Below are 144,179 nucleotides of genomic sequence, written 5' to 3' on the forward strand. Positions count from 1 at the left end.
CTTTCCTCACCCCACTCCTGGGGGTTTGTAACAGACACAGTTCAGGCCGCTTCCCCCCATCAGAAGTGCAGCTGAACTCCGAATGACACCGAGTGCGAGGTTTATGGTTGGTTTGTGTCACACTGGGGCAGTAAACACTGCACTGGCCATTGCCGTTGTCAAGTGGCACAAACAAGAGACATTTTGCAGTAATGTATAAATATTATTGTGTGCTTTTGGCTACAGCCAGCTGTGTGGTTTTTGAACTAATTTTCTCTTGCATACCTCTGTCACTGGTATGTGGTATGCCTGTATGAGTGTGTCTTTTGGTTTGTAGCAATAGTTCAGCCCAGTCTGAACCCACTAATGTCCCAAATGTTTAGCTTTCTGCCTTTAAAAAAATACACAGCTGTACTTTCCAGTGGCTGCCTTAGTTGCCATAGGCAGAGTGCTTTGAGCCAGAGGGCTCAAGTAAATCTGTCGGCTGTCTGCTGCTGATTTGCTTTTATCTTTGATGCTGATTTTACCAGAAGCCTTTCCCTGCTTTCTCGTTTGGGTTGATTGTTGCATGTTTATTTTATTTCTGTGTCTTTGTTTACTGCGGGTATAAAATTCATTGCTAACTGTGCTTTAATACTCCCAGGACGGGGAATACTAATTTCATTAATTCTCGTGAGCACATCATGACCAAACTGGTCTTACAGGTCTTGCACATACTTGCCTGCTCTCTCATTTTCAGTGTTAGAATGAAGAGGAGTAGTGGGAATTGGTGCCGTCTATTAAGATCTGTTTACAGCGTTCATATGTTCTTCACCTAATTTTGCATTTGTGTCCAGTATGTTTATGTCACTACAGTTTACACTCACTGCTGCATAGCTTCTATCAAACATGGCATTTTAAACATGCTGCATATTCCCGCATAAAACATCTCCCAAAACATCTTTTGCACTCGTATCTGCACGTTAGTTCGGAGTAATTAATTTTTTGTGCCACTGAGTCTTTTTAGAGCAAGAGTGGAACATCGTACATGCAGCTACCACTGGAATTACACTAAAAATATTCCTCATCACCTTTGTTTATACACATACTTTTGCAGTCAGCACCAGTTCATTGCAATCTCTACTTTCATCAGTCCACATGAAAGAGATAACAAGCAGTGTAACCTACTGCTACGTATAATAACATTTACAGTAATTACAGACATTTTATATAATTTGATTTTAGTACAAATACACAGGGACCTTGACTGCATTGGAAAACACACATTATGTGAAGCTATGCAGAGCAGAACAGGATCAGATGAAAGCAGTAAACATGCTCTCACTGTGGGCAGTGGCACAGACATTTACATTATTAATAAAAAACCGGATCATAACGTTACATGGCTTTTTCAGTTCATGAGCTTATCCTTTTTGACTGATTTCACACCCAGAGCAGCTCATTTCATTTCATTCATTTGATTGTATGTAGGTAAATAGTGAAAATGTTTTTTGTCTGTTTGCTAAACTTAAGATATCAAGGCTAACATATTATGAAGATGGCCATGTTTTGCTTTTTTCCTGCTCCACTTGTTAATGATTTACTAGACTTGTATTCTGCTAGTACTGTATTGTTTAGTGCGTGGATTCAGTTACTTAACAAGGGTCCAAAGGTTGAAGGTTTTTCTCCCGCACTGCATAAATCCTGTGTATTTCTCTGCTCAAACACAGACCAACAAGCCATGTCCAAGACCGCAGAGCCCCAAACACGCAGCTGTGAGTAGAAACCTCTTTCCGATAATGTAGCCAGAAGATGTGCACATATGCGTAACAAGAATGAAATGGGACTGAACCCGTTCTTTTCCTGATATATTTTATTGCATTATAAAATATGTAATAGCTCTGCGTTTAGTAACTGGTGAATTGAGCTCACTCCAGCCTGTTTTCTACATAAACACTAAAACCTCGAAGCCCTTACAAGAGGCTGCTTTTTGTTACCCGTGACTAAGAACAGAAGTAAATCAAAATCTCAAGTACAATAAAAAAACAAATGTGTCGAGATATGTGGCGCTCTTAGACTTTGTTGCCTCCGCCTTTTACAAAAGAGAGGCAGTTTGATAGCATCAAATGTTAAAAAAAAAAAGCCTTTCCATACGGTTCCACACAAAATATAGGTGTGCATTCAGTTAATGCAGTTAGGCCTGCTAGTCATAATGTTGCATTTCGAAATCAGAGCTGCAAGTTACAAAAAGACGTGCTGGCATTTTGTATTGTTCCTGCTCCAAGGACTGCTGAAGCAGAGCTGGTAAAGAATATGCACAATGTCTCATTAACAGCTTTTAGTCATTCTCAGCTGTTAACTCCAAGAGCGGCTGACAGGCCCCTACACAGTGACAAAAAAAAAGAAAAGAACATAAATTAAAAAGATGTGCAGGATTATAGCAGCAAATTCTAACGAGGTCATTCATTTGTATCCTGACTGTACTGTTGGTGCTAGAAGGGAAACAATTCATTAAAGAAATAGCTGTTGCAAATAAGCTACTGTTGCATTTATCCCCCCCAAAAAAGAAAAAGAAATATATATTTAAAAAGAAGAAAAAGTAATACCTGAAGCTATTATCAACAACAGTTCTGGGCTTGCCAGTGCTGCTGTTTTGTTTTCAAGAAACTTAATTTTGAATGTAACAGTAGGAAGCTCAGAAAATAGCCTCCTAAAAATGACAGACACACATTTAGGCGTCATTTGCAATGCTGCTGTAATCACATTCGAAACCCACCCAAATCAACATAGTAAGAGATTGTTAAAGCCTACTGTGGTTATATCTCCCATCACACATTCCCATTTTTATTGCCTGTTGTATTCGTGTGACAGCAATGAGCGAAATTCTCGCTCTGCTGATTTGTCGCAATAACGTGGTCAGGAAAACTGCGATATTGTACGCTAAGCTCAGCATGGCGCCCCGTGCTGAACCCTGAGTGTTTTGCTTTTGCTAATCACGTCACTCTCATATATATTTTACAGTTCCCATTATGAGGAGAGATATGAGGTAGCGAACAGGAATGGGTTATTGAATAACAGATAAGACAGGCAGTGCAGGTGTCATTTGTAGTGCATGACCCCAGAGAGCCGTGTTTTCATACTAGCAGGAGCTGTTAAAGCACAAACCGTCTCCTATCAGAGATAATGAATGTTTCACAAAACCACTTCCCTTCACATGCAGAGTTTAAATGTTTGAATTGAGGATAACCAAACATCGGAAGAGCCAACAAAGGACATACAAGATGGAGTTGTTTACACAATTATCTCACAATAAATAAAGGTTTGCTAATTAGTCACATCCAAGGCCCCCAGTTAATGCCATCACATGGTTTATGGAAAGGATCTAACCTCACTTTCTCCTTCAGAGTCATTTAAGAAATGCAAGTGTGCAGCAACATGTTACCCACCAGTGAACCCCTATGTGCATACGACCAGTAATATAGAACACAGTGTATACTATAATGTGCTTTACCAGCCTTTCAGTGCTTCTTCTCTCCTCCCTCAGTATCCAGTAGGCAGAGATGTCCACAGGCCAGTGGACTCGAGTGCTTGGCGCCTCTGGTCCGTTCTGCAGAGGAAACCCCCGACCCCATCCCTACAACCATAGAGGGAACAATTCCACCTTGGATTAATGGGAGCTTTCTGAGAAATGGCCCTGGGAAATTTGAATTTGGAACAGACAGGTATTTAAGGAACACTATGAAAAAAAATACATGTATTATCATGGTAGATTGTAAACACATCCCTGTACTGTAGATAGAAAAGATAGTTTTCCCTCAGTGTTTGTTGAATAAGGCACCGATTCCTCAAATAATCCTTTTTTTCCACTCTCTTGTGTCTCATAATTCTCACAACATTCCCTCTACCTAGTCTTACATGAATATCCTGCCGGGAAATTAATTCTCTTTTTCGCTCTCAGATACACCCACTGGTTTGATGGCATGGCCATGATGCACAGGTTCCACATCCGTGAGGGCAATGTCACTTACAGCAGCCGCTTCCTTAGGAGTGACTCATTTGTCGAAAACTCAGAGAAGAACCGCATCGTGGTTTCAGAGTTTGGGACATTAGCCATGCCTGATCCCTGCAAGAACATCTTTGCACGCTTCTTGTCACGCTTTCAGACTCCGAGTACGTGCGTCTTCTTTACATATTGCATTTTCCCGTGTGTACTCTGCTTCTGCAGTGTTGTAGCACTAGCGCTGCCAAATACAGTGTTACACCATTTACTACATCAGGTTACCAGCACAAAGTAAAAATCAAACAAAAACATATGTGAGAAGAAAAGTATATATGGATATTCTGTCTTCAGCGCCCAGGTTCTTGACTCCACAGCAAAAGGCTTTTGCAGACAAATGAAAGCTGGGACATTACATTGTGTTTTTTATTGAGGTAAAAAGAACACAAGTCAATATTTGTGAGTTTGGATCTCGTAAGGGAATGGGGATCAAAAGGATGGCATAAAGTGCTCTGCTAAAGAGCTGCATTTGATATGTTTTGTCTCCCAGAGCCAACAGATAATGCCAATGTGAACTTTGTCAAGTACAAGGGGGACTATTACGTGAGTACAGAAACCAAGTACATGAGGAGAGTAAATCCACAAAGCCTGGAGACAAAAGAGAAAGTGAGTCAGTGAGAAATGTGTCTTTTGACTGCATCTTCCAGCTTTTCTATAGCGAGGTCAATGACCAGAATGGTGTGTATGTTATCTTTTTTTAATAAGGTGGACTGGAGTCAGTATATCGCTGTGAACTCAGCTTCAGCCCATCCACACTACGACCGCGATGGTTCCACGTACAACATGGGCAACTCATACAGCAGAAGTGGTAACCTGTCTTTGCTCTTTCCTTCTCAGTAGTTTACTATGTTGAGCTATGATTGGAATTTATATGATGTTCACACCCCAAAAGCCGCATTCCTGTAATACATCTATATCCTCCTACTTGCCACACACACACGCACACGTTTATTTGCTTCCAACAGTGGTCCCACAATAATCTCCTGTTTGTAAGCTCCCTGTGGGTGTTATATACCAGGTATTAATAGGATAATCTCTGGTGACAACTTTACAAAGCCTTGTAAAGCCTTATTGACAACCATAAAATGCCATATCGGGTCCATTTTCTCTCCAACTTTCATCTTCTGAGTTCTCCAAAGCAATACTTTGCACCATCTGGTTTCAGGGTTCCTGCCATCAAAGTACTCAATCGCTTCAGTCGCCCCCTCCAAATATTTTCCTCTTACCCCTTCCTGCAGCAAACATCAACCGCTGCCCTTTAGGGAGTCACTTTGACTTCAACACGTGCATAGTTCCTCGGGGCCACTCATTCATTTTTCACTTGCTTTCACTTGCATCATCCCCCACCCTTGCTTCTTGTTACAATCAACCTTGACAGCTTGTGTGACTCTGGCAATCCCCCCATGTCAGCATTAAATAGCATTTTCTTTTTGGGATCAACTGTCCCACAAACAGCAACATTCGACTCCACACAGAAGCTGCTACTTTTGCTGGTTTTGCTGGGTGTTATGGCAGAAGGTGGTTCTATGCTAAACAGCCTTTTACCTTCAGTCAAAATCAGCCTCAGCTCGACTTTATGCAATCTACTCAATAGTAATGCAGTCCTTCTATGAGGGCATGGATGGAAAGAAATCCATTCTCACTCATTCTGACAACTGTATTTAATATAATGATGACAGGTCAAAACAGCTCCCACCTTTATGCTTTGTCTAACCACGCTACATTCAGAACATCTTCTCATTTCCATTTTCAGCCTGCTTTTTCCAGTTTTCGACATGTTTCTTCTTTTTCCATGCCGGTCTGCTCTTGTTAGTTAAAATGAGTACTGTAAAGTTTATCTGACCTGCATCATCATTATCTGCATCATTACCTCAGCGTCAAAAGCCTCTTTCAAGCGCTCACTGTCTCCAATTAACTTTTGATGTCCTCTTCATCTTCATCACACTCAGTTCAGAATATCCGCACAACCACTTGGCACATGCACGTCAATCCATTCGATCCAGGCCACCGTCTCTGTGCAACAGACCTTCACCACTGTGCTTACTTTCTCAGTTAAGGAGAGTTACACTGTCATAATATTAAGTAAAGGCAGTGGTTTGTTAAAGTTACTGCACTAATTGCTCAGAAGTCTCTCCAGTTTTCTAAATCTCAGTGCGCTTCACCTTTCAGGCTTCGTACTGACCCACCGTTCAGCCTGCCCAATTTGTCCATTTTTGTCAAGTCATCACTTTCGCTGGAATTAGTATTTTGGTATTTCTTTGCTGATTGGAACAACCACATCTGCTTCCCCTTCCAGATCACTTAATCAAGGGTTGCTGGTCTTCCGAAGCCTGCCAGTTATACTCTTGCACTCTATGAATCTGCCATGAACTGCCACTGATCCTCAAAGAGGACTTCAGGCTTGTTGACTCCAGTTCATCTGTCATCTTTAATATCAATATTTTTTGTTGCTGGTTTTTTGATGATGAAGATGATAGATGAAATAGGGGTGGTGTTTGGAGTGCTCCTTGCTTGTAAATTGTCTGTATGCCGGCTAAAGATAAACCTCAAGATCTTTAAAGTTCTGTCCTCAGGTTTGTCTCTATGTATCTTTGTGGGTTTACGCTTTGAAATAAAGTCAGCCTAATAACACAAGGTGATTTTGGACATTCTTTAGGATTTTTCTACAACATCATCCGTGTGCCTCCTCCTGAGGAGAAGGCAGCAATGGAGGACTCAGCCGACCTGAGTGGAGCCAACGTGATCTGCTCCATCCCTGCAGCTGATCCCAGGAAGCCTTCCTATTTCCACAGCTTTGGTGAGAAACACACTACAGCATAATAAAGAGTCCCCCACTCCGCACTTTTTAAAGTTGTCTGCATGCTGGATGTAAACTGAAGTGAAATTAATGAATTCTGGGAGAGTTTTTGCTTTTTTTCCAGCACTGGCTGGATGAATCTACTTCAGTGAAACTTTTTAATGCTCTTATTAATCACTGATTTTAATTCCAGTCTCGCCCTCCTTTTTGTCATTCACAGTTCCTTTGTCTTTCCTTTCAGCTCTCTATATCTCTCCTCTTTTTAATTCTACCTCCAAGTTTCACACTTTTTTTCAGCGAAGTATTTACTGTAGTTTTTTCCACGGCTTAAATCTGACAGGACTGCTAACAAGACAGCTATAATTTGCATGTTAATGTTTCATTGTTTGTTGTCCAAATGTTATTCAGCTTCTGCTTGTCTACACTCAAAAAACAGATTCAGGTCCTCCTTTCAAAGAACACATGCAAATTATGTTAGTTGTTCACAAATGCAATTAAAAAATACCAAATCAATTTGATTTTCTTTGTGTAAACCTAAAATTATTCAAAACCAGCACAGGCTGATTCTGAACACAAAATGAATGAGTTTGTTGGGGCACTGGGGGTAGGGGGAGTACATTTTTGCACTTGCACATTTGTAAACTCAAAGAAAAAAATTCAAGCCCCTCATTAAGCCTAAACATTTTTTTTAATCTCACTCAACGCAAATGTAGCACTCCAGCGTTACTGCAACTATTATTCGTGTGGTGAACCTAAATTATTCTCCCTCAAAACGGTATTTGTCACAAGAACACAAAGTTGCTGAGTTACCCAACAGCCCGCCCTCTCCGAAGATTTTGCGCTCTTTCAGGATCATCAGAATGAATGCAGCTGCTCTTGGCCTCTCTCTGTACTTTTCGAACAAAACTACACCTTCAGGTAAGGTAACATTTTTATTTTTCCTATATCCAATTGTGTATTACTTTATGAGCTGAATGTATGGCAATGCTATTTATCATAGAAGCTTTTAATAGTTGTTTTTCGAACTTTAGGTGGTGCTACCATTCTCTTCTCTGCTTGGATACTAATTTTTGGACAATATAGACAGGTCTTTTCAAAAGTGCCTTGTTATAGAGGAGAAATTGTGTAGCTGCCAACTTTTAAGTACTCAGAGCGTGTGCTAGCTTATCAGCAGCTAGCCAGCGGCCATGTGCTCAATGAAAGATGATGTCCTATAGCTAACTTCTTTCTTACTGTTTTTTTTTAATATAATCAAATAATGTGGTATTCTGTGCTTATTATCATATAATGCCATTTTCTAGTAGAACGTATTGTTTTGAGGTGTCTCTAAAAGCACTGCATAGTTTACTGAGGGTGCTACCAAAAGCGAACCATGTGGCCGGAAGAGTAACTGTAGTCAGCACAATGCGCACTCCCGTGATGTTCAAACCTACTTATTATTATGAAAGATTTCGGCTACGTCTACACATGCACGGGTATTTTTGTAAACGGAGATTTTCCGTTTTCATTTCAAGAAATAATCCCGTCCACACGTAAACGCAAAACTGAAGGAAAACGCTGCTAGGAACATGCCAAAGCAACAGGTGGCGATATATATATATATATATATATATATATATATATATATATACATACATATATATATATATATATATATATATATATATATATATATATGTATGTATGTATGTGTATATATATATATATATATATGTATACATATATATATATGTATACATATATGTATATGTATGTATACATGTATATGTATGTATACATATATATGTATACATACATATACATACATATATATATGTATGTATACATATATATATATATATATGTATGTATGTATGTATGTGTATTTATGTATTGTTGGGTTGTTTCAAATTCTGAAGTGAAATCTGATTTTACAGATTCCAGTTTGTTTTCAGTATTGCCTAGGAGTACAGAGGTGTGTGCTATTCAGATTTGACATTCATTACAAATGTACGTCAGCACTTTTTTGTGAGCACTTTGATTTTGTTAAGGTTGATTTGACCATGTGACATGTATGTTTATTCACAAAATATTCTGTTTCTGCTTTTAATTCAAGTGAATAAACCCGAGTTGTAAAAACAAATTCATTTTGTCATTATTTTAATAATTAAATTAGTTTTCTGGTAATGAAAATTATGATTTAGTTGAACTCAAAATAATGATTTCAATGCAATGAAAATCTAGCTCACGTGAATGACACTGTATTGAGTTGGACCAACCAAAACCTTTCACATCATATTAATGTACTTTTTTTCATTTTAGCAGTATTTACAAAATTGTGTTCTACTGACTCAATTTAATTGAATTGTCACGATGTATGTAGATTAGGTTGGACCAAAGTAGATGTATTACGTGGAAAACCTGCCATCAGTCCAATTGAGTTCATCCAATGACTTATTTTTTTGAGTGTACACACTCACCGGTGTCTTACTTACAACTAACTAGCGCCAGGCTGGACCCTCTTTGCCACCAGAACTGTCTGAATTCTTCATTGCATAGATTCAACAAGGTGCTGGTGTGGTGACCCACTAGAAGGCTCCACTCAGACCCAAGCCTGGAGGTGGGGTTCTGTTGTGTTTGGACGCTGAGTTAATGTCTGGAGGTGAATAAAGTTGGAGTGGAAAACTAGACCTCCTGTGTCGTGTGTCCCATGCCTCCATACTGGAAACATTACTTAGAGGTTTTGCTACATATTGACATGGCAGCATCATACAGTTGCTGCAGATTTGTCAGCTGCACATCCATGATGTGAATCTCCCATTCCTCCACATCCTAAAGGGGCTCTACTGGATTGACATCTGGTGACAGTGGGTTTCATTTGAGGACAGTGAACTCATTACGATATTGAAGAAACCAGGTTGAGAGATGACAGAAATTTGTGAAAGCACCCATCAGAAGATGGGTACATTTGGTCCGCAATAATATGTCAGACAGGCATATTTGAACGATGCTCAGTTGGTACTAAGGGCTCCAATATGTGTGATGAAAATATTCCACAGCACTGACATCAGCCTGAATCATTCATGCAGACAAGCTGGACCTATGCGGTCATGCTGTTGCGCTCAACTCTGACCCTACGGTCCAAATGTTGCAGCAGAAATTGAGACTTTTGTCCAATTTCGGTAACCCTGTGCCAATTGTAGCCTCATCATGCTGTTCTTAGCTGACAGAAGCTTAATTAGATTTCTGATAAATCACTTGTTGCACATTTATATACTAGTTCTACAAGGAACCCTTGATCAGTAACAGGGCTTATAAGTGGTTATCTTAGTTACTGGTGCTTTCTTATGAGTTGGAAGCAGTCTGGTCATTCTCCACTGACCTCTGACATTTTCCCCAGAAAATCGCCACTATTTGGATGCTTGTGTGGGAAAGTCCCAGAAGATGAGAAGTTTCTGATAAAAACAGGCCAGCCCGTCAATGACCATGTCACATTCAAAGTCACTTAAATCACCTTTCTTCCTAATTCTGATTTGAACTACTGAATGTTTTGCTGCCTTATGATTGGCTGATAAGTTAACAAGCAGTTGAACAGGCCAACCTAACTATGGGGCTGTGAGTGCAGATATCTGTAAAAGATCTATAAGAATACTGTTGACCATTTATGGAAAACCATATTTGGTGAAAATTGTGATGAGGGGTAGGATCTGCGGGGAGAACAAATTCCTCTCATAAACAAACACTGGATGTGAGTAAAGTCAATATCATAAAAAGCTTTGCATGCAATATGAAGGTTATTGTTGTGGAGGAAGGTTTAGCAGGCTAATGACTGTGTGAAAACGAGTTGGGTTAATATGACTACACAGACCATGATTAGATGTTAACAATCAGCTGAAGCAAACAGTTCATAAATAAGCTACTGTTAATTAAACTTAAGCTGACACTAGCTAATGAAAGCCTCATTCTTTGGTTGCTCTAACCCAGTCTTGCCCCACTTGGCTTTTACATTGCTTCAGTTCCCTGATTATATCTATGTCTATATTACTGGCAGCCCACCCATGTGCTGGCAGACTTTCAGACACCAAGAAGTCCCACAAGTGTGGGAACATTGTTCAGCAATCCAGGTTGCGCGCCACATCTCTTGGTAGAGTTGCTGGATGCTTATGTTTAGTTTTTATGTGCAAAAGCAAATGTCTTGGTGCTAGACTTGAACCTAATGTTCCGGTTACATGCAGGTACATGCTGATGGTTGATAAACTAAAGGGAAAACAGAACCCTTTAATACCTATTGATAGAAATCTGGTGGCTCTGTTATACCGTGGGGGTGTTTCCCAGCATGGTGTGGGTCCACTTGTCTTCTTAGAGTGAAAGGTAGCTTCAAATCTAAAACAAGTTGTTTTTAGGGCTCTTTACCTTTATCCTGTGAATAAACACTTCCATCTATATGGCAATAGTCTCTTCAAGGAACATATTAAAATTATGTGAATGCTATTTTGTCCATGATTTTTGACAAAATGGTTGCGGTGGTGGTGCTTTTAAAAGAATTGTATCCTGTCACTCCAGTAGAGCACCACAGCAGTGGTAGAACCCATGCCAGGGAGCATTCAAGTTACCAATATGATTTTTGCTAGTTTTTCCTGTAATTTGTCACCAGTCTGTAAATAACTGCTGAAATAACGTGAGAGTTTTAGTCTTAGTTTCCCCAAAACAGCACTGATTAGTTACACTACACCTGCAACAACAGTAGAATTCATTGTTAAACCATGCACACGACACCAAGGTATATCTTTTATGTGTCTTTTAATGCAGCCACTTCTTACTGTGTGTGCCTCCCTCTCTAGTCATGTCGGAGAACTATATTGTGTTTGTCGAGCAGCCAATCAAGATAGATCTGCTGAAGTTCATGCTGTACAAAATACAGGGGAAGAGCTTTAGCAAAGTCATGACCTGGGAGCCTCAGCATGCAACAATCTTCCATCTGGTCAACAGACACACCGGAAAGGTGACATATATTATAACGCTTATTTACTGTATACAATCTAGGGTAAAACAGGAAACACACAATCACAACCAGCTGCCGAGGAGTCGGAACAGGAAAAAAAAGGAAAGCTGTAAGCTGATCTCTTCATGCACTATTACATTTTTTTCATATTTATTTTGATGAAACTACACTCTGATGGTGTAGCCTTTCCTCGTGTGTTGTTGCTCTCAATTTTTTCATCTCATTACACAGCATACCCATTAAGCATATAATAACAAACTTTCAAAATGATAAGGTGCAACTCAATAACATTCGTGCCAAGCAGGGAGCTTGTCTTCAATTGTGAAAAAACAGCACATCACCTCGTTTGTCTTTTTTTTTTTTTTTTTTTAACTTTGTCTTGTTTTCTTGATATTGTACGAATCTGAGTCCTCACTGGTTGATGTTTCTGGTCTGACAGAAGAGTGAAGTGAAGTACTATACAGGACCCATGTTTACGCTCCATCAAATCAACGCTTTTGAGGACAGTGAGTTCTTGGTTATGGACATGTGCTGTGGGGACGATGGCGAGCTCATTGGGGAGTTCACGCTGGAGAACCTCCGAAGAAATTCAGGAGAGGAAATAGACGAGGTAAATGCCTTGAGTTTGTTAGTTTGTTATCAGTGAACAGCTCAGATTGAAATGCTGGCTTTTACCAAAACAACAACACGAGTGACTTCCACATAATGGTGTTTTTGTATCCATCATTGTTCAGCTAGTATTTTGTTTTGCATTCATAACATTACCCTCATCCACCCTGAAACCTAAAATATGAATCAGCGAGGATTTGTGGAGGATTTGTCTGTTTCTTGGGCATAGACTGTTCAATTGCCTCTGATGTTTTCTTCTTTTTTTTCTTCCTCTTCTTCTTATTTGTCAGTTTCCAAAGAAATAGACTTTGGAAATATCTGTGATTTCAAATGTGGTGGAGTGTATTACTTTCATCAAAACATAGGAACATGGTTTTGTGACAGCACTTTGTATCTGTTTGGCTGTGATTGTTCTTGAGGTTGCATCGCACCTTTTATTCAAACACAGATAGTTGGGAGTCTGTTTTTTTCATATCCCTCTGATTTCTTTTGGCAGTTTTATAACTCATTGTGCAGAAACCTTCCAAGAAGATATGCCCTGCCTCTGTCCGTGGATGAACAAACTCCTGCAGATGAAAATCTTATCACTTTGCATAACTGCAAAGCCACGGCGAGGATGACAAAACCTGGAGAGGTAGGAGTCAATAGCATGAATTTCCTGCCTATAGTAGTAATATTTTTAACAGTACATTACTGGTTGTACTGGGAACAGGTGAAGATGGAGGCCTATAATCATGATGAATACAACCAATTTACTCCCACACATTCTCATCAATTATCCAGCGTGATGAAAGTTACTTTCTGCAAGAGAGTAATTTCATGAGTTACAGCAGATAAAAACGATGTGTCCACTATTCAGGTGAATAATTAGAGTTTAACGGCTTATGTATCCTCACACATACTCGCTCTCCAACGCTTTCTTACAGCGGAATAAAGCTGAAAGAAAAATGTGATCTTTTAGTTGTCATGACTACCTGTATGACACTGTCCTCCATTGTTGTTGTGAGAGTGCATGCAGCAACTGAAAAACATCTGTTAAAGTGCTCATGCGACCAGAGTCACAGAAAAAAAAAGGTAGAAGACAACTGAGAAAAATATTGCTTGCTCGTTGCACGTGACATTACATTTATTTCTAAAGTAAAATGAAGAGAAATTCATTTATTGTTAACTAATGGATGCTCTGGCCCTTTTGCGGGAATCCATTAATTTCCCTGTCAGAGAGAACAATGCTGTACTGATTTGCAGGACCAAGGAAATCATGTCTGTCACTATGTCTCAATTTTTGGCTAAAGTCTTTCACTGATTTGAGCAAAACCCTCATCCTGCAGGTTTACATGACCCACGAGGAGCTTCACAATGATGAGCTGCTGCAGTTCGGTGGCCTTGAGTTCCCTCAGATCAATTATCACCAGTTCAATGGCAGGCCTTACCGCTACTTCTACTCCTGTGGCTTTGGACACGTTTTCAGTGACTCCCTGCTCAAGATGGATGTCCACACCAAGGAGCTTAAGGTTTTCTATCAGTCAAAGGGTACACTTAGAGAAACCTCATTGTTAACTGAGCCGGGTATTACCACATCAAAGCTATTTCTACTTCTGTTTCTTTATCATAGCGAGGGCAGCAGTAGGTTGTGTGAGCTGGTTTTCTAACATGAAAAAGTTGAGAGTAAGGGGTATGTTTATGTGATCTTCTCCTGTCTAGGCGTGGCGTTATCCCGGCTTGTACCCGTCTGAGCCTGTCTTTGTTGCTTCGCCTAAAGCTACTGAGGAAGATGATGGAGTTGTCTTGTCTGTCATCATCACGCCCAGAGAAGTAATTGAAACCATTTATCTGAGAGAGATATTCACCTTTTATGGTATTTGTGCATCACTGTTACAGACAAAAAAGGCTAAAGTTAGTTTGTCAACACAATAAAAATGAGCAGACAACTGTGAAAATGTATGTGGCCCGGATATGGCCATTAGTATTTTCTTCTAGGCTAGCCTGACTGATCCAACCAGGGTCAGTGTGGGGCTAGATGCCATGTGCTTTACAATATTTTAAGAAACGCGTGGCCCACACAACATTTGACTGTGCCATAAACTTATCCAGAAGGGCCAAAAGTAGTCAAAATAATACCAAAATGTGCTACCTGAGTCCACACGGTGACGTCTATATAACTGTGAGTCATTTACCTTCATAGAGTGTTTCTTATTGTAATGCTTACTCTGAGTTTCTTTAATCTTGCCTGTGGCAATACTACACTAAACACTTTTAAACAATAAAAGCTAAATTGAAAAACCCATTGTGGAAACTAACTGGATCTAAACTGAATTTGAAAAGAAAACACACACATATAAAAAACTAATGAAGAATATAAACAGAAATTGGGTGTATACAATGAAATTTATAGAGGAAAAAATATACATAACAACAAACAGATTTGTTATACTCTTATTGCAACCTGAGCAGACGTGTTTTTACTATGCATGGGAGAAGACAAATGCTTTGGTGCTCTCAGTATCATTATAGCAAGAAGGGAGATCTGTGACCTTTTTTTCCCCCTTCCAATAACATAATCTTCCTCCTCTGTATCTGTTTCCAGGAGAAAAGTACTTTCCTGCTTGTTCTGGATGCCAAGACCTTCTCTGAGCTGGGCAGAGCGGAGGTCCCTGTCAATATCCCATATGGGACCCATGGTGTGTTTAACGAGATGGGCTAGATTTGCCACTCTCTACAACTCTGTGGCAAATTGCTGAAATTGAACCAGCAACCAGCCACTTTATCCACAAAATAGAAAATCTCTGTCGATGTCGTTCCCTGTAAAACTCCTGAACTGTAAAAGACAGAAAGAAGTAAGAGCTTGGAAAAACTGCACACTCATGCCATTTGTTTGTGCCTCCTTGATGGGAATAGGTGCATGTCCCCACCGTGTGCTGCCATTACTGTTAGAAAGATGGCAATCTTAGGAGGCTAACAAGACAGAGAGCCCAGCATGGCATCGGAACACTGATATAGTTTGTCCTCTATGTGTCCTCGTGATCTCTTGTAAGAATTTAAAATTGTGCTTTCCTTTCAGTGCATACATTCAAATAAAATATGTTTCCCTTTTTTTTTCTCGGTTAAAGTGTTTTTGCATCATCATACCACTGGAAACGCTATACTCCCAGGGAGAACAGAACAGCACTTAGGATACATAAAAATGCATCAGAGGAAATTCAATTTCTGTCAAAGTAATGTGATAGAAATGGACAACGTCTGAAATGCCTGGAAAACAAATGGAACTAACTGGTCGATAGCCTCCAGAGAGTCTAGCGGAGGTCACATCAGAAATTTGGTGTTGTCCATCCAAAACAAAACCCCAAACAAAGTTGTCATACGCATAAACACTAACATTTAGGACTTTGCATAGAGTGGCTTGTTATTTCATTCTATTAAGCCACGAGCCGAACAGAACAGTGCCATACACAGACTCTACCCATTGTGTGAAGTGGCCTACTATAGCGACACTTGTCTCGCCACAATTGACTTTAATGATACTTATTTCATTGGCAATTTTCCCTCTTACATTGATTTGAATGGGCTGATTTGAACTGAATTTAGGCTCTGCAGCTGGAAGCTGTGGCGTTTCAACTATATTATGAACTATACAAATTTTCCCTTTGACTAAAATCGACTTTTAGTCAAGAGTTTTGCAAAGGTAATTTGCAACAGCAGGTCCCAACCTTAAATAATTTATGGCTGTATGGTACACAAGCAGAGGTTTCATCTTCAGCGTCTCTTATTTCACCAAGTGGAATAAGATAGGATGGGATAACGCCATAGTTTGCTGTTTGAAATAATTTAACACAGGGAATTGAAATCACTTACATTTTTGTCATGTTCCTCTGCTCAGCTGCAGCTGTGTCTTTTAATAAGCATGCTGTACATGTCTCCCAAGATACACATTAATTAGCCTATAATTCCTAATCTAATCAGTCATGCTTAACCTTTTCGAGTGCCTGCCTGTGTGCGTGCGTGCAAGTGTGAGCATAAGAGATGCTCAACTTTATTAGTACTCACTCCACTGGCAGCGACCAGCAGAGAGTGATCCAGCGACCTTTGCACTCAAATGAATCTTGGGTTAAATGTTTCATTAACCAAAAACGCAGCTGAAGCAAATCTCCATCCAATTTACCAAATGACAAAGACAAAATCATCATCATGGCTCATTCAAGGTGCAATATAGATAACACTTTGGTGGCCAAATGGGCCAGATTCATGTGGGTAGAGCCCAACAGTCATTAGGAGAAAACTAAACACGATAAACAAACATGCTAGCATTCAAGTTTGTCTTCCCTGCTGTCAAGGTGACAGCTTTCAACTCTCTGAGCTCTTATTTGACCCACGAGAGTAAGCAGTAACTCACTCTGAACCCCCTTGCTGTCTCACTAAGCACAAGTTATTGCCTTAACTTTGAGTCTTATCTGTATCATTATTTCATATCCCATGAATTCATAACGATATCATCTATATTCACCATATTAGAGACACTTCTAAAAGACAGGGAGTGATTTCCCTCAGTAGTGAGAACCATGTCTACTATATCCAGATTTGTCATTCTCCATCTTCACGGTCTTGAGCCATGTTGTCGGAGCCCAGTTATTTGACATATAGATTACGCACATCTCTGCACGCATCTGTCTACATGCTCTCTCGCTCTGCACTGCATATAAGTATGAGCCTATTTATAAAAGATAGCACAATTATAGACGCATGCAATTGTGTAAAAAAACCGCGATAAAATTGCAAATGCCTTATGAAGTCAGAATGGAGCAATTAAATACCCCTAGAGGAGCTGAATCATGCAACGTCAAGAAGAAGAAGAAAAAAAGAAAGCGAGGGGAGGATTTATCCACATTGCACTATTGTGGATAGACATAATATGAAGCCTCAATAAGACTTCACGTTTGTTTTTTTATTCAGTGCATCCACTGCTAATGTTTCTTTCTTGATTTCATGCCTTTTTTGTTTTATTATAAATGCCTTCATCCTCGCGAGCCTGCTACTCAAGCAACTGTAGCCTTCATCCAGTTTATGCATGCGATCTTCGGTGAGAAATCACTGCTAAAATAAATGGATGAAATTGCTCTGGTATTTGAAATAGATGCACGAAAGGCAAAAGGTTGCCATTTTCAGGTGAAATATACACTTCCACTTAAAAAACATTTGAGGAATAGTCTCCAGCAGCCACTGCAGCTCTAATTCAGGACAGTTTCTGGATACTCATGATGGTGGATGATGCTTTACAGTGTCCTCATAATGACAGCGACTTCATACTCGAGAAATGAGAATAAGCCTGGGCCGATATAGGCAGAATGAGGCTGATGTTGCCATTATAACGGCAAGCTGTTTTCCCTCTTGGATGAAAGCCTGGGCTGACAGTCAGACATCATTATGAGCCAGTGGCCTTGCAGTTTGTCACTGTCACAACCTCTAAATAGAGACTTTGTTTTCAAGATTTGTAAAGATTTATGACATTATGGGCACTATTTAGGCGATGATGCACAACAAAGTCATTTTATTTAATGTGAAGCCACTTTGTAAAATGGCAGATTCTGCTGCTTGTGCGCTTAGCTATTTCCTCAGAGCATGACTATAATACGAGACATTGTGGTTATTTTCCCTTTCAAATCTTTCTCCGGAAAAAACCCAGATATGGTGTGAAGTGTTGAAATGAATGGTGACATTCTCATCATCATTGCAGCGTCCACCCTTTGATCCCAAATCCTAAAAATCTGACCTCAAATTTCTGTGGTTTGTAGAACCCAAGCCTAGATGTCAGCCAAAAAAATTAATTGTCCTGGTGACCTTGCAAAAATTCTTGAATAAAGCATACCCTGTGTGCTGGCTGCCTTACTGTGATTGAAAAAAGCCAAGGTATTTATTATTCCTTCATAATTCTTTCCTTGATCAGTTGCAGTTTTGGCCTCGCTTCCCTTCAGCTGCACATTGAACAGAACTGTAAAGAATCTCTTATGGAAAAAAGATGGTATTCATGTAAGAGGGATATTATGAAACACATTCATTGTTGCATTAAAAGCATACGCTTTTAAACACCGGGGCCTGTAGCACCACGTGGAATCAAAGACATACCACACAGCTCAGGTGAGGTCCCTATAATTTCACATACCGTGGACCAGAGGTTAAAGGAATATTGATGATTGCTCTGTGGGATAACATTAATTATGGTCCTCTATGACCGCGTGCCTTCCACTGAAATCACTCACCAGCAGCGCCCTCTGCTGGTCCACGGGAGCCCCCGCTTTATAAAGTGCTGCGATGCCTCGACACGCATGCAGTCAGTGGAAAAGAAGCGTTCCCTCCCTTCTTGAGCGCGCAGCTTTTTGAGGGAACCACCGGTGAGGGGGAAAAAAACCAGTCAGCGTTTTGTAGCACTTTCAGATGAGTTCTTCTGCCTCCTTAGAGATACTGACATAGCTATCACAGACCGCTTTGCGCCAGTTTAAGGACTGTTTTAGGGACAATTTGTCTACAAGGGCCAACTGGAGCGGGCAGCTCTTATAATGCGGAGAGATCAAGTCTCAGTAGTTTGTCGGTATGAACGCAGCGCAGACGGACCCTGAATAACTGCTCTTACGGATTGACTGCTTGTTTGATTGCCATTTGATCTTTTTTTTCCCAGTGTCAAGGAATTCTTTCCTTTGTCGTGATTAGTTCATTATTAAGATATAAAATAAAATTGTGGATTACTTTTTGGGGGATTCGAGGATATTTTCGGAGCTGCATGTTTCTTTTAAAATTTGAATGAGGGTTTTTTACAGTTATCCTGCGCCTGGGTCACGGATCCGGAGAGGGGAGTTAATCCTTGAAAAGGTGGAAATATTCGTGTAATTCTAGCACAACTCATCCTTCTTGCGGCTGAGTCCAAAATGAAGTCTGTCACTGTGTGGATGTGCGTCTGCACCCTTGTTCTGCTCCCAGGTAAGAAGTTCCATTTGAGAATCACTCTCAGCCGTGCACATTAGGACATTAGTGATGATGTACACAACTGTGTTATTTTACCACTTTAAAAAAATATTAATAATGGAGTTGTTGTAGAATAGCAGGTAATCAACTCTTTAAAAATAAAAATAAAGATGAATTATGTATAGCTGGCATCTGATGGCTTTCTTCTTATATTGGGTTTGATTTTGATTAGACTATGTTCGATTTTCACCCAAAGCTACAAACCGAACTTGGTCTATGTGAGTGAGTCGTTTGCAGCCCACATAACACACTCACAGCTTCCACAGTGAAAGAAGAGCTCATTATTGTAACGAGAAAACATAGCTTTCAGTCAGCCAAAAATATTGCACAAGATTAATATATATATATATTATTTTTGCTAGTTGGTTGAACATGACGGAATCCACCACCACAAATCGTCATCGCCATCATTATGATCACATTAGCATTATCAGTATGTTCCCCCAAACGCATGCATTCGCATTTAAATGACATCCCTGACGGGCTGACTGACAGCCCCACAATAATTTAACGTTTAACTTTATGTATGTCTTTTCTGACCCGCTGCTCTCCGGCTGATGCTCTTCTTCTCCTGATCTAAATGCACAACATCCCCACAAGGGGTCTCTCTTGTCATTTCACCAGAACTCTGTGTACTTAGCTTCGTGTGTGAAGGTGCATTTCAATCTCAAACTCTTGTCAAATGGCAACACTGGAGTCTTGCTCTGTGGATTACTGTTTACTCTGTGTAAGCTCATTTTCTGCTCACCTAGATGCAAATTAAGCGTAGTCCTTGGCATGATATAATTAGATATTATTCAGTGATCGGATATACCTTTGGTTAGATTTAATAAGAATCTGAGTCTAGTTCTCTTTTGCTGCATTAAATGCACCAAAAACCTGTCTCGGTAAGCACCTAAATAACCCGCTATAAAGTAAACGAGACATAGCAAAACACTGCATAGAGGAGTGTATGAGCAATGTGCACCGGAGGAATAACTAACTGGCTTGCTAAAAGATGCCTGGGCAGGTATGGGCCTATAATAGGCTGCAAATCTGGTTTGTTCCCACATACAACTTGTTGCATAAATGGAACAGAGGATAAAGCATGAAGATAGACAGATACTAGCACACATAAAACACTAAACCCCCAAACATTAATTTGCAGTTTCTCAGTCACCATTCAGTTTTTACCACCACATATTTTTCTTTCTCTCCACATAGATGAGGCAGCAGGTTCCTGGGGTGTTCCCTCAGCTTTGCCCGTGTCTTTGGCTAACAGTGCTCCAGGATCTTCAAGCATCAAATCTGGGCCTGGAGCTCAGCCAGAATGGGTGAACTGCATCGAGGCAAGTGAAATGTGTAACCAGGACCCTCAGTGCAGCTCTTGGTACCGAGTTATGCGCCAGTGCCTTGTGGGTAAGGAGAAAGATGCCATGCTAGATAACAACAGGGAGTGCCAGGCTGCTCTGGAAGTGCTGCTGGTTAGCCCTCTGTATAACTGCCGTTGCAAGAGGTCCTTGAAGACGGAGCAGCAGTGTCTACAGATCTACTGGTCTATAAACATGGGACGCAATGAAGGTAGGAGGCAGGTGCTTTCAAGGTCTCACAAAATTCATGCTACCAAATTTTAACTGTACATTTTGTGAGCAATATAATAAAGGTCCACAGTGCCCCTCTTATCCCTCCTTCAGTTCTTTTGCGTGAGCTCTGTGGTCATGTACAGCAAGATGCAAGTAAAAGCAGCTGTTTATTATCCTTTGACAGATATGCAGCATACTTTCATTGATAGCTATATATGTGACTCACAGTCTAGAGGATTCTGACATGTATTTTTTTATGAATCTACTGACGTCGAGTACCAGTTAGTTTGTTTTCCGAGCAAAGACAAGAAGTAACCACACCCACTGTTGATGCCCTATTCCCCAGCGCCCTCTTACAGGGATACCCAGAAGCCCCTGATGAAAAATATATGCTTTCCTACTTTCCACACCCTCTCAGATGTAATGGAGCTATAATGGAATTACATTAGATGGACATGTTATGGTAGACTTATTGGTTTTCACCTAAAGTGTTCCATTTTACCTTGTAATTACTTTACAGTCATATAGCACAGTGGGCCTTATGTGTCCACTTTTGTGGGACATAAAATCACACTCAAAGGCTGATTTGTTGAAACCCTTTTTTAAGACAAGCTTCCTGGATTTTGATTTGAGATATCCTACACCTAAAGCTTTAAAGTTGTGATACACAGAAATAGAACATAGAAAAACAATCCACACCAGAATATAAAATCAGAGAGCCCTACCTACATCTTTCCCCTCTCAGGCCAACGCCAGTGTGATTGGACAAAATTTAAAAAAACATCACTTACATCACTTAAGACTCAAAGTACCAGAATGTCCTCCAGTTTACCCATTTTGCTGCCATGCCTTAGTTCTTGTTTGGTCATTTTCCCTCTGTACAATACTTCAACAGATCTGATTTGAAGATTTCTGCAATTGACCAAAGTTTACATACAGAATTAATTTCTTAAAACATAAGAAAAGAGGCCGAACGCGTGCAGAAGCTTAATACCCTCTCAGATTATAGTGTCACTTTTAGTGTCACTAAAAGTGTGTTTCTCATTCCACATCAAGGGTAAAAACCACGCAAGCCTTATATTAGGACAAATCTGTCTGCTGGAGATGCACCACCCTAGAGATCACCCTAAAGGGGAACCCTAACCCAAGTGTGACATTTGTTAATACATGTGATCAAAGTCTATTTGGCAGATTCCAAGCGTCCATGTAAGCATGCAGCACATAATGTACTCAGCTGTTTTGACACGTGGGGTAATGATGGAGACATTTCAAAGTCTCCGAGCTTTGAGCATTTTGGGCTTTTGTGTGGTGATCTGTGAAGTGATTCGCCAGGCTGACTACTCATAGCGCCAGTTACACTTCATCAGACTTGTGGCAGCAGAGGGTCCCTGACATGAGTTCAAGGGAAATGTGATGACATGGATGTTCCTCAGGCCCTGTGTCTCGCTTCCTGTCTTCTTCTCTTTTTCTAAATGTAATGATCTTTCTGTTCTCCCACTGCGCCTCATTTATGCCCCCACCTTCTCCTTTCCCCAAAAAATAGCCGCACCAGTCAATGGGTTTGAATGCGTCATGTAAGTTGCCTGGGCTGTCAAGAATAGAGACCTCCCGTGCCTCCAGTGTGTCCTTCACAGAGCATGTGCATCTGAAGAATACTTTCAGCGGTGACCCATTTTGGTCCTGTCACCCTTAGAGATAAAACCTGCTTTAACACAAACAAAAAGCTCTTACAGTGCAGCTTTAATCTAATCACGATCCACTGTGCAGTCAAGCAGGCTTTTGTTAACTGGAAACAATCTGTGTACAACATCCATCTCTGGAAACAAACATGAAAAGCTGAATCCCAGCAGACCCTCATGAAGTGGTGCTAAACCACTTAAAAACTGTGTGGATAAAACAGGATGGTTTGTAGCTTTGGAAAATTTCTTTGCTGCATTAATACGGAGAGACAATTGGAGAAGAGAGAAACATCTGAATAGAAATGGACTTGGATTCAAAGAAATGTAGCCAGACAAGGTCAAAGGATATGAATGGCCAACAGGAAGAGAGATGAGATTTTTAAAGTGCTGTGTAATTTCTACTGATGTGACGAGCATGGATACGGCATAGAGAATGTGTTTAATACTTTGTCAATACACAAAGGTCAATATATATATCTCAGAAAGTGTAGGAATCGATAAAGAAATCTTATTGTAGCTAGAATTTGCTATGTTTTGCATGAACTGTGTTAGCCAGGGACATGAACTTGGCCTGCAGGCTTGAGAGCTAAACCACTTTGTCAGTGAAGAGAAAGCTGATGAGGACCAAGGATGGACTGGGATTGACACAACATCCTGCTCTCCTTTCACAAACCTCCCACAGATACTTCACTGCCTCAGGCAAGGTTAACCCACTATCCCAGCTTTCTGGGAGTAAAGACCTCTTGTCAATATATCATTGTAAATATATAAATATAATTATATATATATAATTTAAAATTAAATGTGTGGTCTTAAGTCACAAAAGACTGTTTCGTGATCCCAATACCTGACAGTGGTTTGATGCACAGCCTAGGATCTGTGACCCTCTACTTACTTTAGCCCTCCATACGAGTGTCTGTGAAGTAATTCCAGGGATGTATTTAGTTACATCTACAGTAAGTAACTGCTTTGAAAAGGTTAACTTAGAACAAAGAGTTTTTTTCCTCTACTGCTCACCAGAATAAAACATATTTGTAACCAAAAAGCTTTTTGTTCACTCTGTTGAGTCAGTTGCATTTTCTAATGCTTGTAAATGCCTTGAAAGGAAATGTTTTATCTTTGTACTTTATAGATCATAGCAGTATTATTGCTTATCAGCTATATGAGTGAGTTGGTCTACCTTACCAACAGGTTCTCTGATATGGAACTGCTTGGAAAATGGGAAATAGGTGCTGGGATTTATCGAAACATGCAGACATACTTGAAATACAGTGGCAAAAGCAGAGTTTTTACAATTCTAACAAGCTTGAAAGTCTATATTTGGTATGACGACCTTTATTTGTCAACACAGCCTGAACTCTCTTTGGCAAGCTTTTTTTTTGTCATTTATTTCTTTACGTAGTCTTCAAAAATAGATATCCTGGCTTCTTGAAGGACATTCACAGCTTTTTTGGATGCAGGTTGCATTTTGTTTCATTCTCTGTCAAGAGGATCCCATACTGCGTCAATAATGTTCAGATCCAGATTTTTGGGGAGGCCAATCCATGACTGATAGTGTTCACTTGTGAGTTTTCTTTTTCTTTCCAAGTATGTTTTTACTGCATTGACAGTATGTTTGGGATCTTTGACTGTCACTGTTGTAACTAACCCTAACCCGCACAACATGTCGATATATATGTCAGGTTTTTGGCTCTTTGGGAATCACTTTGTTGGTGTTAAAATACCAGAGCAATACCTACAAACCTGAGAGAATAGCTCAAAGAAGACATCGTTTGTGCAGAGATCGTGTCCTTGTGCCAGAGAGGCTGACCAGACAGCAATCAACACTCAGGCCCAGCAAAAGCATATTAGCCAGGAAGGGCTTTACTCACTGTCCATTATGGTTTGTTGCTAAAAGACTCCAAATTGGTCATCCCAATGGTCATGCCTGAGAAGCAGTATGGTGGCCAGGCATAGGCAGACAAATAGGTGAATTGGTGAGAAACAACATGTCTCAAAGAACGTGTGATCCTAGTAGAGCTACTGTTGCCCAGTGAGCTTCTAGGCAGGCCATGGCAGAAAGTGGCTGGAGATTTGTTCAACTTGAATGGCAGCAACTATTAATGAGCCCATATACCCACACTTTTGGAGTTTTGGTATTTCCTTGTAGACTTTATTTGAAATATCAAGCAAACTACCTGGTTTGCATTTGTCTTACATTCTTAAAATCTACTAAAAATTGTTTTGTTTCACTCTCAGCTGTCAGTTAGTCCTCAGGAAACCATAAACCACCTGTCATGGTCCTGGGTCGTTGACCCAGCGTTTTGTGTTTTGTGACTATTTCCCTCTGTTCTAGTTATTCTGTGTCCTCCCCCCTTGTGTCCGGTTCGGGTTCTAGATTTCCTGTTTTACTTTGTAGGTCTGTGTCTCGTTATGCCCATTAAGTTCCAGCTGTGTCCCCTCCTGTGTGCCATTTCCTCATTACCTGGTGTGTGTATTTATAGTTGGTGTCTGCCTGTGCTCCTCGTCGGCTCGTCTGCACTCATCCGTGTATTTCTGCGTATCTCTGCATTCATCTGCGTTCCATGGTGTCCTGTCTCTGCGTCCCTCTGCCCCGCACCCCCTTTGTACGGTCTCAGGTTTGCTATTTAGTTTCTCCCAGTTTAGGTTTCCGTTTGTAAAGTACTCATACCTCGTTGCCTGTTTTTGTCACCGCCACCTTTGTAAATAAAACATCACTCGTATCATCAGTTTGCTGCATCTTGGGTCCTCCTTTTCCTCCACACCACACGGCTCCCTCCGCCAGCCGTGACAGTACGAGCCGACCAAACATGGACCCAGCAGCATCCGCACCGTCCCAGGAGTTTCGGGAGGAAGTGATCGACAGCGTCTCCAGGTTGGTCAACCTGTGGCTGGAGCATGAGGAGGAAGAGCTTCACCACGCTGTAGAAGCTAGGCTACAGCAGCTGATGTCTGCTCACTGCTGGCTACTCGACTCTCTTCACCCGCTCGCACAGGACTTCATCCTTAACGAACTTCACCTCCACCCTCCAGCCGCTACCGCTTCCCAACCCAGCCCGGCGGTGAAGATTTTGCCCGGCCCGCCGGAGGTTTTGCCCGGCCCGCCGGAGGTTTTGCCCGGCCCGCCGGAAGTTTTGCCCGGGAGGAAGCGACGATCGCGCCGTCGGCGCGTCGCCCCACAGCCGGAGGTTGGGACTTCGGAACTGCCGGCTGTGGTGAGTGGAAAAGACACTCCGTCTGTTTCGCCAGCTCGCATGACTGTTTATTCCGGGGCTGTGTTTGTTGAGCCAGCTGCCCAGCCGGTAGCTCGGTTAGCTGCCCTGCAGCCGCTACCTCAGTTAGCCACTCAATCTCCACCTCCATTACAGTCACAGCCAGACCTATTAGACACCTTGTTACAATCCGTGGCTCAGTCAATAGCTCAGTTGGCAAGAGACTCATCAGCGTTATTACCAGCTCAGCCACCATCTTCACCAGCTCCGCCTGTACTACAAGTCCAGTCCATCCAACCGGAAAAGCACTGTTTTTCACCTGTTCATGTCAAGCAGAGAGACACACCACATAACGCAGTAGTCAGTCCGCAACAGCTGGCCAGCCCAGAGACTGTGACGCACTCCAGGGCCTCCCCAGAGGCTGGGTCCCAGCCCCCGGCTGACTCTGGACCCCTGGAGGTTAAGAAGCCAGCTGAGGACTGCATCCGGCTGTCGCTGCCTGAGCTGAGTCGATGCTCTGTGCAGCTGCAGTCTGCTTTGTGTTTGCCAGAGGCCCGTGCGCCTGCTGGTTCTGACCCGTACCTGCCAGAGGCCCGTGCGCCTGCTGGCTCTGAACTGTGCCTGCCAGAGGCCCGTGCGCCTGCTGGCTCTGAACTGTGCCTGCCAGGGGCCCCGGTGCCCACTGGTCCAGAGACTGTTTTCGCTGGGGGGCCCGAGGAGCCCGTCCAGCCTCCTGTCTCGCCTGCTGGGGGGCCCGAGGAGCCCGTCCAGCCTCCTGTCTCGCCTGCTGGGGGGCCCGAGGAGCCCGTCCAGCCTCAAGACTCATCAGCTGGAGGTTCAGGAGAACCTAGCCAGCCTCCTGTCTCGTCAGCTGGGAGGCCCAAGGAGCCCGTCCAGCCCCAAGACCCATCATCGCCACCAGCTGCAGCCTCTGTGTCTCCATCCTCGCCAGCTGCGGCCTCTGTGTCTTCACCCACGCCGTCGCCTGGTCCAGCCACTGCTTCACCCACGCCTGGCCCGGCTTCAGCCTCTGCTTCTGCTTCAGTCTCGTCTGGTCCAGCCTCTGCTTCTGCTTCATCCTCGCCTGGTCCGGCTCCAGCCTTCGTGTCTTCAGCATCGCCTGGCCCGGCTCCAGCATCCTCGTCAGCATCGCCTGGTCCGGCCTCTGCTTCAGCATCCTCATCAGCTGCCTCGTCTGGTCCAGCCTCTGCTTCGGTCTCGTCTGGTGCTGCGACGGCCACGCCACCTTCGGGTCCCAAACTGCCGCCTCGACATCGGCGGTCATCTGCCAGGCCGCTGGTGGAGCGTCATCGTCACTATGGACGACCTCCTAGACGCCGCCGTTGCTGTCCGCACGGTCGGCCGCCTGAACTGTTTCCTCGTCACCGCCGTTGCTGTCCGCACGGTCGGCCGCCTGAACGGTTTCCGCGTCGCCGCCGCTGCCGTGTGCACGATCGGCCCCCTGAACTGCCTCCGCTCCGCCACCGCTGCCTTCCACTCGGTCGGCTTTCGGAGCTGTGTCGCCGACGTGGCCGGCCTCAGAAGATAAACTGTCCTGGACTTCTGAGCTGTGAGCCTCTGGGCCGGCCTCCTGAACTGTGTTTTGTCCTGGTACTCCAGCATGTGTGTTTTTGTTTTGGACAATTCCCTCGGTCCGCTGGAGCTTGTTTTGTTCGGTGTTGGTCCCTCCGTCCTGGGCCCCCGCCGCCCGCCCTGGGTTGGTCGTCTGTTTTTGTTTTGGGCTGTCTGGAGCCAGCCCTTGGAGGGGGGGTACTGTCATGGTCCTGGGTCGTTGACCCAGCGTTTTGTGACTATTTCCCTCTGTTCTAGTTATTCTGTGTCCTCCCCCCTTGTGTCCGGTTCGGGTTCTAGATTTCCTGTTTTACTTTGTAGGTCTGTGTCTCGTTATGCCCATTAAGTTCCAGCTGTGTCCCCTCCTGTGTGCCATTTCCTCATTACCTGGTGTGTGTATTTATAGTTGGTGTCTGCCTGTGCTCCTCGTCGGCTCGTCTGCACTCATCCGTGTATTTCTGCGTATCTCTGCATTCATCTGCGTTCCATGGTGTCCTGTCTCTGCGTCCCTCTGCCCCGCACCCCCTTTGTACGGTCTCAGGTTTGCTATTTAGTTTCTCCCAGTTTAGGTTTCCGTTTGTAAAGTACTCATACCTCGTTGCCTGTTTTTGTCACCGCCACCTTTGTAAATAAAACATCACTCGTATCATCAGTTTGCTGCATCTTGGGTCCTCCTTTTCCTCCACACCACACGGCTCCCTCCGCCAGCCGTGACACCACCAAATGCAAATTTCAGCATCAAAGTCACAGAACCACTAAACTTATTAAAATTTAGCCTCTACAACACATGAATGTGTGGACAAAACTTAAGCATACACACAAATCGCTGATATGTGAAAAACCTTTTTGATGCGTGTGGAAAATATCTGTGTGTGAGAGAAAACAGACCTCAAACCACTGAAAGAAGCATGTCTGCAGACATAAAGATAATGAAGAGATGCTGCTGCTGGGAAAGTGTACGAAATAAAAATCATTTCATCCATGCATATGTGTGTTACTGAGATGAAGACACAAACATGTGAACGTCTCTTTCTAGAATGGCAGATTATGAAGTCAAAGAGAAAAAGACTTCAGTATGAAAACAGTGTGCCTGCCCAGCATCCACACTTTTGAAACTCTGTAATCTATTAAATGTGTGTGCTGCGATGTTATTTCGCAGGCAAAGACATACTTTTGAAATTGCACTTACATCTTAAAGCATTTTCATGCTTTTCATGTTTTGGTTATTAAATGTGACTGTTTATCTCTTTACTTTTAAAGAAAGATAGGGCATTGTAACACTTGAGATCAAAGCTGGGCTGTATGCAGCTACCTTGGATCTAAATGGACAGAGATCAGGTTAAAGAAGTCTGAATTCAATAGTCAGAAGATGCTTTGACTGAAATATATGAGGCCCAGTCATGCTTTATAATCTCATCTTTTTAGAAATCTCTTTAACTAGCAGCATATCTAGTCTTGTCCAAGATATGCTAATATGTAAGAATTTGTACCAATGTGAGACGAAATGGAGCTCAAACCACTGAAACCAACGTGTCTTCATACAGATAATGAAGACTAACGAAGAGATGATGAAAACATAACATAAGATAAAATGGTGCGTTTTTATCTGTCCAGATACTTATGGCCTAAACCAGCGGTCCCCAACCTTTTTTGCACCACGAACCAGTTTATGCCCGACAATATTTTCACGGACCTGCCTTTAAGGTGTCGCGGATAAATACAACAAAATAAAACTAGTACCGGTACCGAAAAAAAGAAGATTTATTCATAACACACGTGAAAAGACCCAGGAAAACCGAGTTAACGATAAAAACGATAACAAAATAACACTGAAAACCGATAAAAACCCTGAAAACCATACATTTCACACCTGAGCCTCAACTCTCGCGGCCCGGTACCAAACGACTCACGGACCGGTACCGGTCCAAGGCCCGGGGGTTGGGGACCGCTGGCCTAAACTGTATTTTGTGTGGATGGTTTACACGTAGGTCTTAGATGGATTAACAATTATGGTAGCTACCTGTTAAGTCAATTGTTGAAAACAATGTAAAAAAGAAAAAGTTGTGTGAGAGTGTGCGCAGTCACTCACACACACACGCGCGCGCGCACGCGCGCGCACGCACACACACACGCGCACGCACGCACACACACACACACACACACACACAGACACACACACACACACACACACAACAGACAAATATTCTGTTTTTTATTTGAGATTCCTGAGTTTAGACATTTAAAACACATAATTCCACTCTTCAAGTGGTTAAAGAATATGAGCTTTCAATATTCATTCAGATTTTTTGTCATTATTTTTGTCATTAGTCAGCTTTTTCTAATGTATGTTTAAAAGATATTCAGCTACTTTCCAGCTTTGAAACTTCTTCTTCTGTGTGAATTTTAACTTTCTAACTGTTAAGCACTTTGACTTTCAGGGGACTGATTCTGTGTATTTCAGCTTATTCTCTAATTTATTATGACTTTAGGTTGCCGGTCCGAGCCCCGGCTCAGACAGTCTCGGTCGTTGTGTCCTTGGGCAAGACACTTCACCTACCGCCTACTGGTGTTGGCCAGAGGGGCCGATGGCGCGATATGGCAGCCTCGCCTCTGTCAGTCTGCCCCAGGGCAGCTGTGGCTACAACTGTAGCTTGCCTCCACCAATGTGTGAATGTGAGAGTGAATGAATAGTGGTATTGTAAAGCGCTTTGAGGGCTCCCGAAAAGCTCTATATAAATGCAATCCATTATTATTATTTATTTTATTTTTATGGTGCACAGTGGCTGTGGTCCTTATGGCCAGTATTGGGTTACATCAAATGTAGTAGACTAATTTGCATTTAAGCTCATGATGCTTAGATTAATTCACTGAATTACACCCCTATGCCATCTGTATACAGTCTAGTGTAAAGATAATATACACTATACAGTGTAGGAAGTGGAAATCAGGCAAGACAGAATTTCTGTACTTTTGTAACCAAAATATAATTTTATGTCTGTTAAACTGTGTTATCTTTGACATTGATGTAGATTCGGGTAAAGAGATGGGAACAAACTGTGTGTTTTTGTGACAGGCTGCTAGTAATGAAGTGTCTAAAAACTGGTTCTTTGCTAAGTTATCTGTTGTGCGTAGACACAGCACTGCTTCATCGCATAAGTGAGGTGAGTTTTCTATGATTCATAGGTCAATGTCAAGTGGCTTAACAAACAAAAGAAAACAAATATGCCTCTAAAAGTGTGTGTGTGTTTGCACCTCCCTGAGAAATTAGTATTGGCATCAGCATAAAGAATGTAGACCTCATTAATTACAACAACAGCAAGCACTGATACATAGTGCTTATTTACAACAAATCTTTTACAGTGCTGACAGTTTGGGGCTTTTACTGCCCTCTACATCTGGTTTCATAACTGCCTATCTCTTGTATTGAAGATTATTTTGTTTGACTACATTGGACTTTTCATTAAACTCAAAAATCTTGTACAGTAAAGCTGCTGCAGATTCAGATATTAGATTTGTGATACATATTTAATATGTCTGTGAAGGTTCTCAGTCATCCAGGTCATCGCAGTCAAAGGAGCTTGCAAAGAAAAGCGTCTGGACTTCTTTAAGTTAGTTGAAGACGTTTCACCTCTCATCCGAGAAGCTTCTTCAGTTCTAAGGTCAAATGGTGGAGAGTCCCAGATTTAAACCTAGTGGGAGTATCCCCCCACTAGGTGCGGCTCTGGATCGTGGCAGAAATCGTGGAAATCCAGATGGTAGCCAGTGATAGTACTTTTTGTCTAATAAGTGTTACTGTGGGTGATATTTGATGCTTCTCCTCTGTTGTTCAAACATTCAAAAAATATGTATCTGCGTGATGATGTGGGGGGATACTCCCACTAGGTTTAAATCTGGGACTCCCCACCATTTGACCTTAGAACTGAAGAAGCTTCTCGGATGAGAGGTGAAACGTCTTCAAGTAACTTAAAGAAGTCCAGACGCTTTTCTTTGCAAGCTCCTTTGACTACATATTTAATAACTTCCAAGATTCATAGTGAAAGCGTGTTCACGACGGTTCCTAAAATTTTAGGAAATTTGAGAAATTTTAGGACTTTATTGCCAGTAATCATATCATATTTAGGGAATAGCATAACTGGTCCTCAAACTTGACACAGTAATGTTGTTTCTTGTGTTACCTAAGTCCTTCAGTTATCTTTAAAATGTGCAGAGGCAAAGCCATCAAAAGACCTTGGTTTGTGTGGGAGAAAACAAGCTTCTCAACGAAGGTCACGTTTTTCATCACTGACAGTTGAAGCCATCAAATGTTGGTGCGGCTCTGGATCGTGGCAGGAATCCTGGAAATCCAGATGGTAGCCAGTGATAGTACTTTTTGTCTAATAAGTGTTACTGTGGGTGATATTTGATGCTTCTCCTCTGTTGTTCAAACATTCAAAAATATGTATCTGCGTGATGATGTTTTTTTTCTATAATAACGATGTAGACTCACTAACAAAGAAAAAAGAAAGAAAACACCAGCTGCTATGTGTTCACCTTGGATTCATTGAGGACAATAAGGGAATATTGGATGTTTTGGTTTGTGTTAACCAGTAGCCAAGCAACAACAGTCAGTAAGTGTAATGTCTGGTTTGTGCTGCCACATATTTCAGACTGATGATGGGGTTCATGCTTTAGCCCTCAGTGTTAAACTGTGCGACATCCACCCTTTCGCACTTCTCTCACATAGCTCTGTCAGCCTTAAAACTGAAAATGTCAACGTATTTGACACTATACCCAGAGACTTTAAAGTTAAACATTGACCAAGTCAAACCCAGACTCACCATGAGATAGCCTGACGGAAAGGCCGTCAAGCTGAAGTATGTTCTGTGTCCATGAGATGTGACTGTAAATTACAATCCAAGTGAGTGTGACCAGTGTTTCAAAGTTGACAATGCGTGAGAAAAAAGTGTGCCGAGGCTGAGAAAACATACAAAGCGCCTCGACAAAGTGACAGCAGTATGATTCATAACCGTCATCTAGTGCTGCTTGATGTGTCTTCTTGAAATATCAGCAAGCTGACACATCTCAGCAGGTGTTTAACTACACTTCTGAAACATTTTACATTTCACACCATGTCCTTACCCTTGTGAATGTGGTGGAATAACAAGGCCATGAAGCTAGAATGTGGGGCCACATCTCCCATTATTCTAGTCTGCCTCCATTTGTTTTAAAATCTTGAAAATCTTTTTTCAGTGGTAGGGTAAATGGTGTCATGTTAATTGTGTTTTCTCACAGAAGATGGCAGCTGAATTCAATGCATCAGTGCAACTGGCCTTAATGGATAATGGATGGATTCTGCTCTGAATGGGCCCGTGTCAGTGCAAGGCGAGTGAATCTGTGCAGGACTCTTGAATCCATAAAAGAAGTAATTAAGAAAGAACTGTTGGCTGCTACACAGGGGAATATTGCATAGGTGGCTCTCAATTATGCTCCGGGGCTCGTGTGAATATTGCACAATTGAAGATTTAAACAATAAGTTCCATACCTCTAACATACACATTTTTTCCCCAGCCTCAGCTGTGAAATCACGCCCTGGCCCTCAAAGCAGGAGCCTTTGTGAATATCATTCATAGCAATTTAATTAGCTAACTTTCTCTTCAGTGAGAGGAAGGAGTGCTCCATTAGTTTGTTCCAGCTCATTGTGAGAGGAGTCTTTACATGAAATGACGAGAATGCCGCAATTTTGCGGAGTGATTTATTTTCTCCACTTTTATGAACGTCAGCATTGCAAAGGTCACTTGCTTAATATGTCGCTACATCATTCTAATGCCACAGGGCGGCCCCTAATGCTGCGGGACGTTACACGAAATGGACAGTGTGAGAATGCCGTGGACATCATGGTAGACTTCGGTGGTGAAGAGGAGTAATGGAGAGAGCAAGAGAAAAGACAGGAGGCGAGGGCAAGAAGCGAGGACGGGATGGTAGATAAATGATGAGGGGGCAAGGAAACTTAAGAGAGAAACGGAAAAGGAGTGAGAAGAAGAGAGAGAGCGTCATGGAGGGTGCTACAGGAGGAAGGGGGGTGGCGGTTGCAAAGGTACACAGTATTCCTGGGTGAAACCATCATTACTATGAGCAATGGTGGCAGTCACTGGCCATTACCTTAGCCATCCACTGTCATAAGCAGAACATTTTTCCAGCCTGCCCTGCATGTCAGGGTATACGGCGAGCAGGCTCTTGCATGCTGAATGTGTCCTCTTTGCTTTCTCCCTCCCTGAGCTGGAGACCCATACTAGGTGAGTACCGTATCAGAGGAAGGGACCTGTCAATAGATCCTGTGTGTGATCAATACGGTCTTTCACAGCTTCCCCTCCTTGTCCTTTTCATCCTTCCTTCTCCCCTAGCATCTTTCATCCCCAAATGTGAAAGGGATCAGTAAAATAGGATGACAAAACAGGCACTGTTTGTCCTGGTAAATCTGTCTAATGATTTTCTATACTGTAAGGTGAACTGGCCGAAAATTACTCCCATTCACTTTGAGCCTAGTATAGAGTGTGACAGTGCAGCTGAAATGAGGGCCGGGTAGTGGGGTTTAGATTAGCCTTTTATAGCGGAGTGAGTTCTCTAGGTTCTCTATCAGAGGCGGGAGTGAGTGGCGGGGCTTTCTGCTCTTTGAATACTGTCATGATGTGGGCATTAAGACTCACTCCTGCAGAAAGGTTCACAGAGGTGCTGAATGAATGCGCATCATAGAAGTCAACTACAAGGCCTCTTTTTCTCTTTATCGCTCGTCTTTAACTCTGCTCATAAAATAGCTACTTGCGTTTTTCCCTCTATTTTCCATATAGAGGAATTTAAAGCAGAAGAAACGAGTCGTATGTTTTATATAGCCATACCTTACTTAATAACCAGATTGTCTATACAGCAGCTCTAAATATCTTTACAGTAAGTATTTATGTTGCTTCATATTGAGTATTTAAGTCTTACTATTGTAAAATTGGAACTTGTATCACCTACAAAGTGTGTGAAAGGATTAGTCACTGTTTTTCCCTATCAATATTCAACATTTAGCACCTGGCGCCAAGCATAGGGATGATTTAGGTACGTGAGAGTGGAACGCTTTTTTTTTTTTTTTTTTTAATCAACATTGCATTCACATAGCCAAAGGAAGGGCTGAAAAAACTCAACATTCATTTTTTTTCCTCTCCTTTTTTAGCTATATTTGCCCAACACGCCATGCTGGATTGAAATTGTGACTTGAAATATTATTCTGAGCTAATACCAATATTCTATTTGTATGGTTTGAAATTGAGTTTAAAATGTCAATATAACTTCAAAAGCTGAGCTGTTAACAGAATATACCCTTCAACTTTTGTTTTGTTAAGTGCAATTTTTAAAAAATGCGTTTGTGGTACAACTTGTCTTTGTCGAGATGAACACATAATAGGAGGAAATATTAATGCATTTTATTATAATGTGATTTAAAAAGGTGTTTTTTCTTATTAATTTATAAAAGTATTCTCTAAGATATGAAAGGAGCCCAGGCTGGCACGCCTAAACTCCACAGGCAGCTCATTTACAAACTTTTCAAGCTCTGACAGCAGAGGCTTGGTTACATGCAAGCTGAGCATGTGCAGCAGCCTGCAGAGCTCTGCAGAAGACGTCCAGCTGTGCTCCAGGCCGTGCAATGAGTTTGCAATTAGTCTAAGATATCGTTTTGTTGCATATTCTTATTATATGAGTGGGAGATAATATGTGTGCAGTGTAAATGGGTGTTTCCTGCAACACAAACAGAGAACAAGGTGAAATGAATATTAAACTGATGGACAATAACTAAAGGGAAACCATTAAAAACAGATGGTGAACGACTTCTAGCTTCTGGCCATAAACCATTTGCCAAGAATGTCACGAAAAAACCATAGGATAGTTTCCACCTCAAGAGTTCAACTTCATTGATAATGCATATGAAAAGAAAGAGTGATGGTACCTAATAGCTTTGTAAGACCCCTTATGGCAGCTAACAGCCCTGTGAACCCACCGGAAGGCATTATTTTTCTCATGCTGTAACTAGGGAAGGGCTGATTGTCTTTCATGCTCCATCCTGTCAGAGCAAATGAAGTCAAACGGAGGCTTAATTACAGCGATAACTTGTTGCCCTGCGGCTAAAAAACATCTGATCACTAAACAGCTGGGAGGAATTTTCTATTACTTGATGAATGCGTAATTGGGTCCAGGGTGACTGTCAAAGAGCAGTTTTCTTTAAGTACAACAAGGCCTCCTGCTGTGGGATTTCTCAGTCCTAAGGGTGTGTGTGAGATTATATTGTGTTTTGCAGTTTTATGATTTAGTACGGCTTGTACCATCCATTAGCTGCAGCTACTGTTGTGGGTTCACATTATTCTTCCACCAAGGCAAAAGCTGAGGTGGATGTATGCGATCAGAGCCATCTTTCTGTCTGTTTGTTCCTAGTAAGATTACACAAACCTGTCAAAGTGAATTTAATGAGCCATGAACGTAGAGCATAAGCCGAAGAGGATCCTACTAAATTTAGGCGTAGATTCAGATCGCTTTTAAAAATGCACAATAGGGTATTGACCTTGGTGGATCTTGATCTTTGTGAGTGCCCTTATAGGATCAGTACAGTACACACTGCACAGACACACTGTAAAATTTAACGTGCCTAAAATGGCTTGACTCTCGGCTGCCTGTGAAGCTTTCCTACAGTGTAAGAAGCTGCCTGAACAAAATAGTAAGCAACCTAATAACAAGTTGTTTGCTTGTGGCAAAAGATAGAACATGCCTTTTTCCATTTGGCTCTGTTCAGTGCAAAGCATTAGATTTTTCTGTACATTATTTCCTTCTTTTTTCTTCTTTTTTTTAAATGCACAATAGCGGTAGGTGCTGCTAAAAAAACATGGAAGGGTGGTAAAGGTGGTTGTTTGCTGTGTAGGTGGTAGTCTTGAACTCTTGAAAGGCTTCAGAGCATTATAGCTTTTGAAGGTAATTGTTGTAATTAGACATACTGCGAGATCTCAAGTTCTGGAACCTCCCGAGTCCTTCTGTCTTGATAGAAATGTAAGGACAAGCATGAACAGAGTTGTGAGTGATGCAACTGTGGATAAAAAACACAATACAGTACATCAGAAAGCAGAACTTAGATTTCTCTATCTCCATGTTATCTATCTATCTATCTATCTATCTATCTATCTATCTATCTATCTATCTACCTACCTACCTACCTACCTACCTACCTACCTACCTACCTACCTACCTTCCTTTCTATCTTAGAGTGAATATGTGTTTCTGTATGGACACTTTGAGGATTTAGGTAGTTTAGTCTTTCAAAGGGTTTTCTGCCCCCAATTGTGCTGCTTCTTTCTTCCTCTGCAATTTTGTGCATCTTTTCTTTTCTATTCTTTGTGTGTGTCCCCCAGCACTTTTTTATTTCTCTCAAACAAATGTGAGATCCTGAACTGAGCAACATGTCAATAGCTGTGTGTGCTCAAAAAGTGGCCGGCTGAGCTACTCTTTTTTTCTTATGATTGCCAGTTCCGATGAAGAGGGGTCATGCAGACATATATAGAAAGCAGTGACTGCAGATATGCACTGGTCTGTGCACATATTTTTGCTAAGGGGTGAGGGTTTAACAAATTTATCTTTCATGCCAATGGATATGATCACAAAGCCAATGTTATCATGGTTGTATTGCTGTCTGCTGATTATTATTATCCAACGATTCATACAGTTTCTTGACCATCAATCCATTCATTGTCTTCCACTTATCCAAGCGAGGGGTTTGGAGATTATCACAACTGTCACAGGGTTAGAGGTGGGTTTATGCCTTGGACAGGATGCCAGTCCATCACAGTGCTAACACAGAGAGAAAGACAACCGTTCACACTCACATTTACACCTACGGCCAATTTAAAATGTTGAAATTTGGACTAAATATCTACTCCAAAGACTCCAGAGTCCAGACAGGTCCAAGGCAGCTGGCAGGTTTGAGGAAAGGACCTTCTCACTGTGAGGCAACAGTGATAAACACTGTGTCACTTTACCTTCTGGTTACCATCATTTGAATTATTGCTTATTGCTTATTATAATTTGCTGTGCAAAGAATACATAAATACCTCAGTAATAGCAATAATATGGCATACAGGCATACACGCACACACACAGCTTTCTACAATAGTCTTACCTATTATCACAGCAGTTAGCTGAAAGCATTTTTTCAGATTGCATCACATTTTCCTGAAATGCTCGAAGAGCGTGCTGATAAACAAAATGCACCATATCTATTGATTGGATCTACTGATTGGTTGTCCTAGAAGCGTAGTCTTTTACCAACAGGTTACGGATTTTCTCATTTGTAGCAGCAGGCCCCCACGCCTTCCTCATAACACCCTCACTGTGTTTCTGTTAGGATCCGAATGCAAAGCTATTACACACTGGAGGGTTTGTCTCAATCACACTGAATGGCTATGAATTTTAAATGTGGGATTAGGGCCTACAGAGAAGCAGGCACATGGGAGAGACTCAGTCAGTTGAGTGCTAATTTTATTTTTTATTCATTTATTTATTTATTTATTTTCATAAAAACAGCTCAGCCAACACATTGTTAACAGGAAAGATGCATTGCTTATGCTTTAGTCCTTCAGCTGTTCTCCCAAATCAAACCAAAGCAGGCACAAATGCTCCACAAGCAAAGAATGTGATGATGACAAACATTTCTTTTCCTGTCGTGGAGAATCAGAAAATATATTAAGTAAAAATTAAAACAGCAACAGATGCAATCTTGCAAGAGAAATGTCCTTTATTGCAGAGGAGCTGAAGCACTGAGCCACCCCCACAGGGGAATGACCAAAGATAAAGACCTTTTTTCTGTTATACAATATTCAAAACAAGTAAACATTCTTGGAGCTTGGAAGCAATTTGTCATTATCTTATGATATTTACTGCACATCAATTTTCCCTTATCTTAGAGATTCTCAGAAATGGAAACATGTTCTTGGCAGTTGGACGCAGTAACATTTCCTTTCATTAACTCTCTTTAAGCATAGTCCATTGAGTTGAAGTGACCGAGGAAGGAATATGCTCGTTTCCTGTTATTCCCCTAACTGCATTCCTTCCCCAAATTATTTTAGCACATCCACAAACAGAATATGAAAATATGACCATACATGGAAAAGATGAGTATTGAGAAACATAATCATTGTTGAGGATGAAAAACGTGTAAAACTGTTGTTGGTCAAAAATATATTGCTCAAGGATAATGCTACATTTAAATCAAAGTCATGCTTTCAAATATCTGTTAAATTCAAATCAAAAGAGTTTATTGTTAGTGGTTCTTTGTGTGAGTCAGTAAAGTTTGAGATATGGATTGAATCTTGCTTTATTTTGTGTATATTCTGTGATATTGGGGGTAAGATGAATTCCTATGTGTTGTATATTTTCTGATGATTCAGTTAATTGTAGAGCTGTGGTCTTTTTGAGCAATAACTAATCTTTTTTTTTCATCCTTACTGTTGTTTTAGATGAAGACAAGGAAGACTTATCTCCATATGAACCTGTTGCACCCAACTGGCACCCCGACACAAGCCGTTTGGCTTCCATCTCTTCAGGTATCACAACACTGATCTTAACAAAATGATGAATTTATAATAATGCCCAGATTTAAAATTTCTTAGGGGATTTTGATTTCCGATTTTTTTTCAGCGTTAACATGCCAGGTTTGTTGATTATGATTTTGATTATGATTATGATGATGGCATATGGCAACAAAAATCTACTTTTCTTTAACCCAAAATATTATTTTTTACATTAAAATAATTTACTAAACTAAACTAAACAGCTCCTGAAATGCCGTAAGTTGCAGGATTTTCTCTTACTTAAACAACTGAAAACTGTACTATTGGAGTTTCTGTACACCCATCATTACCTAACAAAAGCAGTGTATATGCAATAGATATGTACAACAAAACTAATGTCAGCTACATTCACAGTTACATCATTTTCCAGTATGTTTCTAACTTCACCAGGCACACAATTCTTCTGTATTTACTCGTTTCTATAATTTTCCTTTTATTTGATCCTTGATCCTTTGCTCATACCGAGGCTGCTAGCTTCTGGCTGACTCTGAGCGCTGGATAGCTTTAGCCACTTTTCCTTTGTTAGCGTCTTTAAAATGTCCATTCTAGATCAGGTTGATTTAAGTCTTTTTAGGTTTGTTGTTACAAATGTTTTACTGGTGGTCTCTTCATAGTTTACTTGCTCACAAGTATTTGTTAGTGTAGGTGTGCATGTTGTACATGCAAGAAAGAGACTGGCTCATAACTGGACATACATGAGCCACCTGTCCTGGCTGAGAATGCAGAACACTGAATGATTGTGGTTCCTGATTGGTGTCTAATAATAATAATACTGGAAATGTTAGGTTAATAGCTGTTCTGGAGAGAATGCAATATAAGTTTAATAGGGCCTAAAAAATGTGCAGTGGGCTACTCGTTCCTCATTGGCCATCTACCAGTTATCTGTCCTTGCCTTTGGATAAATTGGGTGCTTATTGTTTAAGCTGTCCAGCATACAGTGGTTTTTTTGGCTGTGTGTGCTAAAGTATACACTTTCAGTGCACCACCCCACAGCTATTGATTGTGCGTTCAGTTTGATTTCCTCTTTGGTTTACTAATTAAACAGCCTGGCCCTCAACAGAAGAGCTTTAGCTTCTCTAATGCACTAGTTACTATGGCCACTCTATCAGTAATCAGTGCAGATCTTAAAAGACACCGATATAATAATAAATGCATTGCAGAGAAGCATGCATTAGTATAGACGTTACTTGACACAAAAGGATTTCTGTTTAATGCTGGAGCTATAGGCTACACTCACTTGAAAATTCAGTCATATTCTTTCATTCAGTTCTGACAGAAATTTCCAGATTATGTTCCTTTTCGGGGGTTTTTTCTTTTTAGCCAAAAGCTATCTACAAACACTGAAGACTGCACATTTTCCTTTTCTCTTTGCTGATGTATCTTCCTTTGTTTTATAACTGGGAGGTACAAGAAAGACACGCTTTTTGCATAATCCCCTTAGCTTTAAATCAGTAGTGCCTTACTTGTTTTTGAAAATAGGTTTGTTTGATATATTGAAAAAGCGAGACCAGAATATATAAAAGTGCTGGCTTTGATTAGTTTGGAGTTTTTAGAGATGATAGAAAACTGCCTTCCCTGTTTTAAGTACATCTAAAAAATTCTGAAAATGCATACTTCTGCCAAGGCTGCACAAATCTCAAAATTTGTTACTTTAATAGTAGAAAATGTGACTGAAACATGCACACATGTTTATGGTTATATGAAGTCATCCTGATTTATTATTGGTTTTAGTTTGGCTTTAGATTAAAAAAAATGAAATCAAGCTCATGACAGTTGAATTATGATATTTTCAGTTTATGTTGTTCTTGCACCTCCTATAGGCAAAATACCATTAAATATTAATTTCATCTATATAGCACACATTCACAACAGCAAGGTTGAGATGTTGCAATATTATACAAAGCTACCCAACAATTCTGTGCGAGTTCGTTGAAGAATGTTGCAAAACAAAATAATAACACTTGTCAGACTGGTGGGATCAATAATGGGAGATCGGAATCAGTTAAACATCAAAAAGTATACTAGTAATGCTGCAAGCCTTTGCTCAGGCTTGGCTTCACTTTCTGATGTAAAAAACGTTAGAAAATTAAAGCTAAAAAGGTAATCATATTTATGATATCATAATGACAATAAAAAACTATGTCGATATGAGAGTCAAGAGTCAATCAATTACATGCAAAGAGTAATGCCATTTTGGTTCAAATTTAGTAATTAGAGTTTAAAAAGGGGAGGGTGTGAATAAGGGGTCTTTGCTTGTCTTTAGGTCACAACAGCATTAAATTTCACTAATCATGGTATGAAGTACAGAATAACTGAGAAGGGGGTATAACTTAAGAGGGAAATGGAATTTAAAAATACAAAGTGCTAGAACAACTCTAAAAAGTATGTCTATCACTATAGCAGGAATTAAATTCTGGATCAGTCTAACAGAAGAAATTAAAGAAAGTAACAACATAAACCAGTTTAAAATGAAATATAAAAAACACATTTTTAACAAATATAAGAATGAAGAAAACAGGGTTAACCCAGGGCGGTAATGTTGTTCGTAATAGTGTTTTAGTTTGTTTGTCTCATAATTTGTGAATCTGCAAACGTTACCACTTTATTTGTTTTGTTTATTTGTTTGTTTGTTTTGTTTTGTCCTTGCTTTACTTTTGCTTCATATGTTGTTTGTTTAATTGAAGGCTAAAAGAAAATTATATCAATGAGAGGTAAGATTTGAGGAGGTAGGGACTAATAAGTGTTTACTTACAAACAAAAGAATGGAATGACATTTTGTAATGATTGTGAAGCCACATGCTTAAAATAAAATTGAACTGAACTGAACTTGAAAAATACCGCAAAGGAAAAAGTAACTGAAGAAAATTGCCATTAAAAAATGAAGTTTTAAATCACTGTAGTGCGTGTGTGTGTGTGTGTGTGTGTGTGTGTGTATGAAATACTATTCGGTTGAGTGCTAATTAATGGAACTGCGTGTCAATTCCATTAATTAGCTTTTTGATTTACTTCCTCACTCATCCCACTGTTTGTCATTTTCCTCTTTATCATTACAAGGTACTTAATTTTGTTTACTTAAATATCATTCATTTAAAAACTGCCGGCATGAGGAATCATGAAATTGAGTCTGATTGTGGTGTGAGTCTGTTAAAGCATGTGAATGTTTTTCATAAAAACATAAATAAGATATAAATAGAATATCAACATCCAGCATCAGCATAAACATGTGCTCTGTGAATGGGGTCAGCCTACTGGCTGACGCTACACATAGCTGTTACATGATGCTTTGCTTGAAGTCAAATGAAACTCAGAGTTTTGTTTGCTAAATAAAATAACTTTGTTTACCAAATGTTTATCATATCTAGTTCATTGTTCAAGCAAGAGGAGCCAAATATAAAAGCACGTAGACTGAAGAAAATGTTCAATTTTAATGAAAAATATAAATATATATAAAAAATTTGGAGGAATTACCTGAAAAGAGACATGCAGGGTGCATGCATACAAATTGGGAGATACACACAGGGAATCATAAAAGAGAAAAGAGAAAAACACAAAGAGGGTGAAAAAAAAAACCAGGCTCATGGCCATCACATTTCTGCCATCTTCCTAGTTGTTTAATATTCATGGTTCTGTTTTAATTAGCTTTATTATTATAATTTAGAAACCCACAATATTTGTTTGAGTCTATAATAATAACCAAGAAATCTGCCTCTGTGTTCATGTTTTTTGATTCAAGCTCAAAGAGTACACAGTGTTGTCATTCAAGTCATGTAGACTCATTACTAATTGTGATGTTAACCACAGTTGGAAGTAGAAATAACCAATCTCAGCTCACACCATGAAAACAGTGTGACTTTAATACATATATAAATTATTATTAGCTTGAGAATTTCCCAGTTTAAACACTTATGGCTAATTAATAATAATATTGTACAATTAAATATACATTGATTCGTTTTTAATTATGTCTTCTAACTAACTGATGAATTCTCATAAATTTAAAATTATTTCACTAGTGAGGAATGACTGCTGGTCTGTGGAAGCCATGATGTTGCCCTGCGATCTTGAATACAGTGGGGAAGATAGACATTGTTGTTCCACCTAATCGTGATTCATGTAAGTAGCTAGAGAAGATGGTACAAATTTCAATTTGTGTATGGACTTCAGATTTAGGATACGAAGGATCCTACCTATATTTTTTTAATCTTGGAAGGGGGTCCAAAAATACAAAAAAAGACAGCAGGTGAGGGAACTGACTGGAGTTAGTAAATAAAATCTTATCCTCTTCTTTTTTCCTCACTTAAAGCCTCATTTCCTGAACTGAATTCAGGGCTGTAATACTCAAAAACTTTTATAAACAGACTTATTTATTCCCAATATTATGACAATTACTTATTTTTGAGCAAATTAGACATTCGATCCTCACATCTGCCAGACTGCTGACAACAAGCTAGCTAAACAAACAACTGGTTATAAGCTCACATTATTCCAGCTAATGTTAGGCTCAGATATCCTAAAAATCTTATAAATAGTATGATCACATTCTCACATTGTATGAGAAAGTGTCAGAGTCCAACAATGTTAGTGCAACTTCAAAGAAAGTTTTACTAATGTCGGCTAACAGAGGCTAACAGCAGCTAACAGGGGAAAGAACAGCAGCACTTTACCTATAGAAAAGTTCAAGATATCCTTAACAAATCACCTCAGTGTCACTGTTAGTGGACAAAAGTGAGATTCACTGACTCACTGACTCGTATTGGACTACTTCCACAAAGTTTTACAGCCTCGAGAGCAAATTGGCATAGACTCATATTGACAGCTGAGGTAAACTGCAGACTGACAGCCTCACTGCAGATGAACAACAGCCAGAGTTATCTGTCCTACAGCAGCTGCCGTAGCAAGGATTATGCACCTGAATTGAGGGTAAAAAAAACTCTCATTTGACGGGTCTGCAAACCACTGACATCTAGTGGAGAGATTTTCCCGTAATGTACTTTTAAGAGTGATAACTTGTTGTGAGCTAATTCTTTTTTGTCAAAAACATAATAAAACACACAAGGTTACAAAAAAATGAATGAATAAAGAAAGAAAGAAAAGTTAACAGCTTAGAAGTCCAACTCCCTTCCTGAAAGAAAATACAGTACAATGCACCTAGACATATTAAGATACAACAGGGACTCATTACTCTATCCATTTTGCTTCAGCTGTTTCCTCTACTCGCTTCAAGGTGAAATATTGGATTTGCTCTCGAAAATCTGTTTAGCCACAAGCTTTCCTCATTATTTATCATTTCTGAGGGCAGGGTAATTGATTGTGGCACTGACATAAAACCACAGGCAAACAGATAAGTAATTACACACTTCTTTTATGGAAATACTTCTCCCTTTGATTGCTAAACCAAACAAAAGTATTCATAATCATGTCTATAAATGTTCAACTATATAGAGACTTGGGGAATATATGATATCTGGTTAGGATTGTTCTCAGATGAGAACAGGGAAATCTACACCCTCCAAGAGGAAAGGTAGAAAATTGAAAAATAATCTCTGCTATTTTAAAAGTTTTTGTGTGGAAGGGAGATAAGGGACATAAGTGGTGCTAGAATAAAAGAAGAATTCTGTACTACTATATGCACTCACACTGAATTAAAATGAAACAGAACATATGGAGACTGTTTCTGCATTGCCCCGAGTGATACCTGGAAAACTATTTCACACAAGCTGCTCCTTTTAATGGGACTGTGTAGTCATAGCCTGATTTTGCATATCTTTGAATGCACATGCAGTTTGCTTGCATTGTACACACAGAGACAAAAAAGACAAAGAGCAAATAGCAAATTTAATCCTGTGGGATCTGTCCCTTGAAATAAGGTCAGTGACTATACTTTTGCGTGTCCATATTTCTTTTTCAGCAACAGTGATGACAATGTACTCGAGTAAGGTTTCATCAGAAACACAGAGATGAATTGTGCTCTTCTTGCCCTGGCTTTGCTGGCACTGTGCACCTGCATCAGCAATGTTTCATCACCTTAGTGCTCAGCACAGTTGCATCTCAGGCTGAATAAAGTGTCCTTGTCAACACCAGTCTCTTTGCTGTGATGGCAGTATGGTGGCATTTACTAAATCCTCCTTTCCTCCGCTGCCATGCACCTTTCATCACAAAAGAGGGATGGTGATTATAGGTTAGTACTAATTTGTAACGTGACAGGCTATAAGCATGCCTCATCACAAAAAAGCATATTTTGACTTTGACAGTTTTTGCTGATACTTTAAGGTGGACATAATTATTGCGATGTCACATATAGAGATGGCACGATACCACTTTTTTATGTCCGATACCGATACCGATATCATAAATTTGGATATCTGCCGATACCGATATGAATCCGATATAGTGTTTTTTAATCAACAAAACTGTTTTTTAAAATATCTTGCTGCATTTTGCAAGTCTGCAAGTTCATACTCAAGTTTAAAACAACAACTACACTAAAGCTATTCTGTTATACCTGTATACAAAAAAAATATTTCATAGTTCAGCAATACTGATCAATCTAATAAACTTAAACCTACACCATCCTCCCTATTCTGGTATTTTAAAGAGTACTTAGCGTAAATATTAAGCAACCTAACTAATAGGGTTCCAACTCCCAGCAACAACAAAAATAAATAAATAAAAAATAGGGAACCACCCCTCACGCTCCACCTCATGATGCTTAATCGACGTAATCAACCTTAATTTGATGCAGTGTGAAAAAAAATGCACAGAAATCAATTATTTTTCAAGAAATATTAAATAGATTCAACATCTTTCTTCAACAAAATTGCAGACTGCACAGATGGTACCTTCCCAAAGGAAAAAGTACTATAGCTTACTAGGGTATATATATTAGACTTAATAGTCACTATATACAGTAATTGACTTCTATTCATTTTACATCAAATTAAAACTTTGGGTGTCAGATAATTATTTATTAAAAGCTCGACATTTTAAATGAGAATAAGAAAGAAAAGTATGTCTTTGTGCCCCCTTTTCCCAGTTAATGCCCTATCGGCCCCCCTGGCTAAACTTTGCTAGATCCGCCCCTGCACAGTTACCAGCCGTCAGCTACGTAGAAAAAGATCCTGGTGTAGAAAGTAATATTAAATAAATTCTAACAACAGCTTATCAAGCTTAAACGTGCTGCTGTTGTTCAGCCGCTGGTTTCCTCTTTCTGGTGCAAAGTGGGCCAAAAACAAAGACGGACTCGCGACAGAAAAGCCGATCAGCTGATCATTTAAGCAGTTTCACGATTGAAGTAGCAGCCGGAGAGCGAGAGGCAGTCGCTCGTTAAGCTTAACGCAGGAATGCTTTACAAACATTCAGAGATGGACTTACACACTTGCTTTACTTCTCTCGGGGATAACTTTGTCGGAGATGAAATGCCAGGTTGCTAGCGAAGCTCCAAATGCTATCCAGACCACCGACAGGTCCCGCATGCCACAGCCGCTCTATCACGTGATGCATACTGCTCCGACATGCTAACGTTCTGAGGTGAGTTACGGCGTGTTGCAAGTTTTGTGAGGTGCTTTCGTGATATTTAATGGATCGGATTACATTTTTTATTTTTCTCCGATATCCGATCCAGTAATTTAGGTCAGTATCGGACCGATACCGATACGTAATATCGGATCGGTCCATCTCTAGTCACATATCATGTACTGGAGCCCCCTCGAACAAAAGATGGTTGTCAGTCACAAGGTAGGGCAGCCAAGATGAAGCTTACCCTGCACGTTGTATTCAGAAAGACAACTGAGACCATAAACTCATCATGAAATCTTTATCTTTATCGCCAAGGGCGATCGTGGCTCAAAAGTTGGCAGTTTGTCTTGTAATCAGAAGGTTGCCGGTTCCAGCCCCGGCTCCAACAGTCTCAGCCGTTGTGTCCTTGGGCAAGACACTTCACCCGTTGCCTATTGGTGCACCCCAGGGCAGCTGTGGCTACAATGTAGCTTGCTATCACCAGCGTGTGAATGGGTGGATGATTGAACGTAGTGTAAAGCGCTTTGGGGTCCTTAGGGACTAAGTAAAGCATTATACAAATACAGGCCATTTACCATTTGAGGTTATAGATCAAGTGGGCAGAGGGGTAATTTTCCTGTAGACAACCATACAACTTAACTTCTTTGCAACCAGAGCAGTCTCCCCCTGGTGGGCATTTCCTAGACTACAGGCTTAAGTCACTTTGATGTTGGCTTTTGGCTGACAGTAAGCTTATTGTAAAAAATTATAGTGGGGGAAAAAAGACAGTATAGTGATCAAATTAATTAAAAATAATGCTTTTTAAATGTGCCAATGAGGAAATTAGGTTAGCAATAAAGTTCTTCCTTGACCTTATCACTGCTTTAAAGATACATCTAGTTATATTTAATGTGACACAGCATAGCTTGGCATAGTTTAACTTTCCTCATCCAGCTGATACAAACATGCTCCCTGTCACATCCATCAAGTTCAGTGTCAGATAGATTTTGCCACATTTTGGCGCAGAGACCAGGTCTGGCTCCTGCAGTCTGGTTTCTGTCACAAGGTATGATACCTCCCCCCTGCACACCTGTCCACATTAAGCTTAAACAGTCAGGTTATTGGCAGATATTTTTCACTCCTATGACTAATGACACAGGCAATGCTGTCAGTTCAGGGCAGAGGTTGTGGTTACCTCATGAAGGAGATGATATATTGAAAGGGAGCCAGGTTTGTATAGGGGAGCAGTGGAAGTGTTCCTTTGTGGAGCAGGAAAGCTATGGAAAGTATTTTCCTTCGGGAGTGCTTTCGACAGCTTCAGTGAATGCAGTATGGCCAGCATTCAAGTCTGGTGATGCTAAACTTGTATTCTTAACCTGCTTAGTTGGTAGAAACTCATAGTTGTGAAAATGTGTGAAAATTTGCAAAAAATAAAATAATTATCCGAGCAAAATGCTTTAAAGAGAAGTTAAAGAAGGAATATAAGTCCCCTACAGACATGCACTCTTCTGATGATTAATTTTCTATTAATCATCAAAAATTTCCTGCTTGATGTGGATGAATGTGCTTTTCTGGAAAAGGTTACACCACCTTAGCAACCCAGTATCGTGGGAAACCGTGTAATAGACACGCTGGTCTACCGGGTCCATTTCACGCTTTGCATCTCCAAAACGTGAAATGGACAGGCTTGCAGAAGTTGCATTACTATATGCCAAATTTGCATTACCAGCAGGGGGAGATAATATATTTAAAGCCGCAAAGTCGGTAGTGAGCAAAAAAAACTCATATTAAGTACATTCCAGTGTCCTTAATTGTCAGAATCGATTAAGGTATATACATATACATTTACATGTATATGTATATACATGTAAATGTGTTAATAATTTCTGTTTAAACACTTTAAACACCGTGATTATTTTCATGCTGAAATAAAATATCTCCCTCTTCAGATTACTGTAACTTACTACAAATTCTGCATTTCTGAGGAAGCTGAGTAATCTTGTCCCAGTCATGTCTGATACGGGATTTAAGCTGTTCAACAGTTCTGGGTTGTTCTTTGTTGATGACAGAGATGCTGGCCTTTGAACTGAATGCTGATAACAACCTGGATCCTTTTACTTTGTAGTCTGGAGGAAAGTGTCCATGTTTTCCAAAAACAATTTTCACTTTTGGTTTTGTCTGGCCACCAAACCGTTTTACGCATCTCCCCAGTTCATTTTAAATGAGCCAAAAGAAGACAGCAGTGTTTCTGGATCATGTTCACATGTGGCCTCTTCTTTGCATGAAAGAGCTTTAACCTGCCTTTGTGGACAGCACAGTGAACTGTGTTCACAGACAGTAATTTCTGGAAGTGTTTCAGAGCCCAGGAAGTGATTTCCATGACAAAATGTACTTGTTTTTAATCCAGTGCTGTCCAAGGGCTCATGGACATCTAGTACTGATATCTGGCCTTCTCGTAGGGCAGATGTGTCTCCAGATTCTCTGAATCATTTGATGCTATTATGTCCTGTTAATGGTGAGATATTCAAAGTCCAGCTCAGTGAACCTTGGCTGATCTTTACTTCTGAGAAACTTTGCCTCTCTCAAACTCAATCATGCTGCCGACCTGTTTCCAATTAACCTAATTGGCTGATAAATCTTGCTTCAGCTGTTTCATTTTTGTACAACTTACTTTTACAAGCCTTTTATTCTGCCCTCAGCTTTTTTAAATGTGTCACTATCATCAAATTTAAAATGGCCAAGATTTTTATGGAAATACAAACATTTCTGAGTTTAAACATTTGATATATTTTCTATGTTACATTGTGTTTAAAATATGTCTTTATGAGCTTTGTAATTCATTGCATTCTGTTTTTCTTTACATTTTACAGTGACCCTGTGCACAGTGACCCTGTCACCTTTAGTATACCAGAAGGATGCATGATGAATGCATTAACAGCTAACTGGGCATGTCTCTCCTGCCATTGTTTTTGAAAATTCCCCCAAACCTAAGTTTCTCAAATTACAGTCCACAGTGGCCCTTTCTATTGACGTTATAACAATAAGAGAATTCACTTTCATGCATCCACAGTTCATGTCAAACTGTGACAGACGCGTTTGTATTAAATTTCATCTCTTTTGTCATTTGACATGTAACACTGAAAAATATGGCCGCTTTTAGGAAATGTTAACAGCCCAGTCAATAATGGTTAAACAGTTCTTTTTTTAATTATACTGCTGATAGAAGCAGTCAATTCCTCTGAAAAGACACATTTTCTAATTGAAAATCAAAATCTAACTTAAAGTTAGATGTACATTTTTGGCTTCATAAACTGGCACACCTTGCCCTAAATACTAATCTCACGGGAAGAAAGCATTTGCTATTAGACACCCAAATTTGCTTCTGTGAGAAAAAAAAATCATAAGTATTGATATTTTTTTAACAGGAGCTGTAGTTAGTTTTTAGCTTCCAGCTGTTAACAGAAGTCTTTTTCGAGAGTGAGACAGCTGGGTGCATTCACACATTGTGGCACAAGAGCTGTAACACCATTAATTACTTCCTTAGTAATAAGAAGAATTTTTTTCTCAGAAACTGCATGGATTGGGATTTAAAAGTAACTGACAATGTGAACATCACTTCAGACAGGTGAGCTGGCATGCAAACCTCCAGTTTATAAGCTACAGTATCATAATTATAGTTTGATCTGTCAGTATGTGTCACACGATTCAGTGTCAGATTTTACGCATTGCGCAGAATATGATGCAAGTGTTGTAGCTCGTTCCTTCACTGTGGTCGGTGTGTCTGAATTAAGCTGTGAAGGACATTGAAGTAAGCATGAACCTCTGAATGACAGAATGTCCTCACTTTGCCAGCAATGATAGGGCTCTCAAAAGCCCTTTTGAGATATATCATCGTACCATAAGTTATGCAACATAATATATATTTCAGCTAATATTTAGAGTGGCTGAACAAGTCATTAGGCATGAGAGAAAGTGATTAATCAGTTGCAGCTCTGTTTTCTATGGCAGCATCTGAGCTGAAAACAATTTCTGTGACAGAAAAAAAAGCTTGTGCTACAAAATTAAAGGATGTATAAAGGATGCACTTCACAGATGCTATCAGGTCAACAACAACAAAAAGACTGAGTAAATATGCAAGATGTGTAATAACAATATTATTTAAGCACAATCATCTGCATAATAAACTAGTCATTATTCATCTTACACCTGCTCTGATTTTTTTGCTCATCTGCTCTAAATCTGACTTGAGACAGATTTAGTTTAGCACATCATGAGCAAATCAGTCAATGCTTTACACTTTTCAAACTTTTAATTTGAAGTCATAAATTGCCTTACTTGTAAAACATATTAACCGCATGATCTTTAGTAGAAAGCTTGGACACAAAGGTACATCGGGACTTACATGCACATAAACAGCAGTATGTGCATGCAGTGGGTTTTTTTTGTCCCTAGAAGGATCTTCATCATCAAATGATAGGGGAAGCTAAGTGAGTCTTACCCTGAGGAAATCTGTTGATAATCAGTTTTCCATCCAAATCCAATCCTCTTTGGGTCTCTAAGAGTTGAGTCCTAAGTAATAAGAAATGCATACTTTCCCTGTTCTAATCAAATTCTGCTTAGCACCACGGGGAATCTAGCAAATCAAAGAAAGAGGGGGGCAACAGGAAGACACTTTTTTATTTGTTTATCAACCCACACTTACCAGTAACAGACAAACAAATGCTCCAGCAAGTTCTGCTAGTTCAGAGTTGGAATCTGCTTCTGCCGATATAACTGTTTTAAGGACACTTACTGTACCTTTCAACCTGCTGATCACTATGCTGATTAAAGCTGCAACAGATAACGTTTTCTTTCCTATACCAATACAGGCTCTGTACATTGAACCAGAGTTGTGATCCATAACCTCTGTTTTCTCAGTTACAACTCCAAAGACCTGTCCTCAGATCAATAAGACACCAGGTGCGAAGGTGGGAGAGAGAATCTCCTCTCCAAAGCCCAGATGAATGGCGTATCACACACAGGATGCAAAGATATCATTGACCGTAACTGTTAATATGCTCCTTGTGAAATATATTCTGCTCTCAGTGACTCGGTGGTGAGTTAATTAACTTATTAGGAACAGAGGGTAGCAGCGAATCCTGCACTGAGAGGTTCCTGCAGGAATTAAGTTTAACATCCCTTAGTTAGACCTTGTAACTCTCTGCACTAAGCCTCTCACCTCTCGGCTCCGTGGGCCTACCATCCAATTAAATCCAGAAAGCTGTTTCTACAGCTGAGAAAAAGGGAACGGGGCAACAGTCCTGCTCAGCATGCTGTTGAAATGTTTGACATTTTCACATTGTCCTCATACACCCTATAACAATTACTATTAGATACACAAACACTAAGTAATGGTGGGTGAGGTGGGGGGTGTTAGAATGTATCTTTGCATGTGTTTGTTAGTGAAAGATTCGTTTTGTGCACGCTTGCTGTTGTGCCTCCATGCATATATATTACTTTGTTTATATGCTTCATTATTCTGTGTGGATTTTCTAATCAGTTCACCCTCAGTCCAGCCAGAGCTTGTCTCTCTCTGGGTCAGTAATGAGAGTTGTTGCAGGCACACTTATCAGATGCCCTTTTTAATAGTCAGCGTTTTATTAACAAGTCAGAAATAAATAACAGTAAACAGCAATGTTTCAGTTTGTTAGTAAGTTTTGTTATTGCCTCCTTGTGTGCTGGTAATGACGACACAAGAAGATTCTTGATACAACATTGGCCAGGCTGACCTAAATACACTTTTGTTAGACTTGAACAAATTCTGCATCAGAGCCAGTGAAGACTACAGGAGGTAGACTCAAGGGTCACTGAGCGTTTTCATACTAGGAAACGTCACTTGAAGGCAACAGAAACATCTCAAGTATTTAGAAGTGTGTTTGCCATGATTTAGAGATCCTTTGGATATCACTTTCCCACCTCCACTCACACACATTTATTCTCACATAAAGGTAGGTAATCCTGCTTCTATGTGATTATACAAGATCTCCTCTTTTTAGCAATTTCTCCATGATACCTGGGGACATTCAGCTGATCCGTAAGAATGATGACATCTACACGTTTAACTTGGCTAAAAGGGCTTAGGGAGATGATGTTGTAGATTTGGTGCACCATCTTCCTCCATATAGAAAACCCCACTGCGACATGGAGAATAGAACTAATGACTGATGAGCCCTTTGACACAGAAATGCTTGACATGCTCCTCGGGGTCCAGACTAAAGACTTCCCTAACAAGCTCTCGCGCGCTCACCCAGGGCTGTATTAAATCCAAACTGTGGCACCTTTCCTAATTACTGAGAACATACCCAGAGCCAAGAGCTTCTTGCTAACCTGGGCTGAACTTCCCTCTGCAGCGTAGTGTCCCTTGAGTATAGGATGATATATGAAATGCAGAATTCAAATTAGGCTGACGGAGAGCAATTACTGGGGAAAGAAGATCGCTTCCTCTTTGGGGAAGAAGTATCAAAATCGTGATACTGATTACACGAATGTTTTATCCACTTCCTTGCATTTATACAAGCTCTGTCCACTTCTTGTTCTCTCTCTCTTTTTATTATGCCCCTTTTTTCTTTATTTCTCACTGAACCAAAGGTCTTAAGTAATTTTGTTTCTCTCCATCTGTCTTCCTGTAGATGTCTCCTATCGCACATTTTATCCCCCTGCATCCTTCTCTTTAGTCTTTTCCTTATCTTTCCTTCTTTGCCCGCATGTGCTATACGTGCAGAAAGAATAGATGGTTGTTTCCACCACATTGCCATCAGTGGAGCCTTGTTTATGATGCCCACAGTGTAGAGATCCTTATTAAAAGCCCATTAACAGTCAAACAGCAAGATCGCAAAGTGACGACAGCGCTTTGAGAGTTTTTGACAGCAAACCGGAGCACGACGTCTGAGACACACGTTGTTTACGACACAAAACAGTCATTTAAAGACGATTTCAAACGTTTGCATCCCTCAGTTCAATTTAATACATGGCATTTGTCCTGCACTTGTGCGCTTAAAACATCCCCACAGACACGATCGTGCAGCCTGAAGGCAGCACAATATTTACGACTTGTTTTGTCCTTAATGACACTGATTGCATTTCTAGTATCTACAATAATAATCAGCCAGTGCAACCCATCCACTTGTCTGTCATTCAGTTGGCGTCCTCGCTCACTCATTAATGTATGGTACGACAACTAACAAGGTAAGTTAATAGATAGGTGTTGATTATTGTGATGGTGAGAGCTGTTGATTGCACTGCTGATGTGCTGGGTTAATTATTCTGAGCAAATGTCGCGCATCTCTTCTGAATCAGGATGACTTAATTGAAAGCTCTCCAGCCTGTCTCTGTAAGTGGCTGTCCAATCTGTTATTCTCTGTCCTCCCATTTCATCTTTCTATCTGTCATGATCAGCTCCTGTAATCAACTGCTCAAGCCTTCTCTTCCCTCTTAAAGCTTTTTCCATTTTTGTACGTCTCGTATCATTAGCTTATCAACATCTTTCGCCTCACATTATAGCAGAATGTGTTTGCTGAAAACTTCCATTGTAATGCACTTGGAAAATCAATTATGACTCTGTAGAACAACACCGAAACATTTCCCCTCCCATCTTCAACTCGATGCTTCCTTCCTCTTCTCCTCCCGCTCTTGCTATCATCCTGTTTGTGTGTAAGCACGTCAGAGCCATCAACTGGGCTTCGTATCTTATGTTCGCCCCAGGAGATCTTTTTGGGTTGTGCACTAAATTCAATCTCAGTTCCCCAATCAAAGGTAGTAAAAAACAAAAAACAGCAACAAAAAAAAACCTTCCATTGCTACAGCCTCCAAAGCGGCTTCGGCCCTGCTTGGTCAGATAAATCTTAGTAGCTCATCCTTCTCCTATTTTCTTTTCATCCCGGACCCCCTCAGTGGCCTACATTAAAGCCTGGAGATGGCCAGGAGAGATTTAGCAGTTGTAAACTCCCAGTGTAATGTAGCCTGAACCACTAGAAAGCCACCCCGCTAACCTCTCCCCCACCCCCGCCCCTCAGGCCCTCTTTAGCCAAGCTTGGCTCAGCTCTTGTTTCATGTCTCAGTATATTCACAGATCAACTAAGTCACATAAGTAAACGATCGGAACGCAACTCCGTCTGCCTTTCAGTCACTTAGACTAACAAATAGTGAGGGTGCTATGCTGTCTGACATCTGCTGAGGAGTGTTTATCCTCTCCCCTTTAGAGAGTGCAAAGATAAATAAGATGATTCAAGTATATTTTAATATCGGTTTGTCGGGTTAATGCTTTCAATATTTGAACAGAGAAGAAGAGCTTTCCCCCCGGTCTGTGACAAATACTGGAAAAGACAGCACTGCTCTGAACACCTACATCTCTTGAACTCAGGACATCTCTCTTAACACCCGGACCGTTTATCAGTGCGCCTGCTACATTAACCTTGATTCATCTAAATGAAAGCCCTGGTTAGCTGAAAGCTAGATTAAGCGTGCTTTTTTCTTTCTGTGATGAACCCCTGATATTCTACTTCTGTTATTCTTCAGTGGCTGTGAGTTTTGGTTTATCTGATGTGATCTGAAACGACAAAATCATTAATTTGGTGGGCCTGCTTATTTTTCCCCTGTGTCGCGATGTGATTCTATGTATCCCCATTTCTAGGATTGATAATGTGCGATGCACCACTTGGAAACAACACAAGTTCTGTAGCACACACCTCTAAAATAAATGGTCTTCTTCCTGCTCCTGGCTGTCTGATAGACACAGAGTGAGATTGGTTCTGCTGAATAAGAGATGAATCTCTCTGAGTGTCACCAAGCTGCCACGACCTCTGAAATATCATTATCTACAGGGTAGGCAGGTTAACTTCTCTAATATACCCTGAATACAAGAGAGGGGTGCCACAAGTGAACATGAACCTGCTTTATTACTGTTATATCTCAGAAAAGCATGGTTTTTTTTTTTTTTTTTACTGCAGCTGTGGTATATCTGAGGACATCCTCCTAACATAACTAATGATGTAATCTTTTTTCCATGTGTGTGCTGACCAGTGATTGCACTGTCTTAGTTTGTGATGACACTAGAAATAAATGAGGGGACTCGATCTTAGATTAGTGGATTAAGCGTGAAGGGTTTACAGCAGTCATTTCAAGTGCTTGAGCTTACCATGTCTTGAGCAGATGCTACAGTATTTACTGCTATTTCCCATTTGCCAGCATTCACATAAATAAAAGCTCTTGTCAATATTTTCCCAGGGATGCCAGCTTGCTTTACATTTCTCCATTAAACTAATGAGTATGATAGAAGAGTCCTTGTTTGCTACATATGTTAAATAACTTAAAATTGTAACTATTATTAGTGTTAAATTGAGGTAAATATTGTGATGTACTAATATGATGGTAATCATGCCATGCTGTTATCTAGAAACAGATCATTTATCCATCCATTTGGAATCATATATTAATTTATTCATATTTCACTCAAGGTCTGAAACAGACTAAATCAATAATTCAGTTGGAGTGAATGGAGCTGGCTGCTAGTATCCCTCTGGTGGCTTACTGTTGGTAGGAGAAACAGAGGAACATATCAGAGATTCAAGGATTATTGTTTTGTTTGTTCATGGTACTTTGCAGCCAAGCCAAATCTAAACGATATCAGATTAATGATGTTGAGTCAGAGGCTCAGCGGAAAGATTTTTATTCCTCTCAGTTCTCGCACAGATGCTTGGTCAAGACAGGTAGCATACTGGGTAATGCTTTACGGCAACTGTGTCAGAGTACAAGTAAAATCTGAAAATGGGGACGTTTAATAAAGCATTTCTTTAAAACACAAAGATGATGGGAAGCCCGAGAAGCCTCGAGAAAAATAAGTACATCATCACCAGTGGGTTTCAGCTTTTCCACATCCAGTCACTCTGCTGTTATTATAACGAAATGCTACGGCCATAAAGCAGAGAAACACGTCAGCGTGGCTCCTTGGCTTAATCATCCTCAGTGTGTGGTGTTACGGACAATCGGTAATGTCTTTGTCAGTAAGAGTGCAGTAAAACTGATGATGATTCTGGCTCAGAAGAAATTAACAGTCACACTCACAACGGGATCCGTTCTTGAAGACTTCCAGCTCAAACCTTTCTTGACCCTGTTACAGAAACTCCAACAATTAGGCCCCTCCCACCCTTCAGAAATTTTAACAAATCCCATTGGATACAAAGCCGTCCAGTGGGATTGGACGCTTTGGCAGCCCAGTTATGCTTGACACCCTCACTTAAGATCAGTTTTTCAGCTGGCACGGTTGAAATCTTTCAGTTCTCCACTGCTGTTCTTACTGTTTGCCATTTAACGTGTCATTGTGAGAGAGTGTGTGTTTACTAAAATATTACAATCTAAAGATAAGATGTATGTTTTTTGTTCATTTAGTTTGTAATGCATTTCACAAATGCATTTTTATTAATGTTGTGAGGATACCTTTGTGTAAATGTGGAGCTATAAAAAGGTGACGATTCTTTCAGTAAAATCATGTTTTACTAATAAAAATATTTTTTTATAAGTTTGCAGTGACATGACATGAAGGCTTTTACTTCTTTTTAACTGAAATGTTTTCTACCCAAAGACAGGACATGTGACACTAATCATCGAAGTGTAAACGTTTTTTCTCTTTGGGCTTAATAAACTGACAGAGTTCTCTTTCTTGTATTTTTATGAACAGCAGCCGTCACAGTGACCCAGAAAGGTTTCCACTGTCCTGATACAGAGAGGGACTGCAACCCCTGCCTTGATGCAGCCAAAGCATGCAACTTAAATGGGAGCTGCAAGAGGCAACGTGCTTCTTACATCAACATATGCAGCAAAGCAGACTTCAAACCGGGAGAAACTTGCAGCAGGAAGCGCTGCCATAAGGCCCTGAGGACTTTCTTAGACCGAGTGCCCAGTGAGTTCACCCACCGGCTGCTCTTCTGCCCCTGCCAGACTACAGGCTGCGCTGAGCGACGCAGGCAAACAATTGTGCCCGACTGCTCCTATAAAGATAAGGACAAACCCAACTGTCTGGAGCTACGGAAGGTCTGTCACCAGGACCCTCTGTGCAGGTGATGGAAACAGACAGGGTTGGGGTGGCGGGTTTGGGTATATATAATGGCCAGAAGAACATTTTTCTGTGCGGTATGTGGCTAGTGTTAGAAGTGCTGTGAAAAAGTATTTGCCCATTCCTGATCTTTTTTTCTTTTGTCACACTTAGATGTTTCAGATTATTAAACAAATTTTAATATTAGTCAAAGATAACCAAGACGACGATCGAAGATCAGTGACTCATCCAGAACCCAGACCAACATGTAAAGAACTGCGGGCCTAACTCGCCTCAGTTAAGGTCAGAGTTCATGATTCAAAAGTAAGATAGAGACTGGGCAAAAATGGCATCCATGGGAAAGTTTAAGGAGAAAACCACGGCTGACCAAAAACAACACAAAGCTTGTCTCACATATGCCAAAAATATTCTGATGAAAACATTCGGTGGACTGATGACACAAAAGATGAAGGGTTTTGGAAGGTCTGAGTCACATTACATCTGGTGTAAAACTAACAGCATTTCATAACAAATCATCATAGCAATAGTCAAACATGGTGGTGGTAGTGTGATGGTCGGAGGCTGCTTTGCTTCTCCATCACCAGGAAGATTTGTTCTCATTGAAGGAACCATGAACTCTGCTCTCTACCAGAAAATCCAGGATGTCTGGCCATCATGTTGTGCCCTGAAGCTCAAGCTCACTTAAGTTAGCGCAGCAAAGATACAAAACACAACAGCATGTCCACCTCTGAATAGCTTGGTTTAGGAGTGGCCTAGTCGACTGAGATTCTTTGGCATGAACTCAAACACATCGTTCATGCTTGAAAACCCTTCAGAAGAGAGCCAGTTATTGCAAATGCTTGATTGTAGTTCTTGGTACCAAGGGTGGCACAAACAGTTATATGGTTTAAGGGGCAAATAGTTTGTCACACAGGCCCAAGTAGGATTGGATAGCTTCTTTCCTTTAAAAAATTACATCATCATCATTTGAAAACTGCATTTCATATTTACTCAGTTTATCAAATATTAAGGTTTGTTTAATGATCTGAAACAATAAGAAATCAAGTAGCTCTGTGTATGGATGAGGATACATGCTTCTGTGTTAGCAAACCGGCTTTGGTTATTTGACTGAAAGATCTGGCTCATCTGGTTCATAATAATAGTAAATTAATTGACAAGTAAAAATGAAGCACTGAATTAGTGCATTGTTTTCGATGGCTTTTTCTGTCTTCCAATGTCATATCTTAAAGGTTTTTTTTGTTCTGCCCTACGTTTGCCAGTAACAGTAATTAGACTTTAAGGGAAGCTGTGGCTATTAGATGCAGGATGAAGATGTGAGGCAAAGTTGGAGGAACAGTGCTCAATTAAGCTGAACAAAACATTAGTGAATCACTCTGGCTGCGTGGGGCATCTATTGGATTCAGAGGCCAGATTCAATTCACTTCCACCCAGCCGTGGCATGTTTCTTTGTCTTAGTGCCACTGAAAGCAGGTGAAGCACAACAGTTGTTGCCAAATCAGCTGTCAAGCTCTTTTCGTTCTTTTTTTTTAACCTCCGTACCGTGTGCTACATCTGGCCATCAACAAGCTTCATGTCCAGCCAGTTGTAGAAGTACTCTGAATTCATTTGTCTAATAGAAAAAAAAATTCCAGTAATTTTAAGCATTTAAAAACTCATTTATGAGCCTAATGGGGTTCAACCAATCATTAGACCCTTGAAAGCTCACTGCTAAAAATAATACTCGTGATATGAAAATTAACAGAAGGGAAAACTTTTGGCTACTTTTTCATTTCCCAGTGTGACAAGTGATTAGGCAGCTGATAGAAGTCTCTTTCCAATTATATTACAAGTGAAAGTCGAAAATAACTGGTTTGTTATCTACTCAAGATCCCTGAAACTCAGAAACAGCCTCTTCTTTAAAAAAGTATTTTTTTAAAATAATTACTGTTTTAATTTAATAAACCACAACATTGAAAAAAAATCACTTAAAGCATCTTTAAAAACCTCATCCGCTAATCTCCTTATTAAAAAACGTCGTAGGTGTGAAAGTCAAAGTGACACACTGTTTTTCTCACTTTTGGGAAATCTCGACACACGCACTTATATTCTTAAAAACAAGAATGATACCATTGCAAACACTGAAATTAGTCGAGCTAATGACGCACAGCATTTTTGGAGAGCAGCATTTCTCTGAACGTGCACTTCCAACCTTGTTCCTCAGAGGTGAGCAGCCTTCGAATCGAGTGTTAATGGCAAAAGCATAATTTCTCTCCACCAACACTAAATCCAATCGCACTGTTAAAGTAGTGAAAGTCTATCACCTCTCCTCCAATTTATGATTGTCTCGATAATTACCTGCTTGCCTGCTTTGTGTAATCTGTTTTCAGGCTGAGTTGCTTTCTTTGACCTTTAGACCCTGAGGTGTCTGTGCTGTGTGCCTCCTTATTGAGAAAGATGAAATAGAACGTTAAAGCTCATTATCTGTTGCTGCGTAATGCCCCACCGAGGTCAACAGCTCGATGAGCGCGTACGCACTCACACAGCGTGGAGGCACCTGTGTATCGACAGAGCAATTCAGGAGCTGCACATGCACACGCAGATCCTCGCGTACAACCAATTTGAGCTTGAACGTAATTCTGATAATCCACTGTTTGTGCATTCCCCTGCAGTGAATAAGTGCTGCCATGCAAGAGAATGTCACTACGATTCAATTACACCGGGCTGACACTGTTCTCAAATTGGTGCTCTTTTTTTTCGTGCTGTGGGATGCCTGTTATCACGCCGTCCTGCGACGTATTCCTCTGTCTGTTGCATGATGTCACACACTACAGGATCGCTATATGTCCTTAAAGATTGTGGAAACATTTAGCTTTTTTATTTGATCTGATAATTCACTAGAATATTAAGACATCACCCTCTTAATTAACACTTGTTCAGTCGCTCTCTAATTTACTATTATCGAGTATGCTGTATAAGCAGAATGATAAAACTACTTTGTCATGCTAATGAAGACGAAGTCCCCAGTTTGCGGTATATTTTGCGAAATCCTGGTGATAATCACAATGAACAGTCTTCGAAGGAGCCCTCTTTTTAAACACAGAACACAGCAGTGCCTCGGCAGAGGAAACTTTCATTGGCTCCCTTCTTCCCTCTCAGAGATTTGTTGATAAAACCAGCGGAAGATCACTCAAAGACAGGCCTGTGTTCCCCGGGGATGCCTGTCTGACGCCAAACAGGGGATGTGCAGCAAGCCCAAACCTATTTCGTTTTAACACAAGGGACAGTTTGAGTGAGGGAGGAGGGAGAGATAATGAGACGGAGAGAGGAGGAGGAGGAAGAGGAGGGTCTCAGAATCGATTTGGGCCGCACAACTATACTGCAGCAGGTTGGAGGTCAGTGGTTTGGTCACACGGCTGTGGATCTCTGCAGCAGACTCCACAGGCCATTTCAAATTCAAGCATAGCTCCCTGAAATATACTCTGCTAAAGAAGGGTCACAGCTCAAAACACACCCTCATCTATTTTATTATTTATTGTAAACTCTTAAAGACTGCAATTTCCTACTTTACACTAATAAAAAGCCCTCAGCTACTTTATTTTTGGAGTTTTACCATGAGCGTGTTGGATGCCAAATTGGCGACGATTTTACCTTTGGGGACTATTCAGATCGCTGCAGGTGGAGCCTAGAGCTCAATCAAACAAAGACTAAATATTTGAAAAGATTTCAAATAGCTAATCTTGGCTTGGGCTTAGATGGCATATTGCTCTGGAAGATTTCCTTCTCTTCCTCGTCTCTGAGGAGGCAATTGTTGACATACCCTGGGGCTGTAGATGGACAGAGAACAAGCATTAAATGGAGCAGCTCTTATTTCTTACAGCTTGTTGTACTTCCACCACAGTTATTACATTATTACCTTCCATAATCCTGCGCAGGGAGACAAAAACAGATTTTTTTTCCCTATTTCCCTTGCTTCCTCTCCTCTCTACTTCTCCACCTTGTGGTATCGCAATCCTTCCTGTGGATCCAACAGCTATTCATTTGGGACTGCCGAGTCCTCAGAGTGACAATAGGCTATATTTGGATGCACTGTTTTGGGGTACTGTAGTGTGTGTGTGTGTAAGTATGTGTGCACATGTATTCATTCAGAGAAATTCCCTGTCCATTTCCATGTCACCTTATGCAACACAAGCTCAATGAAGCCCATCCCAAAGAGCACTGAGCTGTGTATGTGTACTGTATTGATTGTCTAGGCGATCAATGCAACACTTTTATCTTTGATTTATTTCCCCTGGTCTTCAGGCTCACTGGGTGCTCTTTGATTGAGTTCTTTGGCCACTGGGTTTCAAAGTGGGCAGCAGAGAGAGACAATCGATCCCTGTACAGGTAACCTGACCCAGTTTGAGAGAAATAGTGTTATCAGTCTACTTTTGCTTACAGAAAAAAAAAAAACAGGGTATTGCATCCTCCCCCCTCTCACACATACACACAGAGCCCTGAATCAACAGTCTTCTCTGTTGCATCCAACAATTCAAGCCTCCACTGCGGGAGAACAGCGTAGGGGGAATGACTGCCCCACATGGCATTAACCTGAAGTTTCTGAGATGAAGCTGAAAGAAATCGCAATGCTGTTGCCCTTTTATCTGAAGTTTTGCTCTCACACATTCACTCACATACACCTTTGTTCTCTTGCACTTGTGAGGAACCTCACCATGATCCCTGGTCTCTAATCCTTAGCTTTCCAGTCACACGTAGGTCAGTTCTGCAGTTTTAATAAGCATCCAACACGTATATGCGTGGAAGCTGTTTTCTCTGAAAATGAAGTAATACAACATCTACAGGAACAGCGGCCACAGAGATATAATAACTATTTCTCAGGAAGATGACTACTACAGTGTGTGTGGGAATATGTATGTATGTATTAATCTGTTAAATGGTCCATTATGTTCACATTTATTTGGTAACTTAGCTTTCTCCTCCAGATGCTTTGAAGCTAAAACAATTAGCTGAAAAACATAAAATCCCTCTGAGGTAAGTGGAGCAAAGTCTGGTGATAATTCTCTGCTGCTTTATCACTACTCCCTACCTATTTACTCCAGCAGTTCTATGTAGTTAAAGCAGTAGCTTTCTAGAACATCAACCGGCATGATGTAGCTTTAATATTATTCTACTTTCTGGTCCACTTGGTGTCTACTTGTTAGACATTCAAACATGGTGGAGATATTGTGATGGTCTGAGGCTGTTATGTCACTTCAGGACCTGGATGACTATAACTGAAGGAATCATGACTTCGGCTCACGACAGAGATCTGAAATGCAGTTTCATTCACCTCTGAGTCTCTCAAAGAAAACAAAACGAAGTGGCCTAGTCCAGCGGTCCCCAACACACGAGCCACAGTGGTCCGTGAGTCGTTTGGTACCAGGCCACAAGAGTTGAGGCTCGGGTGTGAAATCTATGGTTTTCAGGTTTGTTTTTCTTATCTAAACTCATTTTCCCAGGGTCTTTTCCTGTGTTGTAGTTGTGTGTCTTATTTTGGAAGAAAGATTTACATGTAACCATAGCGACCAGAGAGCATTAAGGGGCAGAGAGGAGGATGTTACTCTCAATGTTGTTGGCGCATTTCAGGAGGACGCTGCTAATAAAGTTACACAATTACACAGTGAATTAGAATGCATTATTATATTTACAAAATACCACAGTTTGTGTCTTGGTCGTATCATTTTATTTTGTTGTATTTATCCGCAACACCTTAAAGGCCGATCCGTGAAAATATTGTCTGTGGTGCAAAAAAGGTTGGGGACCACTGGCCTAGTCAAAGTCTGGAGCTGAAGCCAACTCCAGTGTAGCTGAATTAAAATAATTCCCCAAAGAAGAGCAATGTGAAAATTTCACTGGTATCTCAAACACTTGAGTGCAGTTCTTGCTCCCAGGGGTGGCACAACCTTTTATTGGGTTTTTGATTTGAATAGATTTGAATAGCCATGAATAGATTTATTCCTTTAATAAATGAAATCATTGTTTAAAAACTGCATTTTGTATTTACTTGGATTACCCTTGCCTAATATTAAAATGAGTTTTTGTGATCTTAAATATATGCTGAACAATAAGAAATCAAGAAAGCAAATACTTTTTTCACAGCACTGTACCTTGTAGTGTAGGTGCAATAACAAGTTTGTGCAAAACAACAGAGGGTATGCAGATAAAATTGACATTTCTTTGACTGTGCTGGACTGTGGCCTACTTGCCACTATAGAAAGTTTAATACTTAAGTGTATACAGGATTGATTAGCTGTGCAGCAACAAACTAAACAAACTAAAATGGAAGAAGAAATACTTAATGAATGAAGCAAGGCAGCTAAAACACCTTCTATGTAAGTTTGTATTCTGTATCATTGTATCCAGTGTTAATATCTAATTATGACTTATATTGCAGATTTAAATCTAAATCCATTCTTACAGGTAAAACTAAGGTTAATCTCTTTAACACTACTGAAGAAGAAAGGACTGACTGAGCTGTCCTCGCTTTCCAGAATTTTTCCCACTCTCAACATCTGAGGACAGCGTATAAAAGCATACGCGTAGACAGAAGATCTTCCTTACTTATCCTCAAAAGTCTGGGCTCAAGGCAATACCTGGACTCTGTCTTTTTTCTGGTAACATTACAAGCCATCGAAGTGAATGTCTTTTCTGATAGTGTTAAGCTGGCTTTGCAAGCAAAGCGTGTGTCAATTGGCGACCTTTTCCTTGTGCATAGTACAGTTTGTGGCTTTAATCAGGCATCGGCTTCAGCGGATACGTGCTTAGCTTGCTGGATACACATGAGAGCACCACAAGGAGTGAAAGAGAAGTAAAAGAGAGTATAAAAGAGTAAGGGAGGTAGAGGGAGTGAGATGGGGGACTCAGTGGAACAAAAAGAGTTGCGCATTTCATTCCAATGTATGGATTAGTAAATGCATTTACTTTCCTAATTCTAATCTCGGAGGGAACATGGTATAACGGAAAGCTGTAGTGATTACTAAATGTTCTCGGACCAGAGAAACTTTCCATAGCTATAAGTACAGTCGGGGGAAGTAACCCTTTCTTGTGTATGAGCTGGAGATGATTATATTGCTTGCAACTTTGCTTTAAGGGTCCTTTTTAGTTCCTCTTTCAGCGTAGGTACTCCTTGAGTGTGCTCCAGTGGTACCATATCTATTATTAATGCCAACATTATCAATAGGGCTTCCGATTTATCTACTGTACGATCGCTGTGTGGTTTTGAATGTGTCAATTAAGGCCGACTCGTTCACCTCTTAATCACTGTTACTTTCAGATTCTCTTTATACTTACAGAGACTTGCTAAAAGCTGCTGCATGTAATGCTTTCTATAAACATTTCCACTGAATCATTTTGCATGTGGCTGATATTTAATTATTATTATTTAATTATTGGTAACAACAGTACGTCAGCATTTTGCTTTTTTTTTTTAGGAAAAGTGAATCTACTTGTTTAGTATTTAGTATTTTAGTATTTATTTATTTATTGTCATTGTCAAGAACAATGAAATTGCGTTTGGGGCTTCCATACAACCCAAAAAAAAGAAGAAAATAATAAATACCCCTTAAAACCCAAGTGTACATATTTAACCCAGTGTGACTCCAATGCAATAAGACAATCCTTAGCAATAATGTTCGTAGAAATTCAGACAAAGACCTGAGAAACATGACAAAATACAACAATGCAACCCATTCAATATTATTGTACTGTGAGATATGATATCAGATATGATAGTTATCTATTTAAGAAAGAGGGGGGGGGGGCAGGAGGGGGAAGAGAATAAAGATATGATGCACCAATGCAGACCAGTTCATTGCTATTAAGAAGTTGGATATGGTTATTGTCCGTGAGAGGGGGGCAGAGAGTTCAGGAGCCTCACAGCCTGTGGATACAGGCTGTTGGCCAGTCTGGATGTTCTGGCCTGTATAGACCTGTACCTTCTCCCTGAGGGCAGCAGATGGAAAAGGTGGCGCGCAGGGTGATGTTGGTCCCGCAGGATACTGTGCACCCTCCTCAGACAGCGAGTGGGGAAGATATTACTGATCTCTGGCAGACTTGTTCCAATAATTCTGCCAGCTTCTTTCACCACCCGCTGGAGTGCTTGCTGATCGGACTTGGTGCAGCTGGGGAACCACACTAGAAATCCATACGTCAGAACGCTGCTGATGGCACAGTTGTAGAAGTTCAACATCAGAGATCTGGGAATGTGTGCGCTCCGCAGTCTCCTCAGGTAGTAGAGGCGCTGTTGGGCCTTCCGTACAACTGAGGTGATATGGTTGCCCCAGGACAGGTCCTCGGTCACAGTTACCCCCAAGAATTTAAAACTGCTCACCCTCTCCACCGCCTCACTACCAATGAAGAGAGGCAGATGGTTGTTATGACCCCTCTTCCGGAAATCTACAATGATCTCCTTGGTCTTTTTGGTGTTTAAGACCAAGTTATTGTCGTGGCACCATGACTCTAGTTGTTGCACCTCTGTCCTATAGTTTGTCTCATCATTGTTGGATATAAGTCCGAGCACTGTAGTGTCATCTGCAAACTTAACAATGAGATTGGACGCGCAGGAGGAAATACAGTCATGGGTGAAGAGAGTGTATAGCAGAGGGCTCAGAACACACCCCTGAGGGGCACCGGTGTTGACCACAAGGGTGGAAGAGGTGTTCTTACCCACTCTGACACTCTGTCTACGGTTAGTGAGGAAGTCCACAATCCAGTTGCACAGAGAGGAGTTAAGTCCCAGTTGGTGGAGTTTGGGACGGAGTTTGTATGGCCGGATGGTATTAAAAGCCGAGCTGTAGTCTACAAAGAGGAGCCGTGCATAGGTGTTCCTGTGTTCCAAGTGCTTCAGTAATGTGTGCAGCACTGTGGCGATCGCATCCTCGGTTGACCGGTTCTCCCTGTATGCAAACTGGTGCGAGTCCAGGGATGGTGGAAAAGCAGCTCTGATGTGTTTAATGACCAGTCTCTCCAGGCATTTGGCGGGAATGGGGGTGAGTGCCACAGGTCTGAAATCGTTCAGACATGTGACATTTGACTGTTTTGGGATGGGAACGATGGTTGCTGCTTTGAAACAGGATGGTACCAGTGAACAGGACAACGAGGTGTTATATATAGAGGTGAAGACGTCCGCCAGGTCCGCAGCACAGTCTTTTAGCACCCGGCCCAGCACTCCATCCGGCCCGGCCGCCTTCCTGGTGTTAATGCTCCGGAGCACACGCCTCAGCTCATGAGTGCTCAGGACCGGAGCAAGGTCGGTTGAGGGGAGAGGGGACAGGACAGGAGAGAGAGTGTTCACTTTGACTGGTTCGTTTGTCTTTTGGAAACTCAAACAAGTACAAGTTTAAACAAACTATTCACTTTTTATCAAAGCTCACACTGCTGGACAGCGTGTGCCATATATCAAACATCTTTCAAAATTCTATTTTGTTTTATTTATATATTGCTCGTTCACATCTCAAGACATTTTGCAATATGTTGTAAGTTAAATATGGGCTTCTACAATATTAGATAAGGAACCCCAACATTTCAGCTTTGCCCATTGAGGAAGCTCATGACAAACGGAGAGGAATGTCTCATTTTAAACAGAAAGAGATCTTTAGCAGAGCTAGACTCACAGAGGAAAAGCCATCTGTCACAACCATTTTGGGGCTGAGGGGAAAGCGAGCACAGAGCAGAGGAGGACAGAGCGAAGGAAACAAGAGGAGAAAACAGAGTGAAGAGAGTAGTTGAGAAGCACTCCTCAGTGCATCATGGGAAGTCTTCCAACATCCTGAGCCTTTAGCAGTTTAACTAAGGGGTGGTTCGGTGTCACCTGATCCAACCCTAACTATAAGCTTCACAAAAAAGGAAGGTTTTAAGCTGATTATTAAAAGTAGAGAAGGCGCCTGTCTCCTCAACCCGAGCTTGGAGCTGGTTCCACAGGAGAGGGGTCTGATAGTTGAAGGCTCTACATCCTATTGTACTTTTAGTCTGAGAGCAAAGTGCTCTGTTGGGATGATATGGTACTACAAGGTCTTTAATATGTAATGGGGCCTTATCAGAGAGGAGAAAGATCTTTTAATTGAATTCTGGATTTAACAGGAAGCCAATGAAGAGTACGTAGCTTTCTTGTCCCTGTCAATACTCTGCAGTGTTTTGGATTAACTGAAGTCTTTTTAGGAAGCTTTTAGGACAATGTGGTGATAATAAGGAATTACAGTATTTCAGGTTAGAAACAGCAAATCCATGGACTAGTTTTTCAGTATAATTCTGAGACAGGATGTTTGTAAATTTTTCAATATTAAGTTTCTTTTATATTCTTCAACTCACAACAACAGTCGTCTCAAGGTGCTTCATACTGTAAGGCAGCAGTCCCCAGCCTTTTTTGCGCCATGGACCAGTATATGTCCGACAATAATTTCACGGACCAGCCTTAAATGTGTTGGATAAATACAACAAAATAAAACCAGTACTGGTACAAAAAAGAAAGATTTATTCATAACACACGGGAAAAGACCCAGGGAAACCGAGTTAATGATAAAAACGATTAAAAAATAACGCTAAAAACCCTGAAAACCATAAATTTCACACCAGCAAACGACTCACAGACCAGTACCGGTCCGTGGCCCGGGGGTTGGGGACTGCTGCTGTAAGGTACACAACCTACAATATTAGAGGAAAAAGCAAGTATTACACAATCCCCTATGTGCAAGCACGTGGCAGCAGTGGAAAGGAAAAAGAGTTTAATAATTACTAATGATTAAATGCAATAGTGGTGTTTAAACACAGGGAGGGCGAAAAGAGAAGTAACGCTCAGTGCATCATGGGAAGCCCCCCGGCAACTTAAGTCTATTGCAGCATAACTAAGGGATGGTTCAAGGTTCCTTACAGTGGTGCCAAAGGCCGAGGTAAGAGGCCAGTGAAGTATGTGGTTAGTCACAGTGTGTCTCTGGTTTTTAGAGCTGAATACAATCATTTCAGTTTTGCCAAATTTATAACTTCCCTTAACTGATTGCACTTAACAGAGGCAACAAAACAGAAAACATATTGTCAGACTTCCCTTGATGTATTGTCAGAGTTATTACTCACCATGGAAGAAAGAAAACACACTTGATGGGAACTTGGTATGGGTCTTTAAATGAAGTCATAGTCGTTACTTTTCATAATAACAAAATCAAATCTAACGGTGACAAAGGTATTATTGAATTGAATATTACTCCTGCAGACTGGGAGCAGATTGCTTTGTAATGTCACCGGTACAAAATGAGTTCACCAGCAGTGTTTGTACGTTCAATCAAAATCCAACTCTTTAAACTGAGCAAATGCAGAAGAAAATCAAATCTATCTTTGAAAATTCTGATATTGATTCTTCTTCATATGTTAAGATCCAATAACTCAGCACTGCTAGTTTACAGTTTTGTGACCTGTAAAATGACTTTGAATGCATGAGAAACTGAGGCGGTAAAATAAGCACTGATATTAAAGCCAGTTTCCTGGTCAACAGCATTACTATCGTCCATACGCTGCTCTCTTCAGATGGTCTATCAGATTTCAAATGGTTTTGATCTTGTAGTTAATAATGCAGGACAAACTGTGTCACCAGTCAGTTTTTGTTGGTTTCAATTCTCTGCTGAGTAAGGGGTTGAAAGGTTGTTTCATTTGACAGCTAAGCTAAACTGCCTTGCGCTTTGACTCAATGCCATCTGTGCACAGTTGGCCTTTTAAAGCATTGACTAGGAATCCCAGTGAGTACAGTAGAACTAAACGAGGCAGGCCTCTGTCCAGACACATTTTGGAGAAAATAGCAATGGGTGAAACAGACAGTCACCTCTGACTAGCGCCATCTCAGGGTCACCGGAAGAAGCGTAGGGAGAGAAAGCAGGAAAAGGAGACACTGCAAATTGTCTGTTAGTCGTAAGAAAAAATAACTCTGACAGATGTTATTCTATTTTAATCAAAATATATTCATAGCACTCCACTCACAAGGTAAGTGCTTCATTGTTAGGAGTTTCATAATAGTTTTTTGTCATGTATTGAGCGGTGCAGAATAAAAGAGTGTCAAAACGGTTTAATTGTGAAGAAGAAAAAAAACAACAACATTGCCGGGCCGCATTGTTTGCTTTGGCGTTTAACAGCTAGTGACAAAAGAACTGCTGAGTGCTGTCGACCGAACCACGGTAAAATTTACATGCCATGAATTTGCACATGAGCATCTCTAGCTCATGGCAATTGGTTTACACAAAAGTGACAACAGGACATTAATGAAGAAGGAGAAGAGAGGAGAAGCGAGGAGAAGATAAGGTCAGATGAAAAAAAAAGAAAGAGGCGAGGTAGCAGAGGGGAAACATCTTTTGTTTTTTTCTTATTTGCTTCATGTAAGAGATATTATGTTGGCAGCTATTGTGTCATGGTTATTGTTATGCTTTCTGTAGATGACTGAGCGATATGGTCTCTAAAGACTCTCTAGGCTAAAGACTGTGGGAAGCGATAAGAGTGAAAAGCCATAATTTCACATTTAACAGAAAGTATCAGCCGTAGAAAAAAACTCATAATTGTAGACAGAGCACAGAGGGGAAATTCTCCAAACCAGCCAGGACTCTCAATGAACTGTTGTTTTTCAAATGAAGCTATTAGACGACTTTGGAGTTTGATAACTGTTTTTCCTTGTTCCTCTCCTCCTTCGCAAGGAAATGGTTTCCAAGACTGACAGTCATCTGATTTAAGTCACATTGTTTGTCATGGGCATCGAGTGATAGGAATAAGAATCCATATAAAAAGCCATTAGTTTTCTATTACTGCCAAGCTGGATGGACAGGCAGTCAGCGCTCAGCCGAATCACTGTGTTTAAAGTGTCAGGTTGGTTGAAAGAAGTCTACCTCTGTGGGGGCTCCCCCTGCCACTTCCCTGGGGGCTGAGTGGCTGAAATGACCATAAAACTCTGTTGAGCTAGACAGCCTGTAATTTCAGCAGTGAGAGGCGCTTTGCCGAGGTATAATGGAAAGCCCGTGGAAGCCATGAAATGCGCTGCATCCTGGTGTTGGAACACCATTGTCTGAACACTCAGGACACCTCTCTAAACTTTAAATTACTGTTTTTAAGCCATCATTGTCTGAAAGAGCTCTGCTTCTAAAAAGAAACACGGTGCTTGTTCAGTTTCTTTAATCTCCCGTGGTCTTTGCCATTCTTACAGAAATCTGACGTTCACATTCTGTATTAGTACAAAAGTAAAAGACCTTTTGCCCATAAGATACGGAAAAATGGCGCTTCGAAAGGTTGCTTTGTGTAGGCACAATAGAGTTGTTCTCTCTCCCCTCTGTCGTATCTTTTTTATCATCTGTACCTTGGTTGTGGGTACAAGTGCCTTTTTCACTCTGAATGGAAATGGTTGAGAGGGGCCTTCGAGTGAGGAGGACAAGTGCTGAGAGGGGTTGCTTTGCATTTGTCTGTGTATGTTCTTTTTTTATTATGAAGGCTACTTATGTATTGTGTGTCGCTATTCGATAGTGCGCGTTTCTGTGTCTACACTCGTCTCTGTGGCGATGGCGGCGCGAGCATAGCGTGGTCAGTTTACTGAAGCGAGGTTTCACATGTGATGTTAGCAGCATGTCATGTCGAGAGGCTCTCTGGGGTGATTTGTAAGGAGGGTGGATGGAGATGGAGTAATGAAGTGTGTCTGAGTGGGGTTTGCTGCTGGAAGTCCAAGCGCCTTTTACGCCACACTGGCTACATTTCTGCTATGATGACACAGACACACAAACAGACAGACAGACATGGGAAATTGTTATATCATTATCCCACATTTAATCTCAGCCAAATATGCTTCTCTCCTCTTTTGAAGACTAACATGATGGCATATTGGTTTTTAAATCACTGCAATAAAAGAAGACCTTTCTCTCTGATAGACTATGCTGTGTCCTTCACAGAAGACAATTTTTTCACAGAAGACTATGTTATTCACAAAAAATAAGATATTAAGTATCATTCCATCTTAGTTATTTCAGAAAAAGGTATAAAAATTATAAATATGTGATCAAATACCAATTCCACTCTAGAATATTTAAGTCTAGCAGTGTGTGAAGACAGAGCCATATGTATATTTTGTTTACATTAACATTGGCCCTTTGAAAACTATTGTGGTGAACAGTAGTTTGCACCATCAGCATATTGTTCTTGTTTTTTAAATGCATTGTATTCATGCATCCCTCGTGCATAAATACAATGCTATAAATGCATAACTCTAATTTTCTTACAGCGTAAGTACAGTATGTGTAACTATTCATAAATAATTTTAGAGTTTTGCTGTACAAAAGTCAAAATTCACATATCTTTTCATGCTTTTCTTTGAAGAAAACATGTCTAAGTTTATATTTTTGGAGGATTTTTATCTCAGACATTTTCAGGCAACTCAACAGGAAAAGACTTCATGTATTTTCCCTGAATGTAAATTTGAGGTAGCTTTATGGAGTCAAGAGGCAGTAAGAGGACAATGCTACTGGCACAAGTGGAGGTACATTTTTACATCTTGTCAGCAGTGGTTGGACAGCAAAACAATAGGAGGGGGAAAAAGGAGCCACAGGAATAAACAGTAATGTGTCTGTTATGGAGAGCTGTGTCGGTCGTGTATACAGTGGCAAAGCTGTTCTCAGGCAAATGAAAGACACACTGAAACTTGTCTGACTCCAGCATAGACATATGCAAATGAAGAAACAAGCAAAAGAAAAAAAAGAAAAAAGAAAATCTTCATCTGAACAACCTGAATAAAAAACTTTAACTAATAAACAACTCAACTTCTTTCTTTTTTTATGACAACTATGAGGAGATCATTGTGCGGTCCTGTTACTTGTTGGATCTGTCTGTGGACTTTAAATCTTCCTGTAGCATCTCTCTCTCTCTCTCCGTGTGTTGCCAAAATTCTTCTTTGGAGTTCTGCCGTGAGTGTCTATGTTTCGCAGGAAAATTGACAAGACACAGCTGGTGGATTTTTGACCTCTGATAGATGGTCTTGTCTCTCCAGATGGTCTCATGTCTTGCTGTTGCGGCTGTGTACTATCCTTTCTAAAATTCCAGGGTTTGAGCCTTCATTGATATGTTGAAACCAAGATACTTTTTCCAGACTGCTGATTTTGATTTCAGAGTTGATGTCTTGTGGATTGTTAGGTATGAGCTTGGCCTTTCCTTTTTCTGATACCCATACTAAGAGCTGAGGCTTCTTTACCAAGAGGTTCCACCAAGCTTGGGAGTTTTCTTTCTTTCCCTTCAAAGACATGAATATAAAAATGTGGGCTGGTGATTGTTCTTCCTCCAGTGTTAACTGTGCCTTCATGCTGTTTCAAGGCATCTTTCATAATTCTCCAGGTGTATGTTGGAGAGGGTGGTTGAGAGTAGATACTTGATGATATTCCGACTGTAGTACCAGCTGCCCATGCTGTCACTCAAGAGAATAAGGCTTATATGCTTGTCATACAGGTGTTTGCTGATTCAGACCAGGTTGACGTTATCCACAAGGCTGCATGCCACATCCCATCAAAGACCTTCTTGAAAAAGAGCCCGTAGTGGCTGTGGAGCAGAAGGAACAGCAGGTTACAGTGGGGCAAAAAAGTATTTAGTCAGCCACCGATTGTGCAAGTTCCCCCACTTAAAATGATGACAGAGGTCAGTAATTTGCACCAGAGGTACACTTCAACTGTGAGAGACAGAATGTGAAAGAAAAATCCATGAATCCACATGGTAGGATTTGTAAAGAATTTATTCGTAAATCAGGGTGGAAAATAAGTATTTGGTCACCTCAAACAAGGAAAATCTCTGGCTCTCACAGACCTGTAACGTCTTCTGTAAGAAGCTTTTCTGTCCCCCACTCGTTACCTGTATGGATGGCACCTGTTTGAACTCATCATCTGTATAAAAGACACCTGTCCACAGCCTCAAACAGTCAGACTCCAAACTCCGCCTTGGCCAAGACCAAAGAGCTTTCGAAGGACACCAGGAAAAGTATTGTAGACCTGCACCAGACTGGGAAGAGTGAATCTACAATAGGCAAGCAGCTTGGTGTGAAAAAATCAACTGTGGGAGCAATCATCAGAAAATGGAAGACATACAAGACCACTGATAATCTCCCTCGATCTGGGGCTCCACGCAAGATCTCATCCCGTGGGGTCAAAATGATCATGAGAACGGTGAGCAAAGATCCCAGAACCACACGGGGGGACCTGGTGAATGACCTGCAGAGAGCTGGGACCAAAGTAACAAAGGTCACCATCAGTAACACACTACAACGGCAGGGAATCAAATCCCACAGTGCCAGACGTGTTCCGCTGCTGAAGCCAGTGCATGTCCAGGCCCATCTGAAGTTTGCCAGAGAGCACATGGATGATACGGCAGAGGATTGGGAGAATGTCATGTGGTCAGATGAAACCAAAGTAGAACTTTTTGGTATAAACTCAACTCGTCGTGTTTGGAGGAAGAAGAATACTGAGTTGCATTCCAAGAACACCATACCTACTGTGAAGCATGGGGGTGGAAACATCATGCTATGGGGCTGTTTTTCTGCCAAGGGGACAGGACGACTGATCCGTGTTAAGGACAGAATGAATGGGGCCATGTATCGTGAGATTTTGAGCCAAAACCTCCTTCCATCAGTGAGAACTTTGAAGATGAAACGAGGCTGGGTCTTCCAACATGACAATGATCCAAAACACACCGCCCGGGCAACAAAGGAGTGGCTCCGTAAGAAGCATTTGAAAGTCCTGGAGTGGCCTAGCCAGTCTCCAGACCTCAACCCCATAGAAAATCTGTGGCGGGAGTTGAAAGTCCGTGTTGCTCGGCGACAGCCCCAAAACATCACTGCTCTCGAGAAGATCTGCATGGAGGAATGGGCCAAAATACCAGCTACTGTGTGTGCAAACCTGGTAAAGACCTATAGTAAACGTTTGACCTCTGTTATTGCCAACAAAGGTTATGTTACAAAGTATTGAGTTGTATTTTTGTTATTGACCAAATACTTATTTTCCACCCTGATTTACGAATAAATTCTTTACAAATCCTACCATGTGGATTCATGGATATTTTTTTTTCACATTCTGTCTCTCACAGTTGAAGTGTACCTCTGGTGCAAATTACTGACCTCTGTCATCATTTTAAGTGGGGGAACTTGCACAATCGGTGGCTGACTAAATACTTTTTTGCCCCACTATATATGCTGTTTGGAAGGTTGGTGGTTCGACCCTATGAGGAAGCACTTGGCGACAGTGGGAAGGAAAAAAATCCTTTTAACAGGAAGAAACCTGTGATAGAATCAGGCTTAGGCACAAGCAGCCAAGTGCCATGATGGGCGACAGGACCAAAGACACACTTTGGAAGAGGGCCCAGAGATTAAAAACAACTGATGATTAAATGCTTTGTTGTCTTTAAACTAAGAAATTATTAGCTTAGCTTAGCATTAGAATTGAGATAAAGTTTTTATTTCACCAAAATAATAATGAAACCCTTATCTAGAAATATATGTATGTTGTCTGAAAAAAATGCAAAAAGGGGCACATTCATGTGTGAGTCATCAGACATATAAAGCGTCTAATACATATAAATGTGCATATAAATAAAGCATAGTCACTTTTTTCTGTTTCTTTTCTATATGAGGAAAAAGCGCTGTTAAGATAAAACCTCCAGGCGTTCTCATTAGTGTCTGAGTCCAAGTTCATTTCTTTATGTAATTCAAAATATGTCACAATTATGACAGTGATGTGCTTAAATATAATAAAACCCATAATATTTACTTTTGAAAGCCACCATGACATCTGACAATAAAAAAAACAGAAGAATGAGCTGCTGGCAACCATTAAGTTCCTTAGAAGGGAGTGGTTATCAGGTAGTGCTGGGTCACTAGCCTATCAACCATTCAACAACCCAGATAGCATATTTCATCAATACTAAACCTATTCTTCTGTATATATGTGTGTTTTTGTGTGTTCACTAGGACAACACAGCCCAAGGTAAATTAAGGTACCTTTGAACTTAAGGCCGAGTGAATGAGTCATGCACAACTCGGAAAGAAGCAAAGAGGAAAAAGAGAAATGCAGTATGGATTGTGATTAACATTGTGGGCAGCTGTGATGTGAACAGTACAGACAGCGCAACTTTACTCACGCTACTCCCAACTTAAGTAGGTTTTACTTAAGTGGATTAGCAATGCCACCCTGGGGGCCTTCACAGACTTAAAGCTCTTATCACAAACACACCGAAACAAAACATACTATTTTTATCAGTCTCCTTGGTTTGTGGGGAAAGTGAGTTCGGGAGATGGTTAAGAGATCCAGGATAAGCACAGAAGCTATGGCCAAAAGAGCCGTATCATATCTTTTCTCATCTTTATACAAAAGCACTACGACTGGGTCTCTGCTGAATATTACTAATAGCTTGTTGGTTATGAGGCATAAGTGTTTGATATTCATGACACCTGTTGTAGAGGCCTGGGAACAGATGTTGTATATACTTTCCCAGTTTGACGCTGGTCATAATTGGCAGGTGCTCTGTAGAAAAAACTGTGCCAAAAAAATTACGCCCAGCTTTTTGTATTTGTGTGTTTTCATCTTGTGCGTGGACTTTATGACTGAGCCTGTGCTTCTCATTCTTTGTCTGTGTTGTGCTTCATGTTTTTTGTGCAGGTCTAGGCTGGCTGATTACAAAGAGAACTGCGGGATGACTCCACACGCAGCGAGCACCTGTCCTAACCAAGACAATCACCAAGCCTGCTTGGCCTCCTTTGCAAGGCTCGTTGGTCAGTACATGGCTACGTTGTGAGAAGAAAATGACGGCAGTGAAATGTGTGGACACAGAAAGGCAGATTCAGAATGTCACTGTTTTTTTTCTACCTTTCACACACATAATGAAATAAAGAAAAATACTCCAAAAACATGAGACAGCGTGCCAGCAGTCCAGGCTGCTTTCATCATGAGGACCAGACAGCAGAGTTAAAACTGATATCTCCACCAGTACACTGGGCATTAGTTCACTACTAGAAGTAATTAGGGAGCAGAGGCACTGAGAGAGTTTTTATTTAATTAAAACACTTGATGAACATCTGTTTGCTTGCAATAAACGTTAAATAAACAATATGTACTGACTAGTAGATGCATATTTTTCAGTCTCAGCCAGCAGCAGCTAGGTAATGCTGTGGCAGTACCACAGAGCTTGCTAAAAAAATAAATCTAAAGGCAAATTTACACAAAAGGGCTTTTTCTGATGCTTAGTGGTTGCTGAAGTGTCCATATTTCAGTATCAGTCAGTGCTTCCCCACCATGTGTCATAAATCATGCAGTATGAAGTGATGATATTCCACGGTGGTTCCTGGATTTCTCTAGAAAATACGACACACAGAATGTACCAAACACTCATGACACCAGCTAAAAGCATTGACACATAGAAACATTTGGAAAGTAAAATGCTTTGGTACTGTAGTGCTTTATTCAAACAGGGCACACACTTCCTAAAGCAACTACTTTGCAAAATATTTATAACATAATGGCCACTTTCCATTTAAAATAAAGCATAACACAATTTTTCACCTCCCTGTAAACTCCAACAATGCAGTGCAAACTCATACCTGTGACTAACACCTTGTTGTGCATTTTGTATGCAATTTGCTGTAAATGTAATCCATTATTGTCCATTAGTGACACATAACTGTATTTCTGTGTGGATGCCCTCGCAGGGACGGACGTGACTCCCAACTACGTGGACAGCAGCTTCTCCAACTGGACCATCTCCCCATGGTGCACCTGCAAGGGCAGCGGAAACCAAGAGGAGGAATGTCAGAACTTCCTGGGGTACTTCACCAATAACGCATGCCTAAGTAAGCCGTCACAACTCATGAATTCTCTGAAATATGTTTTGTAACTGATAGAGGCCAAACAGGCATGTATTATTGATAAAAAGTACGAGCCTGCGATGCGGAACTTTCTCTTTCAGCCACGTAAGAGAAGCGAGAGCTGTGAACTTCAGTCTTATGAAACTTTAATGGTTTCATGTCAGATTCTGGTTTTCAGTGTCATTGAGCTCTTCAGCGAAATAACTGTGGATGTGATGTTTTTAAAGTGTGGATGTTGGCGGCATGACTGAATGTGGAAATAACAAGAGATGTGGTTAGAGGGTGTGGGTAATAGATAGCTTTTAGACATCTGAAAATCAAAACGTCTGCATGAAATGAGGTGCTTGAAAATTTTTGCAAATCACTTTTATTTCAAAGAAGAAGAAAAAAGTATTTTGTGTATTTAATAATGAAATAAGGCTAGAAGGATTGCATGTAAATATTTGTCAATGAAGGATTAATGCATGGCTGGATGGACTTGAAATCATTATATAAAATTGTCTGTTAGAGAATTGAATACAACCTGCAGATATCCCTTTATCCACAGATTAAGTTGGAATTAAACGTTCTTAGTTTCTCAGATGCAAGTAATTTCTTATCATTTCTCATCCCTCCTTTGGGCAAGATCTGCCCAGACTTTAATACAAAAGAAACCATTTGCATGTCATTTTCACATTCAATCTAAGAGAGTTAAAGGGCTTAGGGGAGAAAAATGTCATGAAAAGGAACAGACTAGCGCAAATGGAATAATAGGGAGAGCTAAAATACATATCATCTGTATATCTAATGCATAACATACAGGGTGCAGCGTGACAGAAGGGTTTCTTCAAATATCTTTATGCTTTTTCACTGAAAAGTAAAATATAGCAAGTTCCATCCTTGCTATGGTGTAGCGAGCAATGTCATCAGTACTACAAGACACCATTGCCTTTACCATGTTCTATTGTGTGGATAATGCTTTCAGACCATTTCAATAGATTGCTGGGTTACCGTTTTAGCTGAGTGTGCAGGATGAGGGATGAGGCTGGGAGCTGAGGAGGCGTCTCGAAAAATAACACAAAATGCAGCATCTCCTCTTTGCAGTCGAGGGGAACAGGCGATAAACTTCAACACACCGGGAGGTAGATATACACAAAGTCACAGTGCAGGAAGATGCATATTCAACCCCCTTAATCTGAAAGACATTTAAATAAAATTTCATTCAAGCAAAACAACATAACCATGGCAACTGCAGCATTAGTAAACAAAAATAAAAGTTAAATTTTTTTAAAAAGTTAAAGAAAAAAATGGGAAGGTGTGATGCAAAATTTGGTAATACATGTAAGGAAAAAGAAGAAGTTAAAAAGTAAAACTTCAATTCAATCACCAAGGTCAGTATTTAATATTAATATGATTGGTCTCTGATGTTTTCTCTCACATTATTTTAACCATTTCTAATTGTGCAGTAGCTTTAATGCCACCACTTCTTGCAGCATGTAGCATTTGATTAGCAGTGGCAAAAGCCGCTGCTGTGGCCACAAGTGTTAATTACAGATTCTGGTACATTCAATTCTTTTTGCCCCTACTGGCTATCAATAGGTGATTTTACTGTGTACAAAAACAATTTAGTGTTATTGGTGCTGAATAAATACAGCTGTTTGCATACTAATTGCAGCAGGATGGAAACCCTTCCACAGTGTATATAACCCTGAGTTGGACAAGGAGAGGAAAAAATGGATGGGTGGATATTTTTATGGATGTCTTTCCATTAAAATTTCTAGGTAGTAGCTAAACATCCTTCAAACTGATGAGTTGACAACTTCAGAAACAGCTGAACATCAAGCAAGTGCAACAAATCCAGAGACAGCAGCTGTGATTTGACCTTAATATACTCCACTTCTGCTGAACAATGGTTTTTAATTAGAGAGAAATACTTGAGTCCAACTTCTCAGATTTTCCCAGACCGCGAGTCTCAGTCTGCTTGGAACATCTGCGCAGAAACGCTGTGTCTGGCAAGTTGTTAGTGAGCCAAGTTTTGGTCAGAACAAGGCAGAAAGTCCAAACGTTACTCTTTCTTTTTGTACACTCAGTCTTATCCAGATATCTAATTTAAAGTTGGCCAGAAAAGGGAGGAATCACAGACCCGAATGTGGTAGAGTTTTGGTTAATTAGCAGACTGGCCTGCTCGCTCCTCTTTAACTTCAATGCACACCACTTCTGTTGAAAGAGCTTGCTCTAGCTAAGCATCTTGGCAACACTCTTTTTCTAGGAAACCACTTACTCTGCTCATATGTTGCCAGGACATGTGTTGGGGTAAAATTAGTGACCAAGACAAATCTGAAGCTGTTATTTAAAGGTAAAAAAACTTTAATTATAACAATAATATGTCACTATATAGACTCTTCTTTTATCTTTGCCATGTATGCAAACTAGATTTATATCTGTTTACATCTTGAGCTAATTGTATTGCATCGTCATTACCAATTTAATTATGTAATTAAATTCTTACAGCTTTAACTGTGCTGTAGATCATGAGAAAATATTTAGTGTAAACCTTTAGATCTGCAGCAGAGTTCATTTTGATACCTCATCCATCACAGCATACTTCAAGTGAAATCAGAAAAACATGCTTTAGATGGTTCATTTACTGTCCTTGAACTGTTCCCAATTTTTCCTTACAAGCTCCAGCAAAAACAATGGTCCAACAGAAGACTAGATTAGAATTCCGATTTGTATAAAATATATGGGAGGCCAACAAAGAACATTCCAGCTTAGAGGTATTATGACAGTCAGACCCTGACTCCCCCTTCCCCTGTCTCTGCTTCTCTTGTTCTCTCCTTCCTTCTCATTTCATCTATCCCTGCAGGTGCGACAATACAGGCTGTGCCCAGGGGTTAAAGGAAAGCTTAATATGAGCCGTTAAAAAATGGAATTGCTGTTGGCAATGAGCTTAATCACTCAGTGGAACATTTGGGTGCAGTAAAACATCCTGGGTGGAGGCCCCCCAGCCAACTAGTTTGATCTATGACTTTATTCACCCATTTCACATCTTTGAGGGGGATTGCTAACCATAGCTGACCCTGACAAACAGATGCTTAACATTACAGGTCTTAGCAGCACTCCACTAGCTCTTGACTGCTAGCATTGACATTGTTAAGCCTCGCCAGTGAACTCGATTTTTCTCTGAACCACTCTCCTGCTTTCTAGCAGAAGCCCAAATTGTCAGTGTCGACCAGCATAAAAAAATATGAAGTGTGCTCTTCTGTGTGTTTTGTGTGCAAGTGAATGTGCATATGTGTACCTCTGTGAGTGTCTTTGCTGTTCAAATACTTGTGTGTGCGTGTGTCTGTGTGTAGGCGGACCAACAAATGTGACAGACAAATTTATGTGGCCAAGCACCGGTAGTACTAGGGACTGTGTAGTCATCTGATTATGCATGTGCATTCCACAACTATCTTATTTGTCCTTTGTGTGGTGGTGTGGAAATGCCATTTCTCCTTTGTTTGGGAATGTTTTGAATTTGATCAGTCACATAAATCTATTCAAAGTCATCTCTGCATGCTGACCTTATAATGGAGGTGGTTGCCAAGCAATTACATGCCTTGCCTTCTCTCTGGCTGAACAAAGAGAAACAAGCCTTGTGTTTTAAACGGATGAGCGGTGAAAAGGTACTCAGCGCCTATTTTTACCATATCTAGCTGGAAAGCTGACTGAACAGGGATTTATCACATTTCTACAGAGACACACACATGCACTTAGACACAAAATTAAACACGTGTACAGCACATCTGCAGGCGCTGATATGCTAGGGCTCGTATTTATTCACATGCTGTCCTCTGTTTGAACTAGTTGATTTCCCTCTTTTAAAAGATTGTATTGCTTTTCATGCTAACAAACAAATTAGGACTCATCTTTGCAAGCGTGGTCATTTTAGCGCTATTTAGTCAGCTCGTAGCAGTTTGAGAATGGCTGTTGCATCGTAAGAGAGTTTTTTGTAATATGCATGAATCCAACATAAAGCAAAGTTGGTTGTATTTGATAAATATAATCTGTTGTGTCGCCGCAGGATTCGCTTATAAAGGATCATAGAAAACGCAGATTAATTCGTGATCCAGTTCTTTCGTGACTTGCTCCTAATCGAAATGCTGTCACACTGCAAGACGATCATCTGTGATAGATCACAACATCTGTGTAAATGGAAACTTTAAAAAAAATGCTCAAAAAGGCAAAAAGGAAAATGTATTTATTGACTTCATTTATAATGCATGAAATACAATTAATTAGCTCTCAGATGCTTGGCACAACTGTATCAATAATGTATCGCTAGAGGAAGTGATTCAATTTATTGCCTTATCAATATTTTGTGCCGCCGCTAATAAATAGCATAAATATGCGAGGCAGTCAAAAAGGAAGGCATAACTTACAAAATAAAACATAAGGCAGTGCTTAGTAATGACAGACAAAACTCGGATAGCAATTTGTGATTAGTTTGGCATATTTCTCTGAAGCTTACTGACAAAGCAAAAAGACTGGCTCTCTGTGCTCTTTCTGCTCCATCCTTCCTCAGTCTCACTCAGCCTTGCCTCATTCCTTTAGTTGCCAAAGATTGGGCAGGGTACCAAAAAGTTGACTTAGAGCTGTCTGTCTGCTAGCTGGCTTCTTGTTGGGATGGCAGTCAAACCCAAATGACTTTATGTCTCTGTTCCTGCAGGAAATGCCATTCAGGCCTTTGGTTATGGGATAGACAACACACAGAACAAAAGTGGGCCTGTCCCAGGCCCCTCAGCGACACCGAAGCCAGACCCTGTATCGACACAGGAGATCTCAGAAAATCTCCCAGTGACTATCCCAAAGGTAAAAGGTTCTCAATGTTTCATTACATGGGATGTTTTACATGTAGATGTTAAATGTGATGGCAAAATGTAATTTAGAGTTGTTATTTACTGCCTGTTTGGCAATCGGGTATGCTCTGCAGTTTGAAGGCTACTAATATGAAGCTTCTGTGTATGTTCAATAAGCAAGATCTGTAATCACTCATGTGCTTGCTTTCCCAGGGGTTCGACTGCTAGTCTATTCTTTACATTGCTCCCACTTTCCCACGCTGCCAGACTCAGTACTGTTCATTACAATCCATATTACAGTCATTACTGTAGACCAATAATCTTCTTGCCTGCCTTCTTTGAGCCAATCAGCCTCCACTCTGCATGCATTAAAACTCACTGCAATGTGCCTGATCATGCAACAGCTAACAATCATGTTTTGTTTTGTTTGTTTGTTTTTTTATTCTGTACCCTGTCACAGTAAGATCGCTGTTTTTTTGGGGAAGTTCTGTGCTAAATCTTATCAATGCTGGGGTTCCTTTCTGCCATGATGGCTCATCTTATCAGCAAATAGATCTCAAGAAATCATATTCAATTCTTTCAAATGCTCTCTCCTCATTGAACTTAGTTAATCGTGACACATTTAGGTCAACTCACTGTAAAAGTTAAATAGATGTGGATGTTGCTTTATTTTGTTTTTTGTCACATCAAAAATATACATTTTCATCTCTTTCCTGCTACTTCTCTGCATACATTTGATAAAATGGACCAACTGCAAGGAGAATCACAAAAATACTCCTCCGCTCTCTCTTTTGTACAGTGGCAAAATAATAAGACTCAACGTGCTGCACCGTTCACATTCGCATCACATACAATCTCTATGCTTGTTAAAGCAATTGGCACATCAAAACAGACGCTTTATGATAATACAGTTTATGCTACACACCCAAGATGATGACATGTGGTTGAAATATTATATTTTTCTTACAGACAAAGAAAGAGTGAAAGGAATGGGAGGTGGAGGCTTAATCTGGATTAGATGTTCTAAAATACTGGCCCAGGGCCTGTTCTCTGCTGAATGCTGTCTACTATGAAGACTGCAGTTAACTCAACTATAACTAGGTTCACTGTCTGGAGCAGAAAACATTACCACTTTTTTTAATGCTGTGCTGCACAAATGCATAGCTCTTTGTCTTTTAACATAACTCTTCTTTATTTTCTCTTCAAATAAGTGTAAAAATGACAGAATTAAGTTATTCACCAAAGAATCCTTCTTTTTATGAGTCTCTCTGCTACAGAAATATTTCACTTTACACTATAGGTCGAGAAGAGGCTTTTCTTTTTATCTAGCTGTTGAGTTGGATTAGTTTTCACAGTGAATTACGGCTGTGTTTTACAGATGTATTTTAGATGTTTTGTGCAGCTTTCTAAAGTAAGAGTAATGATGCTTTTCACCTTTGCAGGAGACCCATGTGCCCATGTTTGGCAGCGGTATAAAACTGTGCTTTATAAAATATTCTGCTGCTGATGTTGTTGTTCATGTCATTTTTCAGTGACTGTTACATATCCAAATCCAAGTAATGTGCACGGTTTAGGAATGCAAATTTGTGTTCTGAATGAACAACTACTACATTAAGACATTTCGCATCAGAGCCGTTAAATGTTAAATGTGCAGTTTTGTGCTTTGCACACAAACCCTCGTTGATTGGAACACAGGAAATTAAAACCTTATGTCGTGATCACTGCGTTTGAGCCTTGTTTTCGGTCTTGAATTTTTAGTTAATATGTTAAAGTTTGAGTTTCTGCTTTGTTTCTCTTGTTATTTCTGTTTAGAAAGTTTAGATCTTTGTTTATTTTATTTTCCAAATCCATTTTTTTCCCTATTATTATTTCACTGCTGTGCCTTCTGTTGGATTGTTTTGGAGTTTGCATTATTGCATCAGCCTAATAAAACAACTCATTTTTTGTTCATTCGGTCTACCTTGTGCATGCCACTGCTGGGTCCCAGTTCTGCAAACCTTGGACCCAGCAGTAGAGTCTGAACAGCAGCAGGTGGCTTTCTCGTTTTTTGAGAAGAATTTTGGAACTGAATATGAGCCTATCTCCAGAGGGGCTTACCAAGGCAATGGGGGCCTCACCCAGTAGTTGTGCTCCTGAGGGAAGCCATACCTCAAGGCTACCAAGCCTGCAGGTCCAACTTCCACCAGAAGTCAAATTGGGTTAAGTGTGCAGCTAGATTGTCTGCCACCTGCTGTTGCTCCTGTCAACTACCCAAACCAGCATTTAAATCTCTGCCATCTTAAAAGAGCGACTGCAGCCCTTGGCAACACTGCCGATTGCAGCCTCAGCAGCCAATTCCTCCGCCTGAGTGTTTACCCAAACTCCATGCCCTGAGTTCCTTTTTTTTTTAATTCTGGCTACCCCGTGACCATGTATACTGTGTCCAAACCAGTATCCCCTGTGAGACTGGGGTCCCTAAAACTCAGCCTGTGTGTCCTAACCTGTCCTAGCTGAGTGTCCTGTGGTGACAAAGCTGGTGCAACCCAAGAGTCCTGTGCCTAAGCAAATAGAGCTCACCAACACTCAACCACCTGAGGAACTTCATTGCCTCCACTGGACACCTGTCTCGTTACCCTTCAGTTTCCACTTACCTGATTGCCCCCTTGTGCATAAATAGTCCTGCATCTGTTGTACTTACAAGTGCCCCTCCATTGTGTTCTCCTGTGATTCCGTTGGATTTCTTTTGGCTCATTTTTAGACTTTGTGTCTCTGCATCTGCAAGAAAACGGCTCACTTTCTGTTCATTTAGTCTTCCTTTTGTGTCTTTGGATTTCAATTCTGTAAAACCTGACACCCTAAAAATGTTGCAAAGAGGAAAATTAATGAATAAGCACAGCTGATAACATTAACAGTGTGTGTATTACCGAAAGGTAGAGAAAGAGAGAGGATAGCAGAGGGCGAATGGGTGGTGAAACCGCTTTCTCCAAAGGTTGTGTGTGTGTGTGTGTGTCAGTATTGATGCACTGCTCAGTGCCTGTCTCACTGCAGCATGGTGTTTAATTTATTGTAAAAATGGTAATTAGGAAACAATAAGACGTGTGATTACTCAAGCAGGAAGTTTATAATTAGAGAGGGAGCTGGTAGCGACATTTTGGGCGGCCCTGAGTTCTTAGACAACTATGCCTGGCAATTAAAACTTGTCAAACTTCCATGGCAGATAAATTGGGGGTGTGTTGTTATGGTATGAGTCCTCTTGGCAGAAGACTGACTGTCCAGAGCTGTAAATCTCACTGTGGCTCATTGAGTAAACATGTGGTCTGAAGCTTGGTCCTTTGAGCACTGTAAAGATGCATCCATATTTAGGTATAACTGAGCAGTGCCATGCTCCCAACTCCAGTGGTGAGGTTACACACGTGATATTTGTGTACCCAGTTTAAATGTGCATTACAACAAACTGATACAGTTTCTAAAGCAAACTAAGTCTGTTTTGAATGGCAGTTATCACTTGTTTACAGGGTCATGTCACCAGTATGCAAGGTCTTCCACCAACCATTTGGCCCTTAAAACCTCATGTGTTTGGAAGTTTTGTTGGCGTACTGATTATGTTCATTTGTACACACTGTTTGGTTGAGGCGCCAAAATTACTTCTCTGGGAAGGCACTAAATTCATTTGATTAGTCTTTGGAAACAAGATTTTAGTTTAGATTAAAACACACCATTTCACATCACTAAACACATATTACAAAGCTCAACGTTCCAGGTGATGAATAAGCATCAATCCAATATTTGTATCAGTTGTTATTCCTGTACTGCCTTAAAAAAGTTTCTTTTTTTTAAAGTGAGTGAGCAGCTCTGTGCAGCCGATCTGTTAAATTCAGGTCTGTGTTTTTAAATATTTATGTACTATGCCAGCAGTGTACTGGTGGCAAACAGTTCTAAGAGTTTATGGAGGGAGCTAACTGCAAACAGTTAGCGGTTTCAAGGTATTTCATGTCCGCTACATCAAATTTTCTTTGCAGGAGTTTGTGGATTGATGATGGGTGAAAAGCTCAGATGAGTTTTCCTTGTCAGCTTCTCTCGCTCTCAGTCTCACACTTGTTATGTTCATTATTTATTGGACCTGCTTTAACATACCAGGTTGTCCTCGGCTCCACTCTGTGCGTGAGGAGATGCACACATGTAAAACTGGGAGAAGACAAAGGCAGCAAAGTGCAGTATACTAAGGTGAAATTAAACAAATGGAAAAAGAATCACCGTTCATTTGCGTTATGCTGGTGCTGATTAAATTATTTCACTAATAAACACAATTTCAGTGAATAAGCTTGCAAATATTTATTAGCCATATTGTGCTTTATGAAGTTTGGAAAGTAATGTTTAAATTCAGCCCGACGTTGCCTTACACAAGATTATCTTATATCAGTACTGCAAATGAAAAAGTTGAACTGGTGCATCCCTGATCAACTGCAGATTTAACATGTACTTATTCCCACAACTGCGAAAAGCATCACTTGATCTGGATTACTTTCTGTTTATCGTGATTACTATCTTGTACCATCTTGGCTACAGGCAGGTACCAGGAGGGTGTCTACTAGTCATATCTATGGGACAGATTGCAAATTATAACTGGCCATTCAAAGGGCTGATAACAGTCAAAGTGGGTACTATCTTTTTGCTTCTATGTAGTAGCTCTAATATGAACTCAAAGGATTTGGCTAAAAATAGACCACTCTGCATAAAGCAGTTTAATACTTTAAGTCATTTATATATGACACAAACAACAATAATATATGTTAAATCACACAAGTCACCTGGAATCTCAGTGCGGGTGTACAGAAATCTGAATTTCCAAAATATTCGTGTATCTCAAAAGGATAAACCCTCATTTGATGCCAAGGACTCGGTTCCAATCTCAGCAGGAGATATTATATTATTGCTCTCTGCTGTAAGTAAATATGCATTTTTATTTAAATCTATTACTGTGTAAAAGGATATGACTTTAAGAAAGATAAGATATATATATAGTCAGTTATTTGAACATGTAGTGGTTAAAATTCTGTTGCAACATCAGGTAAGTTTGATTTAGACATCAAACAAGTTCACTGTGATTTTAGAGGGCTTTGAACCCAAATCAAGGGGAAAATGTTCAGTGGGAATGACATTTATCATAGATTGGATGGTTTTTGAAACCTTATTCAATAAACAATCAGTCAGGGATCTTTAAGTGGTGGCCATTATATAAAAGCAACAGATAATTCACCATGACCATCACTGGCCACTTCATTAGGTACACTTGTTCAAATGCTTGTTAAGGAATATGTTCAATCAACTAGTCACATGGCGACAACTAAATACATTTAAGCATGTTCAAGAACTTCAAACCAAGCATAAGAATGAGGAAGAAAGGTGGCGTTGAACATGGCTTCGTTTTTGGTGCCAGATGAGTACTTTCTGAGACTCTACAGAGATTTTACTGGCATTTTCCCCAAACAACCATCTCTAGGATTTACAGAGAATGGTCTAAAAAAGAGAAAATATACAGTGAGCAGTCGTTGCCTTTGATGAAAATGCCTTGTTGATGGAGAAGGTCAGAGGAGAATGGCCATACTGCCTCAGGCTGATAGGAAGGCAACAGCAACTCAGATAACCACTCGTTACAGCCAGTTTATGCAGACGACCTTCTCCGAATACACGTCAAAGCTTGAAAGCTGGTGGGCTACAGCCGCAAAACACCAATCCAGTTGCCACTGTTGTCAGTTAACAGGAAACTGAGGCCAAAGCGCACCACATTCACACAGTTTCACCAAAATTGGAAAAGATTGGAAAGATGTTGTGAGTTGTTCTGAAATGTTATGAGTATGGACATTCAGATGGTAGGGTCAGAGTTTGTCATGAACAATATGAAAACATGGATCTGCCTTGTTTCAATAGTTCAGGCTGTTGGTGGTATAATGCAGTGAGGGATGCTTTCTGGGCATTTTTCCAGCTCTTTAACACAAATTGAGCATTGTTTAAATGCCACAGCTTACTTCGCCTTAGTTACTGACCATGTCCATCCCTGTATGGCCACATTGTATCCTTCTTCTGATGGTTGTGTTGGGATGTGGTGGAACAGGAGATTCACATCATGCATGTGCAGCAACTGCTTGATGCTATCAAGTCAATGTGGACCAGAATCTCTGAGGAATCTTTCCAACACCTTGTTGAATTTGTGCCATGAAGAATTAAAACAGCTCTGAAGACATTGTGGAACTGGCAAGGTGTAACTAATGAAGTGGCCGGTGAGTGTACGTTGACAACATAGCCTCATTAGCAGATTTTTGTACAGCTTGCCTTTTTCCCCACACCTTGTGCCTTCTTTCAAATGACTCAATGTTACTATGCGATGCCATTTCAAACCAATTACCTTCACATTTACCAAACTTGTGTTCAGGAAGTGCCTACTGATTCTACAGTTTTTGCAATGTGTTTCTTTGAAATGTTAAATTTTATTAAAAGCAACTCGTGCAAGTGATCAGTCTCCACGCCCACATTACACACACCCAAACACACACTCTGAGCTCGCAGGCAGCGGAAGGCTAGTGTTGTCTGTGCTCTCATGTAACCCTGTCACTGTTGATTTTCAGCTCAATTGAATGGAACTGACTGGTGGGAAAAGGCTACATAACTCAGGGTTACTCAATAAGTAGTTGCAGTTTCGCTGCAAATTTGACAGTGAATGAAAACAAGTGCTGTCTAGATGTGTGTTTACCACTTAAATGACAAGTCACGTGCATTTTTAACAGTTTAAATAAATGCTTTTGTTTCTCTCGCTCTCTCTGCCTGTAAACAAATAAGGACATTTCGACATTGTCTGTATTCTGTCATGTATATGCATGTGTTTGTGCTTTATCCCTTTGTTCATGTGTGTGCAGCTTATCACAAGCCTGAGTGTATGTGTGGATATTGGCTGCAGCTAGAGATCTGGACTCATGTCAACAGGCTGCTGCCACACATCACTGCCCTTGCTAATTAATTGGCTTTTAGTCGCGGATGTGTTTGGTGCATTGTCAGGCTACCCAGTGCTGCTCCTCCGCGCGTGCACCCCTCTTTTTTTGGCAACTGTCATTTCAATCATTTCTTTGTAAAGTGCAAATTCACAAACACAGGTACTGTGATAACTGCGGCTACTGGAAACACCCCCTTTGTCTCCCTCGTTCTCCCTCTTGCATCCTTCTTCACAGAAGCAAAAATATGGCTGTCTTGTTAAAATAACTCAACAATTTTCTCGTTTCATTGTTTATTTTCTCATTTATGTGTTGCCTCGTTCTGGTGGAAGACGAAGTGCTGGTAGATAACATCATAGTAAATCTTTTTCTTTTCTTTTTTTTTTTTCCTGTGCACAGCGAAATGGGCGAATACATGGTGAAGATGAGGTGAGGGGAAGGTGGAGGAGGGGAAAGAGGAGGAGAAAATGTTTCATGTTCCTTATGATGTGCCTCTGTATTGCTGTGCAGGACTGAAAATGGTACCTTTGCAAATTGAGCAGGACTGCTTTAACTTGAAGGCAAATGGTTATGCTTTGTGTTACAGAAATCCGAGAAAATTGAAAAAGTATTCAAAATGCTAACAATTTTATGGAACGGCATATAATAAAACCCATTGTAGCACGGGTATAACGGTGGAACTCTGGAGGCCACAGAATTTAATATCTGTGCTGATTCCCACTCGTCTCCGCCATAATGTGAACAGTGTGGGAAAATAAACTTCACAAGTTTATTCTCTCTTGTGCATAAGAATAAACACTGTAGCGTTTTGATTGTGCACACTCAAACAAGGGGTCTTGTTTTCTTGGGCCTCTACTTGCTGTAAGATTTGCCTCATGAAATATTGAAAAGAAATCCATAGCCGCCGCTGGCTTCTGTAGTGTGTGTTTGGCTTCGTGGCATGTTTTTCTTGTAAATAAAGTCTGTAATGATAGCTTTAAAAACTGTTTAGAGACTTGCTGGCACAGCCTAAAAGAGTTTTTGAGAAAAAAAAAAGAAAAAGTGCACACAAGAAGCTTTCCTTTGTTGCCAACTTGTTTAAGAAGCAAGGAGCATACTAAGCAGCACGGGCTTGAAATATACTTCACATATCAAAACGTTTGGTGGATCAAACACTTAATGTTCATGCCAAAGTGGATGTACTGCGAATGTCATTTCTTGCTTTGACTTTCTGAATGATGTTTTCTCTTCTTCTCTTTAGCAGTGACCCTGTCCTCTCTCATTTCCCTCCTGTCCTGTCTGACCTCTCTCTTATCAAATGCCAGAACAGGAAAGCAGCATGAATTGTGAGTCATGTCTAACCTTTTGCGGATCTCTCTCTCCCTCTGTGTGTCCCTCTCTATCTGCCCAGTATCACCAACCAAGAGGTGGTGTCATGGACCTGGGAGAGGATCACTCTTCTTGTCTCTATGCCAGTGTCTGGGCTCTGCTTCCCAGCCTGGCTTTGGCTCTGGTCCTGGCCCAGCATGCCTTATAGAAGCGCCAGGAGGAGAAAAAAGAGGTCATCCACCCACAAGCTGATCCCAAATGCAGAAGGTGTTATTCCTGTGACTGATATTAAGAAGGCTGATTCTCTGGACAGTTGACATGGATGGCATTTACGAAAGAGAAAAACAAAAGGCCGAGAGAGGTGGAAATGACTGAAATTTTATAACTGTGAATTTGTTGTTCATTTATCGTATCATTCGGGCAGACCGCAACTGTGATGGAGCACATGGCTTTACAAAAGACCCTTGGTATGAGAGGCCATGAAGGCCGCTCTCTGACTGAGTCACGAAAAAAACCCAGAGGACTGAAGCTGCTCATGTCAAAGACTTCTGCACTTTTCTCACCAAAGGAGGGCGAGAGGGGGGGAATGAACAACACAATTAAAAGAAGGCAAGGCAGGATTGGCAGAAAAGAAATTGTTGCAAAGAGAAAAGGAGTGAGCTTGAAGTAAATGTCATATAGTGAGATGGGAAAAAAAGAAGGAATCGTTTTTATTTGCTTTGGGTTTTGGACTTAATCTTCTCTTGGATGAACAGATTGCACATTTAGAGGCATGGATGGGGGATGATTACGTTCTGTTTCTTCAAATCTAGTGTAAACTCTAAATTGTAAAGCCTACTCAATGTTCTAAGTGTTGGTATAGTATCTGTGACCATAATCAATCTACAGTACCGAGCTTTCATTTGGGTGCTACAGTGTACCTTTTAAGCAGGCAGCGAAAAGAGCTAAAGGCGGCCGTATTAAACAGTTAATGGTCTTATGGTCATTTAAGATGTTGTTGATAATTGTGGGTGTTCGCCATATGTCCACCCGCACACGTGTATATTTCTGTCTCTATGTATATAAACAACACTTTTTCTTTCATTCAGCCTAATGATATCTAGTACCTTTAAAGGACATTATTGTATGCACAGGTGGCTCTGTACTGGTACTGAAGGAAGGATTTCATTATCTGCATTTATATTTGTCTATTAAGGTTTGATCACAAAGAATGTATACAGGGATAAAATTAAACGAGCTCCAACTGCTTGAAAAAGCCATAATGTGTGTGTGAATATTGTAATATTTGTTTACTGTGTGTGTCTGTCTATGTGTGTACAAACTCATTACAATGTGTGAATGGGTTTACAAGCAGGAGAAAAGTAGCTTGTGAGGAGCATTTTGAATTGCCCGTGTGGGGGTTCATTTTGCCCCGTCAGACAGCAGAGGTTATGATGCATATTGTAATTGGAGAGTAAAATCACCTTGCAGTTCTGGTAAGCGTTTTTGGGACCTTCCAGCTCTTTTGTTTCCAATTTTAAGAGTCTCTGAACTTTTTCTTCATTTAGTTTTTGTCCAGAGGAGCGGAGAAGAGTGATAACAGCCTCTCACTAACAGATTGGGCCCGTTTGAGTGTGTGTGACTGCCTCTTATTATTGATGATTATTATTAGTATTATTAACAGACATGTGAAAATGTCAGCCTGTCCTTTAAATGGCTTCCTTTTAATGGGAAATTGTTCCACACAAGCAAATTTGTTTTGACTCTTCAGAAGAGGAGCTGATGTCTTCAGCTGCTTGGTGTCCACTGTTAAAAGGACATGAAAGTCATTCTGTGTAACTTGGGCAAATCAGCAATCAACTTAGCCACAATCTTTTGGACGTAGCTATAAAAGAGCACATTTGCAAACAAGATGAGGCCGAATGCATGATGTTACACCCATAAGAATATCGTTTTGCCCATCCGTGCATTGTGTTTGTTTTTGAAACACACGCTCTGACAGATGCTGAAAGAACAACAAAAAAATCAAGACTTGCGCTGGCATCTTTGCAGATGAGAGACATTTTTTGTGTGTTCATGCTTTCATAATTTTCCACTGCTCTGAATGAATGTTACCAGTAGTTTCACCAAAAACAAGTTTTTATTTTCAAACAGCACATCAAGTGTAGTGTTGTGACACATTAATGCCTGCTATAGAACCAAACAGCTTTGTGTTAGCAGGCAGGGTTTAGAAAAGGTTTACTATCTGCCCGGATCATGAATGTTGCATGAAACTCAGCTCAGTGTGCTTTCACCACCACGGGCTGGTTCGGTCTGGCAGAAATTACAGTCATTTCCTAAACTGGTGAGTTTATTGCAGATTACTGCTGCAAAATGGCAAAAATCTCAGCACAATATTTGTCTTTGCCTTCCACATTCAACACATTTTCATAAAGCAACCACCATGTTTTTGGCTGTAGATATATAGATATCCATTATATATAGATATAAATATATACAAGTGAATTGTAAGGATTTTTAACCTGTAGCAAATAATCGCACAATAATCACACACTTTCAATATTAAACAAAGAAAAACGCATGTATTTTTAAAAGTAAGTCTATGAACTCGTGCATGTGAACAATTTCTCTTTTTTTTTTCCTGATATCACATAATGAATGTTGCAGTCCTTTCGAATTGTAATGTACTTCTGTCAGTGTTTTCAGACTGCGTTGAAAAACTTTCAAGGTCTCTAAATTGTTGGACAAAGACACAATGTTTGTAGTTTTGCCTCCACCAAAGAGGATTTTAAATCAAACAATCAAGATGTGATTGAAGCACAGACTCTTTAATTCAAGGGTTTTAACAAAAAAATCACATTAACTATTCAGGAATTCCAGCTATTTTACAAATAGTCCCCCATTTCAAGAGGCTCAAAATTAATTAAAATAATTTTAATAGTGTGTTTTATTATTTTGCTGTTTTTAATACTTGGATGAGAATCCTTTTCAAGTTACTGCCTGCAGTGTAGAACCCATGGTGTTTCCTCACTTTCCTTCAACCTTCAGTTGCTGCTTGTTTGTGGTTCTTTCTGCATTCAGTATTTGCATTTAATAACTGGATGCTTTACTGGACTGAGATCAGGGGACTGACTTAGCCATTAAATATTATCCCGTTGCTTTGACTTCAGAAATTGTTGGGTTGTTTTTGTGGTGTGCTTTGGGGCATTGTCTATTTACACCGTTAAGTGCTGCCTGATCAGTTTTGGAGCATTTGGCTGAATCTGAGTAGAGACTATAGCTCTGTATAAATCACAATTCACCCTGCTGCTTCTCTCATCAGTCTATACTAGTGTCAGGGATCCACTGGTAGCCATACATGCCCAGGCCATACCACCACTACAATGGCAAGTGGCACAACTTGCCATGTTTGACAGATGATCGGGTGTGCTTTGGATCATAAGCGGTTTCTCTTCTTTCTCTTTTTCACTTCTGGTACAAGTTTATCTTTATGTCATTTGTCTAAAAAGTTTTGGGGGATTTTTTGCAAAAAAGTGCAGAACCTTTAGATGTTTTCTAGCAAAGTCTTGTGTGTAACCAGTGCTTTGCCCCCTGTTGTAAACGCTCTGTATTTACACTCATGATTGTACACCTTGATAATGATGCACATACCTACTCAAGAGTGTTCTTGACTTAGTAAAATGTTGCGAAGCTGTTATTCTTTACCAAGTAATAACTCTGCAGTTATTGACTTCTGTGGTCTTCTGTGGTCATTTTGGTGTTGCTGAGCTGGTCCGTGCATTCCTTCTTTTGCAGGATGAACCAGATTCTTGATTTGGCCACTCTTAAAGTTTTCGCTATCACTCTGATAGATCCCTCACTTACACTGACATCTCTCTTTAAAATTTAAAATTACAGTGAAAAACTACAAAATACAAATTCAACACTCAACTTCAGATATTCTGCCTGCTTCACCTCTCATGAAATAATAAGCAAACTATCTACACATGGCCCTGAAACTACTTGTCAGTCAATAGTCTAGTTATTGAGTATAAACTCAAGCTCCATTTTTTAGAGGCATTGATTGCTAAACAAAATTTGTTTTAAAACCCTTGAATTAAAGCTGTAAGTCTGCACTTCAATTGCATATTTAATGTGTGATTTAAAATCCGCTGTGGTGGTGCACAGAAAAAAAAAACTACAAACGTTGCACCTTTACCCATGAGATTAGGAACCTAACTGTATGCTGCCATGTGGACAAAGTAGTTAGGTCTAAACAAATCTATCTGATCATCTATTTAAAACATATCTGCAAAATCAAGTGAAAATATCAGGCTCAGTTTGCGAGATTCTAAAAACAATACAAGAGTTTCTCATCCTACATCAATATTACACAATTTTGGAGGGTAAAATCCATCAAAGATGAAGCGGAGCTGCCAATTCTCCAGCAAGAACAGCCTCAGTAGTCCATAATACAATATAGGCATAATATATTTTAGTCCAGACCCACTCATGGACACAACCCAGTGCTCTCCTCAACAAACCTGAGTCCTTTTTATATCAAGATAACCTTATTATTTTTATATGCTTACTTTTTCAGATTGAATTATCTCTAAATATAGCATGCAGCATTCGAGGTCTTTGTGACGAGGCGTGTGGGTCTAGTTTGACACTTGGTTCCTCCTTTTGCAGCCACTTACCCCTGTTTCGCTTTGCTCCTGAATAATTCAGAGCTCAGTGGAGTCTAAGGCAGGATTCATACTTGAAGAAGGTAAAATGCAAACAGTTTGTACTTGGATGATAGCAATGTTTAGGCGTTATAGAAATCACTGAGTGGCATTTCATGTTCCACCAATGTGACAACTTACATTTTTTTCTTTCAGTTTTTTCTTCCCTGTGCAGAAGGAAACAAAGCTCTTCATGTCTCTGCAGGATGCCGCAGAAGTAAATGAAAGCATTTACCTGTTCGGAGTATATCCTGTTTCATTAATGCAATTTGCATGTAAACTTCTGCCCTGCTGCGTTTATTTTAGAATGTTCACAATCAAAAGATTTACAGCTTAAATCTCTCCACACTTCCCTTTTGGGTAGCTGTCCCAAGAACAATATTGTCCATCCCACCCAGTCTATTAATCAAGTGTGCATTTGGTCAGTTTGTTGCTTACTTTTCAGAAAAATTGATGAGGCACTGTGAGTGATTATACTGTCAGCGTCCCATATAGGCAATCAAAACAGGCAGATAAATTAAAGGTTTTGACATGTCAAAAATGCAAATATAGTCATAAAAATTCAAATCTCCCCTCCCTTTATATTCACCCCCTCCCTGTAGAGGGTCTGAGTTTGGGGTGAAAAAGACAGCTGATCAGCAGTTCTTACACAGCTTAAGAGAATGTATATGCAAGAGGTCTACAAATCACACTGCACAATTTTCGGAGATATTACCGGCGTAGAAGTGCAGCAGTGGGACAGTTTGAAAAGAGGCAGAATAAAGTGCTTTTGTAGGGGGGAAAGTGAACTGTGGCAACTGGGACTGGATGCTGGATGTAAAGGCAAATGATAGAGTTATCTTCTGGATGTGCGTAATTTAAGCTGCTGTGATAGGGTAGAACGAAGTGCTCTTTAAACTAACTTTAAAGTGCTTCTTTTCTCTCGTATCCTTGCATTCCTGTGTTTAAACACTGAATGTGTGGTAACGCTTGTCTCTGTGTTCAAATACACGTGTAAACAGGGCTTTGTGCATGCGGCTATGACAGGGAACGGGAAAAATCTTGAAGCAGGAAATTTGCTAGAAGAGCAATATTCTCTTTTTTTTCCTATAGGGGATCCTTGTGGAGTCCAGCTTGTTTCTTCTTTCCACAGAAGACTGGAAGAGGAGAAGCAGAGGAGGCAGGTAGTGGAGAGGTTTTGGGGGCACGGGAATAAGAAAGCGGCAGGTAGCTGTACATTTCACAGTTGATTAATGAGTCACTGGGATGATGTCTCTTATCAACACTCTGCACATGGCAGAGAGAGAAGAAAGGTTTACCGAGGCTAGGAATTCTCCAATCAGAGATGGCTCCCATTGCTGTCCCATCATCCCTTTCTGCGCTCATCCACCTGTTTTTGTGAGGGCCCTCCTTCTCTTCTCTTCTCTTCTCTTCTCTTCTCTTCTCTTCAGCAGTTTGTAGCTGATGAAATTTAGCCCTTTAATGCCCTGTGTGAGCAAAGGATCCGGTGAGTTTTCTCTGAGAAATATGTATGACACCTGCTCCTATGGAGTTCACAGTGCGTCTTACGTTCTTTGTTCCAAAATTACCACAGGCTCTGATGTAAACGTTAGTAAGAAGTTGTTAATGTGGGTTATGTCATCATTGCAGAGGACTGGTTTCCTGCTGACAGCTGGGAGAGAAAAAAAGATGTGCCAGTAAAATATTTTGATAATAGATAGAGCTGTTCTTAAAATATATCACTTTCACACTTGACAGAACTGGATGTTTGATATAAACCCCTGTTTATGAAGTTTGCTACGCACGCTGCTTGTGCTGATTTTTGATAAATATGTTTGGCATGCACTAATGACTCTCAAAACCAACGCGATACAAGCTGAGAACGCTAGTTCTTTTGATGCCTGAGCAGAAAAATCCCGGCCCCAGCATGTATTCCTAGCACTGTATTGTACTGTGACTATAATAACATAAATCACAGCGAGAAAATGAGAAAAGAAAGAGCAGCAGACAAATAAATTCAGTGTAATGGGGTGCTCTCATTGATGTGTGTGGTATACAGTATATTCTTGTAAGATTAAATATCACTTTAATGCCAGCAAAAAGACAAAAGAACAGAAAAAAAGAAGGGGAAAAAGATGTTTTTGTCATAAGCAGGAAGCCAAATTATTTTGCTTTGTGATTTCATTTGTTCTACTGAAGGTGTTAATATTTTACTATAATGTGATAAGTCCATTATGGCTGATCAAATAGCACAGTACAACATTAATGATCGTTGTAAAGCATTAAAGTGGTTAGAGAGAAACAGATGCAGCACCAGTGTGACGCGCCACAGTGCTCACCCACTGTGAAGAAGACTTTTCAACTTAGGTAAAACAGGAAAGGGAAACTTCAAATGATGGATGTGAAAACAATAACAGAAATAACTCAATTTCCAAAGTCCATCTAGAAGCAAGCCTTGCCAATCATCAGGCAGTTTTTATATCCCACCACCTGCAGTAATTATATCTTGCTAGCACCACATTGGACCCTTTTTACCTTTAGAGCTGTCTTAATTCTTCGTGGCATGGATTAAACAAATTGCTGGAAACATTCCTCGGAGATTGTGGTCCATATTGACACGACAGCATCACACGGTTGCTGCATATCTATGATGAAAATCTCACATCCTGCTCTACTGGATTGAGATTTGGTGACTCTAGAGGCCATCTGAGTACAGTGAACTCACCGTCATGTTCAAGAAACCACTTTGAGATGATTTAAACTTCGGGACATGGCGCATTATCCTGATACCCAGCAGATGGGTACACAGTGCTCATAAATCAAATCAAATCAAATCAAATCACTTTTATTGTCACATCACATGTGCAGGCACACTGGCACAGCACATGCGAGTGAAATTCTTGTGTGCGAGCCCCACAAGCAACAGAGATGTGCAAACACAACAACACAAACGAGCAAAATACAAGAATGGCCAACCTGAAACTAATAAATATATGTACAATATATAATAGTGTATGCATTTCTGGATGTGTATACTAAATATTTTCCTACGTGTGTGTGTGTGTGTGTGTGTGTGTGTGTGTGTGTGTATGCACATTTTTACAAATTAAATAGTTAAAAAAAAAATTAAAAAAATAAATTAATAATAATAATAATAATAATAATAATAATAATAATAATAATAATAAAATATATAAAATATACAGAGTTGAATATGTGCAAAGGGATGGACATGGCTAGTAACATTACTCAGGCAGGGAGTGTGGTGACTAAATGGTACTAAAGCGTGACAAGAAAACATGCTCATCATTGTTATACCACTGCCATCAGACTGCACTACTTATCTTGGCTCTACCTTCTGGATGTCAGAGTAGAAATAAGAACTCATCTGACCATGCGACATTACAGCAACCAGTCTATTAGAGGGGCATAGTAAATAACATTATATGTTATTAAATATAATTTATACACAATTTATATATAAATATTAATATGAACAATAGAATTCTGTGATCTAACTTTTTTTTACATTACACAACCAGTCTAAAAAGTGAATAAATTCAAAGAAATATTCACATCAAATCTAATAAAATGTGTTGGAGGTCAATAACGATGAAATGACAACATAATGACATTTAGTATCTCTTCAGTTTGTGAAGTGTTTGAAGGTCAAAGCGCTGTCATAGCCATGTTAGCAGTCCAGAAGGCCTGTGAATTCCCTATCACAAAATGAAGTTTGCTTTAAAAGAAGAAAAGCTGAAATCCTTCAGATTTTTTTTTATCATTAACAAATAATAATAAAATGGTTTAAAGAGTTTCAAGAAGGTTTTAGATTCAAACCTTCTCGTCTAGCAGACGTACACTGTTAATCCTTGGCAAAACCAATGATCATCTGACAATAACCATGCCAGTTTCCACAAAACACAGTTCAGACTGTTATGAAAACCACTTGTAGAAAATATCTTGATGGTCAAATATATATTCACAGGCAAAGCAAAAGACTCATCAACTAACAATTAGTAACAAGCTAATGGTAATACATGACGTCTGTTCAGTGGAAGAATGAACTGAACTGCTTATACTGTTTTTAAACTTTTTATCATGCCATTAGTACCCAGTTAGCTTAAAAGCAGTTATCCTTCTGCTGTCTTGTTAGCCATACAATCTGCTGGGTTTTGCTATTTTTCAAGGATTCATTAAGAAATTCAAAATTGACTTGCATTTTTTGTGGAGTTGCATGAATGTTTGCAAGTGTGGTGACGATGCTATGGCCAGGCACACAACTGGACTCAAGTATCCAATTCTCAGCAATACCTTGTTATTTATTTATTTTCCATGATTTAAGGGTCACGCAGGTTCTTTACGAGTCTTCGGGGTGGTGCTGCTCCCACAGCAGCCTTCCTTCCCATGGCCTTGGGCCTCATGCCTTTCTATGTTCTACAGAGTCTCACATTTTTCTCCAGGTTTCCTCCAACAGTGCAACGAAATGTATGTTAGGAAAATTCATAATTCTAAATTGTGGATGTGAGTGTGAATGGTTGGTTATATGTCTGTTTGAACCTTTTGGTGGACTGGCCAATCGCTCCTGGAGACTGTGATCCTTCCTCTGAACTTTCTTTATCTGGCGCATCAGAAACTTTCCTTGAACCTTTTTACAGACAAAGCCTCCACTCCTAGTCTCAGGAGTAGCCTGTTCCACATTTATGGGTGCTCTCTTCCTTGTATCTACTCAGCTAATCATTGCTGGTTAACACAAAAGACACTTTTTCTTAAATAAATTTTTCCTATATGTTTACATGGGGTTAGAGATGGCAGGGGTCATCAGCTCATACTCCTAGTGAAGCCTGGAAGCGATGATATGAATGAAGTTTGATCTGCAACTCACAGAACAAGAAATGGGATGCTGAAAATACATTCATCATGCAAAAGGAAAATAGCTTTAAATACTGAAACTTCTATTTTTCGGTAAAAACATTTGTTATTGCAACATTGGATCTGTGAGGAATGATTTACCATTGGAGCCGCTTCAAGTGGTCACTTAAGGAACTGCTATCTTTGAAGGTCAGAGATTTCTTCTTGATTGCTTCTCATGTGCAAATCGAAGATTGTCACTACAGACTCCAGATCTGTTGATACATTTCAGTCAGAATTGTTTAAATGTAACACACCTGCATTTTCGTGGAAAGTTCCCACACTCCAACCTTAGTAATTAAACTTCTCACAAGATGCTTGTCAAATGAACATAATTTCAGTTGAAAGGAGTGAAAGTCTAAGACACAGAGAGAGACTGTAATGGAAATCAAAACTAAGGCAACATTTTTTTTAGCTAACATCTTACTTGCTCTGCGACAAGAGTGGACAGCAGTATTGAACCAGACCACTTGAGATGTAATTCCGTGCTCCATTGAAGAAAGACTGGACATTTCTATTGTCAAGACACATACACACATACAAAAAAAAAAAAGTGAAGGTGAAAGGAAGAGAGGCAGCGGGAATGAAAGAGAGGCATCAGCAAGAACAAAGAAGCGCTGGCGAGAACGAAGCGGGGAGAGGACTCGAGCCAGTGGAACTGTGAAACAATCCGATATAGATTCTGCCATGGCTGTGTGACTTTGACTGCGTCATGCTCACCCCTCTGCCTCTCACATGTGGGGTGGTTATTGATGGAGCCGTCATATCCAAGCTGAACATCTGTTATGAAATTCTACTCATCTTATTGGATTTGGTGACGGGATCTCTGTCTCTCTCTCTCTTCCTCTCTCTCACAGCTGTAGTCTGGTCTTTATTGCACAGCCACAGCCATCCTGCATGGGGCACATACACAGACACACACAGTACAGAGTGTTGTTTGGAGTTCAGCACATAGGGATTATATTGCCTTTCACCACTGTTAGCTGTTGTTTGCCCTCCTTGGATTTGTCTGTCAACTCTGCGTTTTAATGTATTTTAATACTGTTTGTCATTCTCAGAAGAATGCTGGCAATTGGATCAGAGGTTAAATTTTGTAATATTTCTGCAAAGAAGAAACAGAGACAGAGGGGGCTGCGGAGGAGCAGGGGTGGAAACTACTGTAGAAGAAGAGTTTGTATCAACACCTGCTACAGGTAGCATCCAACAACATATGGTGGATGGCACGAGTCCTGCTAGTGGTATTATGGGGAGAGAACAGGAATAGGTGCAACAGAGGTGCACCATATTAAAATAGCTTATTGGGAATAATTCATCTGTAATAAACTATAATGAAATCAGAATATTACGGTGGACTCGTGCCCGTGAAAAGCCGTTGTGGCGTCGGGATGAGCTTTCATCTGAATTTCCAAAGGAAGGGGGAAAAAATGAAAGGCAAGAAAGCGAGAAAGAGGGACTGCACAAACAGAGCGAGGAGACAGAGTATAAAATTCACATGACAGGTCTGGTTATCTTGAATGCAAGAGCTGGCTGTGTGTTTGCTGGAGTGACACATTGGTTCTTTTATTGATAAATTAAGAAGCGCTATGCTATAATGCTACCAATATACTTTGCAGGAGCCTGGGTAAAGGACCCACTCAAAAGGCATAGATGATGACAGACTGTTTAGGGTGCTCCTCATTACTCTTGCACCTCCCAGTCCAATGTGTTTACATGTTTATGATGCACACATAGTGAGAGATTCATTATTCCTGCTGTCTGTGGTGATTTAAAATGGAATGGGTGGATTTTTGGATTACAGGAGCTTTAAAAAAAGATCTGGTTTTTCCTCACTACTGAATTTGAATTTAAAGAGGATGACCCTCCAAGATACATTTTTGCTGATAAAAAAAAAAAAAAGGTTTTGTTTTTGTTACAAAAAAAATAAAAAACAACATGATTATAGCTTTTGCTAAATGCTTGCTGGAAAAGATATTGCTAGTCAACAACTCTATTATGAATACATTTTTTATTTTCTATGTGATTTTCATGTGTTTTGGTTCCAGTTGACAATAACTTCATACAAACATCTGACAGAGGATGCTATTGCAAAAAGAAAAAGCATTATGTAAAAATATTCAATGCATACCTTAGCACTGAGGCGAACATATAGGAGCTGTGCATGTGCACACACTGCATAACCTCACCCAAATGTCTTCCAAACTTGGGACCACTCTTTCATATTTAAACTGCACATTCTTCAGCAGGAAAATGAAAGGAAAACATCTCTGCTGCAAAGCAAAGAATACAGAGCATACAGCCATTCAGTTTTTTATCATTAAACATTGAAAAACTCTGTTCATTCTACATCTTAAACAGAGTCATAATTCACTGCATTCTTCCCTTTTTTCTTTCTCCCTGATGAGCAAACGTTTCCCCTCAGTGATGATGCTGCAGGGCTGCACAACAACCTGCTACCCCTCGGCCAATTAGAAAATTGCTCAGCATATGAAATACTGTACACTGGTGCTTCATCAATTACTGTAAAACCGTGTATTTCGCTGCTCCAGCAAACCTGCTGCAAATGTGGCGGTGGTCTTATTTATTTCTTGGTGTTAACAGTTCTATCATTACCAACTGCAAATAATCTTAATCAATAATAAATATTTACTGTGTTGCACAACCACAGCAAGGGGGGATACTACTGTGGGCACCTGAGGGATTGAAGTAGATATTATGAAAGAGATTGGTCATCATGACTAAATGACCCAACTGCATGTCAGTGGTATTGATGAAAATCAGATGGATAATGCAAGAATTAGAAGCTATCAGATTAGACACTCAACCAATTATGTTTTCATCATCTGATAATTCAATTTGAATAAATGGGAGAAAGTAGAAAGGATTCTAAAATCTGAAACGTCTTAATGTCTGATTTATAATCCAGATAACAAAATGCATAAGGGAGATCACTTCTGATCAAAAGCTACAGTGAATGTGTGGACAGAGATTTATTAAGTGGAAGCAAAGTCAGAGTAAAGGTGAACGTTATACAGAGCTCAATGCAACTGCAGAGAACAGCTCTGGGAATCTCGGTTTGATATTGCGAGTGTGTGTGTGTGTGTGTGTGTGTGTGTGTGTGTGTGTGTGTGTGTGTGTGTGTGTGTGTGTGTGTGTAGCCTCAAACAAGGCTGAGCTGAAGCTTGTATGTTAGGTTTTCGCCCAGGGCTGTTGTACTACTCGAGTCTGTGTACTGTACGTATGCATCGAGGCATAGAGAGAGGTGAACAGAGAAAGGGGGTTGTGTGAGAGAGAAAAAATGAAGCAGGCCGATGCAAATGGAGGGAAAGAGAAGCAGTGTTGATCCACAGCTGTTACCCCTGTCCCTGTCTTCCTTCTTCAGAGGTGAGTTCCAGGTTTGTATTCTGAGTGAGTGCATTGGCTGGAGAACTGCACTACATGAGCAACAAGCCCCGACCGCAGAGGACCCCACAGGGCCTCCAGCAGCAGTGGATGGACGTGCTGAACAAACCCAATGTCAGGTCAAAACAGCTCCTCTTACAACACCACATCAGGCTGGCCCGCGATGGAGATGGAACACGGGAGAATATAAGAGAGAAGGGGGGGTGCGGAGAAAAGATGAAGGAAGAGATGTGGACACTGAGAAATAGTGAGAGAAGCAGAGGAAAAATAAAAGGTATGGTGGGGGAGGAGGTGATGTCCTTGCAATAGTGATGAGACGGTGGATGTGTGTGGTGTGGTTATATGTCTGAGTGGTTGGGGTGGTTGTGTGTGTTTTTTTTTCTTCCTTTTTTTCCCCATCAAGTCAGTTTTCTTGACTACCTTTCTCCCAGTGCAGCAGTTTCTTGGTGAATTCTGATATGGCCCAGTTACGTAAAGAAGTCAACACATTGCAGCTACAACCGAAATTCTGAATATAGAGCTAAAACAGCTTGGCTTCAATTGTGCCTTTAATTTCAAATAAAAAAAAACCATCCACCCACTGATTTTGTTTCTCTTATCCAAGTCAGGGTTCTTGGGAGGAGGTGGATGGAGCCCATCCCAACTGTCTTAGGGCAAGAGACAGGGCACACCCTGGACAGTTCGCCAGTCTGTTACAGGGCTAACACAGAGACCCTGACGACTGGCCGCGCTCACATTCACATCTACAGCCAATTTATAGTCTCCAGTTATCCTAATCCCATGCAAAGTCAGGAGGAAGCCGGAGTACCTGGAGCGCATGGCTAGAACATGCAAATTTCACACAGAAAAGCCCCAGCTTGGATTTAAACCCAGGGCACGCTGTGAGGCAATGCTGTTAACCAGCAATAACATTAAAAATAAAACATTACATAACAACATTTTTAAAAATGAATTGTAATTGTTAAAGACACAGTTTAACGTTTTAGCTTAGCAAAATGGGACTGAGATGTGGGAGAAAATGTGTAGCATGGTTCTGGTCTGTGGCTAAAATAAAACTCAGTCTGTCATCACTTTAAAGGTTCACAAACCAACACATGCCATCTAGTATTATCTAGCCACTAGTTTGAATTCTCAAAAAGAAAATGTCAGTTGGTAAATTGCAACTAAATTTCATCTTAGCACAAAGACTAGAAACAGTGGGAAGCCGCTAGTCTGAAGATAATCTAATCTGCTTTCCCAGGAACTTAGTCACTCCCCTCTGCACCCTACCAGAAGGGGCAAGCTGTCATTTCTTTTCTGTAGAAATAATATTTAACTATTGATCAAAGTCAGGCTAATTGCTTGCAGTTTTTCAAAATGAAAGGAAAGATATAGAAGTGGCATAGATCATTGGCATGATGACTTTTACAAAGGCACCACTGGAGACTCTTTAAGATGGAAAGGGAATATGCAGCATCACAGAGCTGGACAGAGAGGAAGAGGCTAAACATTTCATGGAAAAAGTAAGAGGAGGGGCGATTCATTGAGGAGGTCAAGTACACTGAAAGAGATGCTTACAGTTAATGGGAAAGACAATAAGACAATAATGGACAAATGCACAGCTGATGATTTATTCTCATAGAAATGGTGCTTCCAAATGCTTCCTGTCAACAGAAGAACTGTAGTGGTTATCTTGTGCTATGATCTCTAAGGGAGATTTCTGGTTAGATGACGGCAAGATTCCTTCTGTCTAACATCCGAGCACTTTCACAGCTCGTATAATGCAGCCGACATCATCCAAGGCCACGACATTTAAAAACCTTCCATACTCACTGTTGGCCTTCTGATCTAAGTGATTCATTTAAGTGACTAAACAGCCTTTAGAAGTGCTGGTACATTTTAATATAAAGCACAGCAAAGGTAAGGGTATAACTGACTGAAGCATAATAAGAACGCAAAAAGATGTTGGCTGAAATTGTCCTTTTTGCATACCTTTGCTTTAATCTTCAGCCAACTGGGACATGTAATCCACTGACACATGAATAATGATACATCTCTGAGAAAGGGACTGACACTGCAAGGAGGTGAGAGCGTGAAAAATCCAAGCATCTACCTGGTGTATTCAAGCGACAGTGTCTAGGTTTAGCTTTTTAGACAGAGCCAAAGATTTATTATGATGCTTATTCTCGGTCGCTGTCTCGTCTCACATCTCACCCTCACAACACCCACACCTACAGGCTACGATATTAAGAAAAACAGTAACTTTCTTTTAAAGTATGACTGTATTTTTCTTTTAATTAATAGAAATTATACATGTAGATTTCTACCGCTGTGCTAAAGGGGTCGACGGTTCCCACCTCCGTCCCTGTGCAGCACTCAGGTCTAATGAGTTGAAACAAGAAAGAAAGCGACTGCTGACGTTAGTGGCTGAGCATTGGCTTGAACCAGGCCCCATGCAGATCCACTTATCTGCAAATCACCTGTGTTCTGCAGACCGCATGGCCAATTATACTGAACAGAACCAGTACTCCAGAAACAAATCAGAGCACACTGTTGTCATCCGTTTACTCCAGATCCAGGGAGAATTCCTCTTATTCTATTTAACCTTTATCTGCTTACAAGGCTAACCTTATTAGGATATAATGCATTTTTCAAAATTTTCCTTCTTTCCCCACTTGCCTGCTGGGTGGTCAATCTTGACTGCAACAGGGGAAGGAGAACGCTGTGTAGTATTTGTATCTGGGAGTTTATGAGTGAAGTTGCTCCAAGTCATTAATAATGTTCTTTTAGTCTTGTATGATTGGGTTTATTTGAGTTTAGTGCGCAGAACTGCTGGGCATCAATTAAAGGATTTCATTCCTCCACGTGATATGAGGTACACGGCAAAAAGAATTAGTTTTTGTGCAATTTTGTAATGCATATGAAGAAATTAAACTCAGGGAGGGTCAGCGTTACAGACCAAGTACGGGGTCTGTCTAAACTTTTAGCTTTGCCTAGAACTGCTGTAATGAAGTCGCTTCAAATGGGAAGAAATTGACCACAGTATTGATCTGCACATAAAAAGGTAGAGATAAAACTGACATGACGTTATGTCAAGAAATTTATCTTTTAACTTGTTAAAATGATTGGCAGTAGAAGGGGATTGTTATCACAGTTGGACAGCCAACCTATTCATCATTTTTTAAGTCAGTGTATGAATAAAGATAAATGGACTCTTTGGGAAGCGTTTGGTATGGATTTAAATAAAAGAGAGAGACAATTTAAAACAACCCACCCACCACCACCACCACCACGAAAAAGCTACCTTTGAAACAAAAGAAAGTAATTACTGATGTCGGCTCAACAGTAAGTAAAACACGTCACAGCCTTCACAGTGTATTTGCGTGTATGTTTTATGTGTATGCACCTGTGTTCGCTGGTTTGCTCGCATTTCTGTTTGTATCCACTCTCCTGTTCTGCCTCAAATTACACACTCTATTATCTGGTCTCTCCAGCCAGCAAGCTCATTTGGAAATGAGATATAAAACAGCGATAAATATAGAATTATATAGGGGGGGGGGATTATTTTTTCAGGGGTTGGTCCAAATCACTACTGGGCTTTTTTTTTTTTTTTGGCGGGGGGGGGGGGGGGGATTATTTTTTCAGGGGCTGGTCCAAATCACTACTGGGCTTTTTTTTTTTTGGCGGGGGGGGGGGGGGGGGGGGGGGTAGAAAGACGTAATGACAGTGACTAAATGCTAGCCAGTGATTTTGAGCATTCAGGCCCCTGTGTTGAAAGCAGTATTTTCTCCACAGTTTGAAATCCTTTTCCCAGAATAATTATCCATTGTAGATGCCCATCCTCAGATAATGACTGCCTCGCCACTGAGCTGGGAAATTAACAGGGACCCAGTGTGCTGCGGGCACAATGGAGGGACTGCCCCCTGTATCAGCACTCCGCTAATTTTAACCAAGAAGAGAAACTGGGAAACTGTTGTTAATACTTCCCTCCTGCTCATGAGGAATAACATAATTTTGTTTCGTGCGTGATATCATCGAAAAGGAAAATGAAAACTAATTCTTGAGAAGACCTGGATTCATGAAGTGAATGGCAACATTGCCCCCTTGTGAAACTGATAAGCAACTTCTCTGCATACAGTAACACCAAGGCTTGCACTGGTTCCAACTTTTTTTTTCTTCTCTTTAAGAAGCTTTTTTATTTTTTATTTTTGCATTTCAGCCTCTTGCTGTCATCACACCTTGGTGACTTTTAGCTATGTTAAAAAGGATAAAGTGATCAGGAAAGATCAGGAGGGGTAAAATGGCTGTGGGAAATGGGTTATGTGAACGTGGGTTTATTTTAAGGTACCGGGGCTCATGAGCTGCTTGTGGCAAAAAAAAAAAAAAAAGACTAGAATCACAAGCAGGTATTATGACTGCAGCACAATTTTTAGAGGTGCATTAGTGCAGCCGGGCCCCTGTTTTAATTGGTGTATTAACGCATTTGTTTAGCGCTGTGCCAGGATTCACAGCTGCTTGAATATTATTGAAATGTGGGGCCATTTTTCACGAGCTTGGTCTCTTTGCAAAGTAATAACTGCTGGCTTGCAGACCTCTATTTTCATGATTGATGTGAAACACTCATCGAGTGTGTCTCAATTGAATGTCAGCACTATCAAAATAATAAACTAAATAAAACTGTCTCCTCGACCCGGCATCACCTAATTGTTCTCTGAGAGACAAACGGGTTTTAGAGAGGCAAACTGTTTGGTGTATTCTTCTATTCTGTTCACGCTATTTGACTGTGCACCTCTCTGCAATTTATAGCCCAGTTACACTCCATATAATCCCTATTAGTGGATGCTTAAGACTTCTCAAAGCAGTTAACTGTTGTTAGCGTCTGAAGTGTTAACCAGAGGGAGAGATGGATGGCTTTATTTGTGAAATTTATACTATGCACACAACACCTGCAGGGCAAAACAAGTGGAGGATGGTGACTTCAGCGGTGATCCATCTGCACCGCATACGGGAAGAGGCACCGTGGAACTCTCTGTGCCCATACATCAAAAACTTAAATCATCAGCAACAGTTCTTTTACTAACCCCGCGACTTAATTGGATTATGTGCAAATGTAGTTTGAAAGGTAAAATGAGTGTGAAATAGCAACTGGAAGCTCCAAAGAAAGATTCACTGAGCGCCAGAGGCGTTCCTGTCCTACCGTTAACCTCTCTCGTGTGCACATTTCTGAAAGCTCGAGATGTATACTGATGAGGAGATCTGTGCGTGTTTTCGACCCAAACTTTTATCTGAAGTTAGTTAATCCCTTTTTGTCTGTGAAGACAATGCCCCGGCTCGGTGCCCGACACCTTCAACAGAGAGAGTATGTTGATGAATTAAAGTCTCATCAAATCGTGGCTTAGCGGAGTTAAGCAAGGCACATTAAATCAATACTAATAACCCCAGTATTTGCCTGCGTGAGTGTCTGAGTGACAACATCAGTATCTCTGTGTACTACTTTCTCAAAATGTGCCACTCATTGGGTGTGCAACTAGACAACTTTATTGTCCTCATCTAACCTGACGGGCTGTTACTGTGCTCTCCGGCCACATGGTGCCAAGCTTATTTATATGCTACCGGTGCGCAAGATCTTGGGCAGAGCAAATTGCCTTCGCGCAGAGAGAGACAGCTATCGATGCTTTGATGTGCGGCCATCTGTGTGTGTATGTATGCGCACTTACTCTGACTTCATCTCTTGAAATGGGTGAAGTTGTACGTTTCTTTTTTTTTCACACCAGAGAGAAATACAAAAATATCTGTATGGGTTTTATTTATCGACGACTCGTTCGTGTATTTTTTGCCGGACAGCGGGAGTGGGAGATTAATGAAGTTTAGCTGGAAGCCATGTTCCTTCAGGTCAACGAGCAGGTGGAAGTCTCTTTTGTTTCTTTGGGTCACGCCACCTCTCAGCGGAGTTGTGATGTACATGGCTCGGCGGGCTGCCCTGGCTCTGCTGTACCAGTAGCGTAAAACAAGGTCCCTGACTTGTGTCCCTTGCTGCTGCAGCAGCAGAGAATGAAGCAGCCATACATCATAGGCCAAGTGTGTCCCCTGGGCGGTGACAGACAAAGCCAACAGAATCAATAAAGCCTTAGCTCAAGCCCTACTTTTGTGCACTCAGACCTCACCTTGGCCTCTTTACCTCCTTTTCTTGCTCAAATTCCATCACTTTCTTTCTTCAATTCTTACATTTCTTGTCCAATTTTCTCTCCACTCCTTTCTTTCTTGGTGACATCATTTATCTTTGTCGGACTACGACTTCTGTCAATATTATCTCTATCTGCCCTTCGGCTCGGCCCCAAGTGAACATGCTGATGCACAGTGGAGCTGTCAGCCTTGACAGGAGATAAAAAAGAGAGAGAAAAGCACTTCAGAAAGGAGAAAAGACCAAGGCCTGAGGATTACCGAAGGCCATTGAGCTTGTTAGTGCAGAGGCACCTAACTCAGCATGCCAAATTTTTTTTCACAGGTCTGAGTGATTCAAGTTCTGGAGGGTTGAATGTTTCCCAAATAGACAGTTTAAATGATGGAGGGCCTAGTGTGATAGCCACAAACTATTTTAGACAGCAGAGGAAATGCTATTAGAGAGACAGAAGGAGCACTGGGGAGTAGTTCGCAGTAATTAAACTGGAGCGTCAATGTTACTGCTACCTGTTTACAACCCAAAAGAGGGGCAGTTTCCTGTGACGAAGAGGTTTGGGTTTCATTTATTACTGTCGATTACTATTATGACGACCTCTCACGGTGAACACTGATTTTAGTGAAGGAAATGATACCTTAAGTATTTCACCAGAAAAGTGATTCCTGATAGAACATAGTTCCATAGAAGCTGTAAAGTATAAATAAAAGGGACCTGACCTAATTCTGCACCTTTATTTATTTGATCAATTTAAATTTAAGACTAATGTTTCAGCAAAAGGCAACATCAGAGATTATTTTGGAAAGCTAATCTTCACAGTAGCTATACAACAATACTTACGCATCACGCAGCTACTGTACATGTTTGTTCAGAGTACAAGAGGATCATGACTTGACTACGACTATTTTATCTCCATACGGATTCACGCTGGATACACATTCAGCTGCCTACATCCACCAGTCTGCCAAAAGTATGTGGCAAGCACCGAGCACACTTACATAAGAAGTTGGATTTTAAGCTCAGCTGTGTGTGTGTTTCTGTGTCCTTGTTTTTGCACCCTAACCCAAATCTCAAATGCTAGTGTGGGGTTACACGAACATGCACGAGGATGGTTTTATGTACGGAAGCATAGGTGCAACTTCTGTATGGCCATCTATGTGTTTTCACTTAGCTGTGTCCTTCCTCTGGCCACTGATTAGGGTCACTTGCTTGTGCCAGCTGGGTCAACAACATTATGCAGGGTCTTTAAATTCAGCGAGGTATTGATCTTCATCCATGCGCTTATTTGTGTCTGTGGGGGTGAGTGAAGATAAGCAGGAAGATAGGGCCAGGCCAAGAAAAGGAGGCGCGTTCTAGAAGAGTAAATTTGACATAAAAATCCAATCAATTCCTGCAGCCCATTCACAACCTGACAGCCCGAGCTGCTTGTCAAAGTCCAGAAAACATAAAACTCACATGAGTAATCATGCTGCTTCTTTCACTTTTAGCTGAAAACACAAAACATCTTTTAATAGTTTTCCTGTATAACGCAATCTTTAGAGACTCACTAGAAGATTAATATGACAGTGAGTGTAAATACACAAAGAGTCTTATACGCACGCTAGACACAAACACGCATGAGTGCTGAGGTACACAAATAATAAATATTTTTAACAGCACCGCTCCTCATTTTACATCTTTGGACACACATACAAAAACAGACTGAATTTTATCATAGCAGCAGATTTGTCATCATCACACGCACATACACAGCAACCTGGGTATGTTTAGCAGGAGCAACAGGCAACAAACAATACAAAGGGGGAAATGATGCTGTGAAGCACTGAAACGAGATTGGTCACGACTAAAATTACAGGCTTTTAACAATTGCCCCAAACACACTATTAAATATAGGCATGCCTATTTTGCCACCCATTGAGTATAAAGATGTATCTCTGACTGTGCTCCTGGCTGCTGATTACATATCATCGCCCAGACTCTAAAGCGTAGTGTCAGTTCAAAAAAATCTGGCACATCAGCAACACCGACAGAAGTCTTTGTATCTCCACCAAATATGCCCAGATGGCAATGAGCACTTATAGAACTTTTTATTCACAGCCAACAAAGGAGTTCAAACTTTATTTTACTGCATTAATCCTGAACGACGGAGAAGTTTAGATACTTCTAATTGTGATGCAGCAGTCTTTGAGGTTTCTGGGGCTGAAGATTAAGAATAACAAATGAGTTTAGACTGTAAAGAAAGAAAGAGAAAGAAAAGGTGAAACAAACACCAAGAAGAAAGATATGCAGACAGGAACAGAGAAACATGACGGACACAGAAAGACGAAACGGGAGCTGAGGCACATCAAATGGGTATTCTGCCAAGACTACGCTGTGGGGTTATAACCTGCCATCCTGGTGATTTATTCAACTCATCTGTAACATAAATAAACCAAATCAGAGCTTCCTTTGTGTACGTGATAGAAGACAAAATCGGCTGATGCAGTGAAGCAGGTTAAATCTACAGCAGCGCAGCAAGGTGGGTAACAGTATGAGTCATCCGCCCCACAGCCACTCACTAACTTACCTGCTGGTGCACACATGCACACATATGGGCTGTACAGGTTCAAGTAATTACACTGTCACACATGGTCTCACAAGAAAAGAACACTATGGGATTCATTTTTGACACTGTACACTTTCAAGCACTGAGGTATTTTGACCGCTTTCGAAAACTGAGTGTGCCTTAGAGGTGTGGCGATGGATGATTTACGGTCTGTATGGATACAGAGGCAGTAAGTTATTGCCAGTGAAAGAGCAAAAAGACAGTGAGAGTAAAGAAGAAAAGTAGGAAGAGACAGGTGGAGCGATGTTTGCAGGGAACAAGAACGAGCATAAATCCCAAAGAAATAGTGGACAAATACAGATATATATAAGTATATATATAAGTAATATTTATCTAACATAACTAATAATGCTAAGAAAAATAAAAATTTTTATTGAACGGTCCAAAAGGCTTTGAAAAAACAATAAAATATATATCAAAGCTGGAAGGGGGTGAGACAGAGTGGCAAATGTTAAGATTGAAGGAGAGAGTGGGAGGGAGTTCAGGGGAGAGGCAAGAAGGATACAGAGAGGGGAGGGGAGAGAGAGAGAGAGAGAGAGAGAGAGAGAGAGAAGTTTCTGAAGGAATGTAAGAGAGTATGGGAGACGGGACGGACTGAGTGTTCCAGGTATTGAAGAGGTTTGAGGAAAGGAACCTAAGAGACCTCAAACAACAAAAGCAGACATCACTTTTTTCCCCACACTGGCCCTGCCAGTGTTCGGCTAAGGATGGTTTGCTCATAGATCACAAAGCTTGGGGAGACAGGGCAAAAGCAGAAGTGACTGAGACTGTGGAGGCAAGGAATAATTGAGGTAAGTCACCACTACAGGTACTCAAAGACAGCATGGCTTTCTGACTAGATCTGAAATTATGGCAGAGACTTGTGCGAGGCTCAAAGCCTTGCAGTTCATGCAGGATACAAGCAGATTCCTCCTTATTTAAGTGTGCAATTTGCAAAGTTTAAGTAAGGTGAACTAGGATCACTTTATGATCATACCAAATTACAGCTAGCATTAATAATAATTCCAAAGTTTCTATGCATGGAAGCAGTCCAAGGCTTTTGCTTGTTAAATGCAAACTGAATTTTAAAATGAAATCATCTCTGTGCATGAGGACACACTGGCTATAAATGAAATGTCTGATTTCGACCCAGAAAACTGCCACTCGTGCTCTTTTCATTCAGCTCAGCCATTACTGGGCAAACCATTGTTTAAAAAAAAAAAAAGCTTAAAATAATAGGGACCAGCATGAGGTTTGATTTGATATAAGCACAACAACTCCTGGGATATAAATACCCCTGAAGGCTAAGCTGGTAGTTATAGGTGTTTTCAACATGATTTTCAAGTGTATTCCCCACCCAGTGATTACCTAAAGTAACCCCCCACCAACCCACGGTTCCTAAATATTGCTCTGTTTCTTTTATACAATTAATTGTAACACATGAAGGAGAGCTGTTTCGCCAACTCCCAGTTTCTGTCACACTCGCGTACAGTGAGATATGTGTTGAGACCTGCTGAGAACATGAATTCTTGTACATTGTGCAGGTGACAAGGTGAGTGGGTAAGTATAGGGCACTTGTACAGGCATGTTCAGCTTTGTTTGTACCAAATTATTGTGTGGAGAAAAACACAGGGGAGGAATTGTACCAAGCAATGTGAGAGTAAAAAAGAAGTGGGAATAGACAGTTCCCTGTCATTTCACTGACTGAGATGTTTGTTTGTTTGTTTTCTATGTGCACAGCAGAGATCATTTTTTATGTAAATATCTTGAATTGACAGATGATTCTGTTTTGGGTTGTCTTTTGGCTTTTTTCAATAACTAATGCTTTGCTCATTACCGTGTGACAATCATTTGAAGCTGTCATGACCTGCTAGAGGAGATGCTTCTTAAAATAACTGTCCTAGATACCTATATACCAGCATCCACTCGTGAATGAAGGCTCTGCCAAAGAAGCACGGCAATCCAACATTCCAACATCCACAGCAGTCAACTTTTCAGGAATAAAACTGTTTCTGTTTAGAAGTAAACAGCAGATGAATGTCGACTTATGGCTCTTCCCAATTATCCCAAGTCAGACTGCTGAAAAAAAGTTTCCCTGTAACGAACAAAGTAGCAAAACAAGGTCAAGGGCCTTTATTTTGGAGCTGAGCACAGGTATCGCCTGCAGCAAATATCTCCAGCTGCTTTTGGGATGATATAGACCCCCATAAAGTGAGCTCATTGTGTCTTCCTCCTTACTTCCTCTTACTCCCACATTACACCATCCACACACACACGCACAGCCACAGAAGATTAGGAGGATGGGAGGCAGTTATGCTCAAGAATGACAATCTTATCATTGAGTATTCAGCTTTTGGGGGTCATCAGGCTTCAGTGCCAGGAAAGGCCTCATTCTTTTCTACCTACCTATACATGTTGTCCTTTCTTAAACGAAGATATATCATAATAAGTGTGTGTGACTATGTGAGAAATCCAAACGTCTATATACTGAAAGTTCTCATGCCCTATCATTGATACAAAATATAGCCCGATGAGGCGTTATAACACCTTTATAACACCAGTACAAACTAACTGATCTGACACTAGTAAAATGTATTAGCCGGTGTGACTTCTATATTTCTGACCATAACCATGAAGTCTTTTTCCGAATCCTCCGTTAATGTACAAACAGCATCGCAACAAAGCTTTTATGGCAATCGATCAAATTTGAGTTTTATAATAAAAAGGCTGTCATATCACACACGAATGGGACAGGGTGACAAGTAATGGAAAAAGTATATGTGCGAGTAATGGGTGAGCAATAATTCAGAACGTCTAAAAAAACGCTTCCATTTGTTACATTTTCAGTTGCTGTTTTTAGAGAGGAATAAAAGCCAGAGAAGTTAATATTTTATGACAGCTGAGCTGGACTTTGATAAGAGCTATCTAACAGAAGATGCATCCAAGTCTTTAAAACCTTTTTTGGACTGGTTCCATGGCACTGCGCATGTTTGAGGTATTACAACAAAAAGGTGCAGAAACGCATTGTAAGGTAATAACCAATCAAGTATGGGCGGATGCAGCTCAATAAGGAAATATAAAAGGACATTTGAGATATTTAATTTTAGGACTTCTTGAATTCATGAGCATTAGTTTCCATGCTTGTCGCGGCACTAAAGGTTCCCATTTAGACTCCATTAAAAATACATTTTCCCCTACACTCCAACTGCCAAGGTTATGCAAATGCACGCACTACAAGAGCAGTAGTTGGCCAGCCATACAGAGCCAATGAATAGTGCAGACGACCTCCTTATCTATTAAAACCCATGGAGGTTGATGGTTTGGTTGACCTAATGTCTCATTTGGATGCACATAATAGCATCTGAATGCAATCTAATTTCGGGCTGGGGGGTCTCACTAAAAGCTGAGCTCTAGTCAAAGTTGCCTGGTCTCAAAAGGAGACACTGAGATGACATTAATGTGCAAAAATTGTTTACTTTTATTATTCATAATTAAACCTCTTTCTGTATCCTGACCCTTATATCTCAAACAGAGGATACATGGGCTGTATGCTGGGCAATACAGTAGTTGTCAATGGATAATGCAATGTTAGCTGCACAGAATAAATACCCTTCTCTCACGCACACACAGTCCTTCCAAGTCAGTGTCTTTCTCTTTCTGCTTGTGCCTCTCTCTGTGCCTGGTATTCCATCTCCCTACTTCAGGGCAGTAATGAGTGTCTGGTATTCTGCACTTCAGCATTGAAGCCCTATTCATGCTCGATCTCCTTTACAATGCACTAAAAGGATTACCCAATTAGCTGCTATTGGATGTCATCGTGTGTGTGTGTGTGTGTATGTGTGTGTGTGTGTGTGTGTGTGTGTGTGTGTGTGTGTGTGTGTGTGTGTGTGCTTGGTCAGTAGATAGATGTGTTAGCAGTGAAAGTGAAAGATAGATGACCGTCTCTGTTCCACACTTCATTCCCAGTTGATGTTCTTCTGGAGGCCACATTACTCATCCCCACAACTCAGTCTCGTGAGAAAGACACAAGATAGAGAAAGTGCGTGTGTGTGTGTGTGTGTGTGTGTGTGTGTGTGAGAGAGAGAGAGAGAGAGAGAGAGAGACGAGAGACTGAGGCCTTGACAGCCTTCAGAGAATGACAGAGAAAGAGTATTACTTTTCAATAATTCAACCTATGCACCGATTAGTCTCTGTGAAATACTCAGCTGTCATATGTAAACTGTGTCTTCTTCTCTTCGCACCGTAATTGGTGATTTTAATTTTCACTGTCATGTTGGGATAATAGGAATGTCCATTTCATTGTCTGTGAACCATTATTTACTTAGTGTGAGCCAAAGATTGATTCCAGTTATCTAATGCGTTACATCACACTGTGAGCAGCGCATTCATCATTTTGCATTCAGAGGATCGAACCGTAGGCTATAAAGATTCATTTAGACTGACGTGGCTGGAAGCAATAAAAGTGCAATCCACATTTTACAGGTAAAAAGTTGGGACACACTAATGCCTTTAGCATAATTCATTTATCATTTTACAGCTCCTCATGGGGAAACCTACAGTAAGCTCAATGACATATACTGACTGTAAAATCACAGTCTGGTTTAATATACACTGATAAGCAGGCATGCATGCTGTGTAACAAATGAGTTTTTGCTAAAATAGTATGCGTTTGCATGCATCTCCATTTTTTTAATCAAAAGTTAAGATTAAAAATTATATGCATACAAATTTGAGCATAATAACTTTACTAGAGATGGCACGATACCACTTTTTAATGTCCGATACCGATTCCAATATCATAAATTTGGATGTCTGCCGATACCGATATGAATCCGATACAGTGTATTTTGTAATCAATAAAACTTCTTTTTATAAATATCTTACTGTATTTTGTATAAGTTCATACTCAAGTTTAAAAAAACAAGACACTGAAGCTATTCTGCTATACCTGTATGCAAAAAATACACTCCACCCAAAACATTTTATAGTTCAGCAACACTGATCAATTTAATAAATTTAAACCAACATCATCCTCCCTATTCTGGTATTTTAAAGAGTACTTAGTGGAAATATTAAGCAACCTAACTAATAGGGTTGCCAACTCCCAGCAAAAATTAGGGAACCACCCCCCTTCCCTTAATCGATGTAATCAACTTTAATTTAATGCAAGTGTAAAACAAATGCACAGAAATCAATTATTTTTCTACAATATTTAAATAGATTCAACATCTTGCTTCAACAGAATTGCAGACTGCACAGATGGTACCTTCCCAAAGGAAAAAGTACTATGGCTTACTAGGGTGTATATTAGACTTATTAGTTGCTATATACAATAATGGATTTCTATACATTTAATCAGGTGACCACTTTTGTTGTAAGATTCAGATAATTATTTATTCAAAGTTTTTAAATGACATAATAAAGAAAAATATTTCTTGGTGCCCCCCTTTTTCTGTTAATGCCCTACCCTGGCAAAACTTTGCTAGACCCGCCCCTGCACAGTTACCAGCCGTCAGCTACGTAGAAAAGGATCCTGGTGTTATTTGTCTCATAACTTCCCTTCAACTCATTCATGTCACCTAAAAGGTAAACCTGTTTCTCCATCACCTGTTCAGCTCTGATGATTCAGTAAGGACATCTCCTGGTTTCATCTTCATGTTTCCCTCTCACCACATATCCAAACGGATATCATGACCAGCAAACATCAGCTGATACTAGAAAGTAATATTAAATAAATTTTAACAACAGCTTTTCACCCTTTAACGCGCTGCTGTTGTTTATCCGCTGGTGTCCTCTTTCTAGCGCAAAGTGGGCGATAAACAAACAAGAAAGACGAGACTTGTGGCAGAAAAGCCGATCAGCTGATCATTGATCAGTTTCATGTTTGAAGTAATAACAGGAGAGGGAGGGGGAGTGAATGAGAGAAGTAGATGCAACTGAGCAGCAAAGACGGAATAACTCCAGCTTTGTGTTTATTTTTTAATTCTAGCTGAAGTACGGGACAAATCGCTTCCTTTTCACCTCAATATGGAACTCTGATGGTCAGTCCAGCTGTGGCTCAACATATCAGTTGTTAAGCTTAACGTGGAAATACTATGCAAACATTCAAGGATGAACTTACACACTTGCTTTACTTATCTGGGATAGTTTTCGCTGAGATGAAATGCTGCGGTTAGGAAGCATGTAGCGAGGCTCCAAATGCTCCAACAGACCGCCAACAGCCGCTCTATCACGTGACACATACTGCTCCGATGCGCCGAGCTGGGTTACGCCAAGTTTTATGAGTTTTGTGAGGTGATTTTGTGATACTTCAGATCGGACTACATATTTCTCTCCGATATCCGATCCAGTAATTTAGGTCAGTATCGGACCTATACCGATACGTAATATCGGTATCTTTACTGGTAGAGAACAACAACTGCAGATTTTGTACATTATTTAGTAATAATTTATATTCTGTGTAAATTGTTGTATAAATCTTCTGTTGTTCTTGATACTCTGTATGGTGTCCTTACATGTCTCCAAAAAAGTAGTGATGTAACATGAATAGAATAGAAATGCTGTATTTCAAACTGTAGCCTTTGTTCAGATGAGGGGTTTAAGATATTGTTGAGCATTGCATTCTGGGAAGTATTTTTGAATTGATAGTCATACAAATGACCAAATATCAAAATATCTCACCCTTTGACCACTTCATGTTTAATTCAATCATTTAAAAAAAACCACCTGTAATTTAGGTAAGATAATACTTGTTTTGTTCAAATGTTCAAGTTAATTAAAGTTAGCTTAACTTACATTAAAAGCCTCAAACAACAAAAACTTAAATGAATTTTAGCCTTACGCAAAGCAAAACAGTAGTTAGAACTAGTAGCTTAAATTTTACTTTAAGTACGCTGGCCTCTGAAATGTAAGGAAAACAAATGAGATTGATGATGTTGAATGCACCAGAGAACAAAGAAGAATAAGCTGCCCAAGAATGACCTAAAAAAACATATAGTGAACCGGAGAGATTAGCCATGCATCTGTTAGAAATTACCATAAAAAGAGTGAGAATTAAAAAGATGCCATCTGGCACAGTGGCAGTGTAGAGGTACAGTGAGAACAGAGGAGAGTTTCATGGTCATTGTGAGACAGGTATAAATCTTGGATGTTTATAACACACTTACTGCTGCCTGCCATTGGCTGGGCTAATGGATTGGCTATGCTCTGTGAGTGTGTGTGTGTGTGTATGTATGTGTGAGTGTGTTTTCGGGTGGAGGTGTGGGGGGTGGGGAATAGGGGTGTGTAGTGTCAGCTGGTCCTGTGCGGGGTAGGGCTTTGTGTCAAGCAGGTCAGCTGGGGTTAGATGACACAGCGCCCACGCTCACACACACACACACATCATCCCCTGCCTGCACACAGAGACATACACAATAAGCGAGTGCACAACACTCTTTTGTGCAGACACTGAAAAACATGCAGGCAGTCAGATATGTGATTAGATATCTGCATGCATCCACACACACTCACTCTCCCCAGTCCCAACACACCAGAGGTCTTAAATCACGCTTTCCCCTCAAAGGCTGTGGAATCAACTGTTTACATTGCTTATTAAATTTTTCGAATGAAGGGGCAATGAAAAGATTTTCAAATTGCTATATTTGCGTCAAACAGACGTGAAATTGATCAGTTCTGAGTACCATGTCAGTAGTAACAAAAGTAAAATGTCAGGATCATTGTTCAGAAAGCAGGCTTCAGGGTCTGAACACGACTAACTGAGGAACAATGGCAGCCAGCTGAAAGCATGAGTGAATAGCCTCGCTGAAAAAAATTATGGCACATCAACAGAAATATTGTATATTATTACATAAAGAGCAAAAAGACTGTGAAAACACTTTATGGTGAAAGGTTTCAGACAGTATGATGCAATATGACTCACTTTTCTGCAATTCTGTCTGCACATCCAGAGCCCATAGTATAGAGCTTTGCTTCTTTGCACAGCACGCTATTAGTTCAATTTTAAACAAGTGATTTTTGTCACATTGATTTTTGTTTCACATTATCAGTATCAGTAAATCTGCTGTGTTCTGTCTAGATGCATGGCAAAGCACTCTGCTTCCTCACATTAACACAAAGTATATGTTTACTTGTGACAAAAATGGGTTGTAAGATTTAAACTTGTTTTGTCAGTTGCAGAGAAAGGCCATATCTTCTCCCTTGTTGTTGTTTTTTGTTATGTGGATCACAGTGCCTAGTATATTTTCCTGTTGCCGGGCTTGATTGTATTTCATCCACAAGGGTTTTTGTCAACAGTCTGGGCTCTGTGGGATGCTGAATGCTTTACTGCCTTAGAGAGAGCTGGACTCCAGCAATGACACTGTGAGAGTGTGTGCAATTTGTGTTGACACGCAAAGTTGTGTGTGAAAGAGTGGGTCTGTGGGTGTATGCCTGAACAAACAGCATAAAGGCAGAATGGTGGTAAATCGCTCTAAAACCGATGCTCTCCAGCGCTCTTATTTTGAGGACTAGTCATTTATTTAACAGTCAAATATGGTCCTGGGCTGTTTGGAGAGAATACATCAACTGGCACAGAAGAGTCCACACAAAGAAGGCACACTTCAACAGACAAAGAGCCAAAAGACAGAGGGCGAGCGCCTTTTTTTCTCCTTAAGATGAACTGTTGTTTATTCAGGGTGGGTGCAGGGCACCAAGTGGGACGGATGGATGAGGGAGGGACTGATGGAAAAAAAGGAGAGAGGGAAGGATGAATGGGCATAACACAGTTAGTGGATGCACAAACGGGGTGTCTGCGGGTGATTGTGCAGAGTGGAGGGAGGTGCACTGTGAAGGGGGGGAGTGTAAAAGATCTTTTGTGAAGGCTGAGAGTTAATCACTTGAGCGGCACACGCCAGTTCTATGGAGCACATGTTGTACACTGGATCCCCTGAGAGGAGTGGGAGGTCCAACAACACACATACACACACTTGAATTTACATGTCAGTTATGATGCAAAGCCGGTTACAGGCTGAAAAGAAAAGCAGGAAGATCCACCCCCTTCACAAACAGTTAGCAGACCCTGGCCGTGGTGATAGTGTTTGCATTTGCTGCTTGTTCGTTCATACACACACACACATGCACACACCCGCGCGCACAGAGACGTACACATGTCTGCTTTTTTGTTTTCTTCGGTGACTGGATAGATGACTCTGCAGCGGCCTTGCTAGAGATGGATGTTTAGTTTGACCTGGCAGTAAGTAAAATCTATTGTTCATTACATCAGTCCCATGTCAGCGGTAGATGCTAATATCTGAGAGTGATGGTGAAGGCTAGAGTTTAGATTTAGCAGCAGTCATTCAGGGACAATAAAACAGCAGCAGACACAGGCATGTCAGAGACTCTTTACTACAGTGGTGCACAGGACTGCCTCGCTTTAGACTCTTGCGAGTACGAATTTACCATCATTAGCCATTATTCAACATTTTCAGTACATGTTTAGTTTGTAGAATATACTTAGAATTTTATCCTGAACAAAACTGAGAATCAAAACTGAAGCAGTGCTGAAGATGTCTCTTATTATTAGTGGTCTTTGTGTATTTCTGGGTGTGCTTTCCTTTCTTGTATTCATCTATACTGATCAAAAAATATTTCTTTTCTGCTAAAAGCCCAATATACTTTTATTCTTCTGTATGAATGCCACTCTATGTCAGTTGGTGTCTTGTTGATTTTAAAAACATTTTTTTAAATGTCTTAATTCCCTTACTTTTGTTTTAGGGTTGAATAAAAAGTCCCAGCCTTGATCAGCACTCCCTATGAGGCATCTCAGAAACAGTACAATGAGAGTTAGTTTCCTTACAAACACTGGAGGGCAACCATAAATTATGAATTAAACTCAAGCCAAATGCAATAGCTTAGATATATATAACTTATAGGAGGTCGTTAGTCACAGGCTTTGTTGCTGTGGCCATTATTAAATGCTTAAAAGCTCAGGACCATGTGGTTCTAGGAGCCCTTTATCTGCTGCCAAGGGGACTTTTCCCTTGTGGGTTAGAGAGCATGATAGCAACATCTGGGGTCTGGTTATCTTTGAAAGAAGGCGAGGAAAATGAGGACAACTGCACAGTCACACTCATTACGTGTGACTGTGCAAATAAATGTCCTTGTAGACTGTAATTAAAAATATTAACTACATAAATTCACACAGGTTCTGTGCACTTAATCTTTATTTCATAATTTCTGCCGGTCTATCTGTAATATGTTCCAAAACAATAGCAAATAGAAAATGATATTCAGATGGCAGCCCCAGCCAATTGTTGAGAAGGCAGTAAGTAGTCTAATTGCCAGTTTGTTTAGAGGAAGGGCACCCAAAGGGTTATTTGTCAAATTTAACAGCTGAGTCATAAATCTAAACATACACAGCCAGGCAGAGTGCCAAAATAGACACTTTTTTTCATTTTGTTTGCTTTGCAAATTTAAACACCTGCTTCAACACTGCACAATAGACTGAACAACAATTAAACAACAGTGATACGCATCAAAAGTAAACTATGAGTTGAGTAAACTAAAATAAGGCTGTATCCTTTCCATGGAACAAAAATCTTCTGTTTAATGATACTGTGCATCCTTTATGTTTATCCTTTTCTTGTTTCACAGATGAAGCCACTGACAGAACCTCCGTGGGGTCACGAGATGTACCTTTCCCTTACTTCAGTGTAACCTCACCATTTAGACTTTAGCTGCATCTCGCCCGTGCGCTTGCCTACAGGACCATGGGTAGCGTCAGCAGTGTCCTCAATGACAACAGCCTCGGCAGCAAACACTGCAAGGCATCTCAGCACAGGTTAAAGGAGGGAACAAGCAGCCACAGAAAGAGTGGAGGTTGCAACCTTGACGGGTTACTGAAGTGCGGCTTCACTCAGGGCTCCTCATCCTCCACTCATCCCTCCAAAGGCCTCTCCCACTCAAGGTCTGGAAGAAGCGAAGATTTTTTTTATATTAAGGTGAGATGACGTGTTTTTTGATGGCATGTGAGAATGAAAAAATTACAACATGCAACGGTGCTTTGGGGTAACAGATTTATTTTGTTTCACACAAGGTAAGCAATAAACCAAGGTCAACGCACCACAGAGAGAGATCAGCGGAGGGACAGGTAAACAGAAATGGGAAATCTGATGGGCAGATGCAACCAAAACTGCTGCTCATGTCTGGAAATGTGACTGAGAAGGTGAGCCTGGTGTTGTTGTTGTTTTCTTCCTCCATGCTTAATCGTGTTATTCTTAGAATATAAGACAAGATTTAAAAGGTTAAGCACAAAAAAATTAACCGATTTATTCCAGCTGTTTCTCATTACAGCTGTTGCTAGGCAATCAGACGCCTACAAGTTAGTGCTCAAGGCTACAAAAACAACAAAAAAACTGTAAATAAAGTAGCAGGTATAGCCCATGTTTATGAAAGGTGGGGCTAATTTAGGGAAAGATGTCCCTTGGGCTTGCATTTTTCATATGGCCAGCAGGTGGCAAAAAGAACCTGATGTAGAATTTAGCTTACGGTAATTTATTACCTCTGTTAACCTTTTTCTAATAGATGTATGGTTTCCTTGACTAGCTTCATGTTATAGGTCTTGCATTGTTTATTATAAAGAATAAAGCAGAGCTTGGCTACTGTAATGATTGATTTTCAGTCAGATTCGACCATCTTTCCTCTTCGGCTCCATCCTCTAATCCAAGGTGATCAATATATCCAAGACGATGGTGCCCACAGGCTTCACAGCCACTGCCCACAATCCACTTAATTGAAATTACAGCAGCTATCTCATTCTTTTATACAGTTTATACATCAGACACAGTCAGGCTGGCAGCTCCCTCCAGCATGACGCTAACTGGTTGCTAGCTGAGTTCTTTTTCACAGTCAGGTGAAAAAGAAAGTTTTCACAGGACTCTATGCAGTCCATGGAAAAACGGGGTAAACTGCGACTCAGTAGCTTGTAGAAAGACCTTTAACAGCAACAACTTGAAGTAATCATTTTCCACTTGTTGTGGAGGATTTCTGGTCCACTCTGCTTTTCAACATTGCTTCAGCTCATTCGTTTATGCACAGTTCTCTTAAGGTCCCGTCACAGCATTTCAATTAGGTTGAGGTCTGGACTTCTTTTCTTTTTCAGCCATTCTGTTGAAAAGTTGCTGCCGTGCTTGGGGTCATTTTCCTGTTGCATGCCCTCAATTACTGAAGAAAAAGAACAAAAGAAAGAAGCCCTAATAATGAGCCCTCCACCACTGTGTTTAACAGATCTTATGAGGTGTTTGGGCTGAAATGTTGTGTTCTGTTTTCAACAAACATAATGCTGTGCATTATGGCCAAACATTTTGACCTGGAGGTGGAAGATCCTCTCCTGTTCCTCCTCCTCCGCCCTGTTACGACCAACAGTTGTCCTGAATGTTTTGCACTTGTAAATAATCTTTCTCACTGTATAATGACAGACTTCAGATTGTGGCCTTATATCCATAGACCATATAACCATAAAGATGGGCAACAAAAATAGTTTTACTGAGATCATTGCTGATACTTGCTGTTCTGGAGCATTTACACTAAAAATTCTGCTTTTATAGAGGCACCCACACTTGAGCTGATGGTAAATTAACAGAGTATATTTCATTAGCATCACCTGACTGCTAATTACTCTCATAATTCCTACAGAAGCAGTAAGGGTTTACGTAGACTGCATAGAGTAATGTGAAAAACTTAATTTTATACATGACTGTATATGTCATAGGCTCCTGTGTGGAAGATGTATGGAGCCATTGTGATGTCAGTCTATGGTTTATCAAGTCCAAGCAGGCAACGTCACAAGCAAAGACTGGATTTGACTTTTGCCCAGTCTGCTTTTGTTTCTCAAAAAGAGACCCCCTTGCTGTTGGCCATCATAAAAAAGAATTAAACTCTAACACAGTTTCATATGTCTTTAGTTTCCAATCCTAGATGCTGCTGCGTTCATCTTTGACAACCCACAACATCAAGCAAATAAGTTTAAAGTAATACATTTAGATATTAATTGAGATCATGATGTACTGTATTTTCATGCCCTTATAAAAAATGTAGCTTCACTGTGCTTTCCTTAACTGGAACAGTTGCTATGGTTATCCTGACAACCATTAAGAAGTCATGCTGAGTAGCTGAAATAGACTTTAACAACCTCACAGCGAAGTGGAGGATAAAACATGCACAGCAGGTAGTTTAATAAGTAGCAGCTATTCCTCATAACCTGTGTAGGACCTTCCCAGCTTATTAATCACTCCCTCCCAGATTAATGACCTAAGGGTGCCTTGATCTTTTCAGAAAAGTCTTCTCTGTGCCAAGAATACCAAAGCAAACAGCATCGTCTTCTATAGGTTTTTAGGCCTCATGAACGGGGCTTGGCTACCTTGAGGAGGAGGAAGGGTGGGATTTAAGTAGACAGCACAGACTAAGGAAAAATAAAAAATAAAGCGAGGGATCAAGGGCCAAAGAGAATTTGAGAGATAGAAAGAAAAAAACATAAGGAAAGGCATCCCAGCCATGAAGTCAGTGTGAAAGAATGCTGAGTTCACAAGCTTTACCTCTTACACTTCAGCAATAGCTCATATTATTAATATCACTGAAAAGGGCTATTCATCTTCCCTCAGACAGCACATGGAGGAGAGATATGGGATGCAGAAGGAAGGAAAAGAGGACAGAAAGAAGCGAAGGTATGGCACTGCTTGTGACATTCTTGGACAGCCCAGATGGGGCATGTGGAGTATAAGTTCATCTTTGAAATGAGTTTTCCCTTTTTTGACAGTCTGGTGAATTTTACTTGCAACTACTGCTGTGTGTCTTTTAATACCGGCAGTTTGTAGAGAAGCAATTCTGCACGCTTCAGTGGTTCTATTTCTAATATGAAAAGACAGACACAAAAAAAATCTATCCCTTTCATTTGTACGGACTTCCAGCATGTGACAATATTTATCTATGTAAAGCCAGTCATTATGATTTTTAAGTTTAAGAATGTGACTCATCCTCAGCCCTTTATACTTCTGTGAAAAAGGACTTGCTTTTGGCTGTGATGTTAACTAAGAGGAACCCAGTGAATATAAATACAAAAGTAGGGAAGAAGAGCCCTGACTGTGTGCCATTTCACTCTTCTAGACTTCTGCTGAGAAGTCATCGGTCCGTTCCACTGCCTTCAAGTGCGTAAATCCCACAAGGACTTCATCCACAGAGACAGGCCACAACAGCCTGGACCACATCCTTTGTCCTCTGAAGAAAGCAAGCAATCCAAATATTAGAGACAAGCGGGACACTTCAGGTTTTCGTCTATATTTCACGCATGGATTGATGCTTTAAAATACATTTTGCTTGGGTTGAATGAAAAATTAAACGAACGTACCCGATGTTATCTCTTTCCCCTCAGGCACTCTGTCTGACTCTGGACGCAACTCCATGTCTAGCCTTCCCACCCACAGCACCAGCGGCAGCCTAAGTGCTTCCACAGGCCCTGTCAGTCACAGCGATGGCAGCTCCGCTCCTGCAAATAGCCTCAGCGAGGGAGTACAACCCAATTTCTCTCCATGGGTCAACGGGAATAGCGCTAACCTTGACTGTAGTTACGGTGCTGATTTAAACAGCAGTGGGTTGGTATCTAAGGCTAATGAGGACGCCGGCTCCCCACTCTCTGCAAATGAGCCAAGCGCTCTCTCTGAGACTGCAGGTGGGATTCGGTCTCCCATAACTACAGATGAGTCACTGATTGAACGCTTGGAACAAAAGCTGCTGGAGAGAGAAAGTGAACTACAGGAGCTGCAGGTACAGAACTGTCACGTGAACAAAAAGTAGAGGTTAATAAAAAATAAAAACCAGCATGTGCTCTTAATCACGATGAAAATGAACACTCCTTAGTAATTAGGCCTTTCACTTTGCAACAGGTGAGTTTTGAGGAGAAGGAAACAGACACCTGCCAGCTGTTTGAGGAAAGACAAAGGTACTGTGCTGAAGAGATGGAAGGGCTGAAGCAGCGATGCTCCACAAAGCTACGCCAAGCGTCCCAAATGGCTGCAAAAACACAGCAAGCACTCCAGCTGCAAGTCAGCCAGCTCCAGGTCAGCCCTCGTCTGCCTTTATTTAAAACCATGTATTCCTGGGTCATCTTTATCCTACCAACCATATTTCATGTAACACTTGACCACTTGAATAATTGAAAGGAAAAATAAATTCTCATGCAGGCAGAGAAGGAAAGGCTTCAGGAAGACTTCTCTAAGCTAACTCGGGAGAAGGAGCTTATTGAGCTCAGACTAAAGGCTTATGAGGCAGAGAGCACACAGCTAGCTCCGACCCTCGAGGAAACTCAGTGGGAGGTAAGTCATGGGTTATATATGTGATATACTGTAAGTTAGACATGAAAGCTTGTAGCATGAAAAACAGTGTAATACAATATAGAGCTGAAGTGGGATACCAGCTATCCTTCCATCACCAGAGAAAACATTTGAATATCTTCTATGTTTTATGCTTTTTCATTATCACTTATAAGAATTGACTTGAATTGAACTGAAAGCCACTTGCACTGCATTCAGTGTAGTGCATATTGATACGTTTATATTGTGAGTAGCTGCAAACTTAACTCCTAAGAATTTGGGAGAAATGCTGATTGATTTTCTATATATATGATCTATATATACAATCAAAGAGGCTGCCAAGGGAATTATCACCAACTCTGCAGCTCCCTTCAACTCCAACTCCAAGAAGCTTTTCAGCACCTTTCACCTCATTGTTTGGTTGCTGCACTAATCTGATTTAGTCTCGCCAGACCCCTCACTAACATTTATCAGCAGCAAGAATCTGCTCTGATAAACTAAGCTTAGAGAACACAGCTCTTGAACACAAGCCTTTAACAATTTAAGGTGAAGGAAAAAAATAGCTACAAGGAGTCCAGAATTTTATTAGCTTATTTATTAACTATCTATTTTACAGTTAATCTTTGGCACGTGAAAGTGTTGCTTTTCATGCGTACAATCATTCCTGGCAGAGAAATGTATTAATGTTTTTTTTCACGGTTTCTGTGCTAATTTTATAGATTTTTATAAGACTAATTGTAAAACAAAATTTACAGTTGAATCCGTAATGCTGTGGGTATATGCTATCTTGAGGCAAATACACCCACAAAAAGACACATTAAGGGGCAATTCAATATTAAAACAGCATGAGGCTAAGCAGTTGTTTACGTTTCCCTAACTGCCTACTTTACAGAGGATAATTCACAGTTTCATCTTCATAATTGTCTTTTGTCTGAATGTAGGTGTGCCAAAAGACAGGAGAGATCTCACTGTTGAAGCAGCAGCTAAGAGAGTGTCAAGCGGATGTCAGCCACAAGCTGAATGAGATAGTCGGCCTCAGGGCATTGCTGAAGGAAAAAACAGCAAAAATGGAGATTCTGGAGAAACAGAACAAAAACCACGAGGACAGTCTTCACTCCCGCACCATAGACATTGAGGTTAGTCTGCTGATTGCAGTTTACACCACTGCAGAGATGAGACACGGACATGTGCATAAAATGCTCACACAATGCTCATATGACAATAGCTTGGAAGGATCCCTGCAATCATGTGCTATATTTGACTGCCGCATGTTGAGTAAAGTGTTTTCAATTTCCATGTTTTAGCACACTTAATTACAGTCCTAAAAAGTGAGCTTATTTGGCACTTTGTATAATTAGAGCCTGTTACATCCCTCACAACAGTCTTATAATTGCTGCCTAGGTTCTGACCATTTTCCGTTTTTAATTCAGGTGTGCCAAAATGAACTCCAGCGCAAAAAGAATGAGGCAGATCTTCTGAGGGAGAAAGTGGGCAAACTGGAGAAAGACATTCAAGGAATGAAACAGGATCTAGTCACTGCCAAAGAGCAAAGGCTGCAGCACAGTTTGCAAGTCAGAACCCATTCCCCGTCTCAGACAGAAAGCCAAGGTTCAGAATCCACAGACCAGGGGCGAGAGGGAGAGAACAATGAGCACACCTCCACAGAATCCCTCCAAAGAGAGGTGGACAGACTTAAGCAGCAGCTACGGGAGGAGAAGATTGCTCAAAAGAGGCTAGCCAGCAGCTTTGAACAGGAGAGGCAGACGTGGAACAAGGAGAAAGACAGAGTTATAAGGTATCAGAAACAGCTCCAGATCAACTACCTGCAGATGCACAGGAAGAACCACGACCTGGAAAGGATCCTGAAGGAGCTGACAGCAGAACTGGAGAGCCGGACAGAGCTAAGCATGGATGTCGCCTACAGCTCAGGGTTACAAACTTATGACGATGTTATTGCCACAGAGATTTGAAAACTGACTGCTTTTTTCAGCCGTAGAAAATTATCTGTCTCTGTGTCTCAGGCAACGTCCCAACTGGAGTTCATTCACTGCTAATTAGTGTGCTTAAAGAGTTATTTGACGGAATAGCTTTTGGTGATGACAGTGTTATCACTTGTTTAAAAGTAAATACTAAATTATTTAATATTCGGGGGGGGGATTGTTTGTTTTTCTGTCTAACAGGATCACTTAATGTTCAGCTGACTTATTTCCTTCATGATTAATGTCTGATGGCAATGCACAATAAGCATGGTAGCTGCTTAACATCTGTCTCTCCCAGCATGACCAAATGACAAAGATATCATCTACTGTGAGTCTGGGCTTCTTCCTTTTAATTTGCTTAATTAATCCATCTCACTGTTATGCTCCCACATGTTGTATTCGTAATGGGATTGAGCATGGAATGTAGTTTAAGCATTTTTTATTGGTCATTTCAAAAACTATACACAATTATAAATCGTGGCTATTTTCTAGAGACACCGGTGTAACAAAAGAAATCCACAAAATACATAATGAAGTCATGTTAAGCTGCCATGCATTGTGAGTCTTCTGCAGTATAATGAGAGGTCTATATACAAACAGACAACAGTGGCACTAATACATCTAGCTCTTTAAAGTTCACTTGCGCGATTAGCAAATTTACACTGATAAACATTACTGAAAAGAAGTCAGAGTCCTGTTATCATGTATACATTAGTCCACTGAACACATATGTATTTTTAAATGTAATTGTTCAAATTTGTTTACTACAACCAATTCTACAAACACAAGCAGGGATTTAAAATGTTCACTGTGCATCTCTCTGATAAAAGAAGGACTGTGTATGTGTGTCTGTTCTTCATTATTTTCAGCCGCTGCTTATCTGGTCTTCTCATTTGCTGAGGGTATTTTTGTGGGCCAAAGGAAGCAGTGATGAGGGCTCCTGCTCCTTTAGTTAAAAGCTGCTTTTTGTTAGGCCTTGGGAGTTTCCTGTTAGGAAACAGGTAAGAGACCTACAACATTACCTCATATGTGGCAGCCACATGCACGGCAAATTACTACACCTTAAAGATCCAATGGATGATCTCCAGTGGCATCTCAGCCCGCACCCCACCCATATTTTTCCAGAACTTAATGAAGTACAATATAGACCTCTAACAGACACCAAGTGTAAACGTTGGCATCTATTTTGTGCTCTGTGAGAAGGAGACAGATTGAAGGGAGCTGGATAATCTACAATAAAAGCAAATATTTTAGAAGTTTAAAAAAGGGAAATTTTCCAGTAATGTCTATCTAAACCGTTCATCTAACTTTGCGAAAAAGTAAGCTGGCGATGCTCCCACTGGAGGCAAACAATCCTTCCTAGCTACAGTCCCAGCCATTTGGCTCTAATATTCTGGAGCTATTCCACTTCCCACAAGGGCAAAGTAGTTTGTGAAGCAAAAGTTTAACTATTCCACCAAGCTCAACACTAACATAGACAGACAGTGAGGCAGAATATATGATTCTACCTGCAGGTCAGGAAAGATTTGGAGGCAGACAGACTAAGTGGAATCTAAGCTGGGTGGCTGTAACCAGTAGGCACTCAATACAAAGTACTTACTTACTTACTCTAAGCCTAGGCACAGAAACTGGTGAAAAAAGGAAAGTAACAAAAGGATGGTGGACATTGCAGCTATGATAATGGTTTTAAGAAGATGCTTGAAACCCCATTTTCAAAAATAAATCAATCAGCCAAAGAGCAACTTGCATATCATGGACAAAAATCTTTACTAACTCATCCTGGGTTAGTATGAACATAGCTGATTAGCAAAGAAAATCAAACATGTTGCAAATGGTTGCCTTTTGTGCATCACAACTTGTAATTTTGACAAAATTCTTGTGCTCTATTTTGAAATCAAGATTATTCAAAATTGACTTTTGCTTCTACAAAGATATTTCAGTGTTTCCAATGCTGTGAAATTGAAATAAAAACAGAACGGCAATATTTTCAACTGAACTAAACTAAACTAAAACGTTGGGAGAATCAGGTCTGATCATTGTTCTGAGTTGCCCTTTTTCAAATGTAGCAGACATGAAGACACGCCCTTGGTTTAGGCAAGGGTGACAGCTGGATAGAGCATGCAGGAGAAAAAGCGTACTTCCTTTGACTTTAACAGACATATACTACCTGCCTGATTCTCACGTAGAAGCATTAGGACCTTGCAGGTAAAAGACTGTTTAATCTTCAGTCTGACTGCGTTTTCTCGTGCTTTTTTGCTGTGTAATGTCTAGAAAAGTTCAGCACTCCAGTGCTTTTGTCTAAGCTGTTTCTATTTGGAAACTGAGGAGGCAAACTGATGTAGTGTTGAAAGCACAGGGTTTTTCCATTTAGGCTTTAGATCAATGAATTTCCTTGCTCAACAGTTTGGGAGCCTGGTTTATTGGCTTTTATTCCATAATGCACCAAATGTTTTTAGTGGCTGACTGTCTGGTTTGTAGACAGGCTAATTTAGCCCCTGTATTCTTTTACTATGGAGCCATGCTGTTGTAATACATGCAGAAAGGTTTAGCGCTGTCTCACAGATGTTGTCTGGCTGGCACCATGGAAGAGTTTAAACTCGCATTTCTGGATGAAGCCACAATTGTGCTCATTGATGATGGTTTCTGGAATTGCTCTTTGTCCTTGTAGTAATTTTCTATTACAGAATTGTGTCCATATTCATGTCTGAAGATCATGGCCAGTAAATAGAGGTTTTCTTCCTGTTCCCGCGCTTACAAGCATTGATCCACCATCTCTGGAACTTTTAATCTGATACATTAATAATGTAGAAGTCTCATAAGGTCACAAAAACCTGTGGGTTTTCTTGGGTTTAAAGGGTTAAATTAACGCTTTAAATATGAAGCAGAAGTCCCACTGCCCCAATATTTATTATGTAACACATCTATAGTTTAGGCTGAAAATCCATGCTTTAAATATGATTCTGGTTTTTGACAGTAATTTATGAAGCCCTGCTACGTAGCAAAGGCACTGAGGAGCCACTCAATAAGCATGGTTGAGATGTCTGAGGAGTACTATGCTCGCTAGGTGCTTTCAGTGGCTAGCCCTGTATCTGACAGCTCTTCTTTTTCTCAGCCTGACAGCATGGAGACAGGTGGATCAGCATAGTGTACAAAAGCTTTTTCACACCCCCAGGCTGGTGTAGGGGTAAGGGACAGCCACTGCAAGGTCAGTAGGAGTTGCAGAGAGGCCCAATACTGCATTCTGGTTTGCATCACGACAGCACATTACATCAGATGTGAGCTGGATTTTTTCTTTCTTTCTTTGTTATACACACACTGGCTGCTTCTTTGGAAACCAGTTTAGTGGGACTAATTTTGCCAGAAAACAGATTAAAGAGCTTTCTCCATCTCCCAAAGAAGCAGCACCAATTCCCATTATGCCTGTTTTTAATCATTACTACAACTATCTTTTAATATGTTTCTCAACTGAATTGCATAAGGGTGGATTTGATGAGCAATTGCTAGAATTAAACTCGTAAATAAATATGAGTGTCAGTTCTTCACTATCATTCTCCATTCCTGTTGGACTTAAATAATAGGAAGATTGTTTCCCTCTCCCATCTAATCAGCTAATTTCGGCCTTTTGATACCACTTCCTTCCTTTCACAACAGCTCGTTGTGTCTCAGCTTCTGTCATAAATGAGCTGATGAGACCAAATCAGAACTGAAATCAAATTAAGGCCCATTGTCAGTGCGCGTGGCTTCGTCACCAACGTGAATGGAGGACCACACTGAAGAGATAACAAGAAACTCAGAGTCGCTGGTGAAAGAAAATAACAGAGCTGGGGTGGGTGGCGGATTTCTTCCTCAAAATAACCACATACAAAACATCAACTATATTTACACAATTGCAATAAAAAAATGCAATGTTTTTCCTGTGATTTTGAAACGTAGCCATTTTAATGTGTTTTAACTGATAATTAACTGAAAAATATATTGCATGCATACATATTTATTGTGGGCTTTTAATAATTTTACAAATATCGACCTCTGTCAGCTGTATCATCTACTGAACAGGGGTTTTCAGGGAGGATCCGATCTCTTTTTATAGACTCAGCTGAACATACAGAGTTCTGGTCTAGCAGATGTCTGAGTATGACTGAACAGCAGTTAGACAGCCATCAGTAGACTGGGTGATAATTTAGCCCTACCCTGCAGTGACATGATAATAATGCACTCATATCCTGCTGTGTTTCTTCTGATCGGCTGATAGTCAAGCACAAAAGGGCCTGAATTCATTAATAACACAGAGGAGCTTTTTCAGACCTGTTCAACATGCAAAGCGAGGCTCTTTGGTTACATTTTTAAAGCAAACATGTGAATTAAAATTCACACCTGAACTACCGAGGAGGGAAAAATGTACTCCTATGACTCTGACGCACTGCATTTCACGGTCCAAACCTGACTTTCAAAAATATAATAAATATTCCATACTGGTAAATAATAGAAGAGTCAATAACACTGTATCAGTTTCTGCCTTGGTCTCATTACTCATTACACACTCACATACTCAAATGTGCTCCATCCGAACTATACCCCTAAGCAATTAGTTGCTCTAAACTATCAGGAGGCCAGTTATTCAGGCAACTATTTCATATTTTTATTGGTTTATTCAGGGGCCTGCATGCAGACCAAGCTATAACAAACACAGGCTCTGCAAATCCCCAAGCCTCGTGCAGTCAGAAAAGTAATTGGGGAGGGAGTCCCAAAGGGTCCTCACATACTGCTGAAGCCTTCGCTACCGACATGTTGAAATGGCAGCTGAGGTAGATAGGTTTATGAGTGTTTATGAGGAAGCGTTACTGTGTGTGTGTAAAGGATATATACAGTAAGTAGAAGAGGTGGCTTGAATATTTTGTGTGAACAGGCCTGGAGTCTTTAGACACTCACTCGTTGGCTGGGAAACCATCTGGTCCCCCAACCCCCCAGCAAGGTTGCCCATGGTTATAAATGTCTGTGGCAATGTCAAATTCTGTTCGTGAGGATGGGGGTGGGTGGTGGGCGGGCTGTATGGATTCCAATTTAAGCCCCTGCTGCTCAAAATTACTTAATTAATTCTATCTCTCACACAGAGAGAGAAACTTCCTTTGTAAGTAATTCTACCATTCATCACCATCCGGCTCTTTTATTCCAAGGCTTTGCCTATTATCAGCTTGTGAAATAGGCAGGAACAGTCGAATGGAGAATTTAAAATAAGGCCCATTAGTGAATCCATAACATTAAATAAGCAAAAACTGTGAAAATGAATTGACACAAATGTCCTAATCATAAGGCAGGCTTAAAAATGCATTCAAATGTTTTCTCTATCAAACGTATCCCAGGAAGATTCATAGTTCCCCAGCTATGTCAAATAATGCGTGTGTGTATGGTTTTGTTTTTATTATTGTTTAATTAAAAATGAAATACCACAAAGTCATGCAGTTAGGTCCATATATATTTGGCCACTGATACAAGTGTTGTTTTTTTACCCGTTTACAGAAACATATTCCAGTTATAGTTCTGTAATGGACACGGATATAATGTGGAGACTCTCCACCTTCATTTGAGGGTATCCACATTATCCACATGGAGATGTGGATAATGGCCCACAAACAAACAGCAACTGAAAGCTGCTGCAGTAAAGGACTGGCACAGTATTAAAAAGGAGGAAACCCAGCATCTGCTGATGTCCATGAGTTTAAGACTTCAAGCTGTCATTGTCAGCAAAGTATTAGAAATGAACCTTTTATTTTCAGTTATTTAATTTGACCAACGACTTTTGAGCCCCTGCTCACATTTTTAAGCAATGAATTAAAGCTGAAAGTCTGCACTTCAACTGCATCTGAGTATTTTCATTTAAAATTCATTGTGGTAATGTACACAATCACAATCAGAATAAAGTCATCTCTGTCCAAATATTTATGGACCTGACTGTATATGCTTATGAAAAAAAAAATGGGTGTATTATTTTTATACATGTGATGAGCTCACAACGTTACACAACTCCCATGAAAATAAAAAGTATGCCTGATTTCACTTCAAATTTCAGTATCCATGACTTCAAGGTCATCTTTTTGTGCACTTCTGGATCTGAGCCAGCACTCAAGCAGTCAATGTGGAGTTCTATAACCAGAGGTGGGCTAGAATAGGTAAGGTGGAGTTCAACAGGAACAGGAGAAACCATGAAATAAACTTCAAAGATCAAAAACTACAGACAATCGGTGCAGCGGACACTTTTCACTGTTTTTAGAACTTTGCTCTTTTCCGCAGCTGGCTGACTGACCAACAACAACACAAGCAAGAGGGGCTTACAGACTGCCTGTACTACATACTTGACAACAGAGCTCGCCATCACCAGACTGCAAACGCACTACCTCTGCTGAAAAATAAATTCTGCTTTATACATTCTGTATCCACGAGTCCGCTAGGGTCCGAGTGACGTAAATTTTGTCATCAGATGGTTAGAGGGTCTGTCTGGATGTTTTAATGTCTGCCTTGTTTTTTTTTTATTCTTGTGACCACACAGACTTGTTAAAGAAGTATAACAGGAATAACTACTCAGCTCTTGGGTCTCCAGCTATCCAGGTTCCCAACTGAGTACATTCTAGGCTAAACCAAATGTGTAACCAAAATTAAATTCAAGTCAGGCCAAATTTAAATAAAGTATGGTTTTTGATTTTTATGGGTTCGCCGCATAACTTTATGATCACACCTCGTAAATGTTATACACACAATAATTTTAATTATGTGTGTTAATTTTTTACACTGACTCTGTGAACTGAGACAAAGTGATCATATCCCGCGGTGATGATGAAACGAAGGTGGGTGGCACTGCATCCATTTAGCTGAAAGAGAAAAATAAAGACAAGTCATGGCTTTATTAATTCTCATTAAACTTATTCATTCTACATTTACTTTACATTTCCATTTGAACCTACTGTTATAGCATTTGACTGAAGATGTCCCTCTGTACTTTCAAACTCTGCAAGGCAAAGAGTTTGTTAATACCAGTTAAAAACACTGTGAATGGTGCTTTGACTGGATGTCCTTATTACCTTTCTCTGCAACAGGCTCAAACTGAGAAGCATTTTGTGAGGTGTTTTTTTCTATTTTCAGGTGCTTCACTGCAAAACAATTAGAAAGAAATCAGCAGAAGATATTAAAAATTGGAAAGAAACCATGAAACAACACGAGATATAGATACAAACTTTAAAGAAAATAGATATGTCTAGAAAACAATATTTAACAATAAGCATTTTAAATATGGAACAATGTTACACCTCATCCTTGAGACGTTTCTCTTCCTTTAAATGACCCCCCAGTCATTTACTGTCCAGTGTTTGACAGATTAATCAGTTTCCTTTTTCTGAGCCACTTAATTACAGTTTTATTGACATATCGTGACAGGAACTTAAGGGGGGCTTGTTGAGGCCACGTAAAGCTCAGGAAGCCCAAGAAATTTTTCAAATAAACTGCAGAAACATCATGACTGCAAATGAGCTGCTGGAAGGTTTCATGAAGGGGTGATTATGTCTGCATGGAAGAGTCATCAGAAAGAACCCTAACCCCCAACCAATACCGCTGCCTGGTATTGAATATTAGCAGTGGAGAGATAAAACACATCACCTGAGTGTGCAGTACTGATTAAAACTTTGGGGGCTCCGAAGGAGCGGAAACAACAATGACAAGAATGGATTCATGCGTATATCGGCAAATTATAAATGGAAATATCCTGTAGTTGGCTGAAAAGAAAAGGTCAATTTCTACAATAACACCACTAAGAATTTGTTATCCCACACATTACTTTAAAAAGCATAACCTAAACCTTTGGGAAAGGTGCTCATAATTCCCTTGAAGAGCAGCTAATCTGCAATACTACGTGGCTACAAAAAGTGTTTTCAAGCCGTGCTACATAAAATCATTTTAATGCCTGTTTACTTCAGAGGGGTGCATACAATCCACACAAAATATAATCCCAATTTTAAACAAAGCTGGGATTGTGGAATGCTGTGTAAAATGTAAATAAAAGATGCATACACTGATTTGCAAATCTCATAAACCCTAATTTTTTTACAAAAGGACACAGATATTTAAACTGAGAAAAAAATAAGGTCATTTTGAATTTGATGGCAAAAATATATTTCAAAAAAAGTGGGGACGGAGCCAACAAAAGCTTGGAAAAGTAAGTGATACTAAAAAGAGACAGCTAGGGGAACATTTTGCAGCCAGTCAGGTTAACTGGCAACAGGTCAGTAACATGACTGGGTATAAAAAGAATATCTCTGTTTAAAAGATTCAGGAAATCTGAAGGAATCTCTGTGTGCAAGGGACAAATAAATACAGGCTAAAAATACATGGATACCCTTGATCTTTAGGCCCTCGGGCAGCACTGAAAAACAGGCATGATTATGCCATGGAAATCACTGCATGAGTTTAGGAACCTCTCCAGAAATCACTGTCTGTTACCACAATTCACTGTACCATCCATTCAACTTAGGTTAAAGCTCTATCACGCAAAGAAAATGCCATACATGAACACAATCCAGAAATGCCGCCGCCTTCTCTGGGCCAAGGCTCATTTAAAATTGACTGAGATAAGGTGGAAAAGTATTTGGAAAATTTTTTTGGAAGACATAAAGACTGCATAGTCCCAAGACTAGAGGACAGGGATCAACTGCTTTGTTATCAGCACTCAGTTCAAAACCTCTCTGATGGTATGGTAGCGCCTATTTAACTCACATCTTGTACATCTAGAAAGGCAACATCAGTGATCAAAAGTATATAGAGGTTTTAGAGCAACACATGCTCTTGTCTAGATGACGTCTTTTTCAGGGAAGACCGTGCATGTTTCAACAAGACAATGTTAAACTGTATACTGCACTTATTACGACAGCTTGACTTTATAATAGACAAGTCTAGGTGCTGAACTGGCCTTCCTGCAGTCCTAACTTTTCAATAGTTCAAAACACTTGGCTCATCATGAACTAAAAAAACCCAAAAAAAACAACAAAGACCCATGACTACTGAACAGCTAGAATGTCAGACAAGAAAAGTCCAGCAACTGGTCACTCAGTTTCCAGACATTTACAGACTGTTCTTAAAAGAAGAGGGGATACTACGCAGTGTAGTCACAGCCCTGACATTTTTTTGGGACGTACTGATACGACTGAATTAAAAATGAACCATTATTTTTTCTTAAAATTCTTTAATTTTCTATGTTCTATTGTGAATAAAATATGGGTTTATAAGATTTGCAAATTATTATATTCAGTTCATCAAATTTTACACATGGACCCAACGTTTTTAGAACTGGACATGTATGTTTGACCTAAGGTGCACACAGCCTCCATACCATTGTAGCTGTCCACTGTCACAGTGCCAATGTTTGTAGGTTCAGGGAAGTGAATGATGAACTCTTGAGGAAACATCCCAGTGGACATCCAAAACGTTTTAGTGTTTCTGAGTGATAAGAAAGACAGAAAATCATGACATTTTACCATTGATGAAACCTTTTTAGATCACATTTTGATATCAACTTTATCAACAATATTGCACAAAAAAACCTTCATATTTTGCTGCCATGTAGCCAGACTTTCTTGAAATATTAAAAATGTTAGCTAAAGCAATAGTCCTACCGCTTTTCCAGTCATTTGCACAATCATGTGACTCATTCAAGCAAAAAATAAAGCCCCTAATTCAAGACACCCAAATTTCTCTCGCGCCATCCAACAAGCAAAGCATGCACATGCACATAAGATCCAGAGCCACTTCCACAACACAAAGGACTTTCACAGTTTATGGCAGGGCATTCAGGCCGTCACACAGTGCAAGCCTGCAACAGGCACCTGTGATGGAGATGCCACACTTCCTAAGGAGCTGAACAAGTTCTACGCACGGTTTGATGCCCTGAACAACACACAAGCAAAGAAAGCCACGCCCCCCACCACCGACCAGAACATCTCTCTGCCTGCAGCCGATGTGAGGAGATCTCTCACCAAGGTCAACCCACGGAAAGCTGCTGGACCAGACAACATCCCAGGTCGCGTGCTGAGAGGCTGCGCTGATCAGCTGGCCGATGTCTTCACAGACATCTTCTACTCATCACTGAGTCAGATGATCATCCCAGCGTGCTTCAAGTCCACCACCATCATCCCGGTGCCAAAGAAATCCTCTGTAATCTGCCTGAATGACTACTGTCCCATCGCCCTGACCCCATCATTTTGAAGTGCTTCGAGAAACTTGTCGTGGTGCATGTGAAGAGCAACCTCCCCTGCTCACTGGACCCGCTGCAGTTTGCATACTGGCCAAACAGGTCGACCAAGGATGCCATTTCCACTGCACTTCACCTCTCCCACCTGGGCAAGAAAGACAACTATGTCAGAATGCTGTTCATAGACTCAGATAATTCAGCATTATCCCCCAAAAACTGTTCGACAAACTCAGCAAGTTGGGACTGAGCACCTCTCTCAGCAACTGGATACTAGATTTCCTGTCAGAGAGGCCTCAGTCCATCCGAATCGGCGACAACATCTCCAGCACAATCAGGCTGAGCACAGGAGCTCCTCAGGGCTATGTTCTCAGCCCTCTGTTGTTCACCCTCCTGACACACGACTGCACCGCCCTACACAGCTCTAACCACATCATCAAGTTCGCTGACGACACAACCGTGGTTGGACCCATCAGCAGCAACGACGAGTCAGAGTACAGAGATGCGGTTCAGTAGCTGGCGTTCTGGTGCAGTGAAAACAACCTGTCACTAAATATGGACAAAACCAAGGATATGATCGTCGACTTCAGGAAGACTCGCTCTACTCACACACCACTCAGCATCCACGGTTCCACAGTCGAGTCTGTTAACAGCACCAATTTCCTGGGAGTTCACATCTCAGACAACCTCACCTGGACCGCCAACACCACCTCCATCACCAAAAAGGCCCAGCAGCGCCTCCACTTCCTGAGACGCCTGAAGCAGGCCAACCTCCCTCCTCCCACCCTCACCATGTTCTACAGGGGCATAATAGAGAGTGTTCTGACCAGCTGCATCCCCGTGTGGTTTGGAAACTGCAAAGTCGGTGACCTCAGCCAGCTACATCGGATCGTCAACGCAGCTGCAAAGATCATTGAAACATCTCTCCCTCTGCTACAGGACATTTTTCACAAACGCTGCATCAGTAAGACCTCCTGCATCGTGCGTGACCCGTCACACCCCTCACATGGACTCTTTTCCCTCCTCCCATCCGGCAGACGCTTCGCAGCATTGGGGCCCGATCCTCCAGACTGAGAGACAGCTTTTTCCCACAAGCTATCAGACTCCTGAACTCACTACCAGCTCCCCCCACCCAATACACCCACACAAACCACTAACTGACTCTACCGGACTCCACATACCACTGCCTTTGTAAATACAGATGCTGCTCTATGGAGAATCCTACTCTCAGGAATCATGGTCATTTTAAACCACTTCAAAGTCACCTTAAATCTAAATTGTAAATTTTAGACTGTTATTAACCCTTTTACCTCAAAGTGTATATTTACTCCCCTTACCTCAGTCTCAAAGTGTATATATATTTATTCTTACTCTTTATATATTTCTTGTTGTTCTTTTGCACTGTATGGAACTAGAGCCTCGTCGTCTCGTCTCTATATACTGAACTGTATTTAGCAGAGATGACAATAAAGTTTACTTTGAATTTGAAGGGACGAACCAGTGTTATGTCAACACAACAGACAGCTTAGCAAAGAAGCAATTTTAAGTTGCATCTTCAGGCGCCGTTAAGTAGCAGCTTGTAGCAAAATCACATAATTTGTTTCCTTTTGTTTAAATGAATATATGAAAATTGACAAAGATAAAATTGCTGAGATAATCACAGCTTAAAAACTAGCACTCACCCGTCGATAATGTTTTCTGGTGGGTGATTTTCATCGCTGGATGCAACGAGGACAACTTTCGCACCTAAAGAAGTTAAAGACGACTCAATCATCGCACAGAAAAGGTTATAGTCTCCGAGGCTTTCTGGTTTTTCTATAACAGAACACAACAAATGCTTTGTTTACAGATTCTTAAGGGGGGAAAGTCGTCAATTGCCGTTACCAAGCCAACCACTGCGTCGCAAGATATAGACGTCGCAATGCTGTACGTCACAATTTCCGACGCACGCTGCTAGTTAGATGTTTAGGAGTTAGCGGCTAGCACTGGATACAGCAATTGTTCACATGGCGAACGGATGCAAGGAAGTGCTTTTTACGCGCGGAACTGGACAGGCGAGTAATAATGCAGTATTACGCGGAGGAACATGACTTATATGACGCTTCTATGCTGTCTGTACAGTTGTTTGAGGCGGTGAGCTATATAGCTAAAAGCTAAACCAACGTTGAGTTAGGCTAAGTTAAGATATGAGGAAAGTAATAAAAGAAGTCAAGCCGGAAATACACAATATACCAGATGTGCTTCAATAAACAAAACGTGGCTTTATTGGAATATACCATTGTGGATATGCGTTACAAAAATGCTTTACAAAGTAGTTTTAGGTTGAGTTGCAACAGTTCATAGGAGACAACGGTGTACTGTACAATAAGCCTAAAATCCTTTGCATCCTGCCTCTGTTTTTGCATGCACTGCTTGTAAGATGCTTCATTATAATTGTGGATTTAAGACAGATTTAAAAATAATAATAATAATTTAGCAACATTTAATGTGTTCGTCTTTTTGTATGCTGTTTATCCTGTTTTCTACGAAAGAAATTGATTAATTATTCATCATAAATTGTTTAAAGTCTTTCTGCTCTTCAGCACACCGTCTTTTACTATTTAGTGAATTATTTTGACACATCAAATAAATATTGGCTGTAAATGTCATCTGGTTTGCAGGTATTATTTATTATTTTTAAATCACGTAATGTTTAGCCATTATTTATTTATACCCATTAAAAACACATGTTTGTATTGTAAAGACTCCAAATTTGTTGTTCTCTTCCAGAGTGATGATTCAGACATCTGGGATGACACCGCACTGATAAAGGCTTATGACAAGGCAGTTGCATCTTTCAAGGTAACTTGGGATTATTGCAGTATGTGTGAATGTTAAATGTTGTTTGCTATTTTAAAGTCTCTTCTTGATTTGCGTGTTAGACTGCCCTTAAGGGTGAAGATGAGCCACAAATCTCAAAGAAAAACCAACCAGGAAAGAAACGCAAGAACAACAAGAAGAACCAGAGTAGGAAAAGAAACAATGCAGCACCAGAAAAAGAGGTGAGGAACTGGAACTAAAGCTACAGATACATTTGAAGGGGAAAAGGTTTAGAGTTAAATATTTACACATGATTTACAAAGTTGTCAGAGGTATCAAACTGGAGAGTACATTTTAACATAAGTCAGTTTAGATTCTGTGTTTCAAATCAGTGGTCGAAATGTGTCTTTCATTTACAGTTTCTACAGTTATGGTTAGAAGTTTAACTACACTTATCACAAGCATGATTGTCATCATAATTTTAAGGATTTTAATGATTTCTTTGAACTGTTCTTTTTACTTTGTGGAGTGATTGCACAGCATACAGTGGGGCAAAAAAGTATTTAGTCAGCCACCGATTGTGCAAGTTCCCCCACTTAAAATGATGACAGAGGTCAGTAATTTGCACCAGAGGTACACTTCAACTGTGAGAGACAGAATGTGAAAAAAAAATCCATGAATCCACATGGTAGGATTTGTAAAGAATTTATTCGTAAATCAGGGTGGAAAATAAGTATTTGGTCACCTCGAACAAGGAAAATCTCTGGCTCTCACAGACCTGTAACGTCTTCTGTAAGAAGCTTTTCTGTCCCCCACTCGTTACCTGTATGAATGGCACCTGTTTGAACTCATCATCTGTATAAAAGACACCTGTCCACAGCCTCAAACAGTCAGACTCCAAACGCTGCCATGGCCAAGACCAAAGAGCTTTCGAAGGACACCAGGAAAAGTATTGTAGACCTGCACCAGACTGGGAAGAGTGAATCTACAATAGGCAAGCAGCTTGGTGTGAAAAAAATCAACTGTGGGAGCAATCATCAGAAAATGGAAGACATACAAGACCACTGATAATCTCCCTCGATCTGGGGCTCCACGCAAGATCTCATCCCGTGGGGTCAAAATGATCATGAGAACGGTGAGCAAAGATCCCAGAACCACACGGGGGGACCTGGTGAATGACCTGCAGAGAGCTGGGACCAAAGTAACAAAGGTCACCATCAGTAACACACTACAACGGCAGGGAATCAAATCCCGCAGTGCCAGACGTGTTCCGCTGCTGAAGCCAGTGCATGTCCAGGCCCGTCTGAATTTTGCCAGAGAGCACATGGATGATACAGCAGAGGATTGGGAGAATGTCATGTGGTCAGATGAAACCAAAGTAGAACTTTTTGGTATAAACTCAACTCGTCGTGTTTGGAGGAAGAAGAATACTGAGTTGCATCCCAAGAACACCATACCTACTGTGAAGCATGGGGGTGGAAACATCATGCTATGGGGCTGTTTTTCTGCCAAGGGGACAGGACGACTGATCCGTGTTAAGGACAGAAT

The 144,179-nt window shown here is 40.5% G+C and overlaps 6 protein-coding genes across 12 annotated transcripts in view; 5 read left to right on the forward strand and 1 right to left on the reverse strand.

Moving 5' to 3' along the window:
• Window positions 1-1,678: 1,678 nt before the first annotated feature.
• Window positions 1,679-15,491, forward strand: bco2l (beta-carotene 15, 15-dioxygenase 2, like). The gene is made up of 12 exons (XM_085294052.1): window positions 1,679-1,733; window positions 3,503-3,680; window positions 3,917-4,128; window positions 4,506-4,621; window positions 4,721-4,823; window positions 6,672-6,812; window positions 11,633-11,793; window positions 12,233-12,403; window positions 12,899-13,036; window positions 13,731-13,913; window positions 14,104-14,214; window positions 14,987-15,491. Exons 1-12 carry the CDS (start codon window positions 1,700-1,702, stop codon window positions 15,101-15,103), a joined length of 1,665 nt encoding a protein of 554 aa, XP_085150178.1. The 5' UTR covers window positions 1,679-1,699; the 3' UTR covers window positions 15,104-15,491.
• A 3,240-nt stretch (window positions 15,492-18,731) lies between these two features.
• LOC146562361 (GDNF family receptor alpha-2-like) lies at window positions 18,732-91,840 on the forward strand. 4 transcript variants are annotated; one of them, XM_085294053.1, is made up of 9 exons: window positions 18,732-19,365; window positions 20,614-20,970; window positions 38,946-39,032; window positions 57,265-57,643; window positions 76,287-76,399; window positions 77,333-77,473; window positions 82,179-82,321; window positions 89,670-89,699; window positions 90,661-91,840. In XM_085294053.1, the coding sequence occupies exons 1-9, from the start codon at window positions 19,314-19,316 to the stop codon at window positions 90,784-90,786; spliced, it is 1,428 nt and encodes a 475-aa protein (XP_085150179.1). In that variant the 5' UTR covers window positions 18,732-19,313; the 3' UTR covers window positions 90,787-91,840. The 4 variants fall into 4 exon arrangements, with proteins under 4 accessions (XP_085150179.1, XP_085150180.1, XP_085150181.1 ...); XM_085294054.1 differs by having other exon boundaries at window positions 57,268-57,643; XM_085294055.1 differs by lacking the exon at window positions 89,670-89,699.
• Window positions 25,462-33,338, forward strand: LOC146562362 (uncharacterized). Its single transcript, XM_085294638.1, has 4 exons — window positions 25,462-25,866; window positions 26,113-26,454; window positions 26,494-27,580; window positions 33,247-33,338. The coding sequence occupies exons 1-4, from the start codon at window positions 25,462-25,464 to the stop codon at window positions 33,336-33,338; spliced, it is 1,926 nt and encodes a 641-aa protein (XP_085150764.1).
• Window positions 91,841-112,917: 21,077 nt separating the features above from the next.
• Window positions 112,918-129,971, forward strand: lzts1 (leucine zipper, putative tumor suppressor 1). Of its 3 annotated transcripts, none has more exons than XM_085294062.1 (10): window positions 112,918-113,102; window positions 122,920-123,266; window positions 123,362-123,490; window positions 125,925-125,987; window positions 126,427-126,586; window positions 126,692-127,083; window positions 127,203-127,376; window positions 127,500-127,631; window positions 128,570-128,764; window positions 129,059-129,971. In XM_085294062.1, the coding sequence occupies exons 2-10, from the start codon at window positions 123,036-123,038 to the stop codon at window positions 129,596-129,598; spliced, it is 2,016 nt and encodes a 671-aa protein (XP_085150188.1). In that variant the 5' UTR covers window positions 112,918-113,102; window positions 122,920-123,035; the 3' UTR covers window positions 129,599-129,971. The 3 variants fall into 3 exon arrangements, with proteins under 3 accessions (XP_085150188.1, XP_085150187.1, XP_085150189.1); XM_085294061.1 differs by lacking the exon at window positions 112,918-113,102 and adding an exon at window positions 121,377-121,519; XM_085294063.1 differs by lacking the exons at window positions 112,918-113,102; window positions 125,925-125,987 and adding an exon at window positions 121,377-121,519.
• On the reverse strand, window positions 123,328-141,646 carry hspb11 (heat shock protein, alpha-crystallin-related, b11). 2 transcript variants are annotated; one of them, XM_085294075.1, is made up of 6 exons: window positions 141,515-141,646; window positions 138,978-139,084; window positions 136,681-136,749; window positions 136,564-136,607; window positions 136,396-136,470; window positions 123,328-124,488 (listed from the first exon to the last, which is right to left on the reverse strand). In XM_085294075.1, the coding sequence occupies exons 1-6, from the start codon at window positions 141,604-141,606 to the stop codon at window positions 124,486-124,488; spliced, it is 390 nt and encodes a 129-aa protein (XP_085150201.1). In that variant the 5' UTR covers window positions 141,607-141,646; the 3' UTR covers window positions 123,328-124,485. The 2 variants fall into 2 exon arrangements, with proteins under 2 accessions (XP_085150201.1, XP_085150200.1); XM_085294074.1 differs by lacking the exon at window positions 123,328-124,488 and having other exon boundaries at window positions 130,030-136,470.
• A 60-nt stretch (window positions 141,647-141,706) lies between these two features.
• Window positions 141,707-144,179, forward strand: part of smn1 (survival of motor neuron 1, telomeric) — an 8,076-nt gene continuing 5,603 nt past the window's right edge. Inside the window, exons 1-3 of the mRNA XM_085294067.1 lie at window positions 141,707-141,886; window positions 142,602-142,673; window positions 142,754-142,873. Of these exons, the coding sequence (XP_085150193.1) occupies window positions 141,839-141,886; window positions 142,602-142,673; window positions 142,754-142,873 (240 nt within the window). The 5' untranslated portion in view covers window positions 141,707-141,838. The remainder of the gene's footprint in view (window positions 141,887-142,601; window positions 142,674-142,753; window positions 142,874-144,179) is intronic.

The sequence above is a fragment of the Mchenga conophoros genome, linkage group LG12 (genome assembly GCF_057382185.1).
Source record: "Mchenga conophoros isolate Kocher_MC1m ecotype Shallow Benthic linkage group LG12, M_conophoros_male_GT1.1, whole genome shotgun sequence".
Taxonomy (NCBI): Eukaryota; Metazoa; Chordata; class Actinopteri; order Cichliformes; family Cichlidae; genus Mchenga; species Mchenga conophoros.

Coding starts and splice junctions, on each gene's coding strand:
- bco2l (XM_085294052.1), top strand. CDS start 1,700: ATGTCCAAGACCGCAGAGCCCCAAACACGCAGCT. Junction 3,681..3,916: donor TTTGAATTTGGAACAGACAG/GTATTTAAGGAA, acceptor TTTCGCTCTCAG/ATACACCCACTGGTTTGATG. Junction 6,813..11,632: donor TTCCTATTTCCACAGCTTTG/GTGAGAAACACA, acceptor CTCCCTCTCTAG/TCATGTCGGAGAACTATATT.
- LOC146562361 (XM_085294053.1), top strand. CDS start 19,314: ATGAAGTCTGTCACTGTGTGGATGTGCGTCTGCACCCTTGTTCTGCTC. Junction 76,400..77,332: donor CTCCTTTGCAAGGCTCGTTG/GTCAGTACATGG, acceptor ATGCCCTCGCAG/GGACGGACGTGACTCCCAAC. Junction 77,474..82,178: donor CACCAATAACGCATGCCTAA/GTAAGCCGTCAC, acceptor CTGTTCCTGCAG/GAAATGCCATTCAGGCCTTT.
- LOC146562362 (XM_085294638.1), top strand. CDS start 25,462: ATGGACCCAGCAGCATCCGCACCGTCCCAGGAGTTTCGGGAGGAAGTG. Junction 26,455..26,493: donor CTGACCCGTACCTGCCAGAG/GCCCGTGCGCCT, acceptor TGCCTGCCAGAG/GCCCGTGCGCCTGCTGGCTC. Junction 27,581..33,246: donor GCCCCCGCCGCCCGCCCTGG/GTTGGTCGTCTG, acceptor CTAATGCCACAG/GGCGGCCCCTAATGCTGCGG.
- lzts1 (XM_085294062.1), top strand. CDS start 123,036: ATGGGTAGCGTCAGCAGTGTCCTCAATGACAACAGCCTCGGCAGCAAA. Junction 123,491..125,924: donor CTGGAAATGTGACTGAGAAG/GTGAGCCTGGTG, acceptor ATCTTCCCTCAG/ACAGCACATGGAGGAGAGAT. Junction 127,084..127,202: donor GTGAACTACAGGAGCTGCAG/GTACAGAACTGT, acceptor ACTTTGCAACAG/GTGAGTTTTGAGGAGAAGGA.
- hspb11 (XM_085294074.1), bottom strand. CDS start 141,606: ATGATTGAGTCGTCTTTAACTTCTTTAGGTGCGAAAGTTGTCCTCGTT. Junction 136,608..136,680: donor TGAGCCTGTTGCAGAGAAAG/GTAATAAGGACA, acceptor TTTGCCTTGCAG/AGTTTGAAAGTACAGAGGGA. Junction 136,471..136,563: donor TTCAGTCAAATGCTATAACA/GTAGGTTCAAAT, acceptor TTTCTCTTTCAG/CTAAATGGATGCAGTGCCAC.